Source organism: Etheostoma spectabile, chromosome 7 (genome assembly GCF_008692095.1).
Source record: "Etheostoma spectabile isolate EspeVRDwgs_2016 chromosome 7, UIUC_Espe_1.0, whole genome shotgun sequence".
NCBI lineage: Eukaryota > Metazoa > Chordata > Actinopteri > Perciformes > Percidae > Etheostoma > Etheostoma spectabile.
In genome coordinates, this window is record NC_045739.1 from 27,983,122 (window position 1) to 28,127,300 (window position 144,179).

Consider the following 144,179-nt stretch of genomic DNA (forward strand, 5'->3'; position numbering starts at 1 on the left):
CACATCTGCTGGACACGTGTGGTCTTGCAAGGCAAACTAGACTTTCTATTTGTTTTACAGACGTCCTTTTTATGGAAGATATAAAATGCCAAATTATTTCAATATCTTTGTCCACAACAACCAGCAGAGCCAACATAGAAACTCAACATCGATTCCACCACACCACAACTAATTATGACAAATTTGACAAGTATAACGCCGTTTCAGATAAAGTAATTATCCATGCTGTGTCTTGCTAGAATGGTAGGCATTATTGTCTTGCCAGTGGGTAGATGACTAGTGGTGTGACAGATGCGCTGGAACCCAGCCCTCATACCAAAGGTTGTTCCGGTGTTACTGTGATAGTGATGCCACTCTCTATTTCCCCTCCAAGTGACGGCAATGTGCCCGTCTGGCATCGAAGAACAACTAATTATCCAGCCTGGCGCCTGCTTCCTTCGGAGACTGCCGATTCCTCCACAGGCAATCCAAAAGACTAATAACAATGACAATGCTAGCAGACAATGGAGCACTCTTGGTTGTGATGGCAGCTTCTGGCGGCTGACAGAAGCCAAATAGAAAACACAGAGCTGTATTTTTTTTGGGAACGTGTGAAGTAGCGAGGATTCTTAGCAAGCTGAAATCACTAGATATGTGAGGTCCAGAAAAAGGCATTGGAAAAGAACAGCATAAGAAATGTCTGTATTACAAGATTCAAAATAACTTTGGTTAAATTAATAAAATCATTTGCTCACAAGGCTATTTCCACATACTCTGCCGAGTATCTTAACAGCTAGACAGAGGAACACGCTCGTGGGGTACATTCTAGCTTCTTGTTCCCAGTTTCTTGCGCTATCCCTACTTTCTTCTTTGTAATTGAACTAATTACTTCATTATACAAATCTGACCTAATGTGATTCAGGAGGCAGACAGCTCGGATTAGCTGTGGCACTAAGCAGCAATTACAGACAATTAGTTCATAAATCAACATTTAAACAAATCATAGTGCCAAACACAACTGCATGAGCAACGCTCTAAAAGGCCAAAAGGGCATTGTGGATATGAGTTTTTGGCTTATCAACTAAAAAATGGCCTACATATTCTGACACACGCTGCATGCTCTTTTTCTTTTCGTTTTTAATTATTACTGTAACTCATAAACCAATGCATACTTGATTTAAATGTTTGAACATTTGGCTTGTAAAGGAAAGCGGTAACATACAGTGATGGCATTTCGTTAACAGTTTGTCGTTCTCACCATGTGTCTTTAGGACAACATTGCGTTTCACCTTCATTACCAAGCCTCCCAGGTGGCACACAGCACAACTCTTCACAACAAAACTTCCTCTGTCCTTCACTTTTTTCCCCTCGCTGGCTGTTAGGATCCCGCAGATGCTGACTATGACAGGTTCACCTGCTGTAGGCTCACTTGCGTTTCTGTAAGCAGTGGAGAGGAAAGCCAGAGTACTGTATGCATGAATGACTCACAGAAACAACATGCCACATGGGGCCTGCATCATGGTTATGGCACTCCTTAGCATAGCCAAGGTCCCACAGGGAAGCTGCTCTTAGTGGATAAAGAAAACTATAAAACACCTTGAGCCTGTTGAGGCACACTGCATAACTTCAGACATAATACCACACAGTGCACAATTTTATATAGAGCCGAGCCTGATCATGTGATTGTCTGCCACCCAGCCCTTTTAAGATGCATTTCATACATGGCACTGAAAATGAGCACCGGAATAGGCCAACGTTCATTTCAAGCCATTCTCATGCAAAGGGATGAAGCAATCACAGACGTCATGGATGAATAGAGAAAGAATCTGACATGAAATTGACATTTACAGCCAAGGCGAAGCCAACGTGCAAGGGTACGGTTTCCAGGCCTTTTCATTCTCATGTAAAATAGTTTTTTTTTTCTTCTTTTTTCATTCCGGTGGTTCCTTTTTGCTTATTTAATAGTTGGTGGAGCAGCAGCTTATCAAACTGGATTGTCTAAGGAGGGCACATCTGTCTCTTGTCATTGGCTCAGCTCAGCATGGGGAGTCAAGTGTTTGTCTGGATGAAAATGTAGATGGACGGGATGTGATGCGTGCCAACGGGGACGCTCAGACAGAGAGGCTGTGTCCTTGATGTGCTGAGGCTGAGCGTTCTGCACCAGGGCCTCTGGGGTGTGCTTAGTGTCACTGAAGGCTTTAACTGCCCCCCTCCCTCCATTTGCATCTTCATTCATCTACAGGGCCACTGAGGTGCTGCAGTCCCCACTCCACCATCACTCTCCCTTTGCTCAATATATATGGATCACAGGAAACAAGATCACAACACCAGCTCTTTTACAGTCAGACTTTTTTTTTTTTTTTTTTTTTTTAATCGTCTCGGCTCCAGCTCTTACAACTTTGTCTTTCATGGTTTCCTTGGGGGAATCTGAGACTTCTTCAAAGTTTTTTTTTAACTGCTGATCAGAGGAGAGCTGCTCTGTGGGTTTACAGATAAAGCCACAGTGCCATCCAGTGGTCACGACAGGTCATTACAGCAGCCAATCAACAATTTGTTTTTTTTATAACTACCAAAGAACAGGTTTAAATGGTTGTAATAAATCTGCTAGCTGTGAAAGCAGAACATAATGTGAATGTATTGTATCAACGTGAGGCACTGTGAAAAGTAAAAGTCCTTCTGGATTCAGATTCTCCAGATTGTTGAATGCAAATATCTCATCAGCCAATCACGTGGCGGTCACGCCATGCATAAATCATGTCGAACTGGTTTCCTGAACATGACAATGAGTTTGCTGCACTGCAATTGGCCTCCACAGTCACCAGATCACAATCTAATAGAGCACCGTGGGTGTATGGTGGAACGGGAGAATCACATCATGGATGTACAGCTGACAAATCATGTAAATATCAGTCTGGATCAACGGAAGCACATATCCAGGATAAAGCCTAACATCCGGTGTGTGATGTCAGGCTTTATCCCTCACATTCTGCTCTATGTGTTGCCGTTCTCAAACTCTGTTCGCTTTGGGAAACAACTTCAAACTTCGAGCTAGGAAGTTACACGCTGAAAATGGCGTCTTTAGAAGAAAATTTGGATCGTGCATCAAGACAGGCCTGCTTGGTATTTTTGGGAAATGATGGCAAAGATTTACAACGAATATGTTTAGGGCATGTCCTCTCTAACTGGGAGGTTTTGGGACCGATTGGTGGGACTGCTGTGGAGAAAGTACACACAGCAATGCAACGGTAAGAGCTAATGAGGTTTAACCATGTGTCAGCTGATTTAAATAGCTCACGTCACTGTAATGTGTGAACAGTTAGATTAATTTAATATTGCAGGTGGCATTTTCTTTTGTAGGGTGCAAACGTTCCACCAAAACAAGTTCTTTCCAGAGACTATTTTGCAGAGCCACCGTTGTGCGTCCAGAGCTTAGCGCCACCCAAGGTGATTGTGATTGGTTTAAAGAAATGCAAACCCAGAGCGTTTTTGTGCAATGACTGTGGAGGAGCCGACCGGGGTTTGTGCATGGGGCTGGGTGGTGGTGGTGGTGCTTGTTGTGATTGAGTTCTGTTGTAGGTAGGTCTGGCAATGTGAGACCACGTCAATATGGACCCAATATGTTTTGAGAACCTTATTGAATCGATGCTTGCAAAGTGTACCTTATAAAGTGGCTGGCAAGTGTGTTTAGTGAGTAACATTTTGTGCTTTTACACAAATAACTACAATTTCTTTCCAAAGTGATGTATACTGGATATTATAGTTTTTATTGCTTTCCCTCTGAGAGCAGCTGTGGAGATTTGTCAAATGCAAGAGAGAGAGAGAGAGGAGTGGATGGCCATAATGGGATGCAGTTAGACAGCTGTTTTTTAGAGAGCAAGGCCCACTGAATCACCAAGCAGTGCTCTTGTCACAATAATGGGAAGGCCAAAGCTGTGTGTAATATCTTGGATACTTGCGTGCATGTAGATGTGCAACAAAAAAGACATTTCAATTGCAAATTTCCCTCTTCAAGTGAAAAACAAAAAGGGATGACTGAGTGTTACTGCATGGCATATTACACATTGTGGTGAAGCTTAAAGCATTTCCTATATGTCTACATAAACCCAAAAACTTTAAAACACTGCTCTTCATAATATTCATCCTGCACATACACTTATTCTTACAACTCTTATAATGCTAACACACTGTACATTTCTGCCTATATGGTTCAAACAGAATATCCATATTAATTCTATTTTTTCTTATATAATCTGCTAATACACTGCGTGTACCTGTATTATTCTATTATAATGTCACTGTTACTACAATGCACATATCTGTACATATTGTTCATATTACATAGCCATGGTTATTCTGCTCTTATAACTGCAATATATTTCTTGTCCTGCCGTTTCACCACCTGTTTATACTTTGTGTATCACATTGCACTTTTCTGCTTTTTTGCACTTCTGGTTAGACACAAACTGCATTTCGTTGTCCTTGTACTTGCACTCTGCACAACAACAATAAAGTTGAATTTAATATAATCTAATCTAAAATAGAAACAGTGATAACTGTTACGAGGGATGAGGGAGGACCCAAAAGCAGAGAAGGGAAGGCAGGCAGGCAGGAGAGAACTTTACAAGGCTTTATTTCCATAGAGAACAAAGTCCCAAAATCAAGTTCAGGGGTGGAGGCAATACAAAAACAGGGTAACAAGGAAGCACACGGATGAAGGGAGCAAGGCACCAAGATACAAGAACGATCTGACAAAAGACAAAGGGAACACAGAGGTTAAATACAAGAGAGGTAACGAGGAACAGGTGATACGTCAGGTGAATCACATTAGGGCGGGGCAAGACAACCAGACAGGCAAAAAGCAAAACCAGGCAAGACTAGACCAAACAGGAAACCATACTATCAAAACAAAACAGGAAACAGAACGTACAGACACTCACCGGGGAACACAAGACAGAGACTACCACACAAGACCCGGGAGGAAACTAAGACAAACACAAAGAGACAAGACAGGACCAAAAAAACAAAGAAGGAGAAAAAAAACCCAAAGCAACCACCCAACACTTTATAATAACTATCATTAGTAAGTGACAAATTTAGAGTTATTTAAACTTTAGTTAACAGTAACTTTACTCTTGATAAGCAATTAAATTATGCTTTAGAAGGTTTACTAATTATCATTCAAAGTCAAAGTCAAAGTCAAAGTCTGCTTTATTGTCAATTTCTTCACATGTCAGGACATACAAAGAGATTGGAATTACGTTTCCCTCTATCCCACGGTGAAGACAAGACATATTTTACCAATTAGGTCCACAGACAAACATAACATTCAAGTAAACAATATAAAAAGTAAAAATAAGAAGACATATACAATGAGGAAAATAAGAGCAGCAAAATTTCATGTCATTTTATCATTAGTTTAGTGTCATGTACAATCATTTGTTCATTCATTTAATGATTATTAAACACTCTGTACAGTGTCTGTAAACATTATGTGGATGTCATTGTAAAGTTGCAAGTTATAACAATTAGTTAAAGATAAAGAAATGGTTTATAAAGCATCAACATACATTGATTTGATCACATTAAATCTTTTTTTTAAGATATCATTTTGGGGCTTTTCTGCCTTTATTGGACAGGACAGCTAGGTGAAAAAGGGGAGGGGGGGGGAAGACATGCAGGAAATAGTCAATCGAACCCTGGACCTCCTCGTCGAGGGATAAACTTCTATGTATATGTTTGCCTGCTCTAACACTTGAGCCAATCCGGCTTATTATATCTTTTTAAGCAATCTATAAAATAGATGACTATTTGAGCACTGATAGTAGCTATCTAGATCATGTTTATAGATCCTTTACAATTGACAGTCTACAAACAATGTGCTAAAGGTTTCCACATGATTTGGTAATCATACTTAACATAATAAATCAAATGTTGTGTGTGCAACAATAAACTGTTCAACTTACGGCATTACTAATAACTTCACTCATTATCACTGCACTGTCTGAACAGTCACATGACCATTCACTTAAAGGCCATTTTGCTGGTTAACCACCATTTTCGATTAAGGGTACATAAATCACTCAAGATATGTATATCATATATTAAAAATGTCTCCAACTGGTGTTAAAGGCCAGTTTTTTGTATTAGCTGGGTTTTGTTTAAACGCAATTCTGTGATGATGTAATTTTGGGGAGACGTGGAGGAGACTAGCCTCAGCCTAGCACTAAAATTTTGGCGACTGGGATGAGGAAGAGGCGGCAAGAACTACTAATAACATATCGGATGGCCCGCAGCCGGATCATTTCAAACCTGGGAGAATGGGGAATTGCCAAGAACTGATGGCCGCCGAAGCCAAATAAATGTATGTTCCACGGACAATGAGGGGTGAAGTGTCCTGGGGAGTTGCTATCATTTAGCAACGCAGCAACGAGCGCTGGAGCTAGTCTACGAACCGCAGTGCATACAACAACAACATGTTTTTTTATGGTCAGTGAATGTCAATGTTTTCTTTACATCTAGTGACAGCGATCATGTCGTTAGTTCAGATAAGTACCAGTAAACTTATCTATCCATCTAAATCTAGAAATAAAAGGCATCATGCTAGCTAAGGGCTAACCTGCCAGTCCCACCTGTGAAATCCCCCCCCACCCCACCCCCCCAGATAATCATTAATTAAAAATTTCCCCCGACGTTGAAAACACATTTCCGATTAGATATCCCACGTTTTCATGGTAGTAACAACACATTTGCCTAGTGTTTATGTCCAGTGAAAATGCGTGGCTGTGTTTGCCAGGTGCTTGTGCGGGTGGTGTCGTCATATGGAAACTGCGGTGGAGAGTTCGGGTTAAGGGAAGTGAGTGCATTTTAGTCGCTGGTTGAGGAACTCACCCAGCAGATACAGCAGATGTGACGTGCCTCATATCTAGGGTATCTATATGTATATCCACAGTATGTACGTATTTATCTATCTACTGCTGGACACTCTTCCTTGTCTCTCTTTGATCTGTCATCTCCCAAAGAAATGCAATGCATTGTGGGGGAAAGGAGAATCATTGCAAACAGCTGTAAAATACTACCTACTTTTTGTATTGTATTCCGTTGTTTGATACCCAACAACATCAAATACAATGGATAACAGTTTAAATGTTTATTGCCAACAAGCAAATTGCACAATTGGTTGGGAAGTGAACGCTGCAACATGTCCTAGGGATGGTTATTATAAAGTGTTACCGAAACAGGTAATTAGAAACTCATCAATCTCCTGTTTGCTAATATCTGCTGACCCATTGTTTAATATCACAGCACCCTGTTCAACAGACTAGGCTTGAAGGCTTTGTGATAATCGACATTCAATTTAATTTGGCTCAAATTGAAAGTAATACACCACCGTTTGTTGAAATAGAGCTTATCACGGTCTCCCCTAGCTGTAGATAGCTGGGCCAACGCATTTCAGTCTCAGCGCATGCATTGTTTTAGTCCGGTGCAACGCCAGCAGCGCCGCCGCTAGTTAGCTTAGCGTGGTGAATAGAATCCTGTGTTGCCGGTTAGCATGTTGAAAAGTGAGCCAACAAAAAAACATCAACAACCTAATTACTTCTTGTGGCCTGCGTATTCACAACAAGTACAAATAGCAATGCAGATTAAGACTAGACATTTCCTAGGCAGATATTGACTTGGGTCTATATTTGGTGGAAGCACCACTACATGGGCACAGACATCACGCACTAAAACAATGCATGCACTGGGCAAAAAATCTATCTATCTACAGCCAGGGGAGACCGTGATAAGCTCTATTTCAACAAATAGTGGAGTATTCCTTTAAGACTACATAAATCACCAGCAAAGGGTTTTGGATAATGGCTGCCTGGTGTGTCTGTTTACTCTGATAAAGACAGAGATGTCTCCTCTGAGCTTCAGACAGGTGGGTTTCCTCTGCAGACGGAGCTTCCCATGGGACAACGCGAGAGCAAATCAGACTGGTCTGAACCACAGTTTTAGTGAAAAACACTACCCAACCCACCAAATTTCAGTGTGTGAGCTTTGTGTTTTGAAATGAATGAGGATCACATGGAGAACTGTATGAGGCGCTTTCATGAAGAGCTCAGTTTAAAGCTAACTTAATGTTTGTGTCAACGACTCTAATGTATTTAAGCAGTTGAAGCAATGGGCAATTTCACTAATGGCAGACATTTGTAGATACTCAGACACGGCTGGTCTTTGTCTCTAAAGACTGATTCATGTGTCTGCTGAGCCACGCTCCTCACAGTTTAATTCTTCAAGCCAGACATTTTATAGTATGTCAAGAAGTGAAGTGAAACGGATGGCTCTTGTAGATGTTCCAAGCAGTCCATTACTCTTACTGTGCATGAGTCTAATCATCTCTTTAAAGGTCCCATGGAATGAAAATTTCACTTTATGAGGTTTTTTAACATTAATATGAGTTCCCCCAGCCTGCCTATGGTCCCCCAGTGGCTAGAAAGGGAGATAGGTGTAAACGGAGCCCTGGGTATCCTGCTCTGCCTTTGAGAAAATGAAAGCTCAGATGGGCAGATCTGGAATCTTGTTCCTTATGAGGTCATAAGGGGCAAGGTTATCTCCCCTTTCTCTGCTTTGCCCGTCCAGAGAATTTGGCCCACCCATGACAGAGAGACATTATGGCTTTTAAACGAGCTTAGTGGCAGTTGGTCAAGGCCACACCCTTGTCACCCCCCCCCCCCCTCTCAAAAGCTACAGGCTCAGAAATGGCACATACTAAGGAAAGCTCATTGTGGGACTGGCTCTAGTGGCTGTAATTCTGCACCAAGGTTGAATTTTGAGAAAGAGACTTCAGATACAGTATTAGGGGACCACTAAGGTCTATATAAAAGGGACTTCAGATACAGTATTAGGGGACCACTAAGGTCTATATAAAAGAGACTTCAGATACAGTATTAGGGGACCACTAAGGTCTAGATAAAAGAGACTTCAGATACAGTATTAGGGGACCACTATGGTCTATATAAAAGGGACTTCAGATACAGTATTAGGGGACCACTAAGGTCTATATAAAAGAGACTTCAGATACAGTATTAGGGGACCACTAAGGTCTATATAAAAGAGACTTCAGATACAGTATTAGGGGACCACTAAGGTCTATATAAAAGAGACTTCAGATACAGTATTAGGAGACCACTAAGGTCTATATAAAAGAGACTTCAGATACAGTATTAGGGGACCACTAAGATCTATATAAAAGAGATTTCAGACACAGTATTAGGGGACCACTAAGGTCTATATAAAAGAGACTTCAGACACAGTATTAGTGGACCACCAAGGTCTATATTAAAGCATCCACTATGTCATGGGACCTTTAAACAACCCTGTCTGTTTCTTACACAAACATGTTGTCATAAAGGAGGTGCTCTGTATAAGACCATATATTCACAGCTATATGGACATCCTGTCAATGGCAACGAAGATATTGTCAATAGATTAAAGACTTGGGAGAAAACGCCAAGCAACAGCCTTGAAATGAACATTCAATACATAAATATACAATAAAATACGATTCACCATTGGACATCAAAGCTTCTCCCTCTTTTTTGTCCTTCTTGGAGTTTATCCTGCAAGATTCTCAAATTTAATGAAGTAATTGTGCACAAGGTTTTAAATTATGATTGAGTAATAACACTCACAACTCTGATGGCATGTTGCAAAGCATCATGTGGCTGGGACTTCCCTCAGCGTTGCGTTGTTTTGCATTGTCTTGTCTAATTTCTCCGCTGATTGTGAACAGTTCAGTAGGGAGCTAGTATCTGTAGTCATCGCACCGCCGTTTTTATCTCATGAGACAGGAGAGCAAACAGTACCGATGAGACGATAAAACACCTCAGTGATTACAGTCACATCTGCACATCTAGCTTTGTATCGGTGCCACGTTCAGAAGGAAGGTCAAATGTGTTCATCCTTCCGAAGCTTTATCTTCTTGCTTTGGTTTATTATGCTATGTTTATGAAATTTAAATTAATTCCTTGACTCCCTTTTACCCTTAAAAACAAACATGTTAAAAACATAATGAAAAAGAAATACATCTTTGAGCTTCTCTGCCACCTCAATTTCAATTTCTCTGTTGGTAGTTTTTATCGCGCCATAAAGGTCAAGGTCTTATGAAATAATTTAACACGTGTGATTACTTTAAATGCGATAATGTTACCGTGAAATGAAAGAAGTCATTACATTTACAAAATGCAAAAGAGAAATACAAAAATGGCAAGCGGGTTGAGCAGTACTTTCCATCAGACATGGGGCTGTGACTTAATTTAACTATAAATAATTAACCATCCTCCAGTCAGAGGCGCAGACTCGATAATTTTATGCCTTAATTAATCACATGAGAACGTTCCATTGTTGGTGCATTTAATTGCTGTTGAACTACTGGAATGAGACAATGCGCAACATTAATTAAGATCAGCTATCAGTGGTCAGATTTGCCCTCAGCAACTTTGTAAACAAACCCTGTCCAAAGACAATTTGCTGACGTTGCACAATCAAGATTTATGATTGCCCGGCTGCAAACTGGTTTGTTAATTAATCAAAATAGATCCCCAAACATAGGTCTACAAAATGCATATGCAAAGCACCAACTGCTATCGCTTGATCACTGTCAAACAGCCCTTTTTTTTTAATTTCCAGAAATGGTTTTTGTTGTCATCCTCTCTCTTACAGGCCCACCGCCCATTTAAGCAACAATCTTTTAATACAATTTGGCTTCGCTGGCTCTTTATTAAAGCGTTCCAAATTTAAATCTTGATTCTGAAAGGTCAGAGCTGAATATTTTCTCAGGGACAGCGCTTCATAAAAGCAGGCGAGCGCTAGATGACAAGGTCCCCTGCCTCAACGAGGCGATAGCCTCTAACACCGTGCAATTAGTCTCAATAGTATGAAACCACTGGGCGTGTAAACAAATTAAATACATAAATCTCTCCGTCTCAAATATCTAAAAGGGACCTAGTTAATTAAACCATCAATGAATGTGCAAGGGGTGTAAAATGATTTTTTATGTGAACTTGCAATTACAGGGATTGAGAAGCTAGCCCATTATAACAGTATATTTCATTTGAAACAGGATTTAGGTAGAAGCCTGATAAGGGCCAATTATATGGCACAATATCAAGAAGGTCAAATTAAAAGGCGTATAGTAAATTTAGACAAACGAAAAAAAGAAGAAAGGCAGTACACTACAACTTTAAAAGTAATGAGGGCAGGTAGAGATAAAAAGGCCGAGCAGTACCGAAGGGCAGCCCTCCACTGATAGGTGATAAGTGGGGGGGGGGGGGTATTCTAGATTGTTGGTGGTACTTGAGATTTCTCTTCATGCACAATTCTTAAAATAATTATGCTATACTAACGAATGTATTTTTAGCTAAGAAAATATTTCAAAAAGAAGTTAATTTTTTTTAAAAAAGTGTGAGAACCACTGTACAACAGTCTACTGCATTGCTAATTGTCTTGGTATGCTGTATTTGCAGCTAGTTGTCAGGGAAATGAAACAATACGTGTGCCTGAACATGTGTGCAATATTGCAATACTGCAATATTGGTGACAAAGAAAAACGTGAAAAAAAATAGTTTTTCAACTTCGTCTGTAGCTGTCCTACTATATTTTGAAGCTATGAGCAACTCTTCAACCATTTCTTGTGTGTGACAACAAGACACTCAAAAACCATGCACGTGTAGTATGCATAGTGACTGTTTTGTGTATTTAACTTTGTAATTTGTCCACATGACATGCTCAACACCTGCTTAGAATTAGTATGTTGTATACAATTGGGACATAGCTCATGTTTATGTATAACCGGGATGTAATATGTGAAGAAACAGTCAAGAGTATCTTAATGGCTCAAACTAATTATTCAGCCAGCTGCAAGTTCTCCCACACAAACAAGCCCCACCACACACACACACACACACACACACACACCACACACACACACACACACACACACACACAACCACACACACACACACACACACACCACACACCACACACAAACTGATGGCCATAGAAACCTTGTAATCACTTGTGGTGCCAATTTGCTGCAGAGGAGCAGATGTGTGCCACAATACCTAAGGATATCTAAGCTTAATAGCTTCATAAATCCATTCAAGCATCACAAGCATACCAACACCACTGTCATCCTGCTGCAAGGCCAGACACCCCATGCCTTTAAGTACCTGCTACACAAACACAGGTGGCCCACATGTTTTCTCTTTGTCACTCTACCAATGCAACTAGTAACAACTAAAAGTTATTTTGGTGGTCTGTACTTTTTTCTGCCTGATGGAAAATGATGGAGACTGTGGTCCTTAAATTGAGTTTGCGAGACAACAAAGTGATGGAAGTGCTGATGTTACAGTACGTGATTCTCTTTTCATTTGTGTTTAGCCTTTCTCAGTGTCTCGCCTCCACAGGGACTTGGCCAGACTGCTCAGCTGGCTGTGAGCACACAGCTGTGGCCGTGCACACTCAGTTAATTACAGGAGCACTTCAGTAGGACTGCACAGTCAGCATGTTCCCCTCCACAGTTACAGTGAGAGGTGGGCGGACTGAGCCTCAGAGCTCCCCTCATTATCTGCTCAGCCCTCACTTGTGCTGGTATGCACCACCCCCTGTCAGTGGAGTCAAGTACTGATTACTGTGCCCATCCACAAAGTTCAACATTTTATTTAGATAACGTATAGCCAGAAAAAGAAATATGAGATGAAACACAGAAAATATTTGGCAAAAAATACATTTCCATAAATTACAGTGACATTGAAAGTTGACGGTTAGTATCTTCGGCATGTTTCTCCCGCACGTCTTCACTGCAGCGATCAGTGCTCAAAACATTTCCTGTAAAAGTAAAACTACTCTTAGATATAGAGTAATGGTTTCATGGTGAAGTAGGCCAGTTTGTCATTTTGTATCATGCTTGTATGCTTTTGCATGGGCGAGCTGGTGCATACCTGCTCCAGATCCGTCTTCTCATTAATGTTAAAGGCAAGTTCCTGTCGTGCTCTCTCTGCCTGCAGCCAACAAAGTGAATGTACACATTTAAAGTCATTAAAACAACATTGCTTTGTTCCCTAAGCAATAATGTCAGTTGTAGAATACATATAGACAAGCTTTAGCTAAAATAACTCTAAAGTGATCTAGAAAGTTATCACACACTCAAGGGTTACATTACTGTTTACAACTTGTAGTGATCTGTGCACATCCGCCTTTAAAGCGTAACTCTCGCCAAAATGCAACCTAGGGTCTTTTCGTGAATGTACCGAGTCAAACCTTTGTTTAAAAGCATAATTATGATGGAAGCGCCACTTTTAAGATTTACCGTGTTTTTGTTTTGGGTCAAATGGCCTATCGAATGGGAGTGCTAGGGACACTTCTATAATAACATCAAAATCACTATTTTTGAAACACTAAGAAGGCTCGACACAGCATGAAACTTTGTATGACCGGGATTACACATGAACTTGAGCATTGAGACATTGTTTGTGTTCACGGGTTTACAATAAAAACGGTTTGAAAGACCACTTAGCTTGTTCTAAGCAATATCGCCATTTGTCAGACAAAAGAGCTGATACCCCTAAAGTGCATCTACAGGAGAGTAGTAAAGAGGAACGCTCCATAATGTTCAACTTGTTATTGTCATACCCAGTACACTGTCGTACAAAATTGTCAAAGTTTCAAAGTAAAAGAACACAGCACATAACAATTAGAAACGCCTTTGAAAAGTGGGTTATTTTTTGAATTAAAATAAATAAATGCTCAAATGCTTTTTAAATAGGGTGGTGCAGAGCATGTAGAGTGATAAATATAAATATATAGCGTCTAAAAAAAACCTGAAAAATATAAACATCTAGACACTAGATACATACAGTTGGGAAAGATTATAGTATAAATATCTGTATTTAAAGCACATGAGTAGTCAGATTGAAAGCTTAGTGCCATATAAATGCACGGATAATTTGTTGTTTTGTCATTAGTGGAAAACAATATTGACCTTGTAGGTGAAAAAGGAGACTCATATAAGAATGATATTTCCTCATTTGCATTTGGAGATCAATTCTTTTTGACTGGCAAGATACGACCAGTTAGCTCCGCTGGGCGACTTTCATTACTCAATGCCTGACCCTTAATCCTTTCGGATTTGGGTTTAGTTTTTGTCAACCTGATGTATTTTATGACTGTTCTGGTTCATTTTTTTCTGTTTTGTGAAGCACTTTGCAACGTGGATTTTGAAAAGTGCTCTATAAATAAGAGTATTATTATTAAAGTGTTAAAATCCTGCTGAAGACAAAGCAGTCCAGTCAGATGCTTCAAATGTTGCCTATGCTTATCAGGTGGTAAAGTGAAGCGGAAATCAGGCACACAGCTACAATATGCAGCATGACCTTGGTCTAACTTACAACTCTGTTTGCTGTGGCACTAAATGTGTCACAAAAACCTGTGTGATATTACTGTTTACCCTTGTTGAACCAGATAAGCTGACAAAAGCCGTGCTAAAAGAGGAATTTGGTACTTAGAAAATAAAATCTCTCCTTATGCCACTAACTTTAAAACCCTTGAACAGCGGGTGTTTGTATGTGATGCTATGACAAGGATTTGTATGATAAGGTTATTTTGTACAGCGGGGGGGGGGGGGGGGGGCTACCTTTGGGGAGACTCGTCTCTCTCCAGTGGTCTGCTGAGCAAACACAACGGCATCGTGGACAGAAAGGAAGAGATTACTGCGGGCAATATTGCCGCCATCAAAAGCTCCTCCAACCTCCAGTTCTTCATACACCGGGGCTGCAGGCCACAAGACAACACACATCACACAAGTACCTTCATGTGCTGTGTAAAGAGAAATGAAAGGGCTACACTGGCCAAAAAAAGTGTCATGCTTAAAGTAGAAAAGAGGGTCTTTTCATAAAACTGGGCTGTCTATGCACTAGAATGGAGCAAACATATTTTTTAAATTGGTGCTACATGGCTAAAGTAAAAAAAAAGAAAGAAAAGGGGCTGTGGTATCGCTCAAAAAGCAGAAGACCTACAACTACTAGAGTGCACTGTACCTCACCAGAACAATAAACACTCCCACAGGTGGGTGACGTTATGAGATCAAGTCACAGAAAACAAAACAGAGAAAGAGAATATGGCATCTCTCTCGAGCCGCTTCTATACTCTTTGTGTCTGTATGTAAAAGTACAATATTTAGTTTGAGCGAAAATCTGCAAAATGATGTCTTTGGGCTGGGAGATGAGCACGGAGATCTGGGCACTGGCAGGATGGAGGGAAGTATACCATAGTTCATTTCCACATTACTACCCACATTGTTATGACACAAAGCTGGTAGCAAAGTATCCCTTTAAAGGTTATCAATACCGACTAATTACAGTTACTGTGGATCACCATTATATCTTTATCTCTCAAGGAAATGGAAAGTCCATGTGTCCTATGACGAGTGTTTAGAAATTAAATCTCTGACTTACAATTGTAATCTCTTTCTACTTTATGGACTCAATGTTGAAGGAATGACTAGGTCTACGTATCCATGCCAACTGTTCATTTTAGCCAACAAGTGTGAAATGCACTTAAGATCTTACCTTGAACATTAGCCAAGTACAGCTTAATGCCCAGCATTGTGTAGCTTGAGTTCATCTGTGAGGGAAGTAAAGAACTCGGATTGAAATACTTCCATACTTAAACACTCTCATGAAAATGTTCAGTAAGGAACTTCAGGGTTATTCTCACAGTTTAGTTGGTTGGTCAGCAGCATTACGGAAAATAACTAGTGGCTTGATTTGTATGAAACTTGATGGATGAGTGTAGCATGGGCCAATATACTTTGGAGCAGATCCAAATCATAGAGTGGATACACAAACACTTGTTTTAACATTGCGAGATATGGTGTGGCCTTGGCGGAGTTCTGCACTCTCCGAGTGCCCTTCGAGTTACCAGGGGCAATGGACTGGGGGAAAAAGGGGACTGAGTACCCAGCGCCCTCATGTGAGGAGGACCCAAAAAGATACTAGAATGAATAGCTGTGGATGCGGGAAGGGGCCCATATAGAGAATACCTTTATACAGGGCCCAGAATTTTATGCTACGCCCCTGGTTGTTACTATTATCATTTAATTAAATAGAAAACTTGTCAGTGATCTAAAAGAGCCTTTCCATGTGAGGTTCTTTTGGATGAACCCTGAAAAAAAGCTTCTTAATAAACCTTTTAGGGGTGCCATACTATCCATTGAATGCATATATAATTATTAGTTTTGAGATTAAAGATACTGTAGTTTTGCAAACACACTTATACCTTAATCAATACTTTGATGCCCATTAGGTCTATGAAGCAGACCCCTGCCAAGTCGAGGATGAGGGTGTGGAAGGGCATAGGCTGGGACACCAGTGTGGGGCTGGGTGGCTCTTGCTCAGACGCCTGCTCGCCCGGCTCAATGTCACTACAGTGGAAGTTGACATAGCTGACGGGAGATTCAGGTTTGCTGGCACTGCCATCATTCATATCAAAGTCATTTTGCAGTTCAAGCTGAGATATGGTCTAGATTCAAAGGAAATGCATAAGAGTCAAGTGCACAGAAAAGATCACAGGTTGTATTTTTCTGTGTCATGTTTAACTTAATGGGAAATCATGACAGTAGAATCATAAAAAGCTTTGTGTTTCTGGCTGTGAGCTTCTAGGTCAAACACAAACGTGTCATCCCACCTGGGTCTTCATGGTCGCCAAAGAGCTGGGTTTCCGCCTTCTTGTCTCATTCTCCTTCTTCTCTTCTTTTCTTTTTTGTTTCTGTTCTTTTTCTAAGAACTTCCGTCTGGCCAGGATAACTTTACCAGGGTCCAGTCCGGTCTAGACACAAACATGCCTACATAAACTCCCATATGCCACATACTAACCTTAAATGACAGCAAAAGAGGCCATTTTTTCACTGTACCTTTTTGATGACTCTCTGGCGAAATATTTCAGCATTTGCAAAATAGAGTGGTGAGCAATAGTTCACTATTTTCACACCTGCTATTGACACGACCTGTGGAGTTGAGACAAATAAATGAGACGCAATTCCTCTTGCATTTTGTGTAAAACTAAAATAAACACAAGTACATCTTTTTCATACCTTACTGTACACCTTTGGGTTTTTGTAGATATCCGTATCCATGATTTGAACCATTGCCGAACCATTGCGACTACGAGGAACACATTAAGAAACATGTACACTTTGTTGCAACTTCTTTTCTTAATTTTGCTTCAAAAATATAGAGCGTTTACTCACAACTGTGTCTTGAATATCACTACGAGGATGGAAAAGCCCACTCCGATAGCGACTCCATAAGGCAAGCTGAGAAAGAATGTGGCCAAGAATGACACAACCCACACACACTGGAAGAGAAAGAACAATAGAATAAGATAAAATATACAGAGGAAAAACATACGTCACATTGTGCTGCAATCGTGCAGACAAGGCTTTGACTTACACAGTCCAATTTGCTCTTCTTCCATAAGTAATAAGGATCAGAGAGCTGTAGGAGCGTGTTCTTCAAGTTGACTGCAATCAAGGCCCCAAGCACTGACTGGGGAAACCAAGATTACATAGGTCACGGATCATGCCGAGGTTTTTCTATTACCGCTACTTCAACTTTTTGTCTACTTTTTCAAGTATTAGTCCAATGTCCACCTACTTTTGGAAGTGGTTTCAGGAAAGTTCCCAATGCCAGCATGGTAACCATGACAACCAGCATCACACATAGACTGGCAAACTATTAGAGGGCAGCAACAGAGGTGCAGTAGTTAGCAATTTAAAGGAGAAATCCAGTCAATTCCAATACGTAGCTCTGTTGTTTGAAAATGTGTAGCGCTGTCAGTAGAGAGAAAAATGAAACCAATTGGTGCTGCCTACACCGAGTTATCCTCCTGATAGAGTTAACACCCAACAGGCTCAAACAGGGCAGGTTTTTAAATGTGTTTTTAGCCTCTAAACTGGTTCAAAATGTCATTAAAAGTGCCTACACATGTGCGGTGATTCCTTCTGAGGGAACACAGTGAATCTGACTGCTAAGGATGTGAAAGAAATGTATGAAAGTTGTGTTAATTCAGCTGTGTTTAGTTCCTGTGTTGAGGAGGCAATTAGAGAGCTTAGGGACCGTCTACAAACTACAACACAGAAAAGAGATAAAAACATATTTTCTAAAATAAGCATATGCTTATTTTTTAACGTAAGTGCTATAGTCCAACTATCAAGAGACAAGTTATAATTGATGTAAGTTTGGAGACACTACCTTATTTAATCATTCAATAGATAGCCTACCTATTTTAGTTTTATCGCTTTTCCGCGTTGTAGTATGTGGACGGTCCCTAAGCTCTCTAACTGCCTCCTCAACACAGAAACTAAACACAACTGAATTAACACAACTTTCATACATTTCTTCCACACCTACAGCAGTCAGATTCACTGTGTTCCCTCAGAAGGAATCACTGTGCATTGGAAGGCACTTTTAATGACATTTTAAACATGTTTAGAAGCGAAAAACACCTTTAAAACTTGCCCTGTTCAAGCCTGTTGGGTGCTAACGCTAGCAGAAGGATAACTTGGTGTAGGCAGCACAGATTGGTTTAGTTTTTCTCTCTACTGACAGCACTCCACATTTACAAACAACAGAGCTACGTGTTGGAATCGACCAGAATTCTTCTTGAAGATTTTTCTTTTCTTGTTGTCCATACTACATATCATTTTATGAAATTGCACTTCAAAGGCAGGGTTGATAACTATTTTCAATAACCAATTTTTTATATTGTTAGAAATGGTCTTTACATTCCGACAGCAAAAAAAATAACTTATGGGCTCTGAAAAAGGATCAAAAAAGAGCCGTCATCTGCAGTGGGGGGCGGGGGGCGGGGGGCGGGGGGTTAGAAGGAGCCCCGAGGAGATGGTAATTTCAGCATTACCAACCCTGCCTTTGATGAATGACACACACCACTTGAGCTCAATTACAGTTACAGTACGTGGGAGCTGTAATGCAGCACTCACCTGGGATGTTCCACCAGCGTTGTCCACCGCCAGGGTTACCGACAGGGCACAGCAGATCACATGGATCTTAAAGAAGGACCCCAGGAAATTGCTGCAGCCAAGAGCCAACATTTCCTGCGCAAGAACATGATTGTTGTATTTACAAAATTGAATAAAATGCATATTTCAAACTAGGAAAAGACATGCTGTTACCTGGTTGGGATCCACGTCGTAGCCATGCTTAGCTGCTAGTGTCCTGCCCATTGCCAGGTTAATGACGTACCCCACGATGGCCAGGGAGAAAGCTGTGCTAAACATGTCTTCCCACTGATTCACTGTTGGCAGGATGGGTGCTGGGAATCTGGAAAAGAGAGACAAGAAGAAAATCTAAATTGCATGAGTAATTTGAATTAATGAAACTACTATTGATTAGGGCATTAGGGCTGCACAAAATGAGGGAAATATGCAATAACAATGATGTTATTACTTAACAAAGCAGATAGTAAAGTGTACTTGGTTATGCTCCTTTCATTGTTCTGCTGAAATACAAAAAAACTGCTTGTTGAATCTAAAACAAATGAAAGCATTCTAATATTGAACTAATTGAATTGTATTTTAAAAGGCACCACTAAAAAATGAATGGCAGTCATATTATACAGAGCAGCTTTCTACTGATATATGAACTAACACAAAACAAATCCGTTGTGTGGTTTTTGCGATCTGTCACAGCCTTTCGCAATGTGTTTGGTCCAGTTGATAACATGATGATGATAAAAAACAGATATGTTGTGCAGCCCTATAAAGTATGGTTATGTATGCTTTACCCTAAAGGAATTTCTCCCACTATGTCCATGTGATAGATCTCAGGAAGATGCAGCGGGCCCGAGATGGCTGTAGCCACCACCACCTGTGGAGAATAGGAATCCATACTCACTTTAGTCCAGATGTTCTATACAGTATATGTCACAAATCCACGAAACAAATCTGTGCAACAGCTTCATGAAATTAACCAAAAACTAAAATAGGCACTTCTGTGTCCTCAGAGAAATGACGACTGTAAACTACTTACAATTATGATCTCCATAGGAATGGGAAAGGGCAGCTTGTGGCGGTAGCGTGCACTCAGCTCCTTCACCACCATCAGAACTATGCTGCTGACCAGAGCGAATACCAACGACGCTATGTTGGTATCAGGAAGGCCACGTATAATATCTACGAGAGTCTGCAACAGAACATTTAAATATCAACTTTTAATGACCAATCATACAACCAAAGTATTTGGATGTTCTTTGACAACTATATGGGGAATCACTTACATAAATAACGGCCAGCGGACCACTATAAGGTGGCACTTGGATGCCAAAGATGTACTTGAGCACTGAGATGAGGATCTGCAGTCCTGCAGCAGTCATGAAGCCCCTGACGAAGGACTCCGACAGGTAGATGGCTACAAACCCAAACTGCATGAAGCCAAGGCCAATCTGCACACACATAAGTAGTTCTCACAGTGTCGCGTTTACACCCTTGTGAAAATTGAAAATCAACACTTTTATTCTATTATTGCTTTCTTTGTTTTTCTTACATTTTTATCCCTTTTTTCAATGTTTGTCACTTTTTTTTGACGTTTTCAACACCACGTAACACTAACTTACTAACTTTAATTTACAGTTATTTTTGGAATTTATGGTCAACACACCTCATTTATAGAAAATTATACCTAATGTTCTAGTTAGAAAAGCAGAAATTAGGAATAAAAGGAAAGTTTGTGGATGGATAATCACAGACTGGAATATGTCAACTTTTACTCAATACTATTTCAAAACCACTTCAGGGTTTTTTCAAATGCTATAAAATTAAATAAGACACCCCAAAATTAATGAAAGTAGAGATTTGTACTTTCCAAAGCGTATAGAATAGAATTCCTTTATTGTCATTATACACAAGTGCAGTACCTGTGCAATGAGATTGAAGCAACGCCTTTACAGTGTTGACACAAAATATAAAAATACAAAATATAAGGGAAAGAAATATAAAAATATAAAGTAAAGGTAGAAGGTGCAATGTGTTTCAATTATGTTATTTGGCAATTTAAAATTGGGCAGTTAAAAAGAACTTTGATATATGAAAACGGGTCAATTCGACCCAAGGACAACATTTCACATTAAAAGACTAAGCTTTAACTGACTTTGATTTTAGCCGAGTACCTGTATGATTGCAGTGAGACAGGCCAGGGTTCCAGATATTCCCAGACGAACCTCATTCATCCGGTCTGTGTCCACTATCGTAGAATTAAGTGTGGCATTGAAATGACTGAAGTCTGACTCAGGCGCCAGCCTAAGACACACGATTCCCACCATAATGCTGAGGACAGCAAACGTACCTAGACATAAAAAGTAGTGTGTCACATTTATTTTCTTTGCCATGCTACAAGCTGTGCAGTCAGGCTGACCGCAGCTGATCTGCACTGTACAGCTCTGGCAACTTATCACTGTCATCACATGACACTGCTGTAGATAAATCAATCTAATTTACCTGGAACCATCTGGTGAGCAGTGCCCATGAAGAAATACGGGATGAGGGGGAAGAAAGAGGAATAGAGACCATTGACAGGAGGAAGACTTGCCAGAAGAGCAAATGCCATGCCTGGAAAGAACAGGAACCTTTTTTTATAACTGTCACATAAATCAACAAGAAAAATCCAAACACGATGTAATATACAGGCGCCAACGTCGCTGCAGATAGCTTCAGTCAGAGGGTATTATACAGACGCATCAGAGAGAGTACTGACTGACCCTGGGGAACCTGAATGGTGCCGGCGCTGACCCCGCTGAGGACATCACACAGCAGGTTGTCTTTCACTTTGTACTTGGGCAGCCAGCTCAGTACAGGCAGATGTCTGAGTAACAAGCCCTTGAGTCTCAGCACAGAGCACCTGACAGAAACAAACAAGGGAAACTCGTTGAAGAGCTCGGATTGTCTGGTTGTTACTTTGAAGTAGTCCACAGAACGACTAGACTTTATAGCTGCAGGGCTCTCCGTTATTTGAGCACAACACAAAGCTTGTCAAAGGTAAGAGTTTGCGTGATGGGAAGACTCGACTGTGCAGCGAGATTGCAATTCTGTACCTGAAGAGTTTCTTCACTTTCTCTCCAATGGGGAATTGTCGACTCTTCTTGTCAAACTCTCTGTCAAAGTCTGGGAGGTTGTATGCCGGCCTGTCAATCACATAACGTGGGCGGTCCCTGTGCATGGCTATAGCATATTGAGACCCATTAAGACCATAAAAAGATCTCTCTAATACTATGTCATCATGGTGCAGTATAAGGAATTATATTTTTCAAGGTAGCATCAACACCATTTTGCTTCAACAGCACATGCTTAGAAGAAGTTTACACAGTTGACTTTTTACACGTAAAACATAATTAACAGTATATTCATACAATTGTAGACACAATGGGATCTTTAGGATTGTACTTTTGTTGTTTTACATTTAGTTGGCACATTTCAAGTGCAAGGCCTTCATCTAACCTTGAAGGGTGTAGGATCAGCCAACAAGTAGGTGGACTGCTAAAATATTTGCTCAAGACCAGGTAAATAATAGCACACGCACAAGATCAGTCTATGCGTCTTAAAATATGGACGCTGTAGAAAAAATTCTCCCAAATTACAAGTTCTATGAGAAAATCAACAATACCAAACATCTGCACATTAAAACATGGCCATGTTGCTATTTGGAGTAAACAAATGGTCAAAAATTGGCAACCAACTAACAAAAAGCATTTTTAACTTTAGGGGAAAAAGGTGCTTGTAACATTGTGAAAATTGTTAAGGCAGGAGGGTTAAAGCTCAAGAAGAAATAGCTCAATGTAAAAGACAGAGCTGCATATTAGCTCAAGTAAATTTAGTAAAAGTTTGTGTTCTGATTAATCTCTGCCATTGTCTTTAACAGAGATGTGTCCTCCTCGAATCAGGGTACCAATAAATTAATAAAAAATGATAGCAAATCATGAGCTGAGGCCTAGAATTTAACACACGTTTTCAATGTCTGTACGTTCACAATCTGATTCTGAAGTTGTTCAAGTAGAAGTATGAAAAGACAGCGCTGTACCTTATTGTTGAAGTGCAACGCCTGCAGGCAAGTGGCTTAGATGTGTGTATTGCCCACTTGTCTGATTCCTTATCAAGCTATGCTAAAGACCCTCTACACCTTATGGGTGGAGCTTAGAAACTGTAACGCTTCAGAGCATACAACCTTGCTGGAATAGTTGAATCACTTAGATTGTTGGTTTGTTAGAATGCTGCTGTATCTGTGTAGTATAGACAAGGAGACATGATGGAATTACCAATGAATGCAACTTTAATGGGTTCAGTTTCTATTTACATGTAGCATCCTCACATTCATAATCGCTCAACAACAAAAATTCACAGAAACATGTTTTGTGGTAGCAGGCAGACATGAACAACAGCTGGGACTTAACCACTTACACAGCCTAGTTAAACTTGACTTACACAAATCATTATAACACTAAAATAAATGACATATATTGTCTTTCAACATTTAAAAAAGGGATAGACAGAGATGACCATGTGTAAAACATGATTATTCCATTATATTAGGATTTGAGTGCAAAACATTGGCATCAATATAGAAGACTAAAGTGCAATCATTTTTCAATTTGATTAGTGTTTTCTCTTAAAAGGAATGTCATAATTTTCCAGTGGACTCTTGACTGAAAAATGCAAGTCTCCCCCTGGTGGAAATAAACATGAAAAGCACAAATTCCACACGAATGCCCTTTCAATTCTACTGAAAGAAAAACAGGGTGTGAAGGGAGAAAGTAAGTACAATAACTACCATCTCTAGAAAGCTTTAAATGAGAATTCAAATATTCATATTGCTGAATGGATTAAAAAAAAAGGGAGCTATAAGACGGAATTTGCAGACACTAGTGAGGAGAGTATTCTATGGTTTAAAACTGCAACTCTGAAAAATCTCATGTGGGTACAAACATTCAAGCACTCCAACAAACATCGTCAACCTAGCAATTAGAGTGGCTTCAGGTAGGTTTTAGTTTTGGTATTGAGGATTTCAGCTTTTGGGAGTATTTTCACTTTAACAACTTATTTGATTAAAAGCCTGTTATGGTGGGGATTTCCTTGTACGCGTTAGCTGTTTTAAGATTAAACAATCTCATGATAAAATCCGTCTGAAGAAACACAGCATGTCTCTCAATAAACAGCCTAGAGCAATCAATTTAAAATCAGTTCCAGTAGTCAGAGGTTTAGACTTCTGGCTACTTGCAGGAACATAGTATCTGGATCATTGAAAGTAGGAGAACAGGTAATAATACAAATACAGAGATTAAGCAAGTACAACAAGTGTAACTCCATGTAGTATGAGTCAGATGACTCCAGCCTCTGATTTACTCCTTCCTCTTTGTTACAAAAGCTCTTTGATCAGCTACTGCTGGCAGCTTAAAACGTCCATCGCAGACTATAAAATCAGTACTGACTAGAAATCGCTGAGGATGCTGATGTCTGCAAACTCCTGGCGATATCTGTACGAGTATAAGGCCAGGAGAAAGGACCATTTCAGAGTCAGGAAGCTCCAAACACAGGAGAGATACAGGCTCCTCGGGTCAGTAGGAGCTGGGGGACAGAAAAAGCAGAAAGTTGAAAACTTTGCTTCAGAAAATCTCTAATAAGCAGTAGGTGGGAGTCCTAAGGACTTCTTCTAATTCTCTATTATACTGATTACTCATTATGAACTAGGAACATTAGAGGGAGGATTACATTGCTTCTGTGTGATGGCGAGAGTTAGGAAGGCAATGAAAGCCGTCACTGCAAAAACTGAGAAGAGCCCACCAACAGCGATGAAGAACTTGAGGCCTTTGAGCCAGGTGCGCCAGAAATCCTGCAGGTACATGATGTGTGTGACAAGACACCAAAGCGCCAAAACTCCTGTTGAAACAAAAACAACAACACATTATATATGGTTAAGTAAGTAAGTTAGTATTAAAAAAAAACATTAAAACATTTATGTGGGGTTTCCCCACAAACATTACTATTGATTTGTTATTTTTATTTCCAAAACTGACATTCATTAAAACTAGTGTCGGCGGAGTTAAAGCTTAATAGTGATGCTGGGGAAGTGGATAAGATACAAATCCGGTCATCTGCACAAGTGTGACCTACATTAGAGTATTCAGCCAGCTAAAATAGAACGAAAATGAATTAAAGCCAACACTGACAGCAAAAAATGTGTTAGGAATCTGAGTGGTAACAAGGGTGAGACTAAATAATGAAAACAACATACATTAGTGGTAACAAGGGTGAGACTAAATAAAGAAAACAACATACAACAAACACCTTGTTATATGATTATGGTGATGTTTGACTGTGCAGGCCTTGTAGAAGGATTAGGCAGCCTGAGTTAAACGCTCCGATATTACATGAAGAAGACACTCACATTAACAGAGAACGATGTGTCTTAGGTGTGCTAGCTAGGTGTGTTAACGTACCTGACAGGCCTCCCATGGCCGCCGTCCATGGCTGTTTGTATGCTATATTCCAGACCAGGAAAGCCGAAAGTCCAACCAGGGTTCCAAAAGTAGCATAGCCTATGCTAATGTAAATTCTGCGGACTCCCATTGTAAAACACAATTACTGCCTTCCAAATGTTTGTAACAGGCGTTAAGTATGGCGTATGTTTATTAAGCTAGCTACATCAACAAGCTTAGCTAACGCCTCATTATGTAATACCATAGACACAAACGAAAGGAAAACGACAACATAAAATTCCCCTGGGCTAATAGACTAACGTTAGGGAGAACGACGTTGTTAGCAAGACTAGCTTTAGAAAAAGCTAAGTAATAGCCGGTTCGAGTACCTGATACAACCCACAAACTCCGATGACATAATTTCGATTTCAAGCCAACAGGCAGCAGCTAGCTAGCTACACAGCAACCAAGTGTTTATCTGGTGTAGCAGCTCCACCGCAAAGATGGCACGCTACGATCCAGAAACACCCCCACCGTGGCTCCCCAATGGATGCCAGTCTTTAGCCGATGCCGAAACATATCCGTGAGGACTGTCTTCGGTTACATATACTTCACTGCTACAAAACACTTGAAATACAAAATAGTTGATGTTGCTGTGTTTAAAAAAAACAATATGTTCCGAGTGTGTTTTCAACAATTTTCCGCAGAGTCATCTATCACTTACACATTAAATATCTTTGCACTGAGGAAACCCCCCCAACTCGCCAACACACCGCCTCTAGTGGAACAAAGACAAACGGCAAGTGGAAACTTCTGGTGCCAAATCGTTTAATTTGGTCTACAGTAGGTCTTTATTTGTGGTTACATGGAGGCCATTGACAACTCACTGTGAAGGCATTTGTTGTTTAAAAATATAATAATCTATAAGATGTTGCATACGTTCATAGTGAGGCAACGAAATAAAAGCATTGTTTAATACAAACTGTCAAAGACAAACAAATCAAAAACAAAAGAAAAAGTAGCAAAAACAGACTGATTTGTACAACTCATTTACGAGTAAAAGTCCTGTATTAAATGTCACTAAATATGGAACTTTATTTTAAAGTATCAAAGTAAAAAATACTCATAATGCTGAGAAAATGGTTAGTTTTACTAATGAATTATTGTTTCTGGTTAATTAATGTGTTGGCTACACATTCTAGGATGGGAGAATTTTTAAATTTCTTTAGTTGTGTGTAGCTTGTCTACTCAAAGTTTGTGTTTCCTGAAAACAGAGGGACATACGGTGTGTCACCCAAGCACTTGATGTCAGGCAATTATCCTGGAAATGTCTTTGTTGTGTTAATAAAATTGATTCATTAATGTGTTAATAAAACAACTCTGTGGTAGTTGCTGGAGGTGGAGCTGATTTGAACTTTTACTTACTGTTCAGAAGTCTAACATATTACATCCTAAACATTTGATGAACTTGTTGGAATATTCCTTGTTGTATCATTGTTGTAATTGTTTAATATTTAATTTGGTTAAATGAATATAAATGTCATAAATGAATATAATCAATTAAAACATACAGCTACATACATTTGTTTCATTAGTGTTTTATTTGGGTTATTTTTAGTTTCGGTTGGTGCTTTTGTTTTGAAAGGACCAGGCAGCCTTAGCCACCAGGTGTAGTCTACATGTACAGGTGAACAGGTATGTGGGAGGTAGACCCCGGGGAGGGCTGATGGTTTTTTACCAGAGCCAGAATCACTCCTTCTGTGCCTCAGTGGCTGTTGGACAGTGAGTTTTTAGATTGTTTTGTTCAATGTGAGGACAATTCGCCACTACAGAACTTATGGTTTTATAAGTTGATTATGTTTAATACGTAAAATCTGTGTCTGCAAAGTGCTAACTAAAGCTGTCAGAGGAGTGTAGTGGAGTAAAAAGTACAATATTTTCTCCAGAATTGTATTAAGTAGCATAACATGGAAATAAGTCATTTACAATCACATCAAATTAGTTAACCTGTGAGGGATCAAGCTGGCAGGCGTGAGGAGTCATTAAGTAGGTTTTGCACTATAATGCATCTATTAAAGGTAGTGCACTATAAAACACACTTCTCCCAACTATAGGGGAGCTTCCCACTTTGGCCTCCTTTAAGAGCCAGGTAAAGCTGTGGCTTAGAGCTAACCAAACGTGTAACCACCGCTAACTTGTGTTTCCATTTTAAATTTTTAGTAATTTACGAATTGTTTTTTTTTGTTTTTTTTCTTCTTTTCTTTTAGTTTTTTCTTGTTTTTATATACTAAATGTTACTATCCTATGTCTTTTTTTACTGTAACTCCAACCTGCCTATTGGACTGCAGATTGAAGTTAGCACTGTCCTGAATTTATAAAATAAAATAAATAAAGTAAAAAGTAGGTTTTCCCAAAAAAAACAGGTTTTTAGTTACAAAAAAAATAATTTACAGAAAACAGAAAGTTCTGGCCCATAAAAGAGGTCTACTAAACACAACTTAACCCAGGTACCTTTACCTTAACCTCAACCTTAACCTTAACCTTAATCTTAACCTAAGCTGGACCTAACAGACCAAATATGAGGGAAACTTACATAGTGGCTGATCAGGCCATTCTGACACAAAGGGGGTAGACCGACATCTTATATAGACAAACCACAATAACTACAACCCATGTTAAACCAACGCTAACTAATATGAACTATGGATAAATAAATCAAAAAATCATAACAAAGTATGACTAGAAAAGAAAAGAACACAACTCAAAAATTAAATACTCTTCGCCCCCCCGACGACATGGGTTAAACATGGCGCAGTCCAATTATCCATTCCCTATTTAAACAGCTTAGAGTCAACTGGAGGGCTGTTCGTCCGTCAGCCAACGACCCCCAGCACCAACTCCCCAGGAACTGGGAACTCAAAAAGAAAGGTATTAATTTCACAGAATGTGACTTAAACAAAGATAATGAACCTGAAATTAGCTAACTTGACAAAGTTAACTAAATGTGTGCACCCAAATGGAAAACTCAACTAAATAAACTGTTTGTAGAACTAAAGTGTGTGTCCATGTGTTGTATATTGTGTAATGTGCTCAAACAAGAGAGAGTTAACCCTAGTGAGTTATTGTTGTTTCCATGTGTGGCTGCTACTGCGGCCATCACAGCACACAAGTACAGCACTTAATTAAATGTACTGTTACATTCCACAACTATTAAATACAAGATGTAAAAAATGTGAATAAATCTACAAAGAGGAGATATTCACATAAAAACAGGACTGTGGTTAAATGGTAGCACGCAGGAAAACGTATCTGCAGGAAGCATTAAAGCACAACATTATCATTTATTCTGAGCAATGTGGTATAGTTTGACTGTAAATCTAGCAAGTACACATGTGAAGAGAATTTAAATCTGTGCTCAAAGCAGTCTTGTGGTTTTTAGTAGCTGTTACAGTAAAGGATGTTGTGCCCCCCCCCCCCCCCCTCAGCTGCACTATCTTCACAGCCAATCAGAAAGATGCAGGAAGCTAAGTTCAGCAACACTCCCCACAACTCACATAAACAGCAATGACTGAAAACTCATCCTCCGGCATATGAGAAAAAGCAAAGGCTGAAAAGAGAAAGCAAAAAACCCAAACGCATGGGAGCCAAAAAGCTGAAGAATCCCACACGAGTGTGCTAGTGGTGAGTTACTAATTATTACTAATTAAAATAATATAATATACTGCTGTTTTGTGTGGTGTATGAGGTAGATATCATTATTTTATTTCTTCTGACAGAAAATGGGCTTTATGCCATGCCAATTTAAGAGAAATAGCAAATTTTATGCAGAGTTTTTATATACATACAGATTATTTATATTACTGACTGCTTAAAATTTCAAAACAAAACCAAGTTATTTATTGTCTAATATGACTGCAGGTATCAACATGTGACTGAGCAGCAGGAGGTACACGTGTAAGAACGATGCTCACAAACTGATTTAAAAAAGAAAAGAAAAAAATGATCATCTATTTTATTGCTTTTGCTCGTGTGCTTCAGTCTTCGTTTGACCACGGGGTCAAACAAAAAGAAATAAATAAGTCTCTGCCTGTCACTGCTTACTGGACAGGGGAGAGGAAGGAAACATGTACGTGTGTGTGTGTGTGTGTGTGTGTGTGTGTGTGTGTGTGTGTGTGTGTGCGTGTGTGTGTACCACCAGACAGGCACAACAAAGACCTTTTGGCAAAGTACACATTCCATGGGCGTAGATGTGTTGCAGGAAATCCCACTCCCATCCCCGGAGGATCCAAATAGAAACACACACAAATACAGAATAAGAGAAACACAGACAACACAGCGAAAAACTCAAACTATTATTAGTTCACCAGTGTAATACAATATAAGTGCATTCACATCATCACTAAAACTTCATTTATGTAGTTTTGATGCTTGAGTTGGTTCTATATAAAAAAAGGGAATCAGTGTATAGATTCTTAGAATTTATGTGTACATTTGCCTGAGGCTTTAAGAAATTTCCTCTCCACGTGATGTGGATTGTAGAGCATAAGTGCTCTCAATAGAGGGCAGCATTTATTTTCAAAATGCCAGACTTGCATGTGAACCATAGACTGTATAAATATTGATTTAATATTAACTTAACGGTCTGTGATGTGAACTGAAGCTTCACTGCAAAATGACGCGGGACCTGAGTCACTGAAGAGTCCAAGGTGTCAGCAGCCTACATTTAGTCTCTCCTGTGAGATGGAACAGCTGAACAGTTTTCTCTGAGCCTCAAACAAGGTCCCTTTCATGTCAATCCCAGGGCCACAAAGCAACAACCAATTATTGAAATTTCTGGCTTTATTTTTTTGTAAATCAATCCTGAGATTATCCCCATCCAGTGTAGATTAACCTTCTAAAAAGCAGTTTGGTCCAGTTTGTATTTGGTTCAGAACTACCACAAATTCCCCAAAACCAGCATCTTTTTCTCAGTGATATGCCGCTGTGCACACAAGATAAATAAGTCACTTTGTCAGATACCATCAGACAGACACATTTTAGCAATGTGCTCTTCTTTATCAGCTATCATGTTTACATTCCCTCAGGAGGACATAACAAGGAAAACTGGATTCCTTCATTGTGAACAGTCTCAATTTTGGAACATATAGAGAGTCCCTGTGCGGCATTTGGAAGAGACAGAGACACATAAGTTTAGCCGGAGCACGGAAAACATATCAACCGCACTTGCATACTTTGCTTTGACTGCTTTACCATTAATATTGGATTTGGGACAGCTCTGACCGGAGCATCCTTAAGATCTCTACACTTTGTAAGGAGTTACTGTTTTTTTACAGGGTGTGCAATGTAGCTTCTGTTATGCAACTGAGATGAAGGTGGGGTTGTGATTCCAAGGGATTTGAGCTTGTAGGCTTTTGTCATTCACTCAACACACACGCTAATGGAGTAGGACTGGGAAAGGAGCACGAATCTCTAAAACAGAGGTAACATACAACAGGTGCTGGACTATTCACTATATAGCACAGAAGAGGCAGTTCCATTTCACTGCCCTCTTGGATCTTTCCAGTTAGAGGAACCACCAAACCGAAGCACAGGAAAGCAGGACACAATTAGTCTTCTTGTCTGTGTGCGTCTTGTGGAAAGGCATGGCAAACTGACTCTGGCATTGAGGTCAGCACAGGAAGGGCAGCCTTGCACTGGAACAATAGCAGGGACTTAAACAAGTCTTACGTAACATATCCAGGCTGCAGGACACAGTCATAACTGGAGGTGCATGGGAAATCAAGTTAAATAGAAGGTCCCCTTGTCCTTGTTTGACAGTCTGCACATTTACATCTATTTGTTTTTGCTTTGGCCATGAATCCACGAATAACATGACAAATGCATGAATATGTTTCTTGCTTGGTACTTGGTAAAGAAACTTATTGTTATCCTGTTTTATTTCACACAGATACTGTTCAACCTATCTCCTCGATGGAGAACTTGGTCAAATCCATCTGTTCCCCACCAAGGCGTTGTACACCAGACATAAGTGAAGTAAGTCATCTGCTTCTATGCTGGAACACAAATATACATAGACAAATAGACATAGAGAAAGATGAGGCTAAAAGCAACATAGCAAGATGCATTCACACCTGAACGTTAACACCTGTTGGTACAATATACTGCATCATGAGTTTTAAGAATCCATAAAACAGTAATGGGTAACAATTTAACACCTGTGCAAAGGACAAACACCTGTCATTAAACTGTCAACTGGAACTGTACCAAACTCCCGATAAGAGACACACCAAGTTCAGTTCTCCAACCTAAACTGTTTTCTGCCCTTGAAACTTGTTTATCTGTGAGTCCATGCCTATACAGACCCGGTTAAGCCAGACAGCTGGACAGCCTGATAAGTGTGTGTGTGTGCAGAGTTCTGCAGCTCAAGTGTTCTGCCCTGAACTACTACACTGAGCAAACTAGACTATACAGTGACTGCAAGGAACATTGACTCCTTTAATAACCTTGACCCAGTCTTGTAAATTTACGGAGGCAGGTGAACTGTGAAACGGGTAGCTTACCAGCAGGTTAAAGGGTAACTAATGTTTTTTCAACCTGGACCGTATTTTCATATGTTTTTGTGTTTAAGAGGCAGATGGGAACAACAATCTTTGACATTGGTCCAGTATTAAGCGAGATCGCTGCAGTCGGCAGCAGCGAAACAAGCTACAATGTGAGTTGATAGGGCAATTGTGCAGCTTGTATCTGGGTTTACAAAAGTGCTCGTTTTGCCACTGACAGGCTCAGATTAATATTCTAAGTTTCTGACAACATTATGGAAAGGATTTCCAAGACGGTCATCCTTTCTGTTAAAGAGGAAGATCCACGAAATTGTATTCGCTAAAGCCACCAGACTCCATGTAAATAAACAGTAATTTTAGCATCGTAAAATACACTTCATTCAAAGTCAACAAACAAAATAAAACTAGAAAGCGGTTTTGGGTCGTCTTTCCACTTTTCCCCAACCTTCACAACCCTAGTTTTGGTTGAAATTAACACATAGTATACCAATTTTGATGAGATACTCTTAGAAGTATTTTATTATATTTTTGTAAATGGAGTCTGGTAGGTTAGGCGCTCGTGATCTTAAAGTTGTTTCTGGCTAAACAGAAAAGTCTCAAAGAGGCTTTTAAAAGGACAATCTCTTTAGGGATCCTTTCCATAATGTTGCCAGACACTTAGAATGATAATTAGAGCCTTTCAGTGGCAAAAACGGCACTTTTAGTGGACTAAACTGACTGAACATTTGCACCATAGGGTTACACGGCAGCCCAATCTGTGGCTGCCGGTTACAGGGTTGACGCTTAATACCAGACCAATTTCAAAGACGGTAATTACCCTTTAAGCACAGCTACAAATGGGTCATTCCATACCAACCCACCTAGACCTCCCAGTTCATGTCATGGACTTTCTTGAAAAGAATCATGTGAAACTTTAACTTTATGGAACCTTGCAAAATCCTATTGTTCTACTTTAAATGCCTTTTTCAATTATGAAGTTTGACGGAGCCGAATTTCCTTTTTTTGTGTGATTTTCTGTATTCTAATACATAAAATAAATTGTATTCAATTTTGCTGATGATCTGGCTCTGATCTCAGAAACACATACACACGTCCAACTCAAGACCACAAGATTGCATGAACACAGCAAACAGGATGAATGTTGAGCAGACCAAGGTCATGAGACTCAACACCAAAACCCACCAACCTATCAAAATCAAGGAGCAATCCCCGGAAGATGTGGTCGAGTTTGTCTACCTGGGAAGGAACATCAGCACAGATGGAGAAGCTGATTAAGATGTCGAGCTCCGCATTAGCAAAGCCAGACATGCCTTTAGAACCCTCCAACTGGTACAGCTCTCTAGAAACACCACAATCTGAATTTTCAAGGCAAACTAGGGCTGGACAATAGGGAGAAAATGCGATCCTACCATATGCTTGACCAAATACCTCAATAAAGATATTGCGGCGATATTCTGGGGTTGACAAATGGTGCTTTAACAAAATATCTTCATACTTAGATTTTAGATGAATAATCATCAGTAACATAGAAATAATGTCTAAGGGGTGAAAAGGCAAATAATAGAACAATACAAAAACACTTATGTCATGTCACAATATTACAATATCCAAAAATCTAAGACATTATCTAGTCTCACAGTATCGATCTAATATCGATATATTGCCCAACCCGTAATACAAACGTAAAATCTACCCTTCTACATGGCTGTGAAACCTGTAAATTCATCAAAACAATCATCGATAAACTACAAGTGTTCATTAATGGTCTCAGATACATACTGAGGATTTGGTGGCCCAACAAGATGTCAAATGTGGACCTGTGGAGACACATGAACCAGGAGCAAATCCACACTGAAATTAAATCCAGAAAGTGGGCATGGATGGGTCATACACTTAGGAAGGATCCAAGGAACATAGCAAGATGAACTCTGGACTATTATCCCCGAGGCAAGAGGAAGCTAGGGAGACCTAAATCCAACTGGAGGCGGTACACACTTGATGAAACGGACCAAGACGGGGACCACCTGGCAAGAAGTATAGACCTTAGCACAGAGAAGAGTGAGGTGGAGATCCATGGTGGAGGATTAAATGAAATAAATTATGAATTAAATTAACTCTAAGCTTGTTTTCCACTGGACTGGGTTGAAATTTATAAACATCCAAGAAACCCTGATAATAAAGATAATTAACACATACACTGTAACAAATTTATTTTACAATTTACAAGTACTTACCGGCAACAATTGGCCAGCAAGTTACTGGTACTTCCATTTACAGTATTTTATGTATTCATTGTAAAACACAAAACAAAACAAACAAAAACAAAAACACAACATAAGATAAAAAAGTAAAATACAGTAGTTTACTTTACTATTTACAGTACTATAGTGGCTACATGTTGATTTTGTATTTACAGCAATAATTTCACAACTGTGATTTTAACTGTAATACTTACTGTGATTTTGTCATGTTGACAAAGTTGCAATGTAAACTTTACAGCATTCTACTGTGAAAATCATATACAGTGGGGCTTGAAAATTTGGGCACCCCAGGTAAACATTTGTTTTAATGTGTAAAGAAGCCAAAAAAAGTTGGAAAAATCTCCAAAAGGCATCAAATGACAGATTAGACATTCGTATAATATAGTGACAGCGGGAGTTAAAGCAAGGTATTAACTCTGCAGGGTGCCATTTTTTTTGTTTTCTTTTATTTTGAAAATGTAAATGATGGAAATAAAATTTAACTTTTTGTGACATATTATACAACACTATATCCTGTCATTTGATGCCTTTTGGACATTTTTCAATCTTCTTGAAGTCACAGTAATACAAATTTTTACCTGGGGTGCCCAAACTTTCGAGCCCCACTGCACAGTAGTGTACTGTGAAATCTAAAGTAAATAACTAGAGATTTCACAGAACTATTTACAATGTATGTGTTTTAAAAAGGTATCAAATTAATACTAAATAATTCAACTAGTGGACATATTTTTGCAAATTTAAAGATTCTTTATTCAGATATAAAAAAAATGGAATACGCCAGATAATACTTAAAAATATTTTGCTGTGTGACATATTGATGAGGTATTTTAAAGAGAACATGGAGATCTAGCCATAGATTTTTTCTTTGTCACATATTTGTGTCATTCTGTGTCTATGTAGGGATTTTGTTCACCACAAACTTCCAGTAGGCTATTAGTCACCTTTAAACACAGCATCTGTGCTGTCAGTGAAATATGTATATCTGGTGTCACATTAGGCTACATTTCTTGTTTACGTTTAAAAATAAAAGGACAAAAGGTACAGTGTGCACCTGCCCACGTACACACGGAGTGCAGGTGTCAAGTTAAATGAATCAAATGCAATTAATTAGGCGGTACAAAATGCCAGAGGAGGCCGTCTCTCTGATGACTCCCTGTTAGTTCCCTGCCCCCAAAAAAAAGCGCACACACGCAACACAGCAGTGCGCCTGTGCTGCCAGGGATGGCTGAAGCCTACACACTCCGTCCTCACTGAGAGGCAGACACGTCTGTCGAAGGTAGCCGGTCTGGGTTTTGGTTTCAGGGACGACGTACACAATCCTGCCTGGATTTTGTCGTAAAATATCCGGAGCGCATGACGCTGCGGTGTGTCGTCGGTGCGCAGTAGAAAGAAAACGCGGCGGACGGGGTGATACTTTTGCTGTGAACAATGTCTGGAGGTGCAGAGTCCGCGTGCACAGCTTCTGACTGGGAAAGTTGTTTGTCGCTTGTTTGGATCTGAGACAAGATGCATCTGTTTCGGAGTCACAATTACCAAGTGTTCCCGGACCGCTCCTCAGTGGAAATCCCCGACCATACGAGGCATCAGCTGGGTATGCTGCTTTAATCTTTGCTTCAGAGAACTAACTGCGGAGTAGGAGATGAGAGTGATGACAAGCACCATGTAAAGCCACTGTCTTGTATCGTAGTGCCTTTTTAAAAGTAAGGTAACTTAGGCTATCCATATTCATATGGAGACTTCACATATCTTACTTTATCACAAAAATAAGCACTCATGAGAGGACACTTGCTTTCTGTAAATGTCTTCAAACGTCTTGAATTAGTCACTGTTGGAGATGCTTATACAATCCTTGACATGTAGTGAATGTCTGCACATGGCTTAATAGCCCTAAAAGCCCTAGTATTTTGTTAAAGTGACAACCACCCAATTGGCATCTAATGCATTTTGCGCTGAACTCAGGATAAAAAAGTATTTGCAGTTGCAGGATAGGTGGAGAAAAAGAGCAGGTGAAATGTGCTTATGTGAAAATTGGGTTTAATTCACCTGACGTCCTCTCACTCTCACTATGAAACAGTTTAAGTCCCCAAAACAGCAGCTTGCAGATATTTCAAGAATGCTTCCATTGGACTGAAGCAGACTTCTCTATTGTTCAGCAGCTTGGGTGTAGGGACACCAAGAAGGTAACAAAGCAGTCTTTTTTTTTTTTTTTTTTTTTTTTTACTTAAACTCAGGTTATAAATAGTGTATTGTTCCCCTTCACTAGAATATCCCCGCTCAGTTTACAGAGGAGATTGTAGAAGAATGCACAAAGGGGAGGTTTTAGTCTCCAGGTCACAGGAAGACAGAACACTGAGGCTCTACATTTACTTGGCGTTTTTAGCATTAATAGGTCAAAGACAACTGTAAATCTCCAGACTGCATTCTCTGCTGTTACCAGCCAAATATCATGTCATATTTTACAAAAAACTACAATTATCCTGTACAATTGTAGTGTATAATACAGTTACAGTAAATAACTGACAATTATGTTTTGGATATGGCATGTCCATCTGATACCTGACAAGCTGAGCTTAATGTTACATGCTGCACATATTATTCAATATCACAGGAGTGGTCAAACTTGTTGCGGTGAGTTTGAGTTTACTCAGTTATTTACAGTATACATGATACAACACAAGAGCACTTCCACAGAGATGTCAAGTTAACAGCATACCAAATAAACAACGAATCCATGCATTGACTTGACATTATGAGTATCTTTTCTGTGTGTTTGTAGTACTAAACCAGCACTAAGGCAGTCGGATCGGCTTCAATAAAGAGATTAATTTTAGAATTGCATACTAGATTTAAGGCTTGATAAGCAGAGTCATTCCCCCTCAAATAGTATCCAATAAATCTATTGATTTAGGTATGATATCAAAAATTTGCCCAATTTAACTGGCATTGAGGCATTTGCTAATTCCTTCTCTGAGCTAATGCAGGTGCATACCTTGAACAGGGGCAACATTGAGTTCTGTTTTCTGTCATCATTAGGATGCCAGGGCATAGTCTCCCTGTCCTTATTGCTATTGCACACCAGTGCTGAGAGATGGAGACAAAGCAGAACAAAATACCTCACATTCATAAAAGGTCCCTTATTGCAGTGATTCCCATGGGGGTCGGGACCCACAGGGGGGTCGCGAGCCAGAGAGGGGGGGTCGCAAGTTGATTTCCAGAAATAAAACAAAATGTAAAAACGGTTAGAAATAGCATAAGTTAGCCATGATTTTAACACAAGATAAAACTAGTGGCTAAATTTAAAATAAAACCAAGCAAATAATAAAGGAACAGCTCTTTTGATTTTCACGCCTATAGTGCGTGCTTATATATATATATATATATATATATATATAATGTTTACATACGTTTATAGTGGGGGGGGGGGGGGTTGCTAGTCACTTGCACTATTACTTTGGGGGTCGTGGGATGAAAGTTTTGGGAACCCTGCCTTATTGTGGCTGCCTGTCTACCCCCCCATATTTTGTCCACTTATGTATCCTTTTGGTTGGGTCATACCTGATACAACTGCTTTCTGGTTTTATGGAGTCATATTCAGTTAGATATACTTTAGTTAGAACCAAAATCACAAGTGTGTATCATATTTTCACGCTCGTCGCCTACAGTAACAGACTTGCACCGGGAGCTAATGGGTTGTTTTTGTTGGCCAATGTGTCATTCAGGCTATGATCATCACGGCTGGCTGCACAACAGCTATACAAAGCAGCACCACAGAGTCTGTCTCTAGAGGGACTGGAGACACTTGACAGATGTATATCAGTCATGTGAGAAGTTTCCTGATCAACAGTCACTGTATGATTGACATACTTTGCATCACGTATTAGGCTTCATAGCCAACAGGGACCCATGCCATTTAGAAGGCCTTAATATTTATCCTTGCAACATGAGCAATCCAGAGCACTGAAAACAATTGCCTTTAGAATGTAAGTAACCTTATATAGTGGATCATAAAAACTAAGCCACAAAGAACACAATGAAGAAATAGCTAACAACTAGACTACTTTGCACAGATGCAAAAAACAGAAAATTACACAATTTACCATAATACATCATAGTTTATATTTTCCACAGAGTTTAACACAGTTTACAATTCGAATAGGCACTTTCTCAGTTCTCACCAAAATGATTAGCTGTACTGCTAAACCCCCTGTTTGTAACGTTAACGTAGTCCTAGCTGCGTAAGTAAGACAAACTGCAATGCAATGCAATGCAATGCAATGCAAATAAAAAAGTATTGTCTCTGACAAGCTAACGTTGACTATTTTTGTTTCGCAGAGAACCACTCTGCGTTGACCCTCGTGTTTTCTTCCTGTCAACCTGTAACTTTGGGTTTTTCGAGGCTGAAATTTCAACATTTTGTTATTTTTTTACACTTTTCTCTATACGGTTTTGTCAATTTTATTACAATTCTTTTGTCACTTTTAGATTTTTTCTTTTTAATTATGTTTTAGGAATTTTTTTTATTGTTTTTCAGATTTTTTTTTTTTTTGGTCACTTTTTCAAATGATTTTTATGTTGTTGTTTTTTCATTTTCCGATGTTTTTGATGTTTTTTTTGTCACTTTTTTTTTGGTTCAGCATTTAAAACAAAGATTTTTAGTTTTATTTTTTTTCTGCATTTTTGTAGTTTTTGCAACATTTGTCACTTTTTTCAACGTTCTTTTGTCATGGTTCTGATATAGAAAATGGGTCAGATTTGACAAGAGGAGGGTTAAACCAGATTTTTTTCTTTACCAGCGGTTTGGTTTATAACAATACCCCGCGGCTGGTGGGCACTGAGGTGTTTAATATCAACTTTTAGTTCTAAAGTCTGACTTTAGCTATCTTTAAAAGAACTGCTAACCACCAGCAGAAGATGACATATAGCTAGCTAGTTCGGCTAGCTACCACTTGGCAGACAGCCAATCAATTTGCAGAGGGGAAACAGGCAATAAGCCACACCTGGCAACTTAAAACAATATTTCAAAACTGTTCTAGCCAGCAACTGATCTTAACATGTAGGCTATAATAAAGACAAATAGCAACAGTAATCAAAGACTTAGAATTATATTCATTGAAATGACTCGGTACAACTAAAACCATACCTTATTCTGCCAGTTAGGGCTGATCTGACTTGTGTGCAGTGGTAGGGAGTCTCCATAAATAATATAGAGGTCAAATGCTTGTATATGTTGAAAACGCTGCAGTGCATTTAATCTTTAAATAGTTGGATTTTCAACAGCCTTTTCATAGATAAAGCATATAGTCCATAGTTAAAAGCAACCTTTTCACCTAGCAAAATGCATGGCAACAGGCTATTTACTTTACTTTGCTGATGTCTGTGAACTCCTTCCTCCCACTTCATCACACTCACTTGACACCCACCCACACCACGCTGGAGACAATGGTAACACAGGGCAGGTTGAGTTAATGTACTTGCGTTGACCTTCATCCCCATGAAAAGAAATAATTATTCTTTCTATCTGGATGGTGCAGCTTGGTTAAATCTGTTTATTTGGTGCCTTGGCAGCGAGATAATCATCCACGACCAGTCCAGATAGTTCCTGTGGAATCTTTCTGCTTTATTTCAGAGGCTTTAGACCTGCAGGAACGGCTCAGTAGTGATAACGTCTCTCTTCCTGTTTCTCCTAGACTCCGCTGCCAGAGGCCCTGAATTCAAAGGACACTATGAAGCAGGTGTGTACGCCAGAGATGGTGAGCTATATCTTGGTACATCACATCCCCACAGCAGAGAGCAATCCAAGGTTCTCACTGGTGTTTGAACCCTGCTGAACATTGGAAGACACACAATGTCAGGAGAAGTGGGATTTCAGCAAGTTTTAGCACTTAAGCAAGTAGAGGATGGCCCCAAACGATATTGAAAACGGACATTTCCAAAAAGACTGTTGGAAACTGAATTGTCTTTAAGCTTTGATCATCAGGGTTATTTATTATCTAGCATCTTAAATCATATGATAGTCTTGAAATTCCTTCTTGAACAATTTCATAGTCATGTTTTTTTTTTTTTTTTTTTTTACCATGGAAAAGAATCACATTGAGATTACAATCTCTTGTACAAGTGAGCCCTGGCCATAAAGGCAGCACATTGAGGATACACTTTAACAGACACACAGGAATGGACAAGAATAATAAATAATAAGTAAAAACAGAAAATCACAGTTTAAAAACAAGCGCAGACATGTTGTATATTTGATTTAGGTAGGACTCGAATTCAGTATGTGAAATAAGAAACAGTTTTAGCTGATTTTGCAACTCATTCCATGAAGTAGGAGCACTATAACTAAAAGCAGTTTTTCTGTTTTAGTTTGTGGAACATCATACAGTATGTATCTGTATTCAGATCTAAAGTACTAAAAGTGTGGTTAGCTATGAAGGACTGTGTCCAGTTATTGATTTGTACACAAAGGTCAACCAATGTTTGAGCCTTCTTGCGTTGATTGAGGGCAAACCAACCATGTCATATAATACACAATGATGGGTAGAGTACTTTGCATGCATTATAAACCTCAGTGCTGCTGAATGATACACAGAATCCAATGATTTCAACAGTGTCTGTGTGGCTACTAAATATGCAAATTATAAGACATGTCTTCCTCCAATATAAATGTTTCAAAGCCCATATCAGACTTCTTGTCGCTCTTTAAACTATCGACGGCTTACTCTCTCCTCATGGGTCTCCTGACCTCTGTTTTCATCCAGAGTTGCAGTGCTTGCATCCTCTCAAACTGCTGAACTTGTTCTTTTGTTGTTATAATATCCTGCATTACTACTCAAGCGAGTCTTAAAAACACATTCCTAGCAGGGCATGCAGTCACAAGGAGTCTAAAGGGCACTTAGGGCCCACAGTTAATTGACCCTCCCTACACTCCCGAGCCCTAGACCTCACCCAGCCCAGGCCCCTCGCCCTGCCTTATCTCAGTTTCTTCAACAGCATGCCAAGGAGAGAACTTTAAAAACAATCATAACAGGGTTGTAGGCCCACATGGAAAGTCAATCCTGGTTGGAGAGAGAGAGAGAGAGAGAGAGAGAGACAGAGAGAGAGTGAGTCTTTTAACCCCAAAATAATCAATGTCTGTGCGTTTTAGTTTTGTGCCGGAGATGGAGAGAGAAGATAGAGTAATCATGTCTGCAGGGGGCAGGGGTTGCTAACCAGCTTTTTTTGGTTGCTTAGGAAGTGTTGGCTCCAGATTCTAAAAGTCACTAATGAGCATCATACATTCTCGTAGCACTGGACGAGACGGATCTTTTTTTTCATAACCTGTGTTTTACTGTTGTGCCCCAAGTTTGATGTGAGATGCAAAAGATGTCGTTTTCCTCTTTAGACATGAGCACACTGAAGTAGAATTCACCATACCTAATCACAAGCTTAACAGCTCCTGATCTCTGCTCACATTTAGAAATACATTACTAATTTGTGGAACGGAAATTGGCCATGTCCCAATGTAATTTTTGTTAACATACTTTTCATTTTCTTTTGGCTGGTGGTTCTGCTCTGCAGGGACAGGACTTTGTAGATTGGATATAAAATGGGTTTGGGAGGGTTTCCCGTGTAGGTCAGATGTTTAAGTTCACATGAACTACAGATACAACTTGACAGATCGCAAAACTGATGCCTAATGACCTAATCAAAGGCCTGGAATGGGGAAAAAAACATCCGTCATGTATGTGGAGTGGCAATGTTGCTTTCTAAAGAGTGGTCTTGTGTCTTTCTCACACAGAGAAAAGGAAAAAAAAGTCAGGTATCTGTAGTCCGCAGAGCTGCACAACGCTTTTTGTCAACTCAGTGTTCATCTGTAGCTGTTTCTCACACAACACAGCCCACCAAGGTCACTGAGAGTAAGAAACAGAGAAATGTCTCGCCTACAGAGTGGATAACTGTGCTCATCACTATTCCACCCCACAAGGAAAATACATGAAACAAAACCCCAGACTGTAGTACACACTTCAAAAGATTATGACTAACACTACTTATCATTAACACACGTTAATGAAAATAATACACAAAATATATCTTTATGTGATTGTGTTGTGATTAATACAATTGCCACCCTTTTTCAACCAAATGACTGTGTTCACTCCTGTGTGTGCATATGCCCTGCTGGAGAGTGTTTGAGCAAACTGTACAGGCTGTAAAGCAGCTGTTCTGTAGCCCTGCAAAATAAAAGTAGGTGTAGTAATTTAGGATCATATAAAGAGCCTATACATTTTACAGTATAAGTGTACTTAAACTGTATTACTTTCTGTCCAAACCTGACAGATGGCCTGACAGATACATGTGCAGACACATCTGTGTTGGTCGCTGCACGCAGAGTGCGCATTGTACTTGGAAAAGGTGTTTTCCCTGTAAACAATTACCTGCGGGTTATAGTTTCTAGATAACATGCTTAGGTGGCCTTTGGTTAGGTTAGGTTACATTCAGACAATAAACAACAGTACAGTGAAGTTCAGTGCAGCACTGCTACAACTCACAGATTAAATGTTTCTGATGGACGGGTTTAGCAGCGAGGGCTAGGCTCCCTTCAGTGAAATATGGCTTTCGATAAAGTTTTTATAAGGAGTGGGTTAGGTAATGGAAAATGGCCTCATCAAGAAAATAAGTTTTGTAGCTGACATGCCTGAGAATGTGAGTCCCGGGGGGAAATGGGCCCCTGGGAATACTGGTGACCTCGAGACAACATAACTCCAGAGGGGCACAGCAGACGCCTCGGGGCACATTTAGTCTGCTGATGTCAGGTCTGGGAACATGCGTATTAGGTTGAAGTAACGATATATATCATGGTATAGCATGTTTTCTCGTGATTGAATAAATAAATAGTCTATTTAAAAAAAAAAAATACAGCCTATTTTTGTACACTCCTGTGTGAATTAAATACTTGACAAATGATAAGTATATTTTACTAAGCACTTTTGTGTAAAAGAAAACATGACGTGCAAGGATCAGAACATAAAGCGTCATCCAAATTACATAAATAATGCCTGTTACGCAGTTTGGCCACTGTTTTTTTGGCATTGTGACAGAAAGGAGATTTATTGTCATTTCACCCAGCCCTATGTTGTACTGTGTAGTGTTACCCACAGGAGTCTGTTCTAGTTGTTGTAATTAGCAGTCCTGCGTGAATGTGGATTTAACAAGCACTTGTCATAGCCCCCGAAGAGCATCATGGGAAAAGGTGAGTACACTATCAGAGGTCTTCAGGCGTTTCTATATCCTGAATGAATTGTAGAACACTAGAAAAAGCAAAGGGTGAAGGAAGTTTCTGACAATTGCTTCCTTAATTTGCTACTCCACTTAAAGAAAAAGCACTGATATAGGAAATGGACATTGATGGTAATTGTTTGTGCGTCTCAAGACCAACACCTTGGGCAAATAGCAGTGTTTTGAGTGGAATCCATGAACAGACAGGCAACCATCTGAGGCACTCGTGGAGTCACAAGACTTGGTGCAGGAGATGTGAGAGAGGGAGTCTAACAGGGAGGAGCAAAGTACAACTGTCTACTTTTCATTCGGACGGTAAATGTTGTTGGGTGGTTGTTTGATCCAATTTGGTTTTGAATTAAGTGTACTGTAAAGCGTGAAAAGGCCTGAACCAGAACAGCCGCGTTACAGCCAAACATACAAAGCACATTCTTGTTACATAAGCCTTGCTTCTGCATCGGTGGCTGACAGGTTTTGCACCCCTGTCTGCAGTCTTTTTTAGACCTGACTCGAGTGTGTATGTGTGTGTACAGTATGTGTGTCAGGTGGTGGGAGTAAGCTGGGGAAGAATCAAGAGAGTTTCAAAGGAAATAGAGTGAGGGTGGTCGGAAAGGGAAAGTTTGTTGTCGCTGCGTGGCGCCCAGAGAGTGTGTTGTACAGGCGAGGTGTGGGAGAGATTAACAGCAATTTTTGAACACATTCTCACCTCTCTGAAACCCCCCACACACACCACATTACACTCCAACACCCACAGGGATCTCCACTCACGCTGTTGACGTACGTGCTATCACACACACGATCTTCACGAGAGAGGCAAATGCAAAGAAACTAGTCTCCATCTCTCACACATGCACACTTGTTTTTTTTGCTAACTTCTTTCTGCTGCCAACACACAAGCCGGCTGTATCAGTGCACAAGACCGCCAGTGTTACACGTCCTCCTTCTTTAAGTACACATCCCCCTCTCACTCTTTTTCTCCCTGTTTGATCAGAATGCAACTCACATTAATGTCTACGTATAAAAGAAAGATGCAAGTAGTTGAACTGCTTTTCTTCTTTGCCTTTTTTTAAAAGTTTCTTTCAGATCGTGTTGTGAAAGCAGCGAGATCAGTGTATAGTGTCATGATCGAGAGGAACCCGGGTCTGATCCGAGATAGAAAGTATCACCTCAAAACATACAGGTACCTACACTGGTGGTGGGATCTCTTCCACGTTAAAACAAACCTCTATGAATGAAATGCATATTCATATGTTACATTTCTCTCACAGACAGTGTTGCTCCGGTAAAGAACTCGTTGATTGGCTGATGAAACAAAATGAATGCCTGCAATCAAGAAGCCAGGCAGTTGGAATGTGGCAGGTCTTGGTAGATGAAGGAATCATTGTTCATGGTAAGAAGGAAAGATGAATTTTTGAAACTGGTGTTTTAAGAAAAAAATATAAATCCGCCACTAGACAGTTTTACCTACCAACTTTGAGCAGCCACAATTACAGAGACATTAACATAATCATGTCTTGGGCCTTGACGTGGACTGTATATTCTGACAATAATGTCTCAGACTGCACTTGAGAATTTACCGAAACATGTTTGAGTAGCTGGAAATCTGTTTACTGAGCCTGCCAGGGCCTTGGTTTCACGATGTGTTCTCAGTCAGTCAAGTGCTCACTAACCACTCATGCTCTTTGGAGGAGGCCCCGTCTTCCTGGAAGAGACCACTCCAATCAGGATAGAAATGCTTCATCATCAAATTAAGTGGATCACTCAGCATAAATGAATCTGATTTCCATGTTCTTGTCATTCTTGATTTTTGTAACGTTACTACATGACAACTCATTCTCTTTAACCCTCATGTTGTCCTTGGGTCAAATGACCCGTTTTCCTATAGGCTATTGGTGCTCTTTTCTTTTTCTTTTTTTTAATTACCCAAAATAACATGATTGATTCCACACAACGCTCTTTGGCAAGTACAAATCTCTACTTTCATTAATTTTGGGGCGTCTTATTCAATTTTACAGCATTTGAAAACAAATTGAAGTGGTTTTGAAATAGTATTGTGTAAAAGTTGATCTATTCCAGTCTGTGATCAACATACATTCCTTTACTTGTAGTCTGAATAATTCCTAATTTCTGCTCTTCTAACTCAAACATTAGGTATAATTTCCTATAAACTAGGTTTATTGACCATAATTCCAAAATGACTGTAAAACTAAAGTTAATAAGTTAGTTGCGTAGTGTTGAGAACAGAAAAAAGTGACAAATTTAAAAAAGCATCAAAAATATTGAAAAAGAGACAAAAACATAAGAAAAAGTCAAGAACATTGATTAAAAGGTGTTGATTTTCACTTTTGACTGGAAGACAACCCAAGGGTTAAAAGGTCAAATGTATTTATGTATTTCCAATTTTGTTTTCCTTTTTTTTTTTTTTAAACTGTGTGTTTTGGTTAATTATCCGATTTTTATGTAACCATCTTTTCTCTTAGTTACATTTGGGTCTCATTTAGTGTTCTCCCGCCTCTGTGTTCTGCCTCAATCAAGTGAAACATGGGTTGAACTTCCATGACAAGGACACCCAGTTCTACCGCTTCCAGGACTCTGAGTTTGGCCTGAACCACGGAACAAATGAGAAGGAGTGGGAGGACGAGCTGCAGGAGGGGCTGTCGCTGCTGTCTCAGCTGGGTCCCGATGCTCTGCTCACTATGATTCTACGCAAATGGTCAGTATGTGGAGCCAAATACAGCTATTACCAGTGGTGGAAGTACATTTATTCAGTACTGTACTTAAGTAGAAATTTGAGGTACTTGTACTTTACCTGAGTCTTTTGTTTTCATGCCACTTTCTACTTCTACTCCACTACATTTAAGAGAGAAATATAGTACTTTTTACTCCGTTGCATTCATCTGACAGCTTTAGTTACTTTTACTTCACAGATTATTATCTATGCACACAAACACATGTAGTTTATAAAATACAATGTTTCCACATAAATTAAACTACCCAACAGTCCAGCTGAAATGATTAGCCAATTAAAGACAGAGCTGATTGACAGAACAGTTTGGATTGTTTCCAGTTTCTAAAATGTGAGGCTTGTTCTGCATTGAGTACTTTTACTTTTAAGACTTTAAGTACATTTTCCTGGTGATACTTTTACTCAGGGGACATTTTCAATGCAAGACTTTTACTTGTAACGGAGTATTTTTACAATGTGGTATTAGTACTTTTACTTCTTCCACCACTGACTATTACACATGAAAACCTGTTGTATATGTGGTACTCCCTATCTAGCCCATACCTTTTTCATAGTGATCATGTCTGACAGTCCATAAGGGTCAAACAACCTTTCAAAGAAACCAGTGAAGTTGGATTTGGTTTCAAAGTGCATTCAATGGTTGATTGAATGTGTTGTCTCACTGCGTTTAGCCCCAGTCAGAGGAGTGCTGAGGACCTGGAGGTCATCTATGAGGAGCTGCTCCATGTCAAGGCTGCAGCTCATCTCTCCACCTCTGTAAGTCTCTGCCTCTGCCTGCTCTGGACATCTATGTCCTTGTGATTACAGCCACTATATGTAGTTTTTAGTCCAGTTTATTATGCAATCACAGCCCAAGGTATTTTTATGATGGCACTGCCTCCACCTCAACTCCCTCTAGCAGGACTTGTCGCAGGCTTGGTCTGGACCTCCCAAAGTCAATGACCAGCTCCTTTTGTCTTAGAGGTGTTGAGCTGTAGGCAGTTAGTGGGACTTCAGAGAGCAAAGTCCCCCATCAGACTCCTCCCTGTCACCCTAGATAGACCCAACGATGGCTGCATCATCGGCCTACTTCTGTATGTGACACAGCTCTGAGCTGTAACAGAAGTCCGAGGTGTACAGGGTGAAGAAAAGAGGGGCTAGCACTGTGCCCTGGGGTGCTCCAGTGCTGTTGACCACAGTGTCAGACACAATGTCCTTCAGCCTGACACACTGTGGCCTGTCATTGAGGTAATCCTTGATCAAGTCCACGAGATAGGGGTCCATTCCCATCCTGTTCAGTTTGTCCTGAAGTATAGGGGGGCGGATGGTATTAAAGGCACTGGAGAAGTCCAAAAGAGGATCCTCACTGTGCCACTTCCCTTATCCAGATGGGAGTGGACTCAGTGTAGCATGTAGAGGATAGCAACCTCCACACCAACATCTGGCTGGTACAGAAGCTGCAGGCCGTCCTGGGCGTGCTGTACCAGGGTATAAACAGGGTATCCCTGTCATTGGGTCACAAGCCAAAGAATTACAAGAGTTTGTTGTAGCAAGCAACTTAATAATAAAGTAATTTATTATTGTTGTTTAATAAAAAGAAAATAGGCAAACACGGACTGGAAAGAAAAAAAACTAGGCGCTAAATGGAAGGGGGGGACACAATTTCTTGTAGGCTACTGACGTACATACACTTCTCGCATTGTAAAGGTAATTTATGAATGAAACATATTACATACCTGTCTAGGAGGAAGAGGGCCAATTCAGGGTCGGTTTTGAATCCTTTACAATCCCGTAATTGTCTCCATCTGTTGAAAGCCCAATTCACACCATTGTATGCTAAAGAAAGGAAATTTAAGTTGTCTCATATTGTTTCTACCATTTTTTTCATTTGGGATAATAATAATAATAATAATGCTCATTACCAAACCATGCAGTTTCCTCTGAGTCTTAAGCTACTTTGATCAAAGATCCTTTGGAGTTAAACAGTCAAACAATAAGGAGTTATCAATGCAGTTCAGGCTAACTTTTTACCCCACTGTGCTTGTAGGTGCGTAAGGAGCTGGCAGCAGTGCTGGTCTTTGAATCACATGCCAAGGCCGGAACAGTCTGTGAGTGTGACAGCTTTGCTGACGTTTGAGCTCAGTTGGCAGAAAGAACCTTGGACACAGAGACACGCACAGTTTTATTGTGTATCTGAACCACACTGCAGTACACTAAGGTTATGAAGTGCACAAATGCCCACCTATGCTAACATCCACTTATCCACAACACGCCATTTGGATATATTATCTCTACCAAACCATGTATCAAATCAGGAATATTCAAACTGATTCATTCACTTCAGTGGAGACAATCAGGGCATCATGTGCCATTTTTTTCTTTTCCAGTCATGAATATGAAAGTCATGCATACATAATGAAGCCCATTGTAGACGTGATCTTCATGCATGAGATCAATGAGACATGTGTAAAGGACGAACGTTGTTGCTGACTGTCTATTTTTGTGATGTAGTGTTCAGTCAGGGGGACAAAGGCACTTCTTGGTACATCATCTGGAAAGGCTCTGTAAACGTGATCACACATGGGAAGGTAAATCCACTTACTGCTTGCTCATATAATAATAATCAATTTCAGAACTGGCACTCATGAAATGCCTCGTTGCTTTGGAATTACAATGCAATGCTGAAAGTGCCGTGTGCACACAGGGCCTGGTAACCACACTACATGAGGGTGAGGACTTCGGCCAGCTAGCTTTGCTGAACGATGCCCCCCGTGCTGCCACCATCATCTTGAGAGAAGACAACTGCCATTTCCTTCGTGTGGATAAACAGGACTTCATCCGCATCCTCAAGGTGTGTCTGAGCAACTAATCACATGTCTAGACCAGTGGTTCTCAACCCATTTCTAGGGTGTCTCCAGATGGTTGGGGAGAAACTAAATGAAACTATTCTAGACTAGGGAATGTTTTTTACATTGCCATGTGAGTTTGGGACATTTTGTGTGGTGTATTCAAAGCTTCATTTGTAAATCAGGAGGTCCTGGAACACATAAAAGGGTCTGAAGATGGGTCAGGGGGAGAGGAAAAAGTCACAAACGCATTAAAAATCCACAGAGCCCGGAGCACATTGGATGAGACTAGGTGCTAGCTGCTAAACTAAAACTTAACTGGCATCAAAGCAAAGCATTATTTGTCTACATGTATTAGTCTCGATTTGCCAGACCTTCCTCCACAGCGCCGCCGAAGAGGGTCTGGCTAGTCCTCACAGCCTTTCTGTATGGGAGAGAAATGTGCTTGGCATTTCTTTAAACCAATCCCAATCGTCATGGGCGGTGCAACTTGTTTTGGTGGAACATGTGTACATTCACAGGTTGTTTTAATCGTGCCACAGAAAACTCCGATTGGACATACAGTCTAGCTAGCTGTCTGGATTTACCATGGAGTGATCTGAGGAGCAGTCAACCATAGTCCTCATAAATCCAGTTTAAAATGCCAACACAAAGAAAGCGGAAATCCATCCGAAACGAAGGACATATTCACAAAAATAACTCAAAATCATCAGGGAGAGTCATTTAGAAACAGCTAGAAGCAACTCTCGTTCTTGTTGTGGTGGGGGGGGGGTCGCGAACACCAACCTCATTATTTTGGGGGGTCGGGATTAAAAAGGTTGAGAACCACTGGTCTAGACTATAGACCAGTAAATGTGTGTAAAGTGGCTTTTTCTCTGTGCCCACCACATATTCAAATCCCCAAATATGCATTTGACTCGTCATCCATGTGTGTATTCTTGTCCTTTAGGATGTTGAAGCTAACACAGTGCGGCTGGAAGAGCATGGGAAAACGGTGCTGGTGTTGGAGAAGAGCACCGACTGGGCCGCACAGGGTGGAGCAGGAAACAGCAAGTAAGAAACTGATGCACTCACCTCTGAGACAACACAACACTTCACAAGCAGGTTTACAGCCATTAAGATGCTTTACCTGGGTGTGTGCAGCTACTGCTCTCTATTACGCCAATAACACAAGCACTGCCATTGGTCATCATAACTCAGTGACGGACATGTATGCAGGCTATGGTTTTATTAATCTGCTGTTATCTGCCAACCAGAAAATAAATGGACTTCAACCCTGCCTTGGTGAATGACTCGTTATCAGTCTCAAAGTGTTTTAGCAAACAGAAAGGAATTAACAACACTTATTTGCACACTTACACACACACTTACTGCAACCATCTTCTCTTGTTCTCCCCACTCTACCAAACAACCATGGTTTATAATCCGTGGAGCCCAAACAATATTACATTTTTCGGACTTGATGCTATTGGGCAATAAGCCCTCAAATTTAGAAATAAAACTGTCATGACGTGGATACAGTGTGTGCAGAAAGGCAATGCATTTTATAGGTCGACAATAAACACACTGAACACTGTAATTCACCCAACGCTGCTGTTATCTCAGGATATGCCAACTCGCTAAGTGTTGTAAATACGCGAGAGGTGTCAGCAGGACAAAGAATGCAATGATTACGTCAAATTGTTTTTTCTAGTTCTTCTTTTTGAGCGGTTATCAGTCAATGTGCACGCAAACTGATGATACAGTATATGCAATAAACTCAGACGTGTTAGCAACAAGCTCAAAGCACCAAAATAGTGCCTAAATAGAGTCTCAATGAGCCTACAACTCGGCTGTAGGCTGAGTCTTGTTCATCTTTAGTCCCTAGACAGAGGTTATGCAACCATGTAAATTAAGAGTAACTGAAATAGTATAATTAAGTGAGAGTTCCATATGTGGTGGTTGTATCATTCTACATAAGAATGAACAGCTGGATGGAGACGGATAACTTTGTTAAGCAGCACTTTAGTGTTCTTCACACTTCATCAGCTCCACAACAACAAACTTGTTAACTTAACTTAACTACTTAATCACATGTAGCTGAAGAAACAAATCAGACGCTAGCAGAACTTAGACGCAGGTAAATGTGAGGAAATCCACAGAAAAAGATTCTTAACTGCTGATGTAAATATGCAAGTACTGACTGTTAAATGTAAATAGTTAAGTGTAGAAACGTGGTAAATACATGTTGGTAAATCAACTCCGATACATAAATTAACTTGTAAGGCACTAATTAAAAACACACAAAGGAATGTGTGCAGAGCAATGCATCAGAAAAAAATATCCTGTTCTTTCTCCTGTCGTGCTCTGTGCAGGTACACGGTTATGTCAGGAACACCGGAGAAAATCCTGGAACACCTATTGGAAACAGTAAAGCTGGACTCTAATGGAAATGACGCAATAGGTGGGAGCCTGCAGAGAATTTTAGTTGGTTTTAATGGAGTGATTCAAGATGATCAGACTTGGTCAGCTAGTAAGTTAACTATGGGTGTTGTTGGGATGTTTGTCTCCCTGCAGCTCCCTGTGTGAGCGACTTTCTGCTCACCCACCCAGTCTTTATGCCCTCCAGCCAGCTGTGTGCCGCACTACATCACCAATATCCTCTGATGTGTCAATCATTATTAATGACACAGTTGTTGTATTTCATCAAGATTTCAACTTTACTGTTTTCTGTGTATTATATTTGTCTTAGTGTGCATTAGTTTCTAAATCTACTTTTTATTCTCTAAATCCACTTAATTATTATTTAATCACTGTACAGCACTAGTTAATCACTGATTAGCATTTTGTTATGTTTGAAAGTTGGTATATAAATAGAGCTTGATTGATTGATTGATTGATTGATTGATTGATTGATGTCTGCAGTTTAAACAGAGCATTTAGTTGCCATATCTATATTTTCATGTTATGCTCCTTAACCGTCATGCACCTATGAGGCAGAGCTGTCTGAGGGCACCGATCAGGAGAAGGCTGCCTACATTCTCAACACCAAGCAGAAGGTAGTGAAGCTGATTGGCCAATGGGTGGCACTGTATGGCCTTCTGCTGAAAGAAGACCCTATTGCTTTGGACTCTCTGGAGGTGAGATTGCAGGCTCCATTTAATCATTCTGTGTATTGGAATATTTCCATTGTGAAGACGGAAAATAAATCATTTTATGCCTGCTTTTTCACTTTCCATGTTTGGGCTCCAACAGAGGTTGAAGAAGGAGGTGGCAGGTGATTTCCGTCTGGCCAGCGTGCTGAAAGAACAATTTAGGGAAAGGAGGAGAACCAAAGTGTAAATTGTCTATATTATATTATAACATCTAGCTATTTCTCAAATCATAAATACGGCAGCATGCCATTTTACAGCTTTCTTTTTTTTTTAAATATTTTAATATTTTTACAGATTGGAAAACGGATATCAGTCACTAAGCAGGGTAAGTGTCTTGTTTATTTGCACATGACAGCTGGGTGCAGAATATTAACGTCTGAGATCCATTTGAAAGAGAAAGCAGTTAGAATGTAATTTGCCAGTTTATTGTCACTGACATGTTGAGTCACTCTGATGATCTTGACAGAACCAGCAATTCGATTGGTTCTCAAACTGCGAGGAGCCAGTGGGGAGGTTACAACCAATCAGAGCACAAGACAAAGGTGAGTAAGACTCTATATCTCTTTTGGATCTATATCACTACAATAGGTTGCATACGCAGACGAGTTCCATCACATTAGCTCATCTGTGGGTGTTGTTCCTGAGAAACACACATCATTACTCAACGTCATTGATTATCAAATCAGCAGATCTTGACATGTTTTGGTTTCTGTGTCCTTTTGGTGCAGTGCTGTATGAGATCTACAGACCAGACAACAAGCCTCTCACTCTGATGCTACCAGTCAACACATCTGTACAGGAAGTGCTGTCAGCGATAGTCAAACCTGGCACTGATCACATCCTGGTCAAAATGAACTCTATGGGAGGTGGGACTCTATTTATAGAGACAAAGAGTATATATAATGTGTTTTTTTTACTTCATGTACTAAGATATTGTTTATTTTACTCGCTGGTTTCTGTAAAATTGATCAAATAAAGCATTTAGAGTTGCATATTAAAGCGGTTTTCAAGCTTCAGTTCCAGTCTAGAGTCATGGTTATAGATTTTGTACCATTCTCTGTCAGTTCATCGTGCTCAAACTTAGTTTTTGATGCATTGAACGCACACAGAAAGAGCTCAGCTAAAGCTGGATGCGACTGCAGTCTACACGGCCCTGGGGCTCAACGAGAGACTGTTCATCTGCACAAGCAGCCAAGTGGAACAACTGGTGAGGAATAGGAGCCCTCAATTCCATTTCTTGTTTTGGAAAATACAAAGAGGAAATGTCACCACTATTGTGATCAGTGGTGGAAGACATAGTCCGATTCTTTACTTAAGTAAAAGTTCTTGCAATGCAAATGTTACTTAAGTTAAAGTATGTGAGTATCATCGTGGAAATGTACTTAAAAGTATTAAAAGTAAAAGTACTCAATGCCGAAAAACCCTCACATTTTAGAAACTGGAAACGATCTTGTCAATCAACTAAGTGTTTAATGGTCTAAGGTAATTGAATATGTTTTGTGTGCAAACATCTGTTTGATTTGTAAAGTAACTAGTAACTTAAGCTGTCAGATTAATGTAGTGGAGTAAATATACAATATGTAGTAAGTAGAAGTACAAAGTGGCATGGAAAGAAGACTCAAGTAAAGTACAAGTACCTCAAATTTGTACTTAAGAACAGTGCTTGAGTAAATGTACTTAGTTCCATCTTGCGACTGAACATTGTGTTCATTGCTTCCATTTGAGTTAAGGTGTTTCCATGGTGCCCTAAAAGCCTCTATTATTTTCTACCTGCTCATTTTCTTTCCCTTTCCCTTTCTTTCTTCTAGATGCCCCTGACGGAGCAGCAGGGTCCAGAGCGAGGAACAACGGACATCCTGGAACAGATGTGCTCTAAAGACATTGCCAATGAACTCACCAACTATGACTGGGAACTGTTCACTGCCATGCATGAGGTAACTCAGAAGCAGATATGACACATTTCACATCTGACCGAAGCATACTGTATGAACCAATTGATACATGACAAAGAGGAAATTGCTTATTTACACTTCAAATGCCTCATCAAGGCTGAGCTCCAGTAGTCTATCATGAAAGTAGGGCCAACGCTGAAACCGACATTCAGATATGTCCTTGTTTTAACAAAGGACTGGCTGTTTCTTTGATGAATGTATCAGAGCCACGCTCCTGGGCACTTTGCCATCAGATCAACTGGTATAGCGGTACAACACTTCCTGCATGCTTCGCATGTTTCTGAAGCAAATCATAATTATAATTGTAATTATCATCAATTAATTAAATCATAATTCTCTGTGTTCACAGTGTGTATGTGTGCAGTTTATGTGACTCACTGTTCCTGTTTGTGAAGGTGGAGCTTGTCTACTACATATTTGGCCGTCAAAAATTCCCAGGTGCCATCACAGCTAACCTGGAGCGCTTTGTGCGTCGCTTCAATGAGGTGCAGTACTGGGTGGTGACTGAACTGTGCCTCTGCGAAGACCTGGTGAAACGGGCCATTCTGCTCAAGAAGTTCATAAAGATCGCTGCAGTGTAAGTTAGAAACCTATGTTTTGATGGCAGTGTAGGTCAGTCGGTCCAACACTTTGGTCCAGACTGAAATATATTGCAACATATATTGGATTGCCATGAAGGTTTGTACAAACAGCCCTAGTCCTCAGAGGATGAAGCCTCGGGGATCCCCTGACTTTGTCTCTAGTGCCACCATGAGGTCAATGTTTTAATTTGTCTAATACTTTTGTTTATGACCAAACCTGCAAAGTGAATAACTTTCCCATCAGCCTCAGCTGTAGTGATAACCAGCAAATGTAAGCATGCTAAAACCCTAAACAGTATACTAGCTCAAAGGCAGGGTTGCTATTTCCAATATACACGTTATATTGTTTAAAATTGTCTTTACGACCCGACAGCAATAAACAATGTATGGGCTCTGAAAAAGGAGCGAAAAAGAATCTGTAGCTGCTGGGATAATCCTGTAAAAACCAATCAAATAAATGTCAGACTGATTGACATGGGATTTGTATTCTTTTTTAGTTTTTAAAAATGTCTCATGACATTCTTAATCAACTTTTGTTTTTGTAAAGAAGGAAAAGAAAATCGCAATACTATCAAATCGCAATACAAATGGAGTCGGCACCCGTGTATTGTGAAAGAATTGAATCGGGACAAAAGCATAGGGTCTCAGCCCTAAGAGCCATGATGTGTCCTTTCTCTGTCACAGATTAAAGGATCAGAAGAACCTGAATTCCTTCTTCGCTGTGATGTTCGGTTTGAGCAACAGTGCAGTGCACAGGCTTTACAAGACGTGGGAGGTGAGAAAGCCCAGAATGCAACAGGAACGATGATAATATATTTGTGCCACCATTTACTAAATGGCATATGTTACTGTCTATCCCAGAGAATACCCAGCAAGACAAAGAGAATTTACTGTGCTTATGAGAGGTTGATGGTAAGTTACACTGTATGCTCTCTTTTTCTGGACATTTTATAAATTGTTAATTCTAAATATACTGTTTGGAACATTCATTTGGTGCACTAACATGATACAATGGTGCTCTGTTTATTCTCTGTCCCTGTTAGGACCCCTCACGCAACCACAGGGCCTACAGACTGGCTGTGGCCAAACTCAGTCCTCCCTACATCCCCTTCATGCCTCTGCTGCTCAAAGGTGACAGATGCTTATCAGAATCAGATACTTTATTAATCCCCTCAGGGTACTTGCTAAGTTACAGTTGCTCACAGTCAATTTGAAGTCAAAATAAGGTTAACCCTTGTGTTGTCTTCCCATCAACCATGAAAAAAAGTTACAGCTTTTTCTGACATTTTTGTCACTTTTTCAATGTTAAGGGTCCTTTTTTTTTTAATGTGTTTTTCCAAAGTTGTTTTATATTTCTAAGGTTGACATTTTCAGCTTATTTTGAAGGCTCATTTTTTGGGATTAAAAAAAACTGAAAATGGGTCAAATTTGACCCGAGGACAACATGAGGGTTAAGAAAAAAAAACTAGTCAAAAGTGTATAAAGTAAAGTGCAAAAAAATAAAAAAGTTCAGTAAAAGTAAAGTAAGGTTAAAAAGATGATGTTGTTGTACGATGGATTATACAAATGCCCTTGAGCATAAATAAAGTACAGTGGGACATACAGCATTAGATGTGAATGTTGGGGAAATTAATTCACTAATAACTTCTGTTCCTGCCTTTTCCCAGACATGACATTCATCAATGAGGGAAATCCAAACTATGTCGACAAATTGGTGAATTTTGAGAAAGTGGTAAGACAGACAAATGTTTTTGGAACGTTGCTCTGCCTAATTTTTCTGCTCCTAAATCTTTGGCATGTCATTAAACTTAATTTTTTTTCTTTTTGCTCCCCTTGTCACAGCGCATGATTGCCAAGACAGTGAATATTGTACGAGGATGTAGGAGCCAGCCTTACGGTAAGAGATCCACTCGAGCTTGTCGTACAACTAGCAGATTCACGCTGACACAGCGCTGGGGAGATAGGTCTGGCAATGGGAGACTATAGCACTGGCAAGGGTATAGGTCAAAGGTCAAACAGGTGCACATGCATGCTGAAGTAAATGGGAGATGCAGCGTTTTGGCTACGAATGACACATGGGGATGTAAGTAGAGATGGGCCGATACCACTTTTTGCTTCCTGACAACAATTCTGATACCTGAACTTGCATATCGGCCGATACCGAGAACCAATCCAATACCAGTCTGTCATATATTTTATTATGTTTTAACAACGGTGTACTACTCTCCCTGTATGGATGTGATATGATTTCTAGCGCTGTTGTCAGTCTGGCTCAGGTTAAACTCATTGTGAAGCATGAACAAACACAAACAATGAACGCCACAGAACTTTCTTTTTTTAGTTTTTACAGTTTTTAGTTTAGTTATGACAGAAAAAGAACATAAATAAACTACTTTAATGTAGATTTTCTTTGGGCTTTATTACATGGTATCGGATCGGTGCATAAACTGTAGTACTTCCCGATACCAGCGTTTTAGGCAGTATCGGAACATCTCTAGATGTAACAATACACGATTCGATAGCATTCAGCATTTTAAGTTTACAATAGGATTTTCTCAGGGTGTTTTTAACAGAATAAGCTGCAGACAAATGACTGAAAAATATTCCTTAATTTATATAAACAGTGCAAAACAGACGTGTCCCCATATGAAAATGTATTTGATCTTAAATACCAAAAATCTCACATCAAAACCACTAAATAAATAGAAAAATACATCTCTTCAAACAAACTCAGACTTAGCAAATTGTAATTAAAAGTAGATTACGCCCTAGGCCGTTAAATAATAATCAGGATAGTATCGCGAAACATTTTTTATCTCAACCGGTTGTAATCTTTACACATTTATATAGATGTTTAACCGAGTAACCGTGCATCGTTATATCCCTAATGACACATGTAGGATATATCAGGTTGGTAAACTGTATGTCTCTTCTGCAGTGCCATCGTCTCCACAGAGGGGCTTGGCAGATCGGATGTTTCTGGAAGCGCCTGCTACTCGCATATCCACATGTAAGCTACATCTACTATATCATTAACTGTTGGGTCTAGTTCTCCTTCCATCAGAGTTTTACCTTGGTGTGGCTCCACAGTCGAATTTCACAAAATAATGAAGATTCACCAATACAAACACAGCCCTGCAATAAAATCATCAGATCTATTAGTTAGCATTTTTTTGCACATGCGTATGTGAACACTCCAAAGGGACTCATACCCCCCTGGAGCGAATTTGCCTTTTTCGGATGTCCGTCACCGTCCTCTTCCTTTGTGTTGGCGTTCTAACCTCCGGTGGATTTCTGAGGACTATGGCTAGCTGCTCCTCAGATCTCTGCAGGGTAAATCCAGACAGCTAGCTAGACTATCTGTCAAATCAGAGTTTTCTGTTGACGTCTAAAACCACTTTTGAACGTACACACATTCCACCAAAACAAGTTCCTTCCCGAGGCTATTTTGCAGAGGCGCCGTGGCTCCGCTCAGCGCTTAGATCCGCCCAAGAGGATTGTGGTTGGTTTAAAGAAATGCCAATAAACCAGAGCAGGTTTTTCTCCCATCCCGGATTGCTGTGCAGACTCGCCAGACCCTCCTCCTCCGCAGCTCCGTAGAGGAAGGTCTGGCACTGCGGGACTACACTTCATTGTTAACACAACAGGCTTTAAGTTCTTTTGGCCCTTTGCCCTGTATGTATTTCAGCCCCGAGGCCCCATCAGACCTGAAGTGGACCAGAAAGAGAACCGAGTTCTCTCTCAAGTAAACTAACAATGTGAATGCAAAACAAACAAAAAAAGTCCCTTTTCTGTTAGTCCACTTTTTGGTCAACCTTAAAAGGACTGAATTTGGTTTGTTTAAAGAGGACTATATGTGAAAAACATAAGCTGAGTCAACAATGGTTTCTCTTTCTCCCCCAGGCTCAGAATACGCCCTCCCTCTGCGGAGTCCCAGCAACATCCGACACTACATTCAGAACCTGAAGGTGATTGACAACCAGCGCAAGCTAACACAGCTCTCAAGAACAATAGAATGCTAGGGCATCAATCTAAAAATGTGCAAAGACTGTAAAAAAATAAAAAACTGTAGTGCAAATCTGAACCAGAGAACAGATTGTAGCTGGATGAACAAAACTTCCACACTCGCCTACACAAGATGGATCCACTCCATGGATGTCTGGAGCCGTGGATTGACTCTAATTCAAGGAGATTGGGCATTCCTGGATAAGCTCTCTACACAGCATCAAGAGTGACAATGTGTGGTGTGCACAATAATAACCTCTAACGATAAACCGGAGAATCCAATTCTGTGTCCGAGAGACATGTGGGACACTTTGATCCAAGAAGCTTCAGGACAGTGTGTATGCCACAGTGGAAACTGATCCTCTCACAAAAGCAACGTTACAACATGTATGTACATAAGCAAAGTATGCCTGTCTTTGGTGTCAAAATCATTTCTGTGACATTTTACATACGGTCTGTGGAAGAAGGACCATAAGAACATGTACTATAGATGTTTGCCATAGCTAAATCACTTTAGGTCAGTTTTTTTGAGCACTTTTTTCACATTAAAACTAATATATTGTTTAAGATAACTTTTTGGCAGCAAAGCCAAACATCCATATAATTTCATACAGTGTTGTCTTCTAAATAAATTATTTTTCTGAACTGTGTGTGTCAATGATAAAAGGCACCAGGATATTTAAAAAGGGAAATATTTTATTCAAAGTACAAACCATGACAGGTACAAATTGACCTCCAAAGACCCCCCCCCCCCCTCAATGTTCTCCCCAATATGGGGTGAGAAAATTTCACAACAAATCAGTTATCCTTTGAATTCAAAAATACTCTCCATGTCATTACACATGAAGTACAACTTCTTTTTGGAAGTCCTGGAGAGTGAGAATGGGCTAAGACAAAAAAAATAAAATAAAGAAAAGGAAGAAAACCCAGTGCCTTCTCCTGATGTGATCATTGAGGAAGTAGTAAAAAAATTCCCCTGTCATTATAAATAATGGGTCGACATGTTCGGTCAAGAACAGACAATGTTAAATGTTAGAAATCAACTACCTCATTTTGTGGACCAGGTGAAAAATTGTAATTCACCAGCCAATACGAGAGGCCATAATTATGAAAAGAGTGTGATACAGCAAACGAATGTAAACCATATGGTTAGTATAATGTGGGGTTTTGCACAGGTGAAACGCACAAAAATGATCAAACTAAATGTCAACATACCCTAAGTTCAATTCAGATATGTGCTAGTGGTTCTGATCCTGGGTCAGTCTTTGGTGTCAAAATCTGTAAAAGTGGTCCAACGCCAGTGATGAATGAGCAACTTGTAAGTGGAAAAAAAAAAACATTTCACACTTGAAGTACGTTTAGTGAGAAAGCAAGTGATAGTGAAAATGTGAAAAAAACAAGAACCTCACAAAAGGATTTGATACAAAAAAATCGTGGTTTGTCACAACTCTCACAAATAAAAGAAAAATACAAATCACTGTCATATTAAAAAGAGTGAATATAAATATTGCACTTCCAAACATTTAGTTCCCAGTGCCTAGCTGTTATCCCTTTGTTAGAGATACACAACATCCTGTAGGATCTGGACTTAGCCTTACAGTCTTTTTTTTTTTGAGGTTGTAAGGGTTTTAAAGTAAAGTCGTCCTGAACACTGTAGTGTATTTCTGCGATCATGACTAACAGTAAAGCAGAATGGCTTAACCTCAGCGATCTCAAGCTACAGAGGTGATAAGGGATACACAGGACTAAGCAGTGGGAAAGCTAATAACCAATTCATACACAAAACAAACATTCATAAATATACCATTCACACAAATGCATGTATGCATTATGTCACACACACGCAAGCGCACACAACCCTAACTCTAACCCACAGACATGAAGTATTTACATTTAAGGCACATACAATATTTATGTACACAACAAGTAAAAGAAACCAACACAAAGCATTTGAAAGTTCAGTCCCTGTAGCCTTTTTGGTAGTGGGATGACTTCAGCCACTTCTCTTTCTAAACGTGGGCAGCTTTTACTCAAAGACAATCAAAAATACAGTATCTCACAGTAACACGCACTGTAAGCTGAAAATGGATCCTTCACACTCAAAGAGTGATGATCCCCATCCGGCTCTCACACTTAACACTCTCTGTCAAAGCTACAACGTCGCCGATTGTCACGTCTTTGGTTCAAGACACCGTCACGCCATGGCGAGGTGGTTTCCCCTAAGGGTCATTTAGTCGCACGTGGTCTCGTTTTGAAACGAGCAGGAGTAAAGACGGCTAAATATTCTGTAGGAGAACGTCACTACACCACACTTTTTCAAGCCTGATGTGAGGTTTCACAGGTCGGTGGTGGATCCAGTCCCATCCTATCCCAGTCGACTACACAACAATGATGATGCGAGCATTGGTAACGCTGACCATGAACAAACAGGATTTAGACAAAGTGATCAGTAGGAGTCAAAATCAGAACTCAAAGGAAGGTCAGTCAGTCAGCCTTAGGTGGAATTATATCAGTAGATTTCCTTTGAGTGCAAAAACAACACAACCCAGCGCTGTGCACCAACCTGAGGCAGAGAGAGAGATCATTTTCGTGAACAGTTAAGTTCCGTCCCTGCATTTTCTACACCCGCTTATCCTGTTCAGGGCAGCGCGGTGCTGGAGCATATCCCAGCATGCATTAGGCAAGAATCAGGGGAACACCTCGGGCTTGTCATGGGTTTTTAAATTACGTACAAATGTGTGTGATAAAATGTCGTGATAAAAGCAGAGCTATTTAACAGATTCGGTCTCAACATATAGGCCAGCATTACCGACATTGCTTTAGTCAGGTTAATGTTTGCACCTGAAATCTGTTTTCCGATCTTCTGTCAATAATGCGTTCAGCAGCTTAATTCACAGCTCCTGGCTTCCATAAGCTACATGTGGCCCTATCCCGTCAGTGGCAGTGAGCACATCAGATCATTAGCACCAAAATAAGGCAGTTAAAAGGGGGTATAACGGAACTCTCCATCACAAGAATCCACAAAAGGAAACCCAACAGGCATCTCACTGCATACGCAGGCTGACGATTGCCTGTAATTCTTTTGCAGTCACTGTATTTGTTGTTCAGTCTAACATTAGCCTTAAGGCAATGAGGAAAAAGTCCTATTTAGTAACGATCCCAACCTGCCAACCAACAAGACACAAGTTAAAAAAGAAAAGAAAAAAAACATTCAATTGGAGATCTTTGGATTTTTGTCTTCCTCTAGTGCAGCACAGTGGAGTTCCAGTGGTGTCTCTCTCTCTTTAACTCTTCGACTGCTTTCCGATCCACTCTACATGTTCCATCGTGTTTCTCCGTTGCAATCATATGGCCAGGCACTGTGGTTCTGGTAGCTTCGGTTGTCCTTTAGGCCTCCGAGGCAGCCTGTGGTTTGAGTTGAGCTTTCTCCATGGCGGTGCCGTAAGGTAGAGAGCGCTTGAAGAAGCCGAACTGTAAGAAACATTTTTGGGGGGGAAGCAGACATCAGAAATGAGCACAGACCTTACAATCATTTTTGAACCCATGTTATGTTTCACAGCAGCACGGACCTTGTATAGGACATAGATGAGTAGAGCTAGAAGCAGCAAACCAGCCAGAATGGCCAAGATGATGATCCACAGAGGAACAGTGTTCTCAATATCTGGTTTATTCCACACCACTGGGGTCACCACCTGAGGACAAAAGCACCGTTTGTCAATTTATAAAACACAGGCCATTGAGATGATACCTCCGAATGAAGTAGGCCGTATGAAATGAATGAAAAAAAAGTTCTTTAAATACCTTTTTGTGTCCACTGGGAGCATGTTTGGGTAAGATGGCATAAGGCATCTTCTCCACACTGTATCTGGCCAGGCACTCCAGCACATATTGTTTGTAAGCTCTCTGAAAGAAGAAGCATAGCAACTTGAAAAATCAGTTTCACAATGAACGCAGTCCACCAGTTATGCACTAGGTGGCAGCAGAGACTGCATGCTTTTCCCAACAGAAATCTCTTCCACTTTCCTGTCACAGGAGAAGCTGTGATACCACATAAAGAAGTTTAATACATCCACGCATGTGCCTTGTGTTACAGAATGCAGGGTGGTAAAAAAAGGTCTTGCAGACTGGACTGAAAAGAAAATGTAAACTCGTAAAAACTACAGTCTAGATTCTCAGTCACTGATATCCCCTTTGTTAAGACAAATAAGGGAGACTGTACTAGGTGTTAAGAACTGATCCAGATTCAACAGAAACAAATATGTGAGACTGACTACTGCAGCAGTGTACCTCTTCCAGCTGCACATGTTTTCTTTTTCTGATGATTTAATGGAAAATGGCTTCTTACTTCCTGTCAAAGCCTGACATGACAAAATACAATACTTGGCACCGGTGGGAAAAGACTAATCTATAGTGCACAGCCTTTTCCTCCTCTGTGCCTTTGCCATCTGGTGGGAACACGTGTTCATGTACAGAACGTGTCTACAGAGTTTTTAAGGCAAGGGTCATCTCTGACTGACAAACCTCGGTGAAGGTCTCGGCCCAGATGCGGGAGCGCACTTTGAGGATAGCCGTTGTCCCCTTCTCCAGCAAACCCACGGTGCACTGGAGCGTCCAGCACTCTGTATTAGAGCAAGACTGCGGAAACAGAGAGAAAGGTGATGTTAATTGAATGCTAAATCCGTTGTGTTTAAGTCAGACTTGTGTGATAGAATAATTAAAATAATAAAATAATAAAAACATTTAAAACATACCTCTTCACTGAGGCTTATGGAATTTAATCTCTCCTGGCCTCTCAACTTCACTCTTAACCCCCCCCCCCCCCCCCCCCCTCCCCCGATTGTTAAGCGTCCTTGGGTTTGTGAAAGGCGCTATATAAGTCAAAGTTATTATTATTATTATTAAAATATATACAGTATATATTTTTCCCACAAAATTAAACCAGCTATGTTTAGGTGAAAGTCATGGAGGCAAAAGTGAAAACTGGTACAGATGTGGGTAAGGACAACTAACAGCCATGTTAATGCTGCGTGTCCAATAAATATAACAAAGAGCCCAATGTTATGATCACTATTCCACGCCTGTTTCAAATTAGATTGAAGGAATGTCATGAGACTGTAAAAATGCAGCATGCATCACTCGTCACATTATTGCCCAACCACAAAAACCCATTTTACTCAAGACTGTAGAATACACAGTCTTAATTTCCCTGATCCCCATAATGCAGCTTGGCAGTTTACCATTTCAGAACATACACACACTGTTTTAGAGGGGGTGCTGTAGCTAGACCACCCCCAGATTAAGAGGTTTCGGCAGGTTTCCTGCAGGGGCGCATTAGTTTACTTATTACACCAAGTGGGGCAAACACAGGAGGAGAAGAGAGTACCCGCCCAGTTCCTTTAGACTTGGTCTTAGACAGATTTAATGAGGGTATTCAGACAGACAGGGAGCGTATCAGTCCACTTCCTCCTGGTAGACCTCCTCAATGTCCCAGGGGCACTGGGGCCACAAAGGTTTGTGGAAATGACATGAACATGGACCAGTGCCAAAGATGCCTCAGACCCAAGTCCCACATGTCCTCCCTGGTGGGATTATGTGGTCAAGATCTGGAGCTTGGGGGGGGCGGGGGTCGTGGAGGCTGTTCCCACAGCTTCATGAAATAACTGGCCTCACTGCACAGCTGCTGTACACAGTTGGTACTGTTTTCAGTAATAATACAGTTATAATTGTTAGTATTCAGTTGTTAATGAATGGGCCATCAGAGTGCCTTCCACCTTCCTGGTGGATTAAAAAGCCAAAAAGGACAAGTGTCCTGCTGCAGGATGAACACATGTATCAAAGAGAAATGTATCACAATCTGGCAACCCTGGTGCTAGAAAGTGGTACCAAACATAACAGATACGCTTGCCGATAAATATGTACTGCAACATAACTAAAGTGCTGCAACACGATGAGAGTACCCCAACTGTAATTATGAAATATGTTTGGTTTGTTGGTACAATTACAATCAGGCTTTTGTTCTTCATGCTTCAAAGACTAAGCAGGTCATTTCAAATTCTCACACTATGACCTATTCTGACTGCTTCATCCAAGCTTTGCTAAACACTAACACTGACACTTTGATCAGGAGACACTTTGAACAGAGATGTCTGTCCTCCCGACCATGGAAAATAAAGTGCAGACACAGGGGGAAAGGGGTGAACGGGGTCCAATCTTTGGACATGCTTGATGAAGGAGCGTAGTAAGGAGCGACAGCCGCACAGACAAAGACCCCTTTGGTGGAGGCAGGTATCAACAGATGGACGGAGGCAGAGAGAGGAGCTACCTGCGGCTGGGTGGATCAATAGGGCCAGTGTCTGGGGGGCTCACAACATCCAGAGCCCAAAATTAGAGAGCTGCCTGTGAAGTAACCAGTGCATCCCTGACATAAAACCTCCCACGTCCCATCAGCCTCTCCACCCCTCCACCACTACTAAAGGCTCTTTAATGTTAATCACCACAACGGGACAAGCCTGCGCCCTCTGACCCCTCCCTTTTAACGACATCATAACCTAATTACCCAATCCCAGGAGCCTCATGAAGGAGCAGGGCCAAAGTCACCAAAACAGATCCAAGATCTGCACACTTCTAAAGTTGGCATATATCACGTGTGTGTATTGTGTTATTTTATTATATATAAAAACAATATTACATATATATATATATATATATAAATATTATATTATACATATATATATTATCATATATATAAATACCCATTATATATACATATATATAATACACTATTATATAAAAATATATTTTATAATTTAATACATATATATACATATATATATATATAACATATATTACATATATAATTAATACTATATATATATATTCATATATATACATTAATCTATATACAATATATACATTAATATATATATGATGATGATTGGGGGGGGCTATTTTAATTCCCCAAAAAGCCACCTGTTAATTAGACTTCAGCTTTGGCCGAATGATGACCATCTATACATAAAACATGTTGTGTGAATGAATAATGAATTGTTTATTTCCGCTTACACGGCCCATGTCCATATTTACATAAAAGGGTAAAGTATAACATTTACAACACAAAAGCCAGATGCGTACGGGGTAAATACAAGTAGGAATCATTTATTTAGTTACATATTTTATAGATTTGGGACTCTTTCCCTTCTAAGCATCTTACCAGTTAGTCAAATGAGCGAGCTGATTCCTGTGGCCTTCCCTCCTCTCAACATGGTGCTCTTGTCCCTTCAGGGCCAGGGTAGGGGGCTCTGTGGATGTATGCGGAGCTACCAAAGGGGGAGAAAGCACACACACACACAACACCCCCACACACCACACACACACCACACACACACACACACACCCCACCCCCCACACACAACACACCCCCAACAACACACACACACACACACACACACACACACACACACAACCCAACACACAAAACACACACACACACCACACACACACACACACACACACACACACACCACACACACACCACACACACACACACACCCCACACACACACACACACACACACACCACACACACACACACACACACACACACACACACCACACACACACACCACACACACACACACCTCCCATTAGTAACAACCAGACACTTTACCCTACAGCCGAAGACCCACCACCCTTCTATCAATATAAAAACCTAATGTTAGCATGACCCAGGGGCTTTCTGTCATTAATCAGAACAGTGAGATCTACTGCACATGGATTCCTGTGGAAGTACACCGTACTTAGCAATTCACCAGGGAAAAAAACACATTAGATCACAGCTTAGACAAATGACCACTCACAACCCTGCGCAAGCTTTGAATGTTTACACAAACAACTGCGCTGAAACGCTTTCCCTATCCTGAAGCTATAACTTGGTATAAGGGGGATGTCGAAGATGAGGGAGTTTCTGGGTGAGGTTGTTCATCAAGCTGTTCTGAGCATAGGGAAGAGCTGAGACTTCAAAGTGGTGGTGGGGTAAGTGTCCTGGGTGGGGCTGAGAGGCTGGAGGGAGGAGGTGGGTGTGGGCCAACCAGGCCCAACTGTTAATCATACATCTGAGTGGGAATCGGTGGGAGATGGTTCGGATTCGGCCTCATTTGACCCTGAGAGGTGTACATCTGTCTGTCTGCGAGACACTTACTTTGAGGCGTAGGTGGTTCATGTTTTTGTCGGAGGTGCAGTTGATGGGGCCTTCTGTGGAGAACTCCAGAGGGTAAAGAAGGGTTTGACCTTGGACTCTGAGGGGGCAGCGCAGCTCCAGCAGGGTGTGGCTGATCTGGCTGGGCCCATTGTTCACCAGCTGGAAAATAGGAAATGAAGTAGGAAACTTTAGTATGTGAAGTATTCCACAACTTCAAAAGCAGCTTGAAAAAATTTTTTCATTGTAGCTGGGAGGCTGCGACAGATGTTTCTCCTTGCAGAAACTTTCATATTTGACATATTTTGTTTAATCTACAAATAGGTCACCTAAAGTAGAGTGCTGTTAAATCTCATGCAAGTAAAAAGTGGATCAGCACAGCCTGGGAATACCCAGGCTGTGCTGATCATCCCACTGTCATCCCACTGCGTAATCTGGAGTACATCCTCTATGGTTTTCCTTCATTGCTGCCCTGGGAAGTCAACTGGCTTTAGGAACACTAGGATCTGCATTCCAACCCAACCTGCTCAGCCCCGATGAGTCTGCACAGCTAAGAATATGGCTGATTACCTCATAGATGTGCTCCACTACAGGCCCGACGTCCTGCTCCACCCCATAGTTTTTGGTCACCTTCCAGTTGGCCGGCGGGAAGAAAACCTTATCTGGTCGAGACACACTTGAAAAAAAAAGAGAAGTGGTGATGTGAGAAAATGCGTAGGGAAGGCAACAGAGACTTAAATGAAATTCCAAAGTTCAAATGAGGGAATCCTAACACTCCACTCACCCCTGTAGAATGACATCAGCCTGAACAACCACCTCCAGTTTGTAGGGCACAACCTCACTGTGGGAATTATTCTCATTTTTACTGTGGAAACAGAGAGAAGAAGGAAAAGATTCTGATTAGCTGACATCATTCGAGACCAGATACCACACATATAAACACTATATAAACTGTTAAAAAAATTATGCATGTTGACAAAAGTTGTACCTGCGAATCTGCAGCTCAAACTGAACAGTTTTGTGCGTGTCCTTCAGCCGTGGCACTGTGAAGCGCAGACCTGCCCACAGCTGCAAAGACATTATGTAAAAATAATAAATAAAAAAGAAACAAGAAAATGTAGTGTAATGTCACAGAATATTATATTTTCCATTATTACGTAACCAGCAACAGAGAAGGAAGGATTTTCTAGACTCTATTCACAGGATGACACTCGGGCAACCGTTCCTCCCCCGTCCCTACTGCACTCATCTCATCCATCTGATAGATATTTGATATGTGATTTTCTTGGGTGTGTCAGTCCGTGAACTCCACGTCTACCCAGGAGACAGATGCAGCACACGTGGGCAGGTCCAAACTGCGGCTGAGAGTTCTTGCTTTGCCCTTTTGTTGTCTGTAATTTCAGATCCATTCGTTTTCCACATAAACCGGTCCATTAAGTCTATCTGCATCTCCCTTTTTATTAGCTACCTCTCATTCACATCAGATCAATGCCGCAACCTAACCTTCCCTCAAATGCTACGTCAACTTCAAAATTTTCTAAATGTGCCCCTTTTATATAAGCCAGAGCAGGAGCAAGTCCTTTTAGGGCAGATATCATCCACCTCACACTTTGGCGTTGCAGCCTTTGGTTCCCCTTTCCTTGTTTTTCCAGGACAACATCCATGCAGCACATTTCCCCACCTCCACTCCCTTCACAGATTCCATACATCTATTTGTCAAACTTTTTAAAATTATTATATGGCGTTCTGGGGTGCTCCTAAGAAGCTATTCGCTGGGGAGAGACGTGTAGGATGGGCTTATGCTGTTCTTCATTTGTACATGTGTTTATTTGGTTTACAGCTTATTACCTATTGTTATAGGGTCTTGAACATTGAGGTTATCGTGTTATCTAGTCTTGGTTTTTGCATGGGTGCATGGTGACGACGAGTGGTGACGGAGGGACATGGTGTGTTTGTGCAGGTTTAGCATACCCTTGCATCTCCTGTTTGTGTCCCAATCTTAGAGGTGGCCTGTGTGTGTCTGTGTCTCTCTTCCAGTTAACATGTAGTCGACAGTCTTCCGCTACAGACCTATTAAAGCATGCCAACTTGCGACATCATTAAAAAGGGGAACTCTACTCAGCAGGGAGCTTGAGGGCACAGATGGAGTCTGTACTTCCTGTCACAACATTTCCTGACACATCCTGACTTTTCCTGTGCTGTTGACACCCAACTAGGAGATGGCATGCAACCTTTTTTTTTTTCTCCAAAGAGCAAGAAATCACGATTTTGTGTCAACTGTTGTGCCAAATCCTACAATCCTTTGACCAGTACTCCCAAAAAGACAACGGTGTCCTTACACTGGTGCCAGACTTCATCGGGTTGCCCAAATCACAGCTGAGGTATCGGGTCTGGTTCTCCGTCTCATAGCTGCAGGTGAGCTGGGTCAGGCTCTGAGAAACAAGCAGACGGATCGGTCAAACCACAGCAAAGCACAATCATCAGGGGCACAAGACCAACAGCCGTAATACATTTCTAGTCACCTCATTGTTGCGGGCAATGCCGCTGTAGTCAGCTTCCGGGGGCAGCACCACATACAGCTCGGCCTCGTACGCCCCTCCCTCGCCCTCGTTCCTGGCGTTGAAAGTTAAGGTCAGCGAGTTGTCATCACCTAGGTAGACTTCCTTCCTGTTCCTGAGGACCCAGCCAAAGACAAAGTTGATCACTAATAGGGTCAATGTTCAGGTTAAACTGTGTCAGGAGGACTCCTTAACCAACAGATAACTATGGATGCTTGATGTTTCTTTTTTGGTTTAGAGCCGATCGATTAGATTCATCTCCCAATATCCCACCATTAAATAAAAATATGTTCCAGAGTGGTAATAAAGTCAACATGCTTAATAACACAGTGTCAGACTGTTAAACACCTCCCCCTTTCCTTGCTTTCTCTCCCTCTTGCTAGTAACAATGAGAAATTCCATTTGGAGGGCCACACAGATGCTTTTAATTACAACCCGCTCTCATAAAGCAGAGCAGGAGAGCAAGGGAGAGAGACCAGTTCTGAAGCTGATCCTCTGCCAGCCTGCGAGTCAACCGTTCTCTGATTCTAACTGGCATTGCACTTTTTAGACCAAACAAAGGCTGAAAATTAGAAAACACCACAAAACCTTAAAGCTCCCCCCCAAGAGACCCTCGCTCTAACAGATTATGTGCTTTGGCAGCGGAATAGAAGAAACAACATTGCATGGATGATGGATACTTTTTTGAAATCTGAAATTCCCCTAAATCACAGCCGTCCCATCACCCCCCCCCCCCTACTACTATTAGGCATTCTTAATTTACAACAGCGCAGACAAAAACATCGAGCTATTACTTTAAATTGCACCAATCACACTCGATGTCTGGAGTTGCACTTGGATGGAGCGCAGTGCTAACACCCGCTCACAGCAGGTTGTTCCATATGTGATGGATCAGCCATACATTGGGGAAAAAAATGGTGGCAGATGGTAGATAAATATAGGAATGTAAAATCAAAATGACAGAGCAGAGAAGGGAGTATCAGGGAGGCTGTTATTTTTGAGACAAATGCTAACAGATTTCTTTAATCAAAGCGTGGAAGGCAGGGTGCATCTGACGGCTGCAGAAGCAGGCGAGGCCCGGGACTCACTACCACACAGCTCTCTCACTTTCCCTTTCATCTCGCTTGTCTTTTCCCCTTAGCCGTAGCACCTGTAGAGCAGAGCGGCTTCCTGTTTTCAGAGGGCGGAGTACTTCTACTCTACTGCAACACGGTGGCTATTAACAGTCCCTTCTCTGGTATGCTAAACTAAACAAAGCAGCGGAGAAAAACAAAAAACAGCTGTATTTAGCACTCAAATCCAAGGTCCTATTGGGAGGTGAAGATTTCAGTGACCGTGGTTTACAGTTCACCATGCATTATCCGTCTCATATATTTTCCTGCAATCCATACGCTGTGGGATTTCTTTTGAAAAATATAATGAAAATGAACGGACTCACCCGTGAACTGCCAGCTTCAGGTCAGGAACACAGATGTTATCCTCTCCGCAGTCCAACAGAATCTGAGCCTATAAGATGCACATTGGGGGTGATACAAGGTTTAATAGGGGCCAAAGAGCATGATGGCCATACAGTAAGTCATGACTAAAACACACTGCTTTTACATGTGAAGAGAATTAGGCACACAAGATAAATCAAATATCTGTTTATGGGAGACAACAGGATGAGTGCAGCATGATGCGACATGTGGTATGACTAATACATTCCACTCAGCCTCACACACACAGACACAGACACACACCTGCAGTCCCCAAGATCTCATCACCACATCATCAGTCATTTATAAAAGTGTTGCGGCTCGGAGAGACAATGTCTGACTGAGTGATGTCATGACAGGCACAGACACACTCCCCTGCACCAGCTGTCCCGGCCGGCGCGCACACATGCTTTCTGTTTGCGGCGTAAGAGAAGAAAATGGTGAATGGAGGAAAAGTCCAGCCCAGAGACCGTGCCAGACGAGATACTCCTGTGGAGCTGAGCCCAAAAGCTGCCAGCTCGCTCCCAGCTCTCACCAGCGTCCCACATCACAGCGCTATGTGGCAAACCACACGCTACGCCACCCAGCGAACCACAGCAGCATAGGATCATACGGAGAGGGTGGGAGCAGAGAAACTACAGAAACTTACTGAGACAGAGGGTATCTCTGTTGACCTGTAAAGCACAAGTTGGGGTTCAGCAGTGGGTGAAGATGTACTCAGATCTTTTACTCAAGTAAACGTACAAATACCACACTGTAAAAATACTCAATTACAAGTGAAAGTCCTGCATTGAAAATGTTACTTAAGTATCATCAGGAAAATTTACTTACTTAAATATTAAAAGTACTCACGGCAGAAAAATACTAGATATAGACTAGATATATTAGAAACTGGAAACAAAACTGTTCTGTGTTTAATCAGCTAATCATTTCTGCTGGACTTAGAGGCCGTTATATTGTTGGGTAGTTTAATTTATAATAAAACATCTTATTTCATAAACTACATGTATTTTATGTGCATCTTAATCAGTGAAGTAACTCGTAACTAAAACTGTCAGAATAACGTAGTGGAGTAAAACGTAGGAAGTGGCATGAAAAGGAATGACTCAAGTAAAAGTACATGTGCGTCAAATGTAAACTTAAGTACAGTACTTGTAGTAACTGTATTAAGTTCCTTACAGTGGGGGGGGGGAGACACACTGCTGGATAAGTGGGTGACCGCTGAACGTGTGGCAGGGCAGCGGCAGAGAAAGCCCTGCGGATTGCTAAATTGCATCCCGCTGCGCCTGTGACAGTGTGATGATGCTCATGACGATGAGGATAATAAATAGAAATGGAGGAGGAGATTAGAGGGAGCCAAGCGCCCCCTTTGTCATTACACCATCCAGGGGCTCTAATTATGGACACCGTGGTAACCACCACGATAACTTGGCCACATGTGCACCCTGGGTCTGTAAATGTGTGTGTGTAAGGCAGGAAAAAGACGTCCACAGGCCCGTCACTGTAGTTAAACAACAACAACACTGACCTCAGCATGTGACATAATGAGGGCAAGCATCGTGCAGTGAAATCCAAACACTACATTTGCAAAAGAAGGGAAATACATTTATCAAATTCCTACTCAATTGATCAGAGGGTATTATTCTAAGAACAACGAGGGCATTGATGTTCTGAAAAGGTGACAACAACTGGGATCCTTGCTGGTTTCGCACAAATGTATGTCTGTGTACAAGATCTGAGAATGATCGCAATTAACAGATCCATCGAGATGCCTTGACGCCTCATAGAAACATGTGGAATATGTTAAGATGACAGAGAGAGTGAGACGGTGCCGAGCACATCAACCATCTCTCATTCTCACCCCAGCTTGAAGAGAGTAAGAACTTGGCAGAGTTAATGAAATGTTAGCACATATTCTCAAAGCATATGTGGAAATCGATAGGGCATCATGTGTCTGATCAAGGCCAAGGCTGCGGTGTAATCGTCAACCTTCACTGTTTATTCACTGCTACATTAACACTGTCTAAAGGAAGATTAATGAAATATGTTGGCAGTCTTACACAACTCCCACTACCCTTTTACACACATATACACGGGTTAGCTTTGCCGTCTTTTTTCGGTTTAAGGATGATATTTAGCCCAGGCTTGTCTCAAGGTCTTGGTTCAGCAATAGACCACATCTGTTGGAGGCCCCGCAGCTTTGATATCTAGCAAGGACATCAATGACAGGGTTCAGCAGCGATCCAAAAAGATACAAACAAACCCCGGTAGAGAGAAAAATAGAAAAAGAGGGGGAGATAAAACCATGCTGATTGCCATTCCCCAAACTCTGCAATCCAGTTTGTTGCTGAACTCACACATGGTGCACGCTGTGCCACGGCTGTAAGGATGCCCACATGTTGAGCCAACTCTACTCATTGCCAGAGGAGAACTGGCATAATGCCACAAGATTTCAACCAGATGGGCAAATAACCTGGCTGCACCCCCACCCTAAAATACCTCCCAACCGTATGTATCTGCAGCTCTGGAAGGCGTCACCTATGTACCGTTACGCAGCCAAGCAAGCTGAGAGCAATTCCTGCTGGGACAGGGAAACTCCACTGTACATATGCCTCATATTTTCATTTTGAAAAACAGCTTTCCAGACACTCTGGAGCTCTTCCCAGCCAAGTAGTTTAGAATTTACATTAAAATGAACAGACTCATTCTTTCATCAGGGTCAGGGGGAAAGTCAGTGAGATGCTGGCCAGAGCTAAGATATGGGGAGTGATAACTCAATGTGGCAGATATTCTTATCATCAGTGCAGAGCGACTGAGTCTAACTAAGAATCATATGTACATTATTAGGAAACGCTGCTCCACCATATGTTGATGCTAGAAGGCCCGTAGATCAAACAAGGGTTAGCTAACTGTGCTGGATAGATTGGAACCAGTGTAGTGCTTTTTAAATTTACCTTCTGTTCAATTGTGTTGGTGGTCTGATAGTTGAGGATGGGCCGCAGGCCGTGGGAGTCGGCAGCAGCTTTTGGATCCAAGCTGAAGTTCAAGGCCACATAAATGGAGGAGAGTTTATCTCTGAAGTCTTTCTCATCCTGCAGTCAAATAAACACATACCAGGGTTTTTTGTCAGATGCAGTTTGCACAAAAAGTGAGAATCTGTAATCGTAAAAAAAAACAGTTCCAGCTTCATAGTTTTTTAGAAAACCTGCATTTGTTCAAACTTATTGCCGGTGATTATGAACTAAGTTACAGTCAGAGAGGTTTTTATAAGAGAGGAAAAAGAGCATACTCTTAGGTAGATCTGGGTGTTGTTGCATATACGCTTCCCATGGCGCACCCTCACACTCCCCTGAAGCAAGGGCTGCTGGGAATCCAAGAACAGAGCCCTCCGCACTGCCCCTTTCTGCTTCTGCTTGTTACTATCAAGCTGCACTTCCACCTGGAAATCTGGAACACGTAACACACACACACACACAAATGGGCATTCATGGTTTGATGAATGTTCCTGAGTCCCGTAATGACAGGTTTTTAAAAAAGAGCTCCATAAGTACTCTGAAGCACACACAATGTAGTCAATGTAAGTCAATGGTATGGGGAACACTTGTATATAAAGGAAGGAGGTATATAAAGGAAGGAGTAATTAGAGATAATAAAGAGGGGGATATTGATGGGGGGAATTGACTAAGCACTGAGAAGGTTTGATCATTAAAAGGTAGATCACAGAAGATATTTTCGCACCCTGCGCTCTATTTTTGTCATAAAAAAATCCCAAAAGCCACATCACCTGCCAAAACACTTGAACCTACACACTGTTATGGATTTAAAACATTAACATTGGTGACTATTTTGACAGTTTCCGTGCTTGTAACAAAGTGCAGATGTGAAATATTGGCTCACCTAGGATGTCTGGTAGGTGCTTCCCATCAGCAGATATGCAGAAACTCAGGTTGACACTGTTTTGGACAGAAAGGACAAGAAGCATGTTCATTAATGGCCAAGATTCAGTGTAAATATACACCTCACTTGCCCTCTCTGGTTCTCTCCCTTTCTCTCAAGGCCCGAGCTCCTTACATAGTTCACATTACAAGGGACGAGACGTTATGGGAATGTTATCCTTAATATTCAAAAAATGCCAAATGTTTGGAGGCATCTGACCACTTTTGCCAGCCAAGCTGATAAATTGGTGGGTCTCCATTTCCACACACACACACACACACACACACACACACACACACACACACACACACACACACACACACACACACATGGAATAGCAGAGTTAAGAAGGGTGAAATTGGGCGACTCAGGTTTCAGTGCTGACCAGTCAATGGCAGTCTATATAAGCCTGTAGCTCTCTCCCATGACATCAGCCGCACAACACGCTGCTGCTGTCCAAAAGTCTGCAACCCCAAAACCCCCCCAATCCTTTTACTAGTTAACCCACACAAGAGGCAAAGAGAAAACACTGGAAGAAGTGAGAAAGGAAAAAGGGAGTCTGTTGAAAATAAACACAGGACAGAGAAGAGAGGTGAAACGGGAGACATAAAGACACATTGTACAGTGACTTCTTTTGAGGAGAAGTCAAATCTTCATGTATGAGCTCCTGTGTCTGCACGACTGTGTGTGCACGCTCACGGGAGTCTACGTGTCCTGATGTTTCCCAGCTGTGTTCAACCACCAAACAATATCTCATTCAAAGCAACAGCGAAAAAACTCCCACCCTCTGTCCCATTATCCCTTGTGCTCTCCTTTCACCCCCACCAAAACCTCATCGCCAGGCAACGTAGTGTAATCAAGACACATGTGTATACAAGAGTTTCCTTTATGGATCAGGATCTGGAAAAGTGTGTGTGGGGGGGGGGGGGGGGAGCAGACACATGAGCGCGGCGTCAACCATGTCGAGCAGCGAGCAACCGTCTGTTTCCTCTCCCCTTTTCTGGAGCTGTGCACATTTAGTGGTGGAGGCCAAAAAGGCCAACAATGCTGCCATTCAGCATGTTATTTCTCTGCTCAACATCACACACAGTGTGATATGAAGACATTTTCATTCAGATAAGAGAAATTCTTGGTTCATATTAATACCGTGACTGCTGATGGAAAGGATATTTCTTATCTCAACTTCCTGCCAGGATAGGAGTGTTTATGCATGTTGGGGGAAATGGAGAAGCCCATCGTTTTACAGTTGGGTCGAACAAATGCCAACAGAGCAGCACTCAAGCAGGCACAGGAAACAGATTGTTGGTGCTGGACAAGATGCTGAACACTCACCAAGAAACAGAAATGCTGGTGTTTCCATTGGTGATTATGCAGTTCTTCTCTTCAGGGTTGATCATGGTGGGGTAAACTGTCAGAGAGGCACTGGTGTTGACGATTGGGCGGGATCTGTGGATACAAAAATAATGTCAATTTTAATCATCAAAGACTACATTTCCACTCTTCTTGTCTAAAAAGGAATAGCTAGACATTTAGGGAAATATGTGTATTCTCAGAGTTAAATGAGAAGATCAATATTATTCTCATATCCGCCAGTAAGGTGACAGTCAGCTAAGCTTAGCATTAAGACTAGAAACAGAGGAAAAACAGTAAGCTAGCCATGTCCAAAGGTAGAAAAAACATCTGCCTACAAACTGTAAAACCTGCGGATGGTGGATTTGTTTACTATTGGACAGAGCCACGCTAGCTGTTAACCTCTGTTTGCACTCTTTATGCTAAGCTAAGCTAACTGTCTATTTAGTTTTGGCATGAGTATTGATTTTCTTGTCGAGAAAGTGAACAAGGATATTTCCCACGTCAAATCAAAACAAACAGGACGCATGATGTCATACAGTATATGATTCAAAACAACATACCGATAAAGAACTGCCTTATTGACACCAAAAGCACCAACAATGAGATCTGAGGAAATAAATGAACAAAATTAGAAAAAATACAAAACATTTAAAAAGATAATGATGGCCACTGCATAATGCGGCCTTACTGACCTGGGTATCCATTCATGTCCAGGTCCTTAGCACCTCTGAGAGCAAACCCAAAGCTGGCAGGAATAGCCCCAGCAGCCCACTGGCCACTGATCACCTGAGATGGCTTTTCCCTGAGTCCTTCTGAGTATCCATTATAGATGTAGACCAGTCCCTGCCGATCCTCCCCTCCAAATGGACAGCTGATAGCCACATCTGCCAAAGGTCAAACATGAGGAGCAATATCAGTCTATACATACAGATAAAGCAGCTTATATTATAAAAAGGCACAATATTATACTACTATTTCTAATACTAAGATGATCTACAGCGAGAGGTTCTGTGAGGCTGTACTAAGACATAGCTGTGCTTTGAGCTAAATGCTATGTTTGCTAATTACTAGTAAACACAAAGTACAGTTGAGGCTAATCACATCATTAGTTGTGCTACTTGATCATAAACTGAAGTTTAAGCAAATTAAGGTTGAGCATGAGGAAAAGTCTGTGGATGACCAAAATTATTAGGCTTCATCTTTTTGGGACCACAAAATGTAAAAAATGTCATGGCATTACAGCTTATAGCCTGGCCCAAAGTGTTGGACTGACTAACCATGCAATCAACATTTCCATCCCATGCCTAGTGTTGTCTGTGTTAGACTGTTAGCCCACCAGACCTCCAATCGTATAATTAATCCCACGATTTTTTAGCTGTCCAATCCCATAGTAGAATTTCAATTTCCACTACATTTACCTCAGTTTTTTCATTTGCAAACAACTACAATTTAAACGCATCTGTACATCATTTAACCTAATCTTTAAATTATCCAATTTACACTATTACTATTATCTATTTTCATGTTTGAAATCTCCCATCAACCCCTCTAAAATCCCCATTCTTACCATTGAAACCATCCAGGTTCAGATCCCCCAATGGTGCAATGGTGCTGCCAAATCTCCCAAACACCTGGGTGCCTGTCAGGTGAGGTAGGCGGAGCTGCAGGTCCAGGGGGCCCCGCTGTAGGTAAACATAGACCCGGCCCATCTCTTCCAGGCGACCATCAGAGCCCCGGACCATGAACATAGGAGCTCCCACCAGCAGGTCAGCCATCCTGCAGACAAGAAAGGAAAATCACACAAAGTCATTTAAGCTCAGACACATTGGCGCCAGTAATGGGTTGTTGGTGGCCTCCAATCTAGACTTTGTCAGCTAATTATCTAGCAAGAAAGAGACAGAGGGAGACAGGGAAGTTGAGAAAAAAAGCGACAGGGACAATGCGACTAACTCACCCATCACTGTTGATGTCAGTCGTTGCCACTGCATATCCAAAGTATGATCCCATCTGTAAAGAAAAGTGTTTTCACAACTTAACCAATAATCATCATCAAAAGGCATTGACATCATCAAGATTTGATTTGTTCTTAGATAATACAAGACAGTCTCGCTACCACAAACTTGAGACGTGCTTTCTGCATTACTAGAAAAAAACAGGAGGCCTGAAGGAAACATGAAGGCTTGATGGGTTTTACAGGTTAGGCCCAATCTGGTGCCGTTTCTGTTCCAGGTCAGTTTCATTTTCTGTCATGATCCTTGAGTCTAAAAAGCACAGACATCGTAGGAACACTCTGAATTGCCAGTGTGTAAGCAAATTCACTTGTGATTCTATTTACTCAGCTGAATCAATCATCACTGTTTAAACGAGCTCAGAGCTTTTCTATTCCCAGAACCATTTGCACGAATTGCCACTGCACTTTCCCCTCAATAACTGAGCTTTACAGCAAACCACGGCAGAGACCAAAACCTGGTTAAAAAAATTTGCAACATTTCTGCTTACACTGACTGAACAAATTAAGAGCTCTCGTGAGGAGCCGAGCAATGAAAACACAGAGGAAGTGGAGCATGAAGGAGCTTTTTTTTTGCAGAGGCCGGAGATAAGAGCTCTCTGACTCACCTGCTCGCCAGTGTAGTTAATTATGGTCTTCAGATCCGTACCGTTCAGAACAGACACCTGCAACACAGCAGTCACATATGGTCTTTTTATACACAGTACGTATAATCTAAGCACAGTCTCTGGTATGGAATTCTCTGCAAAAACAATTCCCTTTGCGACAACATCACTAAGGCTGTTTTCTTTTTACTTTCCTGTATCAGCCCCAAATCTAAAGCCCAGGCCTCTCATAATAATAGCACCAAAGTGAAAAGGCAAAATGAGAGCGATGATTGAGATGTCTTACCGAACCATAAAGCATGAGTCCTTTTGGAACACCAGCCACAAAATCTGAAGAGCACAGAGAGATGAAGCAAAAAATACAGGTCAAGCACAGCAGGAGGGCAAGAGAATTCCAGTATTGACGACATTTCCAGCTCAATAATCATGTAAAATATTGGAGCTGACTCAAGTTTATGGTCTCTCCAGCTGTAGTATTTGCATTGCTATGTGACTGATGTGTGTTTTACTTCCTGCATGCCTCCCCTAACATCGGCCATGTGCGTACATACCCTATTTTATTGACTTACCTTCCGTCTGATCACCACTGAATTCCCCAACAGCGATGGAGTAGCCTGTGGACAAGAGCACAGACATCAGCCTCAGCTTGCAGGTTGAACAAAAGGAGATATGTGTGAATGTTCTCACGTCATAATTCAACGTTGATTGTTCATTAAAAGCCTGACTGGAAAAAACGTAGACAAACGAGCGCAAGCAATTGCAAAAAAAAAGTGTAGTTAACAATAAAGCACCAAGAATATATTAGCTTCTCTTACCTTGGTAGCTGTCATCATGTTCAGCTTTGACCTGTCTGGTCTGGATCTGGCCCTCCACAGACTGCATGAAATAGCCTGGGTAGTATGCTTTGATAATGTCCTCCTTAGCTGCAGCGATCACCTGACCTAAAATAAGACCACAGAGACATGAAGTTAACTTGGAAGGACATTTTGAGGTCTGGTTTTTCTGATTTTCACATGGTTAATTGGTATGTCCTACATACCTTGCCAGAAGTAGCTGCCTGGCCCTCCCAACACCACTTTGCCATCCTGAAAGATAAAACCTGGGAATTACTACAATGAAAAAGGTAAAAGATGATCCCAGCAACCAATGGTGGTTGACTAATAGGAACTTTGTTATTACCGTAGTGAAGTCAGCACTGAATCCCCCCTGACAGTAGCCTTGTCCCACTGCATCACCGATCTCTGAAACACACAGGACAGGAATGGTGCTTCATGAAGAGACATTACTGCACCAACAAAGACATTTGGCAGCGGTCATATAAAGATAAGGTACAGTATGTTGAGGAGAAAATTAATTTTAGCATGGATCAAGTTCTGAAGAGAGGTAGTCTGGATCAACAGAAGTACATTTCCAGAATAATTGCGTGACATCCTGCACATGTCCCTCACTTTCCGCTTTATGTGTGCATTAACTTAATTTAATATGGTAAGTGGTGTTTTCTTTAGCTGGGTGCCTTCCCGAGACTAGTTTGCAAAGCCACCGTCACTGCGTCCGGAGCCACCCAAGACGATTGTGAATGGTTTAAAGAACTGCAAACAACCGGGAGCGTTTTTTTTCTCCTTTCCTACAATCTATGTGTGTGGTTACTCCACAGCGCTGTGGAGATAGGTTTGGCAATGCGAGACAAGCAAGACTAGAAAGGGCAGTTACTGTGGGAGGGAGCATACTCCAAAAATTAGTGAAATTGTGGCGAGGGGGGGTAGGGGTTTCCGTAGGTCAAAGGGGGACATCCTTTTTCAGTCGCCAGGGGGAGAGGGGCACAAGCCGGGGGGTGAGGGGAGGTAGAGAGGGGGGGGGGGGAGGGGTGATGAATAGGGGGGAGCTTTTGGGGGGATTTTTTCCAGTGAAAAACTCACAGGGTAAACTGGGGGAGACCCGGCCCGAGGTCAGCGTACATCTGGACGGGGAAGGGTAATCAACCCGGGTACAACCTGTATTTCAGACCAAAGCTAAATTTTCGAATACCAGGGAGGTGTTTTTTAGGTATGTCGAGATGGAGGGATGAAAAAAATTAAGGACAAGTCGTAAATATTTTTAACAAAAACATAAAATTTCCCACGAATTTAGAGTGAAAAAAGAAATTACTAAAGGGTAGAAATTTTCTACGCCATGGGGCCAAAAGCAGGTTCCCCAAAAGCCCAGCATAACAGAAAGGGCCCCGGGGGTTGGTGCGGAGCTGAAACTCTGCCCTTCTTCAGCCCAACCCCAAAATCATCTCGAGAGGGTATTACCAGAATTGTGTCCCCGTGGAACGACGGGCGCCAAAACCATTGGGGGGATTTGAAGTCAATTTTGAGGTTTTTGTTGTTGGAAAGACAGGGATCCCCTGGGGGAAAAAAAAACTAAGAAAATGCTTGATTAAATATGAAAAACAGGCTTTTCTTTTTTTCCCTTGACTTAATTCTTAAATTTACCTTCCCCCCCAGGGGGAATCTGAAAAAATTGGGAGAAGCAGACTTTTAAATTCCCGTTATCTATTTTTCATGCAAAAGACAAACGGGTGGAATTTGAAAAGTATATATTGTACTCGGCCGGGGGGTTTTGGAGAAGCGGTTTTTCTAGCATGGCGGCTTTTACTGAACTGGCTTAGCTTCCTCCTGACCCCTTGCTCGTATGACCCAAAGGCCCCTAACGCGATCACCCCTCCAACGCTTAGAAGCGCGGGGTTTACACAAAGTGGTATGGGGGGTAGTTTAAAAAAACTTTAGGAAACAGTGTTACACTGTGCGCAATGGGAAGACATGCAACTAAAATTTATTGGGAAGGAAACCCTCACATCATAAGCTCACACACTCGGGCCGGCAATGATATGGCTTTCATCGTAAGGAAGTGCAAATGGGAGGTCAAGAGCAACTGAACCGCTCCTACTTAACCCTTTGCAGTCATCATACGTATTTTCTTTGTAGACTTTGTCTAACCACAGGCATTAGGGGTGGGAAAAGAAATTGATTAACAAACTGATTTAAAAAATATATTTTATTTTATTAATTTATAGTTTATACGGTGACTACATCATATTCGTTTTCAGCAAAACAGAGCAAAATCTGAAAATGCAGGCCGACTGACACAAAACTGTCTCATGATATATTGTCTCTAAGTGTATTTTTCAACTTTTGTTTTTGTTAGAGAAGGAGAAGAAAATCGCAATGCTCAATACTATCGACCGCAATACTTTCACAAACACTCGCAATACTACAATCACAATGAATGAAAATTGCAATACAAATTCAGGAAGAAAGCATGTCTACAGGCGTATTTCATAAGAGCAGAACAGGGTGTGAGGATATACTGCAAGAGATCAGGACCTAGGTGGATGTGAAGAAAGCAGGCTGTGTGTCAGGCCTCTCTCTCCATGCCGGTCTTTCTTCCCAGCCAACTAGGCAGCCTGGAGCTGCTCCACGTCTTTGTGGAAAGAGCGAAGGGGCCGGGGTCCAATAAAAACACACACACTCTGGCCCGGCCTGGCTTCCTTGTAGCAACCTCCCAGTCATCTCTGTTTGGATACACACTTTTCTCCCCCTTTCTCTGTTTTCATTTTCAATGTTATCTCCGTCTTTCTAGTAATTTTTCTATCTTGCCCTGGTCTCCATGTCTATGCTGCCCTTTCTCTCCTTCGCGTTCAGGGAGTGCTGCTCCCCCTCACCAGAGACAGTAAGCAGAGAGATTATGGTTATTTAATAACCCTAACTATTTTTCTGCTTAAACTCCAACACCGTTATTCATCGTGGGCCTACAGCGGCGAGCCTTTCCACCAGCGTTTTAAGTGTTTTTAGTCTATGAGCTCCTTATAAGCTTGTTACTTTAACTAATCTGCCGTAGCCGCATGATACCTTTTCTTATAGCATACACCTTCTTAATGTTTTCATAACTCAGGGCTCTGTGTTTGGATAAGACCAATGCAAAGCCACCAGGGAAAGGTGGGAGCTGCACAGTGACTGCGTCGGTTTGTGTCATGTTACCAAGGCAACCAGAAGTAGCAGTGGAACGTCCTCATGTAATTACATACTGTATAACTGTGATCGGGTATCTGGCCACGTAAAAGAGAGGAAGCACATCAATAGAACCGCCTTAGGAAGCTAAAGTTCTCACAAGGCAGCATTAGTTATGGCATCAGGTCTGTGTCACTATAACTGGTGATGAAAAGTTCTGTTTGTTTTCTGAGAGGCGACTGAAGGCAGCCAGCTGGAGCCACATGAAATGCTTTCAATGAAAATAGAGGAGATTCAGAGAAGAGATAGAGGGAAACCTAGAGACGGGCCCCGACAACATGTCATCTGACCAAAGTCCCCCTGGGAGGTCAGTAAGAGCGGTGTGCTGATGTGACATGGTGCCCGGCAAAGTCTCTCCAGGGACCAGCAGACGGGTGTGGGGGTCTGGAGTGCGTCAATATAGACTCAATCTTGCCTTTGAACTGTGTGTGAGACGACAGCCATTAGAGGGGTTAGAGAGACTCTCAGTGTGAGTGTGTGTGTATTTTTGTGCGTGTCAGCAGGGTCGAAGACAAATGGCCAAATTCACTCATCACATCAGCTGCCCCTGTGGGAGTAGGACAGCAGGAGAACAGAGGGGGACAGAGCGGAGAGACAGGGCTCTGGTTTCTCCCTCTTTCCTCCTTCCCCTCTGGCTTTGTTGCCCTCCCTCCCTTCCTCCCATCCTGTATGTGCCCTCCTCACACCCTCCCTACTGCCCTTGGTCCCCTTTCCTCCACTCAGATCCATAGACAGGCTCTTATCTCAATGGAAGAGGAAGTGGATAGGAGCGGCCTCTGGCCACTTGACCCAATTAGTTAGGTTAATTAAGAAGGTCTAAGGCCTTTGGGTCAGAGCTCAAACACACCAAGAGACAGGGAGACCACATACTCTGGTGGAAGACAGCACTCCTTTACTGCAGCATTTATAGAGGAGAAAGTTTTAAAAAGAATGATTTATTGCTTTAGCCATTACTATCAGAATTGGCAAAGAAACCCGTCACAGCTACGGCAAAGGAATTGCAGCAGTAAATGTCATCTATGTAACAGCTGTTCGGCATTGCCACATTTGCATGCAGATGTCCATGTATCAAGTGTTCCTCCACTGTCGGGGGATCCTGCCGGGATCCAGATGTCGGAACCGGCTCTGGCACTCTGATCAGTTCTTTCAAAGGCCCTTAGAAAATATGAAGGACACTCTCTGACAGCCCAGGGGACTAACCTTCATTCTGAAGCCACGCTGCTTTGCACATGACATCACTCGCTGTGGCCTCCAGCCAGCGCCCGTGGATGTGCAACACATTTTTTTGTGTTGCAAGAAAAGCAGTGCAAAAATAGTGGAGCAAAGGGTACAAAGCAGCGGTGTCCAATAAAAGAATGTTGTTAAAGCAGGCTTGTGAAACACTCAGTGGAATATTTCTCCCTATTGTGCATTATGGATGGTAAATTTAAGTTTACCCACAATGCTAAACTTTGATTTCTCAGGAAAGAAGCCAAAAGCACCGCGGTAACCGTAGCTCCATGTGTGTGATTCATGCCGTTTGTTTGCGTATTTGAATGAGCGACTGTGTGTTTTCAAGCTACTTTTCACTTTGATTGTTCCTTTCCTCACCTGGCCATGGCTCCATTATGCAAAACCGGCTGATGGCTACTCTGACAACATATGGAAACATGAATCCATTCTATGTAAGGCCTTTTCCCGATATATCGGTATCAGCATTTATAACAGCCAATTTAAAAAATATAATTAAATATTCATTCATCAGACAAATAAATGATTCTGATTCTGAAAATGAAAACAGACTGTCAACCATGTTATGAGCGTTGGCTTTGCATAGTTTGCCCACCAGAAGGCGATCTACAAAGTCCCTGATGGCAACACTGATTTTTTCTTTTTTTGCTAATGTGTTTTTGTTCAAAGGACTTCAAGTTTCATATCTTAACTTTGCATTTTTTAAACATTTTATTTATCAGACCTTTAATATATTTTGATGTTCCTCTGTTCTGTTGTGACAATAAAACAAATTATAATATTATATATATTATAATATTTTAGTGAGAACTCATAAATAACTACAAATAACTAATGTTAGGGAAATCTGTTTATTAACGCGGTTCCGGATTGGCCGATATGTCAGAATATTGGATTTTTAAATAACTACATTTTCGTATTGGCCTTTAAAAATCATTTATCGGTGGACTCTAATCCATTCATTAGACAACATCCTGGACTTCCTTGTGTTCTCCCAAAACCATTTTACCACCACTTTAATTCTGACTCGACCTTTTTGTCGGGTCCGGCGGTGTTTGCTTCACCTGTCATACTAACAAGACATTTCTTTGTGGGACCTATTTGTTTATTGGTTGCTTATCTCTCCGTAGCTCCAGGGGCAAGGCAACGCAAACATGGCCTGGAGGAAGGAAAAGAGGAAGGAAAGAGTATCTTCTTCAACACCCCATTTATCCTCTTCATCCCCAAGGACAGTGACACAAACAGGAAGAAAGAAAAGGATCATCCTGCATCCAGGAACCAACGTAGCCGACAACAGATCAGTGGAGTGGAACGCTGAAGCCTGATCCTGACCTGTTACTGACAACAGGAGGCAGAGGAAATGCTCTGCTGGCTTCAAAAGTGTGCAGAGAAGCAGCAAAGCGTGGCTATTTTTAAGAAGGTTTAAAACACCATCTCCATTTTCTCAAACTCTCCAAATAACTGGACAGATGCAAAATGTTTAATTAGGCATAGATTTCTGCATGAATAAAAGTCTTTTTAAAAAGTTAGCATTTGTCTTCTAATCAAATATCAGGAGAATAAAAAATAGCTGGGCAGCTGAGTTAACAGCACAGCTCTGTCATAATGCTTACCTTCAGTATCAAACTCGATGGCGTGACAATCTGATTGGCTGAGGCTCCATGGACAGTAGAAGACGGATCCTCCCTCTGTGACGTCCACCTGCCTTGTGTTGGCCTTTGGAGCTCCTATCACCACACTCGCACTGCAAACAAGAGACAGAAAGAGAGACAACTTGCTGTAAATGTCATGTTGCAGGTATACAGGTGTAGATTTTCTTTCCCATACCATTGCCAAGCTTTGTAGCTCTTAGCCTAGCCTTAATTAAAAAACGCATTCCAGACCTCCCACTCGACAGCTTTAAACATAATGCACATTTTACCGCTTAGCGAGCTGTGTTCTGACTCACAAGCCAAACATTTTAACAGGTTGCAGCACTGTTTTACATAATCCCATGCAAGCAAGGGGGGCTGCTGCTATGACATGTGCACGTGTAAGGATCACAGTCCACTTGTGCAGTCAGAGACACAAGGAGAAACACTCACACAGTCACACATGCATCCCTGTGGGGGCAGATTAAATAGGAAAACAAGAAAGCAGACAGGCTAAGTGGAGTCACACTCTTGTTTCTTCAGCTGTGGCACTAAACTTCAATGTCCTTGGAGCTACACTGTACAACTACAGGAAGGGAGGCCGGACCCTTCAACTGACATGGAAAGAAGCAGTGAGGGTACAGGTGAGCCTTCAGAGATGAAAGAGAAGTATGTTAATGAGGAAAACAAAAATTTGGAGATTGTTAAAATGATGAAAAGATAATGTGGCATAAGTGGATGGCTTAGCCATTACCTCATTCTGGACCCACTTGACCCGACAAGCATCACAGGCACAGTTGCTGGCATTGATGTGGGTAGAAAGGCAAAGGACCATTGAGACCAGACGGTGTCTAGGGGGCTCCAAAACAGGAAGAGCACACCCTTTCCTGCCCCAGGTCTTCCAATAGTGCGAGAGTGTTTACATTTTGGTTAAACTTAGCATCCTACCCCCAAGGGTAACTACTCAGCAGGGTCCAGAGGAAGACAGGGAAGCCAGCATGAGTCAAAAAGCGGAAAAAACGTGCAATTTCTTTTTTCAAGGCCTTGTAATCCACAATAATGAATCCCACTGGTCCTATTAGCTCAGATGACAAAAAGCAGAAAGTTATGGGTTGGTTTATGGAGAAAGAAAAATCTGACAGAAGTGGGCTAGAGTGCGCTGGTGGTCAGTACAAAGCTTTCGAATAATGTCATCATCTGTGGCTTTGAAAACACCCAACTGCGTGAGAACAAAGGAAAGGTCACAGAGCAGAAGGTATGAGTTTAATATCACAATGATACTGTGGTCTTAATACCTCAGAAGAAACAAAGTGCTGTGCCAATTCCAAATGTGGATTAGAAACTCCTGTTTTGTGTTAGAAGAGAGAAAACGAAACCAACTAGCCGGATTTGGAGAGCAAGAAACATTTTCTGACAGCATATGCAGACGCAGGAAGATCCCAGTAAAGCGTCAGGTCTCCACCTGTACATTAATCTAAGTCACAGAGTGGCTTCCTGGTCAGGGATTCTCAGGATGAGACTGCTGGGGATCACCCTGCTGCCTTCTCAGAACTCTCCCACGCAGACATGAGAGCTGTCAGCTAATATTTAACACTAGGAGACCACACTCTGTTAAGCTGTTCTGAACAAGAACAGTTTTCCCTAAAAAACACTAGATATCGGTTGGAAAAAAAAAACATTTCAAAAGATTGGCTGTATGAATTATTACCTGCTCAACAGCACGGCTGTGAAAGTTTCAGAGCAGACAGATGAAAAGAGTAAACTTACAGTTCTACAACAAAACCCTTTTAGAAATAACATAAATGCAAGCACATGTATGCAATAACATTGGACACCACTGGAGCAACATGCACACAGTAACGACACACTGCACACACTGAAAGCTGCAGCATCTTTTGTTGAATCAGATGTGAACAGAGTCCAGCCATAGTTGGCCGTGGCAGCTTGTCAAAGAGGAAAAAACTACAGGAAATAACATAACAAGTAGATCATGCTTTAATCAGCAAGTTGGCGGTTGAAGCGAGTTTTCACTACCTTGCACAGATACAGATGTGCAGACACACAAATAGAATGATAGCAATCTGAAAGTACTGTAAATGAGGAGGAATTAGCATTTCATGGGTCTTTATCTGACGAGGATCAGTCTAAACCGGCATCTCTCCACCCTACACCTTATCTGCTAGCTGTGTGCTCAGAAGGTAGAGCTTAAGTGTCATTAGCATTTAATGAAGCTGTAACTGCAGTCGGCTGAGTGCTGCATTACAAATTCCTTTGTGAAAGTAAGAGGAGTGTATGAGCGGCTCTTGGGATGGGTATGCAAATAGATGTAATTGGTCAGGGAAAGGGGCGGGGGGGGCGGCGGGGGAGCAATGCTCAGCTGTTCAGCTTAAGGACAGACTCGTTGTGTTGAGTCCGAGCCTCTGTGTGTGGCTAAAAGTGAGTCGAGACAAAAGGCTGTTCACAGAGGTGATTAAAAGCAGCACCATCGCAGGTTTGATGGGGATCACAGCAGGCAATGCTCAGAAAGCATCTGAAAAGCCGTAGTCGACGGTCCACTGCCAGGGGAGCTCCGGCGCCGCCAGAAATTACACCGAATTTCATTTCGGCTGGATGTCCGTTACCTTCTGCTTTCTTTGTGTTGCCATTTCTTTTAATTTTTAAAGATTTTTTGGACATTTTAGGCCTTTATTTCCACAGGACAGATGAAGACATGAAAGGGGAAATGGTGGGGGGGGGGGATGACATGCAAAAGCCAACCTCTATATGTGTGCACTTACTCTACCAACTGAGCTACCCCGGCCCCTGTGTTGGCGTTCTAACCTCCGGTGGATTTCTGAGGACTATGGTTAACTGCTCCTCAGATCTCTGCGGGGTGAATCCAGACAGCTAGCTAGACTCCACCCAAACAAGTTCCTTCCCGTGGCAACTTTGCTGAGGCGGCGTTGCCCAAGACGATTGGGATTGGTTCAAAGACATGTCAATAAACCAGAGCACGTTTTTCTCCCATCCCGGAATGCTGTGAGGACTAGCCAGACCCTCCTCCGCAGCGCTGTGGAGGAAGGTCTGGCAACGAGAGACTAAAAAAGCCATGACCAAGCTTAAGTGATGTTCACTGAAATGTTTTAGCTACTGGAAATTACACCGCTCTTCACTTGTCCATTTGGATGAATAGCAGACCCCGTTTTACACACACAAGAGTGCGACTTGAGCAATGTCCCAGTGTGGAAGTACGAAGATGAAAAGCATTAGCGGCTTCACCATGTCTAGCATAGTCAACCCCAACAGCTGCCATACAGCAGCCACTAATGACCTCCACCTCCCAGCTGACAATTAAGCATTAATTAAACTACAGTAAGTGATTTGGGCTGCAAGTAAGGAATGCGTAAACAGCTTCACTGTAACCGAGGACTGGGTCTGTCTCATTTGAAGCTTAAGCAATCAGAGGACATTCTACAAAAAAAAAAAGTCTTCCACCACACCGCAATTGCCAGACTATAACCACTATTTTATGTGGGGTTGAGAAATTAGGGGTGATGCAGAATGCTGGAACTTGCTGATGTGACACTATCGTGCGTAGCCACGGCTAATGCACTTTATGATGAGGTTACGGAAGGAGGTTGTCAGAGGGCAAATTCCTCTGTTACCCCCCGCTCCCTTTTAGTCCAAACATTCTCCCCACCATTCCACATATGATTGTCTTCCACCCAGCTGCAAAGCTGATGTCACTTGAACACTATTATAATCGCCTTAAGCGCGAAAGAGGGGGAAAATCACAATCACATTTGTTAGGCTTGCCAGTGCCGGCTGCAGTCACCACCTGCAGTCATAAACGCAGCTCAACGAACGCTGTGGCACAGGCACAAAGGGAGCGAGTGGGGGGGGAACTGGCCTTCAAACCTCAGCAACACCTGAGTAAAACACGTACAGTGACCCATGGAGTTCACACGGCGCTATCAACACACTTAGACATTGGAGTGGTTCCATATCAGAAAGCAACTAAGAGGCAGTGACCTGATCCGAGCCAGAGGCAGCTCTTAGCCCTCACTGCACTCCATCAGGCTGGAAAAAATACAAAAAACAAACATCTCTGAAGAATCCCTTCACCAGTAAGTAAGTAAGTAAGTGATTCCCCACCAGGGGTACCCGTGGGGGTACTTCTGCAGTTGCCAGGGGGTGTGTGTAAAGATTGGAGAGTAGCTCAACTAATTCAAAAAACAACAGAAATTGTGATTTGATTGGAAAATATATATATCTACATAACAACATGAAGTCAACTGTAACACCTAAACACTACTTGTCGCAATTAAGAGTGTGTGAAATCTAGCAAGCGAGCACAGAATGAATAAATGTAGAAATAAATAACTACTTAAAAGTAATGACTAAACAGATTGAATGATTTTTAAAAGTAGCTAAAGTAATGGAGAAACAGTTAAAATAGCTAAAAGTTGAAATAGGTATTTTAAAGTAATGGCTCAATGTAACGTTAATAGATCGAAACATTCAGCTTCTCACTAAGTTGAAGTAGCCTAGAAGGCTTGTAACAGTGCAAATGCTGACCAAACCAACGTTTATATTGAATGAAATAATGAACAATTGCCACTTTTAATTTCAATTGATGAAGGGGTACGTAAGTTTGTCTGACAGGGCTATGGGGGTACCTTAGACCAAAAAGGCTGGGAACCACTGTGTGAAATCGTACCTGGATCAATGGGAGTAGACCGTAAGTTGACATGTCGAATTATTTAACGCATAATTGTATGATGTCACCATGCAGCGATATTGACTTTTCAAAGCATGTGTTGGCACTTAAGAGTGAGATCAGCTGAAAGAAGCACAAGTAGTATGCGATGACTTATTCTAGACCACATGGAGCCATACGAATGGTCTTGCGTCCTCTCAGAACCAAGGCCAGACAGAAGCTGTTTGAGTCCTTACGGCAGCCATATGCACACACACACACACACACACACACACGGTGCTGCAGTCCAGGAGCCTGAAGATGATGAGAGTAGCAGTGCCTGCTGGGATGGCGTGTGCTGACTACAGAGAGTCTACTGTGCTGAAGCCACATTTTTGGTCAGATGTTACTGTTAAAACCAGATAAAGGAACTGTATGTTGCTTTAAAGGCCTGGAGCAAGACATGTCTGTTATGACAACCTACGTACATTTCCACATCCCAGGACAAACTTGAAAAAGAAACCATTGAGTTGTGAACCCGACCAAACGTTGATCAGATAAACAGGCCAGTCTGTCAAGGATCTGAACCCACTATCACCTCAAAAGCATTTCCTTGGTATCCTCAAAAGGATAGCAGTGGTGGGCAACAGGTGGCCTGCAAATGACAAACGCTGCTGGAGAAGGTAGCTAAACAATGTTGTTTATTGTCAAACAGGAAAAAGGTCAATTTGAAAATGATAGTTTAGACTTGATGCTTTTTCATGCTCCTCTGCAGCAGGGTCACTGTCCTGTTATAACTGATTCAGCATGTCGACACCGAGCTGATTTTTCGGTTGTTTTTACTTCCGACCTTTCAGCAGGCAGCAATCACTCCGTGGCTGTATTGTATTGTTATGGGTGATTTTACAGTTAATGTGTGAAAAACAGCAGCCGCTTTGGCAAGTGAGAAATTTGAAACATCCTGCTACTTTTATAAAACATCAAAATGACTTGTGGTCGAGCCTATCCATTTTCTAATACCAAACTGTTTTCCCACCCCCACACCCAAATACAACCCCCCCCCTCCCCTTTCGTGGTCCAACTGCCCTAAAAGAATCCTCCTGCAGGGAGTTTAACTGCTGGTGGTTCACACCTCTCCACAATGCTAACGTCAGGGGGTCCAGTCCTCTCACCTCAGGATAGAGAGGCTGTTGTATTAAACATGGTGATGTGGGGAGGGGGGGAGTGAAGCAGCTGTTGAAACACTTTGGTCTGCGCACCCCCACAACTCCAGCCATACCCATGCATGCATGCATGCATACATACAAACGCAACCACACATCCAGAGACAGTAATGGCTAGAGGTTACGTCTCATTTCCATCTTGAATATGACTTTTGATGCTAATTTGAATTTTAGCCAGTCAAATTTTATAGTGCACACGCGGTCAATGACGTCATTCGCTAATTGCTATATAAAGGACAGCCTTTATCAAGTTACCATAGATGTGAGTCATTTGGTGACCTGGGGTTAAAACAAACCAGGCCTGCTGGCAGTCAGAGATTAAATCTAGCAAAGTGTGAGTCAGGACGACCCTGACCAACGGCTTACTCCATTCCAAAGTAGACATGACGTCCTCTGGGCATTCCCAAACCAATGCAGCAGACGTGACAGGAGGGTCTGCAGGCCCTTTAAACACATCGTCACCCTCCACACTGACATCTTTTTCCAGTGAAACACACACACGCTCATTATTTAAAGCCCCCTCTTTTACCAACAGGCCAGTAAAAGCTAGACAGGCACTTTATGTTTGAGACAGACTGCAGTGTAGCCATGCTAAGTATATCCCGACTGACCTTTACAGACTCTAATGTTCCCAACCTACTGGGCTGATTATCCTAGGTGCACACAACGTTTGACAACAGACAATTAAAGCGGCTTTTCAGAAGGCCGAGAAATTAAGAAAGAAATGAGTCATAGTGAAAACTCTTCAAATGGAAAACAGTAAACAATTTCTGCCGTCAGACAAAGGGCCCCATTGTCTACACGCAACGACAAGAACCTGGATGAAGAAAAGCTTGGCAGCACAAATATACAAGCTTTGCTCCTGCAGCCCAAGCACTTACTGGTTTGATTTAGAAACAAGTCCATAAAGGAGGACACCAGTGAAAACAATAACAGAAATGAGACTGATATATATGGAGAGGGACCGCTGTGTAGACACAAAGAAAACATTGTAGCTTAGTGGCCAAAAGAGAGCTCAGTCCAGTGTCAATATTAGTTCAACTCTAACCCTGTTTGAAAGGGTAAACTTCAGTAAAGTGACCTACATAGGCAGGCTGACCCTGACATGTACTCGTCATGGCCAGACCATCCCTAATGCACATCACCCACACGTCACTGAAACCCATGCAGGGACTGGATCACACTATCTCCATCAGACGCTCATCCATCCTTTATTTGATAGGACAGTTTAGGCATAAAATGGGAGAGAGAGGGGAAAAACATGCAGTACAGGGCTGCAGGTCGGAATTGAATCCTTGGCCGCTGCGACGAGGTGTGAGCCTGTGAGGTGATGTACATGGGGCGCACACTCTACCAGGGGAGCTAACCAGGCGCCCTCTTTTAAATAGCACTATAATCTTACTCCTTGCTGGTATATTAAATAAAAAAGTGATTAAAATGAATGAATGGGTTGCAACTGACAATTATATTCATTATCAATTAATCTGTCAATTATCTTCTCAAACAATGGATTTGTTATTTGGTCTATAAAACATCAGAAAATGGTGGGAAATGTCAATCAGTGATTCCCAAAGCCCAATAGGACATCAAATGTCTTGTTTTGTCCACAACAAGCTACAACAAGCTTTATTCTTATTCATCACATAGAAACAGTACAATGTGAAATTCAAATTCTGCATTTAACCAATACAGCATCCGGGGAGCAACTTGGGGTTCAGTGCCTTGCTCAATCTTGGGGTTGGTGACCGACCCACTCTACCTCTGAGCCGCAAGCAACGCAACTCAAAGATATTGAGTTTACTGTCACAGAGGAGTGAAGAAACGACTAAATATTCACATTTGAGATGCTAGAATCAGAGAATTTTTGGACTAAAATTGACTATCAAAATAGTTGGCCATTAATTTAATAGTTGATAACTAATCGATTAATTGTTGCAACTCTAAATGCATGTTTTCTCAAAAATCCCAACATTAAACAGCCACCTGTAGCTGTCTCATCCTTACATACACTCCCGGCCAGGTCTTTTATTATTTACAGCCTCCCCCTGAACCTTGACTGCTTCTATCATCAGAATGATCCACTCCCTTATCCCTGCCTGGCACAGGAGAAAGTCAAAGTAGAGTCAGTAGCTGTTGTTTGATTAGGAAGGGTTTGGGAAAGAGTGAGCGCTCATAAGGAAGAGGAAGGGAGCCCATATTCCATCAACATGAAATACCACACACACACACACAGGGTACCATATATCCTCTTGCCTTTCCCGTGTGTATCTCACAAGAGCCGGCACACACACAGTTCACAGACACTATCCTCAGGCGTTCTTTCATGGTGGGCCGGCTGCCAGTGTCCAAATTTTATTTTATTACGCCAGGCCGAAGGGCACGACAGACCCACATTTATAAACACGTTGTCAATGATGGGCGTCACACTGGGAGAAAGTAAGCCTTTATGTACGCAGGCCTGTCAGGGAGAAGTATCTGCCTCCCTTGTTCCCGCATCTACAGTACATATGCTATCAGATGTATATGGTTATATGGTTAATGTACTGCTATAGTCCAATGAACACAAGCATTCAAATTCAGAGCCAGACTAACAGCAGCTCACCCTGACAAGAAGAAACTCCCTGTGCAACCCTCAGCTGACCTCACCCCTGGATTCCAGCTACTCCCCCACTCCCCATGTCTCCATGATGATGGCGATGATGATGTGATGGCAAAAACAAGAGATAACACAAACACATTTCATGACTCCACCGATATCGTCTGATATGCGTCAACTTCTAAGAAACTGTGAATGAAAAGTAGCAGAAACGTGGTTTTTGCAGATAAAGCGGTGAGTCATGATCTTAAATCTGCTCTCTCGTACCGTTTTGTTTGACATTTAACTTCTGAATACATATCATCCAAGGGGAAATTACAGGGCACTGGGTTGTAGGAGGCTACACTTAAACATTATTCCTGTTCTGTTCTGCACTTAAAACCCATTGTCTGATCTCTTCCTCCATAGGCATGGCGTCTCGACTGTAGAAAAGTTCAGATTAAGTCATCAGTAAGGTGACGTCTACTCTGTCTCACACTTAATGGGTCGAGGCGAGATGATGAGGAGAGCGGCTAGACAGTGGGGGGAAGGTATAGGGGATGGATGAATTAAAAAGCTCTGCAGAATGACATCAGCATAGGAGGATGTAAGGAGGGGGATGCTGGAGAGAGAAGAGGGGTGCATGCATTCAAGCTTCACGTCCTAAATCATACCTCTCTTCTGTAGCCTCTGCTTCACAGGCAGAGAGATGAAGACCAATTGCAGCAGGCTTTTAAAGAGACAGGGAAGGCCAGGGGAAGGGGGGGGGGGGGATCTCCCAGTGTCTGAGTGTCTGCAGTCCAGGGAAGTGGAGGAGAAACAGGGGAAACTAGAGCTGCTGCTGGCGGCCCACTCGGCACAAAGCCCTTTCTCAAATCCCAGTATGCTGGCTGGTCGAACAGTGGGCCGAGACACCGCTGGTGATCAGCAGACTCAGACTCAGCCAGGAAGTCTGAAACCTTGACAGCGGCTGCATAACCTTTTGTTAATGGTTATTACGATTACAGCGTTCGATCCAAGGCCCAGCGAAATGTACTGAATGTGTAGTTACAGAAATGCAACATCTGTCAGCAGCTGAATTAACACATGCCTTGTTTTTTTTTTGCTGCATCCTGTTGATATAAACACTTCATGCTCCTTGAACAGTCCGAATGTCCCACACTATTATTTTCTCCTCATACAGGGTATTAGACCTGACCACAGGCATGTATGCATGAGTTTAAGTCCCTCAAAGTAATTGATGCCAAAAGTCTCTTAAGGAAGAATGTGAGCCAATCACAGCATGCTGCTGGGTGTCAGGGGATCCCATCCCACTGAGCCAGGGAGCATCACAATCTGCTGATTGTAATGCTTCCAGGCTGGTAGCATTTTAGACCAATAAGATGGGATTGCTAAAGGTTGAAGTTAACAGGCTTTTTCTGGCGTTTAAATGCCAGAGCAGGTTAAAAGGTCAGAACTAAATGTAATTTTGTTTGGCAATAAGATTAGATACTGAGGGTGCTTCTTTTGGTCTTTAATTGGGTTCAATTTTTATTTTAGCTTTATACGGGCTTTAATTTTGGAGTCATTTGGCACACAAATGCAATTTCCTGACCATATTCATTATACTATGAGTTGTGTGCACACTGAGGGCGTGTGCGCTGTGCGTAAAGCACGTATCCAGAGATCACAGCATACCCACAAACCCCTGAAGTAATGTCAGTGCCACAACAACATCCCACAAATGGATTCCCTTAGGCCTATTTCCTTTTGGAAACTTATATTATAACGTGAACAGGGGAGGGGAGTTGTAAAATGTTTGGCAAAAAACATATAGTCTCATGGAACGTTTGCACACTGCGCGCAAAATATTTGCGTACAAATGGGTATATCTTGAAGCGCCCGACACAATTATAAACACGTTTTTCACACTGTCCCGGAGCTTGTTGCTTTAAAAAAAAAAGAAGCATAAAACCTCTTTTTCCTTTTAATTGTAGAAAAATTGAAGATTGCATTACTTCTGTGTTAAAGAAACTCACCTGGCAGAATCAGCCAAATAAAAGTCAACAGCATATCCAAAGTAGCTCCCGTTAGGTCCGCTGTAAACAGCTGTGTTCTCCACGTCCAAGTTGAACGCCTCGCAGACAGGCTGAGAAAAAGTTAGTAATACCCGCTGATACAAAGGAGTGAGCGTGCGAGAAGGGCTACCATTCCCGGCGTCTTTACGCGAAATCGTTCCAAGCCCATATTTGAAAATAAATTAATCCACTCAAGCGTGTTTTCAATTGCGAAATTGACCCAGTTTTTGTGCGCTTTCGTGTCCGCAAAATCACGCTTGAAAACGGTGGTGGAATATGGCTAAAACTGCATCCCTGTAACTCTAAGCAGCCAGTATCTCATTAATGCTCCGTCAGCTCCTCTCAGCGTCCTCACCCCTCTGTCTACTTCTCTCTCTCTCTCTCTCTCTCTCTCTGCCTGCTTCTCTCCAGGCCCCACGCCTTCTCTGCTCACCTACTCATTAAACACGGAGCAGGGAGCTCCCACAGCCGTGACAAAGTTTGGAAGAGGAGGAGCCTGTGATTCCCTTAAAACAGAAGAGGGGCACGTCTCGTCCACCAACCTATCTCGGAGTACGTGTTTACCAATGTGGTGGATTGGGGATCACTTTTGCACTTTTAAGTTCAGAGACCTCCTTATCAGGGGCATTAAACAAAAGAACAATGGGTCAAAAATCCTTCTTATTTGGTTTTATCTCCCAGTTATCTTGAGCTTTGTGACTGAAGTTGTTTTTAGAGAAGGGGGCCTGATAGTGTAGGTGATGGGAGGTCCATGAAACTCCACAGGGCCAATCATATGTGATCTGCTTTTCAGATGCATCAGCTGGAAATCACATGATCAGCTTGTGGACCTTTAGGCTTGAGGTTTTCACTGATAAATCACAAATTCAAACAGTTTTTTGCCTCATGGGGATTAATTAGACTTAGACTTACACTTCTCTTTATTGATCCTTTTGGGATGATTCCCATAAGGAAATTGAAATAAATTTCCAGCAGCAGTTTTCAGCGGCTTACAAAAAAGGTATAAAACTACAGTGCAGAGAGAAAAACACTATAATAATAACAATAACAACATTAATAACTTAAAACCTTTGGCTATAAAAAAGACCTTTAGCATAAATGATCAGTTAAGAGCAGTTAGAGTGTCCAGGTATGTATGCGAGTAGATTATTAATGACTTAACTTGACCTTAGCCTTAATCCAGACTTTATCAATAATTATGAAGTAGTTCTGTTCATAGTTTTGATATTTTGCAGCAGCTTCTTTGTTGATGCCATAAACAAGCTAAAATTGGAAATATAAACCACTGCTTAAATAAACCTCCCACATACTCTACACAATTCTCATAATAAGGCAAAGACCTATTTGCATAACTCCACACTAATTACACCTTTGTCACACACCCTTGCATCTCAATGTGTGATCCACATGTATTTCTATCTAATTACAGCGTTTATCTGATTTGGGCATATGAAGTCCTCCGATGCTTTTTGGGGGGGGTGTGGGAAGATTTCTTATTGCTGCCTCTGAGTCACACGAGACCGAGGAAAGTGGTTAGGCTGCGAAAAGCAACTACTCGCTGAAATGAGACCTTTAATAAACTTATCCTAGCCGGCTAGAATTAGCAACTGTTGGTTTAGCTGATTCACCGGAAGCCTCAGTGATTGAACACAGGGGCCAAATTTGGCTGTGTGGCAGCAGCAACACAAACTCTGAGCTGCTGGTATTTATAACTAGTCTGAAGCTCCCCGACACAGGGAGTGAAGTCTGACCGTAGACTGATGGGAGTTATCCAGAGAGTCTGGTGGGGGGTCCAGTTCACAGCTGTTGGGGGCACTTGATGGTTCAACGCCTTAATCCTGGAGGGGTCCAATTCTCTTACTCTGTTTTTAGGTTCGAGGGATGATTTGGAGATGAAGCAGAAATCAAGGCGTGGGAGACAGAAAGAGATTATACTGTAGCAAAATTATCTGGAGTTCCTCTGGAGTCGTAGTTTTTTTTTTTTAGAAACCCCATCATGCAAACTCTGAAACTAGAAGATGTTTGTGCAATCGGCCAAGTTGTGCCACTTTGACATGTGTTTCTGGGTCTTCTGAAAGTCCAAAACCATTGGAGGTCGTCATACTCATTCACACACAGTTCCATGACCTCGTGTATCAGGGTTAGTTAGAGGGGGACGAGCAAATATTTATAAAGATAATACTGTTATCAGCTCTCGCTCGGTCATCATATTCTTCAGTGTCTGCCTGCTTAAACAGCTTTCAAGTTATCTATCCACCAACATTTATCTATGTGACATCGTAAAAGGATTAGGGTTTGCCAAGTAATGAGAAATATTCCTTTCAAGTGATTTTCCCCTCTTTCTCTTCACACACACGTGGTGTGTGTGTGTGTGTGTGTGTGTGTGTGTGTGTGTGTGTGTGTGTGTGTGTCATCCAGTAGCAACTTTTGAACCCACAAGCCAGTGTATACAAATGTTTTCCGTTAAGCATATTTTGTGTGTGAAGCCAAAGCCTGTTCTGCTTTTTGGTGACTCGTAATTGGGTCTGGCTAACTGGACAGTATTTTCCATTTCCCTCCAACTGCGATTTCCGTTAAAAAAAAAGGGGGTGGGATTTTGTTTCAATGCCTCTGCTTTGACATCATCATTTGGCCACTATGGCAACCGATCTGAAGTGCAGCAAAACACTTAAAGAACATTTCACAGGACTCTACACGGCTAGCCAACTATTTTAAATATAGACATGGCACATTGGCACTTCTGCAAGGCGAGGCGTATACATGTGTGACCACATGCACACAGACACTTCCATTAACTCTCTTCTGTCCTGGTTACTGAGCATATGTTTTCCGATATACATAGTAAGACAAATTATTAATGGGACTATCAGAAGGTCACTTAGTGCTGTTCTCTTCACGCAAATATATTAAGATATGTAAGGGTGTTCCAATTGTTTCTCATTTGCCCTCAATGATCTCAAGTTCTTTGCTGATAACATTTAATTTGGTCGAGATATTATATGATATGTGTGTGGTAGTCTGCTAGGAAAATGTGTTTGGTTGTCAAATGTGCATACTTTAACGTGGCAAAATGTTTTTAAAACTTTTGGTCAGGTCCATCTGTAGATGCTATGTTCCAGGTTGTATGCAGATTGGTCGCACGGCTTAGGACTAGTTTGAAAAAGTTGGTTTCTTGCATTGCGTGATATTGCAAAAAAAACTTTTCAGAAGAAATGGGCATGGCCTACATCATCAGATTCCTAATTCAAGGAACACGTGGATGTAAGGATTTCTACTGTGTAATGTGGGAGTTAAAGCTAAAAACACATCATAGCGCCACTTAGGGATCCACATGTTTAATTTTTGGTAAGTGTGGTCCATGACCCATTGTACGTCGACCCTGTAAATTTAAAGTTGCTCACATTAGCCTTAGTGGTGAATCCAAACGTGGGTGCCATAGGCCACGCCCACTTTGACCAATCATTACCCAACTGTAACCAAATTGGTACCCTCCAAATTTTGTAACAATTGGGCGCGCCATTCATGAGATACAAACGTTTTGTACTTGTAGCGGCCCCTAGTGGCCAATTGTCATTAAATGTGTGGGGGACCGCCACATGGTCATGGCAAACAAGAATCAAAAGTTTTGCATTTATAACATTTATTTTGGTCAAGATATGGCAAAGTCGGTGTTTTCATAGTAAGCTACACAAATTAGTTTGTCCGTAATTTGCGTATTTTTTATCTGATAGAAATTCTTTTAATACATTTTTGTCAGGTTGGTCTTCAGATGCTACTTACCAAGTTTTATGCAGATGGGTTGCACGGACTAGGAGGAGTTTGGCAAAGTAGGATTTTGATAGATTGTGAATTCTTTTTCTATGCATAAAAGTATTGGCGGCAATGGGCGTGGCCTATATCAGAAGATTCATTTGGAACACAAGGATATATTGTTTTTAGGCAGAGAAGAAAAATAGTAAGTTATGGCTGCACAGGGGTTATGTGTCAAAGTATTTCTAAACTAGTTAGCTTTAAATATGTTGGTTGGTGGAATTTGTCACTTCTCGACAGAGCTGGGCAAGCTTTTTCACCCTGGTTTAAGGTTTTATGCTAAGCTAAGCTAATCCCCTCCTGGCTCCAATTAAATAATCAGCAGACAGACATGAGAGTGGTATGGATCTTCTAATCTTACTCCATGCCAAGAAAGCAAATATTTCCCTAAATATTTAACTGCTCCTTAACCTCTTAAGAAAAAGTTGTACATTTTTGGAAAAACGCTTAAAATAAATTGAAAAAACACACACACAAAAGTGTAATTAGCGCGTGGATTTTGGACAGAGCAAAGCTAGCTGTCGCCCCGTTTACAGTCTTTGTGCTAAACTAATCAAACAGGCTTTTCACAGTAGCTCCATATCATAGATCACCTATTTTTACGCAATCACAGCAGTCACATACGTTCAACTGAAGAAAATACAATTTTAGCTTAAAAATTAGCTTTGATTGACAGTGATGAAAGCACAACCCGAGTGAAATACAGGCCATTTTAGTGCTTGCGTAGACAGCTGCGTTGATTAAAAGATTATTTGTGCCGTTAGACGGGCATGAGACAAACAACTGAAAAGAAAAGTGGCTGAAATGCCTCCTGTGTATAGACTAACCTTAAAATGCTTGTCAAATGTCAAACTGAAGATTGTCTCTTCAGCAAACAATCACTACATCTATCTGCCACTTTCTAAAGATCTTCATTCCCAGAGGCACCCGCCACCCCCACCCTCATCTCATTCCTCTTTGTAGCACAAACAGTAACACTGATGGGCTCCACGGGCCGGGGGCAGGGTGGGGAGACACCCTGATGGCTGCCATTAGGCAACTGTTTTAGTGTTTTAAGTCTTGTTTTTAGGCTCAGAACAAACACCATGAACCTCTTGGGAAGAGACAGCAAATAAAGGCCACAACAGGCAACTTGATACTTCGTACACACACAATTCAACAGTCACAACAATCAGGAGGATTTAACTTGTGTTTGTTCCTTTAGGCAGTTTGCCAGTTCCTTTCGGAAGCATTGGATATGTGATACATTTAGCTGTGGGTAAAAAGAAGTCCCGTTGAGCAAGAAAAATGAAGTCAGTGGTGGAAAGTGTGGTTTCTGAACAGAGGGTTATACTGTTGCCGGTCAGCTCTCACTCATGTACAGTAATTCTCAGGCTCTGAAACACCAACCCAACGGCCGACCGTTGGCAGAAAAACCTCCCCGAGTTGATCCAAAAAGTGCCTCGGAACACACCGAAGCGACGCCGACTTGAGCGCATGTTCTGCGTGTGCCTTAGACGTAATGAGTCTCCATGACAGCAGGCAGCGTGATCTGTATTATCGCCCAAAAAAGTAAAACCGTACCAGGCTGTCATGGTGGCTCCTTCAGAATATGATCTTGTATTTTACGAAAAAATTCACCGAAATGTGTTTCTGAAAACTTTTTAAGTAAGAAGTAGGCCGTGCAGTTGCCGAATCTGTCTTCATTTCAGATCGGCAAAGGTCAGTTTAAAAGATTTTTGTCCGTTTTTGAGAGGCATTTGCCACGCTTATCCCGCTCGTCATAACCAGGTTTAACACTCCCCCAATCAGATTGATCATTGAGTCCGACTGCCCGCCTTTCGATTCAACATGTCATATTGGCCCTAATGAAGGCCGAGGCTCCTCCGGCTGACAACGGCACGGAACACACCGAAGAGACTCGAGTCAAGGAACTGTCTGATGGCTGATAATCGGGTTGCTGTGTCAGAGCCATTAGAGTGAACTCTGTCTTAAAATGTCTTTCAAACACACAGAGGCAACTTTCCTTCCTCCTCTCTCCGTTTCCCTGCGACTATAGAAACAAAGTGATACACATCTTTACAGACAGGAAATTCCTCCAATGTAAAGCCTGCCTGGGCTTCCTGTTTCAGCGAGTTCCTACTCTTTGCGTCTCTGTTGCACTCACTCACACACACACACACACACACGCACACACACACACACACACACACACACACAATCACAATCTGCTTTGCTTTCCCCTCAGCTCTGTAACATTCCCCATGTACGAGGGTAGTGAGGTGTTGCTGATTGCTCCAGCCAGTCTGAGGCATTGCATACAGGATGACAGATTTGTCATTAAGGGGTGGAAGTCCTGAGCTGGCCTGTGTTGCTGCGTGGACTGCCAATTGTTTTCAACACAAGCTCTTAGCAACGTAGTAGCTGAGTGAATCATACGATTGTTTTAGACAAAAAAAAATCATCCCAAAGGCTCCTTACAAGGCAAAGTTAATCCTCTCTTGTAAACATTAACTGTCAATCCAGACAAATTGAGAGAACGTGTGTGGGGACCAAGATGATCTAAACAGCGTCCATTGTTTAGTTGCCTAGTTAAAAACAGCCACAAAATGCCTTAAAATGAGCAGTTGTGTTTTTATGTACATGTGCTAATCAGTCCAAGGGAGTGGAGCAGTAAAGCAGCAGTCTGCAAAGCTGCTGGGGGGGGGGGGCAACCCGGCTCCCAGCTCCAGCAGCCTTGTTCTACACTCCATAACACACAAGTGTCTCCTGACCCGCTTGCATTTACAGCCAGCGCTCCGCTTCACGTAGTGTTCTCCAGTTTCTTAGTCTCCATCCCAGCTCACTGGACTTGTTTGCTTGAAAACAAAACTCTTTAAGAGGCGTCATAAAAGGCTTGACATCCTATAATGGGGGGTCACTGAGGCAGAGTGGCCGGGCTGACAAAAACCAACACACGATGCAAGCAGTCAGCTACAAAAAATGCTACAAGGTGGGCTTGTAAGAAAACTGTCTTAAATGCCCGAATCAACAGTGAAATATAAAACTGGTAACACTGAGCTGGACCACAGCAGGCAATATTTGCAGTTATCATAATGAAATAACAAATAAACTGCAGAGGGTATGTTTCCAAAACCAGGTCAAAACCATTTGAAACCTCGTGGACAAGGATGATTTCATAGAAAGATGACATTGAACAAGACGTATGTGCACAGCCAGTCGTCCATTTTTGCATTCAGGTCCCGTGTTCGGGGTGTCATGTTTTATTTGGATGGTCTATTTGTCTCTCAGAGTAATGGTGTGACCCCTGACCCCCTCCTGTGTTTTGCTGTTGGGGCGGGCGTGCTGCGAGGCCGCCGCCTGGGCCTCGGAGTGAAGGAATGCGGCTGTAAAATGTGTGTATCGGGGTACAGACAGAGAGGGCAGTGAATCAACGTGATCACTGGAGAGCCTTGGGGTGTTTCACACGCAAATAAACACACACACACACACACACACACACACACACACACACACGTATAACCATTCACACATTCCCTCCAATTTGCCGCTGTTGCTTTCCCACACCCACTCCCTTGACCAAACATGTTTGACACAATGCACATGGAAACAGTCGCACCCGGCTTCTCATGACAAAAACAAACCGCGCTTAAAAAGGAAAACAGATAAGTATGGATGCTGTTTCTTCCTTATGATCACAGACCTAAGCATTTTATTCTTATATTTTACAGTTATTGTTCCAAAAACAGCCAACAACTGATGTATTGAGCACATACAAATTTGTATTAGATGTATGATTAAAGGGCCCCCCACACACACACACTAAAAAGGCATTTGGCTCCACTTGTGTTGTGGCTTGAGAAATCTCATAATGGATGGTTGATGGCATCAGTAGACACAATACCATCGCAGTGAATTTCAACACTTCATCAGCTGAATGGAGACATGCACTTCCTCCACTGACGGAGACATTTCTAGATGAGATTGATGGACCAACAATGGCGGCTGAGGGCAAACAAAAGCTTCCCATAATGTCTCCTCTGCATGTTTGCAGTAAGACGGGTGGACAAAAAAGCAACATTCACTGTCATGTATCGATGACAGTGAATCGATGGGTGTAACATGTATAGTTTCCTGAATGTTTCTGGTTCTTATGTTCAGGTTCCTTCCTGTGGTGGAGGTTCTCATTTATCATTGTGGTTTATTTTGCATCACAGTCAAGCAGCGCAGCATTTTTCGACACAGCATGCCCAATGCTAATACCATATCTGCTGTCTTCTTTTTGATTTATATAGTAACACAACTGTAGAGAGTGCAGCTGCCCTGGGAGGCTGTATTTAGGCGCAGCGGTGAATTGATATCATGCTAATATGCTCACAATGACACAGCTAACATGTAGATTTTTAGCAGGCATAATGTTCACCATTGTAGCGTGTTAGCATGCTAACATTTCCCATTTGCTACTAAACAAAGTTTAGCTGAGGCTTTGAATGTCATTTGTTTTACAGGTATTCTGTCATGATAGTATGGAAAGTGAAGGGCTCACCAAAGTTGTTTGGTTCACCCTGACGGGAGCATTAACGTCTGTACTAAATTTCATGGAAAACCATCCAATAGTCAGGATATTTAACTCAAAACCACAACTGGCAACCTGCACTAGAGGAAAAGTCAGTAGGATTTAAGTCAGTAGGATTTATCATCTGGGAACAATGCATGTCTGTTCAAAATGTATCTGGTAGATGTTGAGATATTTTACAGAATAGAACAACTTGAAAACTTGTTGCTGTCACAAGAGGAAAGTAAAGTGCTAAAGTAATTAGGATTCATCCTCTGGGGGCCATAAATAAGTAAAAAATGTCAAGGCAATACATCCAATCAAAACCAAACTACCAAACTACATTTCATTGCTCTGTACTTGTTACATGTGCAGTGACAATAAAGTTGAATTTTTTTAGATATTTCCGGATCGACATTGTGGACTAACAACAAGTCCAATATCCCTATCCCCAGAGTCATGGCTAAAAATAAACAAATACATTTACCATGCTGTGTTCTGGTGACTCGCACTTCAAATCATTCTGATACTTCCTGATGTATTGTGTGATGTCCGGGCCACACTGTGCTTAGCCGAAGCTGATGAACAACAACACAGTCGGTCTTGAACTATGTGGAGGTCTAGCAGTAAAAGAATGTGCCATACTTCAGCTGTGTCACCTTCTGTAAACATGAAAAAACAATGTCTGGGATGGTGAGTCACAATGCCGCTAAAATGTTACACCTAACCCCCCCACCCCCCGACTCCCGTTAATCTGTGCGGCTCCTCCTTATAAGTCAATGTTGATGTTAATGCTATCCAGACCACCGAGGTGTCATGCACACTTGCACAGCCTTATATAGAAGCCATCAGAGTATATGATCAGTGCATCAGCCGGTGTGAAGCAACATGCAGAGGCTATTCTGTCATCTCGCTAACGAACAAGTCAACGCAAGGTCACATCCCATAGTGGTCTGGTCAAATAGCGCATACCCTTCCCTTATATGAGGAAGGGTCCCAGCTAGGCTAGGCAGAGCAGGAGGGGTCCTGGGAAACGATTGGCACAGTAACATCAGAATCAGAATAGACTTTTCTCTAAAGTAAGTATGATACAAAACAATACACTTTATTGTCACCTTAAGGAAATTAGTCTTAGATTCAAAAGCTGCACACATATGCCTTGACAATATGAGATGAAGTGGGTTTGCTCACCACTTGTGCCATACAGGTCAAGTAGAGGGTTTTCTTTCTTTATAGGAATGTTTATTTTGGTTGATTTTGGTTATTATATAAAAATGTGTGAATAACCCTGACCCTGTTTTGTAGTCTGTGGGAGAGGAGTGAACTGGTAACTAAGTTCCATGTGTTAAGAGATTTCTAGGTATTAACGTTATGGAGTGGATCAACCTGCATCAGAATGGGATGGGCTGAAGCAGTTGGATGTGAATTGACCACCCTATCTAAACAGTGGGATGTGTGCTCCCAGGGAAAAAAATAAAATAAAAAAAATAAAATAAAAAAAATAAAAATAAAAAAGGAGGTGAGGCTGGGCTTCTAGGAACACGTGCCTTTTGTTAGCGCTGCTACTAGTTTAATGTGTTATTTTCCTAAAGTTTTTTTTTTGATTGTTTAATTATCAGTGTACTACAGACCACTGTAAATAAAATAATCCCCTCTGGAAACAATACAATGTTTGAGTCTGCCTACCTACCACCTTCCCAGCCACTCTGGCCAGGCAACACCACACAAGAACAAAAAAATTAAAACCCATATTAACAAACATTACAGAACCAACTATACCAGTAACAACAATATCTTGCACACACTGTGAAGTATTGCACACATCCCGTGGTAAAAACATTTTGCACGTAACACACATTTCCCCCACCCCACCGTAAAACACCATGAAACTCTAACACAATCTCTACAGCCTCAAGCAGCATTGTTTAAAGTTTGACAGAGGCAGGAACCAATTAAGTTACTTACCAGAACTACATACACAGCCACGCTATTAATATTTCATTTCAAATTCAAAATAGTATTTTCCCAACACTTGCTTCTCCCGACACACAATACGACACCAGAACGCCTCATTAGGTTTGGTTCACAGGCATTCATTCCAGTCCCCCCCCCCTATACAAAAACAACCATGGTCAAAAATCCTTTTTTCATACATGCACCAAAGTTTGGAATGACATTCCCCATCACATCCGACCATTACCATCCATTACAAATTCCAAAAAGGCAGACAAACTGTTTCTTCTCAACAGTTACACTTGCACTCATTGATTGTTCATGTATTGTCCAAGTCTTGTCTTGTCTGTATTGTGGTTTTCAGTAGTCTGTATTTGTCTAGAGTTTCTGTCTTCATGTGCCGTAACTTTGTTCCATGTATTATTTATTGTATGTGTTTCTGCAGAAAAGGAACCTGCTGGAAACCACTTTTTAAACTGAGTCAGGCCCGGTTGAACTGTAACTTAATGTTACCTTTAATCTTTCCTGTACAATAAATGAAGAATGAAATACAACACTTACAAGGAAGTTGCCTTGGTGAATGGTACCTTACATAAACATATTAAAAAGGAAACAAGCAATAAAGAAAAGTAGTGCAAAAGACCAGAACATGCATTTAGAATATAAATATAAAATTTTAAAATATGTAAAGGACATGATAACCTATACATATGTACATCATCACTGTTTTTAGTGTACAAAAAGAATGCTGAATGGTTTTCTGCAGGATGTGTAAAAATGTTGACCAGGGATGGTACAAACGTTCAGGATATAATATGTGCAACGGTCGTAGTCCAAGATGTTCAGGATATCAGTTTATAGGTGGGGGGGTCGAGATTAATAAAGATGTTAGAGAAGTCTTGGCGCATAGCATGTCTTCTGCCTGGATAGGGTTACATCCCAAACAAACAGAAAACATGGGCACAATCAACACTGGGGAAGTAGGCCTACCTTCTCTAATGAAAGGGTACAAGGTCAGTAGTATTATTATTAGTTTTTCTCCACTTGAAATCTGACCCATCACAGGTTTATGTGTTAAAATATCCAAGAAGGATCCACCTGTTCTCTAAATTTATTTGTTAAATAATTTGACAATATATGGCAGATGCTATAAGCATCAGATGAATACATGATGTGAATATTCAGTTTAAAATCATCTTTTTTTCTATTTAAACAATAGCCAGTAGGGGGGAAAAAATCCAGTCAGGTATTTTTATTGGTGCTGCATCTAGGTCTGGGACGTCTCCATGGAAAATCTTTTTAGTAGGCCTTTCTGCTCTTGGGACTGTCGTTAATACTGAATCTACTACAGCGTGTTCGACTACTCTCCTGGCTGTAAGGAATGCTCTGGACTAAAAATAGCTTCTCTTGCCTTGTATTTTTCTCAGTAAAAGGTAGGTTTATCCAAAACCTCATCCCAAACACAGATCTGGGTATTATTCACCACTGTGTAACCCTAATCTGAATATTACATTGATTCAGTGCTTGTAGCATGTTTTATACGGGAACATGCAGTGGGGGAAGAAGTTGGCTACACAGATCCCTTACTTTGGTAAAAGTACTTATAACACACTGTAAAAAAGTAAAAAGTCCCAAATTGAAAATGTTACTTAATGTATGTAAGCATCATGAAATTGTAGTGTGCAGAAGTAGATGAACCCTCACATTTTACAAAATGGAAACAATCAAAACAGTTCTGTCAATCAACTTAAGTGTTTAACGGGCTAATCATTTCAGCTTTACTTGTGTAGGCTGTTATTTTGTTGGGTAGTTTAATCAATAATAAAACATATTTTTTTAAACTACATGTAGTTTTGTGTGCAAACGTCTTAAATGTCAGGTAACTTGTAACTAAAGCTGTCAGATGTTGTGGAGTAAAAAGTACAATTTCTCCTGAAATGTAGTGGAATAGAAGCGGCATGACAAGAAGTACAAGTACCTCAAATTTGTACTCAAGTACTCAGTACTTGATTAAGTATGCTCCGTTACATTCCACCACTGGGGACATGCTGCATATTTAGGAGTGGCATGCTGCCACAGTTTACAAAGTATTAAGCACAAACAATGGTGTCTTCCTGCATTTGTGTTGAGGAATGTTGTGTTTTGGTGCTGCTGATGAATCCCCTACTCCTCAAAAAAAGAAAAGAGACTCATTTTGCAGCTTATTTAACGTCATATGTTGTTCAGGCAGAATGTGTTGACATCCCCATATCTGATTGTTCCATCTTATTTATGGCATGAATGGGCATCATGGGCATAATGAATGCCCAATTATTTCTATCATTGGAAAAACATGACAATCACATCCCCTTTACTTTAATCTGGCATTGACAAAATTCCGCTGTAATGATATTATTATGTGCATTACATGCCAGCTATAGCATTGACAAAGTGCATTTTCCTGACCACACTGGAAATGTAATATAACACAGCTTAGGGCTTAGGGAAGGACCACCTACACACCGGAGCAGCATTGGTGTCTTCCATGTGGGAAACAGGGCAAAATATCCATCCAGAGATTTAACTCACACTGATTATTTTTTAATAGTGGAACACCCAGGTGGAAAACAACAGCAAAACATTATCTTGCCAGTAGCTACCTTCCCATGAAGCTCCCTACTAACCACCAAGCTAATGTTCATCTTGATACCCACACTAAGCTGGGTCTTTACAACTGCAGCATCTACAACGTCCATACTATTCCTATTACTCTTACTGTTCCAAAAAAACATGTGCATTACATTTCCCACCTCTAATGTATGTTGCCCACATCTGGGAAAGACGGACTACTTCAACGTGCAATAAGCAGCAGAAACAAGCCATAAACACTGACATATATCGCCTTTTATGTTGATATGGCAAACGTAACCGCAGACGGTTGCTTATTTACACTTTCAGCATCAGTGAACAACTGGAGTCCTGTTTCTGTCCAACTGGAGAATGGATGTCCAATAATCCCTAGCTCTGGCTTTGGTCCCTACAAACCCCTGAGGGAAATATCTGTCTCTTTAGCTGCTAAATACTCCACTATGTTCACCAGTTAACTGTGTCTGTGTGTTGATTGGTGGGTAATGCACTAAGGTTTTGAGCTATGAGAGCGGTGAGAGTGAATAAAAACAGTACACTTACAGCTGTAACAATGAGCTAAAATCTAACTATAAAGCTCCTTAAAGACACAGATTCGGTTGATAAATGTATAATAAAATGTGATTTACTTTAGAACAATCTCACCTATGTTTCTTTGACAGTGCCCAGTCCCACACTGATAAGAGGACATAATGACTAAAACCTGGCTTCACCTGATTAAGCAGATCAATATCCCAGGCAGAGCAACAGCAAACAAAAAAAAAAAACATTCTCACACACACAATAGACCGTTTTACGCAGCAGGCATTTTGGCTTGTCATGGTCTTCTGACCTATAAAGCTCTAAATGGTCAAGCACCATCTCATCTTGAAGAGCTCTCAGTGCCTTCTTGTCCAACTCTTGTTATGAATTGATACTATGAATTGAATTGAATTGAATTGAATTGAATTGAACTGAACTGAATTGGTGTACAAGTTGATTAAAAACGACTACATTCCATCCAGGTGAGTTAGTTTGTTGCATGCTGGCTCACTGCCGGACTACGTTTACATATGGCCGGCTATTTTCATAAACCGACATTTCAACCTCTCCTGTTTCAAAAATAACGTCATGCACACTTGTCAGTTTTCAGAAAAGTGTTTGTTTTGTACATTTGTCGCCAATGTGGTCGAGAGCATGCCAAACCTGTAGGTGGCAGTGTAACGAAAAGCTCAAGCCCACATTAGCCAATCAGAATCCCGAAAAAGGCAACAACAGCAACCAATCACTTCCTCTCTCTTCTCTTCCTCACTTCCTCGGCTGCCTAAACCTCCGTTGTGAAAAGAGAGAAAGGTTTTCACATTTATATTTGTTATCTGTTTTTAATTTTAAACAAGTACATAGTCACATAATCTTTCAAGGCAGTCTTAATCAAACTTGAAACTAAGATCCTCCTCCCTTTTTTGTATAATTACTTTTATAGAAATGTGTTTGAATCCCTGTATTTCAGGTTCATTCAGACTTTAATAACAGGAGAGGACAGGTAATGAGATGTTCTTGACAATTCGTAATGACCAGCTCAGTCATATCCATCCCCTTCATGTTGTTATTATTCAAATCATCACTACATTGCAAGCTGGTTACAACGAAAGTAAAAATAAAATATGAGCATTTTTTTCCACTTTCTAAGACTCATCCAGGAAGTGACAGCACAGCTCTGAAAGCTGATTCATCTCCACCACCTGGAGACTAAATGTCTCACTTGGAGGAGGAATTGACCATTCATGGTAATACCTATTTCACACTCACACTACTGAGCATAAACACCAACACCTTCTGTTTGTGTTTGAATGCTGATTCATTCTCCCTAATGAATTCCCTTGAGAGAGACTGTGCGGCCGATGCCTTGTGACTCAGTCCCTCTTCCAACTGGGATTCTAAATAAGGCTGGGTAATTCTCAGTAGCATTTATCAGTTCTCACTGTCCCTGCTTATGACCTGACATGCAGTTCAAGCAGGCAGGAAAGACTGAAGTGGAGCCTCTGTTCTTATTTGCCCGATGTCTCACACATGATCAGCGTGCAGCTTCTCCAGGCAAAGAATGGGAAGACAGTAGAACACGTTAGGGTTTATATAAAAATGAAGGAGAGGAATCAAAAGGGAAGAAGAGGGGAGAAAACGAGACGAGAGGAAAGAAGAGGTTTGAGGTTTCAAAGTCCCTTTTATTAGACCATTTTCAGATCAAATTTTTAGAAAACAGACATAACACGGACAGAATACAAAAGAAAGAAAAACAACCTAAACAAAAAAATGAAAAACAAACAACATCAATACAAACTCTGTGCTTTTCCAATCAAAAACTGATCAACTCTCCATCCTCTTCCACAGAGCACAACACTCCCCTGCAGCCCACAAACAACTGAAACCCAGCATATTGTCTTTCTATCATCTGATAATAAGAATGCTCCACCCTCCATCTGGCTTTGACCAGTCCTTCCAACATTGGCACTGGCTCTCCACTACCTGCACCCTTGTTTCTCCGTGAAAGCCGGATGGCCAATTTTGTCACAGCAAACAAAAAGTTCAATAAAACGTGAACGGCCTTGTTCCATTTGTGTATTGTCAACCAAAACCCTGAACCCACCTTTTAAGAAGCTCTAACAGATCTGTCAGCCGAGGACATTGGACAAAAAAATGTGCTTGCGTCTCCACCACAAATAATACATCCCTCCCCTAGCTCGGGTTCGATGTAGGCTGCTCTGTATCTGTTTGTAGCTATAGCCCCATGCATAATCCTCCATTGAAGGTCGTACAGGGAATGTCGAACGCCTTTCAGGGAAATGTCTGGACCAAAAAACTCATTCCACCTTGACTCCTTCAGCCCAGCCAGAGCCTACAGGTTCAGGACATTTATGCATGTATAATAAAGCTCTTTTTTCTCTGCATCTTGGAACTTTTCCAGGTGAAGGGTTGAGAATGACAGTAGTTGGCCTGCTTCCTCCCACCACTCCCCCACAGATGGGGAAACTGTACTCCCAACCCTCACTCCACTGATCACAGAGAGACCGATTCCGTACCAGTGTCCGCTGAGGCTGCTCAAGGGCAGCACAAACCTCATACACGAGCCTGTTGATCATCCTGATGGAGGTCACCAGAGACGGCAGTCATCTTCATCAGGTGACCCAGTCTAGTACACCCAGCCTCTCTGAGGCTGGCCCTCAGACTGGCTGACTGCATATTTGAGTCCTTTGGAAGTCATTGAAAAACAACGGGTCTTCAAAAAGCCACATCCTTGGGGTTTCTTCTAAATCCTGCAAACGTTTCAGTACCTGCCACGCCTCCAGCACAGAACTGTAAAACGATGTGAGCCCAGTGAGGTCCATATCCTTAGTCCTTAAGAGAAAAGAGCTGGTTGTTGTATCCCAACCGCCCAGCCAGCTCTCCTCAGCAGCAATCGGGCCATATCAAGCCAGCTGGGTCCACAGTTTACAATAGTTTTTGAACAGTCTGGATTTGAAAGAAGGCAAGTTTTGACTGGACATCCACCAGCCCCTGGACTCCTTCCACAACAGGCAGGTAGAGAACTGCTCCCTGAACCCTATGCCTCCCCGACCAGAAGATATCAACCAAGGCTCTCTGAACGTCCTCCATCAGGCCTCTTGGTGGTACAATAGCATTGAGCTTATGCCAAAGAGTAAAGGCAACCAAAACTCTTCCCCTGCGGTGAGCTGAGGTAGCAACCACCGCCACTTAGACAACCAAGCTCACACCTTCTCCTTCACTCCCTCCTAGTTCCTCTTTACAAACCCCTCAGAACCCCAAAACACTCCAAAAACTTTTAACCCTCTTTCCCCCACTCAAGTCCCCCTGGCAGACTGGGCACCGCTTTATCTCTCCGCTGACCTACTAACAATGCCTCACTTTTAGCCCAGTTCACCCGTGCAGATGTGGCCCTCTCATACAGGGACAGAGTATACTACAAACTCTGAACATCCTCCTGACAGTGGACTAAAACATTTACGTCACCTGTATAGGCTAAAACAGTGGAAGGAAGCACAGTACTTGAAGACCCCGGCAGGAAAAGGCCGCTGAGTCGAGCCTTCATCCTGCACAGTAAAGGCTTGATTGCTAGGAAGAAGAGTCAAGAGGAGACAAGAGGAAAGGACAGAAGGAGAGAGGAAAGAAGAGGAGACAAGTGAAAGTAAGATGAGAGGAAAGAAGAGGAGACAAGAGACAATAGAGGAGAGGAAAGGAGAGGAGAGGCAGCTATGAGGGGGTAAACGGTCTGGTGGTCTTGAGAAAACATCTGATTCACAAAATGATGATGATGAATCATCTGATCTGTCCCAATGTCCCAAATTACACAAGTCCTCAGGTTCTTCCCCTTCTATTCCCATTTGAGAGATACTTTGTCTAATAAAATAAAACACTATTACACCATACTCAGCTTTCACATTTTCCCTGTGCATGTTTCTCCTCTAACACTCTGCTGGCTACTTTTCAATATGCTGTCAGTGAGTTCAAAGTTGAAGCTGGGTGGTGTGTGTGCATGTGGTTGTAGTTATATTGCTTCATCCGTTAAGCCAAATCAATAAGATGTCAAGAAAAGTATTTTCTCACATATACAGCGGGATTGGTTTTAAAGAATTATCTCAGTTAAGTGCTATGCTGGCTTCCCCGTTATCAGCCAGCAGTACGCATCTTTTGAGTGGATGTAGAAATCTCAGATTCACGTAGAAAGTTAACGCTCCCATCTCAGGCAGCCTCCGAGAGCAAATTACACTTAACCCTTTGTTGTCTACGCAATTCAATTTTTCTTTCTTTCTTTCTTTCTATACTTGACTTACCCTCCCCACCTCCTCTCCTCCGTCACTCCTCTAGTGGTTCTCTCTGGAGCTGTGCAGTGAAAGCCTCACTGCTCATGCGCCATGTGTCTGCTTTCTATTAGAGATTGGGCACAGGCCTCTGCGTGCGTTCTGCCTTAGTACGGGAGCTGTTAAGGCAGAAATTTCCCTTTTACAACACAGCTACAATCCCTTGGTCTGTCTCTCTCTTGACTCACACACATGCACATGCAATATGCACATAAATATGTATATACATATGTAGGTATCCACAGCTGCCCGCCTGCTGTCCCACCCCTGCAACAAGTGAACATGGACAACCCGGAACATTTGAGTCTCCCAGTAAACCTGTGTGTGTTAATCCATTAGTTTCCATGGTTAACAAGGAGGGGTGTACTCCCCGAGGAGTTGCTGTCATGGGCGTGTCCGTTCTTTTTTGGACGGACTCACCTCAGCTCATCCAGATCTGGCCGGACCCCATCCTCTGTAGGGTTGGGTTACTCTTGGAAGAAATGCCTTGTAGTCTTGTATTACCCCATGTGATGTGAACAACAATGACCTTTGCCTGGGTGGAAGAGGAAGAAAAAATGGTACGGGCTTGATGGGAGGGTCAGAGTAAATGTTGGAGGAGCCTGTGAGAAGTAAGTGAGAAAAATGATCACTGGTGTGGATGCAGAAACAAAAAGTGATTTCAAGGACCATTTATATTCCGTATATTATAGGCAGACCATTTTCAAACATACCATAGCTTCTTATGATATGATTGATATGTTTTTCTCTTTGACATCTTCAGTTCAAGCCATTACAGTATACATGAAACTTGTAAACTTTGTTGGGATAATTGGATTCAATCACACTTAGTTTCCTTAATTTGTTGTTGTGATATTGTTGCATGGTACTGCAAATGTTAGAAAGTACTGCTCTGAAAAGTCTTATATTGGCTGAGACCAAAATTTGAGAATCAGCGGCTAAAAAAAACTCAAACATGTTGGATCGGGAGATTAAGCACAAGAGAAATTAGACAAAAACCTGTGAATAAGATTTTTAGGTGGGTGAATCTGGAATTACCTTGAATTCACCAACATATAGTTGAATTGTAGTCAATCCATAACTGTTGCTGTGGAACAGTAATGTAAAGTAGTAGGTTGTATGTAGTTAAAGGATAGGTTCACATATTTTCAAGTCTGTCTTAAAACGCACATGCCCATAAGTCCATTGCCATTGTTTTGGCTTGCTTTAATCGATCCTCCTGTCCATACAGGTCAACAAAAGATCACTTCCTAATATTATTCCAATGGAAGAGATGGGGAAAAACTCCACAGTCTTAATTCTGTGCAAAAAATTATTCAAGTCACCCCTTGGTGAGCCCCAGTGGTGAGATAAAAAACAAAAAGACTGCACTACTCCCTTTATTTGCCTTAACCAGACCTCTGAAGGCTCGGGACTGTGGATTTTGTCACTGACAGTTTCAAAGTAAAGTACATGTGGACACCTGATTATTGTTTTGAGACAGACTTGAAAAGTTAGGATCCTTCGAAGGTCTAAAACATGCAAAAACACAACATATAGTGCTTATAAATGGGCACTCCATCTTAGTATTGCACTGGGAGTTTTAAAGGAAAAGGTTTAGATAAACGTAATCTGAGTCAATGCAGCAAAGGCTAAATATCTTTACATTGAGTCTGTAAACTGAGTCAAGCTCCAAAAATCTGGAACTTACATCCAACTCGTCAGACCCTCCCTGCCTGGTGAACACCCACGTCTTTTTAAACTCCTCGTCCACAGTTTGTAATGCAGGCTTTCTGTTGAATATTTGATGGCTCCTAGCCCAAGTTGAGACAACCCTAATGACATCATCAGGATTATTTCTCTCTTACTTTATAAAGCTTTTGCAGAGCCACACGTGGACATTGTACAGCTGTTTTCTCCGGCTGAGTAAAATAACAGGTACACTGATCTTCATGTGCCCCTCTCACCAACAATCAACTTTTCTGATACAAGACATTCATAAAAAGTAAGATCAGGACTCTTCTTGATGGCCTCCTGAATCATATCAGTAACCTGACATGCTAACACAAAGTTAGAGAAAATATTTTCTTTTGGGTTTTTTTTCAGATTCAACTTGCCTACACTGTGTGTTCCCGTGCCTGTTGCTATAATTGCTTCCATGTCTCTTAGTTGTGGTGCAAGCTATGCTCATGATGTCACTGAGAGGTGGAGAGAGGACAGCAGAGACCAGCTGGGTGGGGTCATTTACTGGCTGTGGAGGGCCCATTCTCTCAGCTGAGAGTCTTGCACGTTGATGACACAGCTATGGAGACCTGTGTGTGTGTGTGCTGGATGAGTAAGGCTTTCCTTTGCTCATAACGTGCTATTTCCACAGCAGTCATGTCGGGCGTCCTTACGTCTCGAACCGCAACCTCCTACAGCCAATTAAAGTCACCACGCTCTCAGGATAAAAAGGAATGAGGTAAATTTAGTCCATGTAAACCTCTAACAGCTTTTTGAGTTGTGAAAGGACCTTACATGTGAAATGGAGATACATTGATTCATTATCAATATATAAGTATTATTTTTCCAGTGAAAAAAAGATCTGTGATGTGCAGGAGCTTCTGAAGATTTCTTTTTCCACTTATCAACACGTGTCAGTCTGACAAACCATGAGCCAGACAGTCAAAGCCAGATCTTTTTAGGCAAACAGAATGAACTCAGTGCCCAGACTATATCCAGGTGTTTGGACGCTCCACACCCTGGCTGCAGGTGAGGAGGCCATGTGGTTCCGTTGACTTCAATCTGCCAGGTGTTCCCATCTATCTGAAAATACCTTTTGATAAGAGCAGCTGGAGGTGATGCATCTTTCTTGAGAAGCAAAAAATAAAATGCATTGACAAATGAAATGATTAACTAATACCAACTTCTTTCTCACCCACATCGGTGGTGTAGTCTAGTTTATTGTAGTGGGACAATAGTCATTCTGCATGTTCTGCAGAATTTGTTCAGTATGTGGTCACATTAGCCCATATCAGCGAAAACAAATAGCTGATGGGAAAGTTCTGTCACAAAACTATGTTGTCACAGTATCATTGACCATTTTTAAGTGGGTATATGGAAATTCTGAAGCCTCCTACCCCATATACCTGCGCATCACATAGACTACACCACTGCCCCAAATGACAGAGAAGTGAGAGAAACAAGCTGGATCAGTATATTTGTGAGAACAATAGCTAATTGTTTCCAACTCCCGGGATCTGGATCTTTATTCACCACATTACCACTGATCTGAGGGTGGCCTGCACTTTACTTTGCTGATGTTCACCACATCAAATCATCTGTTAATAACACAATTGAGTGCATTGTTAAATGGGGTTTCTTGATAAAGACGGCCTGCAGATGAGGACGTGTAAGACAAAGATGCAGAGCTTCATCTGTGTCTTCAGTCTGTGACTCCACTCCTATTCACTCCCAGAGTCTGAGGCGAGAGTGATGCAACACAAACAAGTTGTGGTTTAACAGTTTAACATTACATGTACAGTAACGGTTTCATGACCAGGCACAGTGACTTCCTGGAGTCTTATTATCAGTGTGAGGTTGCTGACTCTTTCTGTGGTTTAACCTTTCGAACATACTAGACAGAGTGAATAACAGATTGACTATAAAGTGTGCGTGTTTGTGGAAAAATGATTTCAAAGCTGCAGACAGAGACAGGAAAAAATGCTCTCGGAAGAGACATTGGTAGAGCCACTGAACATCCGTAACCCGGCTGGAAGAAAAGAGCAAGCATCTTATCTCAGAGATACGCATAGACCATTTAAAGGAGTAGTTTGACTTTTTTGGGAAATACACAGGTTCGCTCCCTTGCCAAAATCTTATGAAGCTCAGCACCGACGGCTGGTTACCTTAGCCTACAACAGAGACTGGAAACAGGGGGAAGCAGCCAGCTTGTCTCTGTCCAATGGTTTCCAATCTTGAAGCTAAGCTAACCATCTCCATGTCTACTGATCAACACTTAACGACAGACATGAGAGGGGTATTGATCTTCTCATCAAATCAAAGCAAGAAGGCAAAAATGCGTATTTCGTTTTTCCTCATTTACCCCCTCCTGCCCTGTGGGCCTGGACACTTGCTATAAAAAGTGTTGAAACACCATGATGGTGATGTGAAAACAGCAAAGCCAAGCTAAAACTCAGGGTGTTTCTTCCTCTTTCATTATCACAAAGAAGAAGTCACTTTGAGATTACATTTTTTTCACATCTCGTTGAGCCCCTGCGTGGAAACTTACAGTATCTTTGGGTGGCTCATCGTGGTTAATATAGAAGCATTTTGGTGTCAGCTGGTAACTGCAACCACACGCTGAGCATCAAAACATGTGAGACACACTTTTTATCCATTAAAAGGTGCACTGTGTGTTCTTGCATGGTTCCGTCGCAATTTCATTTTTGACTCAAATGTAGGAGTCTCTCCTTGACCCGCTAGCTGCCTGCCCCCTGAAAACACAGTGAGGAAGCCTGGTCTGGGAGACAACACAGGGGACATAAATGTCAACTAAACACTAGAGGCACAGCCTGTGCACCAAAATACAACAACTCACTTCAACCAATCACAGAAGATGGGTTTAGGAAGGGGTGGGGGTTATTGACAGTTAGGGTCTGCTCCACAGTCCCTGAAACATAAGACACCAGTTGCAGCTAGTTAGTGATTTGCAAATGAACAGGAAAGAAGAAGACAGATTTTTGAATGGTCAACACGATCTGATAAGTGTGTTTAGCTTTTCCGTAAGCTTTAACGTTAGCGTTCCTGTTAACTTTCCCGTAAGTTTTATGTTTAACTTTTCCTGTTAGCTCATAGCAAATAGCCGTTAGCTAGCTAGAGAACAGATATCATGAACATCGGCAGATTAACATTAATATTATGTAATACATTATTACATTGTTCAAAACTCAACAGTCCTTTGGATGTGCATCAAACTAACAGATTCCAACATATTTCGAAATGTTCAACATGTTTATTTGCAAAAATGTACTTAGAATTCAACAGTTCTTTTCCAACTGTGTCCACTATCTTGGCCAGCTTGCTGAGTTCACAAAGTATCCAGGTTAATTAAATTTCCCACTTCATTTTGAGCCTGCATCGGACCTCACTATGTTTTGAGGGTTGATTTTTAAGATAGAAATAGCACTCTCATTGCACCTTAAAGTATTGGGACACCCTAACCATACACAAGATTGCGCAAACACGAGGGTTAGGGCTGAAATGTAGGGAAGGGAGGGGTATTGGGACAGGCCTTTACTCAGTTAGTCATGACAGTTACGGAAACATAAGGGCAGGGGCGAGCTTGTTCTGTTTTATTTTGAATTTACTTGGAACGTCAACAGATGTGACCATGCGTGAACTCATAGTGCACCTATAAGACACATGATTTGAACGAACACTTTTTATTCAAACACCACCTAGATTGAATGTGTTAATTAGATGCTGTGGAGGCATTTTGTTACTTTTGGAAAGAGTTGGGCTAACATTTTCCCCCTGTTCCCAGTCTTTGCCCCCCCTGTTCCTTAGTCTTCTAAGATGACCAGCTGCTCGCAGCTTCATATAGCTTTATAACTGTGAAGTGTGTTTCCCCAAATGTTATTCCTTTTTTTTTAAAGATACATTGATAATGCACATGGACACTGTTCAATGACTCAACCATCCAGATGAAAGACATTTCTCATGACTTCCCCCGACTCCATCTCAAAGTTTCCCCATGCTAAATTTCTAAGACTGTGAAACATTTTCCTTATTACTCCTGGTATCTCCACCCAGATTCTGTAGACTTCCTCTCTCAGAGGCTCAATTTTCCCGCAGCCTTCTCCACATGCAGGAGCACTCATGCTGTGTTAAGGCACCGGGCACCCTTAATAGCACAGCATGGGCTTTAACTTCCTGTATTCTCTAATAGGGACACACCCTTCACCAACAATTGTTTAAAGCCAAGCGTTGACGCCAAGAGTTCCTAAACCTTCCACATCCATATATCACCTGTCGCAATCCTGCAATCATCATTCTCCTTTCCCCCTCTGCCTTTACCCTATGGGATCCGATTCATTATTTCCCCTTTTTCCATAAGATTTGTTCTATACACGATTTGCGAGTCATACATTCAGGACAGAGAGAAAACTGGAGGATTTCTTGGTCTGATTCTGAACATGCAATACTACGTCACCACATAAATACAATACCGTGCCTCAAAAGAGTCCACCATGATGACAAAGAAAGGATACATTAGGGAAATAAATGAGGAGCAGCTGTTGCTTCAAACCAAACAACGGTGCTTCTCTGACTCACCAGCTTTTACCCCGTAATCAGGGATAAAACAACAATTCAGGGGGGGAGAAAACAGACCTTCAGGTGATTCGACAAAAGAGTGCGTTGATTCACCTGCCAGCTGCTGGTGAGGGGGTCTGGCTGCTCAGGAGGGGAGGCTGTGATTAGTTAGAGGCTGGGAGATGGCCTCCCCTCACCGGGTGAGTGGCCACACTGTGCAGGAGCTTAATGAAGGGGCCTGAATGCAAAGAAAGACCTGCAGGGGTCAGAGTCTGATGTTGGTGAGAAACTACAGAACCCTCTAATCTATTAATGTGTGTGTGTGTGTGTGTGTGTGTGTGTGGTGTGTGTTGTGTGTGTGGTGTGTGTGTGTGGTGTGTGTGTGTGTTGTGCTTGTTTTAACTCTATTCGTGGGTTCCAGTATACCTGTAGGGCCATGAACGCTTTGTGGGGCCAAAATGCTGGACCCCACAACTTTAAAGGGCTGTTTGAGGGTTAAGACTTGGTTTTAGGATTAGGGTTAGAATTAGGTTATGGTGAGGGTGGGGATAAGGGTTAAGGTTGGGCATTTAGTTGTGATGGTAAAGGTTAGGGTTAGGGGCTAGGGATGCATTATGTCAATGATGGGTTGCTACAAATATAGTGCCACAAACTTGTGTGTGTGTGTGTGTGTGTGTGTGTGTGTGTGTGTGTGTGTGTGTGTGTGTTGTGTGTGTGTGTGTGGTGTGTAGGGATATCTCGCCATGCAGATAGCTTTTATATAATTTGTCCACGTATTGTGTATCAGACTCCAATACAATAGATGTAAAATGTAAATGGGCTGTATTTGTATAGCGCTTTTCTAGTCTTAACAACTACTCAAAGCACTTTTACACAGTACAGGAACCATTCACCATTCATACACTGTGGCCGAGGCTCCCGTAGAAGGTGCCACCTGCTCATCAGATAAACAACCTTCCAATGGGCAGGCAACCGCTCCACCACTGAGCCACCGCCACCCAACTGTAGAGGTGGATCTTTTTGTTTTTAATACTTACAGCATTGGGAAACTTATACCAGTATACAGTATACCAGATAGTTGGGATAATCGCCAAAGTACATTGCAAAAAGAATGGTTTGAAATTTTGGTAAATCCACTTAGACAAGAAAATCAATACCACTTTCATGTGTATTCTACATCCAAAGCTACAGTTACAGCTCATTTCGTTGAGCGTTTTGAGCACTTCTTTGGTTTCCAAATGATATGTTGGCAAAACAATCTCACCTCAAGGACCAGCTTTTGATCACATCACATGTTCTTCATCAGCAGATGGAGTTTGCTCAGTCAAACTTTCTGCATGGGTAAACATGGTCTTTCATAATTTAGAGTAAACCTGCCCTTTAAAAGCGCACTTTGTCTAAATCATTTCCTTTAAAGAGGAAAATCGCTTTAATAGTGGAATAGTTGGAAAAGAAAGATTTCAGCCAAGGATATGGATTATGGGGAATACCCATCACTTGCCTGGATGTCAGCCATGGCCTCCGCTCAGAAAAGAGTAAGCATAATATCCACTCACATATCCAAAACATCCCTGGAAAGTCTGCACCTACCTCGTAGGGATGTAGTCCTCCAACACCAACTGTACACAGGCAAAGATCTAATCTTAATGTGTCAACAGGCCAGGAAGAGAAGACTAATGGCACCTAATTCAAGCCTTTGGGCTCATTCCAAAACAATGACTTTTCAGTGTTTCAACCTCAGGGGAGAAGTGGCAGCCTGTGGGAAACAGCACCAGAGGGTGAAATGAGGCAGATCGGGACATATTCTAATCATTAACCATGTAGTTTGTCTCCAGTTCATGTTACTTGACCAAGAATACATGGCAGTTTGAACCTCTCTCTCTCTCTTTCTCTCTCTCTCTCTCTCTCTCTCTCTCTCTCTCTCTCTCTCTCTCTCTCTCTCTCTCTCTCTCTCTCTCTCTCTCCCGCGGAGCTTAGTCTCTGGGAGGGTGTTTAGGGTTTCTATTGAAATATTTGACCAGCTCCCAGGATGCTTTCTGACACTGGAGTCAAGTAAATTTGTACCAAGATCACAGCAGAGTCCTTTGATGTTTTTCAAGACTGCCTCATCAGTCTCCTTTAACTCCTAAAGCCCCAGACAAATGAAGGACCCCCTCCGCCAGATTTCTTATTGATTCCCTCGAGAGGTCGGTGGGAAAGCCATCGCGTTACGGAAGTGCTGAACCATAACATTTTCTCTGGGAGCAGCTGGGAGTGTCTGGTCATTAAAAGAAAAAGAAGGAGATCAAATTGACATTCAGTGTTGCAGTGTTATGGCCTTCTAACTCTCTCCTCTTTACCAGTTTACACAGCTCAGGTGACTCTGCGTGACAGTACTGATGTTTCCTGAATTCTGTAGACACAATGAGGACAGAGACACATGTTTACTTCTGTTCTGTGCTCTGTATTTTGGCATCTGGCATGCTTTCTCAGTGATTTATCTGAAACATAAACTTAAAGAAATGACCCTTGAACGGATTTGTTATCTGTTGCCCATTTGCTAACACTTAAAACTTGACATCAGCCGACATGCAGAGCACATCTTAAGAAATCCAAACTATGAATGACCTCACATTTCTATGTATAGTCCCCAAGTCAAACGGAAGAGCAGCTAGGCCTCTGAAACCTTCGTTCTCTCCAAAGGGGATCCTCTTTCTGCTAAAACCCTTGTGAGAGGCTATAAATAATCTTCTGAAGTCATCCCTGATGCGTAATTAATTTTCAGCAGTAGTTCCCTGGTGATGAAGCGCTGCAGTGTTATGACAAGCCACTCGATCAAGCCCATCACCTGTTGGACTCATGCTACGCCTGTTTTCCCAGCAGAAACCCGAGAACAGGCCCTGCTTCCCAGCATGCATTTGCACCAATGAAACTGCAGGTAAAAAATAGAATTTGTCTAGGTCGGAATTCCCTTATACATTTAGAATTGGAAACATATTCTTTAAGTATTTTTAATGGCAGTTAGTGTTTTTAATATGTGGCTGTGTACACTGTGCAAAAGCTAGGTTGTATTAAAATTATGGTCCTGTGAAGGGTTATCAGTGATATTTTATCTCATCACTTTAATCACTGAGAAGCAGTTAGCCAAAATACAAGATTCTTTATCAGCTTCAACCTAAACGGCACCTGTAACCCTAAGCGGCACATTTCCTGAGTGAACTCCACCCTTACAGATTACTCCATAAATGGAAAGCAGCCTCCACCCTCCTACATCCCTTCCCTAAACACACACTTCTGCTTCTGCATACATGTTTCCATGACACCAAGGGCGATGAGAGAGAGAGAAAAACGTAGTAGCCCAGCACACACTCACACACACAGAGTATGGAAACTCTTACTCAACAAAGACAACATTGTTTTTACAGGTAGACCAGCGAAGCCCTTTGTGACAGGAAATGAGGGCATTTTGATAAAACACTCAAAATACAAGGCCGCTACTGAAAACTGAACTACTATAAACGTCAGCGCAGCCCGGCCCCTGCTGGGAATGACTATCGCTGCCAGTTTTGCGCAAGCAAGAGAGAAACACAAAAAGTACTGTAGGAATATGGTATTAATTAAGGTTGAGGAGTGACTTGCTTGCCCGCCGTGATAGGGGTTAGACCGTTAGACATTTGCCACAAGCAGGGAATTTTACATGATTCACTTAATTGTCCATTAGGGAATGGGGCGCATGGACAGGAAGCGATTCTACATCCTTTCCCAGATTTGCAAAAACATATATCCCTCTTATTCCCACCACATCTACAACCCAAAGTCTGACCCCCACAAACATGCTGTTGATCATGTGAGCCCGCGGGCGACAGCAGCATCAGGATCAAGAGCAGAACAGAGCTGTAACAGCATGGTTGGAAAGTGCATTGAGACAAAACACATCTGTAGAAAGACAATGTGAAACTGTTTGATATCCTTAATTTTTTCTTTTACAGCTCTGTGAGCCTGCGGAGTGTTTTGAGCTAAATGCTAATATTAGCATGGTAACATGTCCCCAACGACAATGATGTATCCTTTGTGGTGTCTGAACAGCAATGCTGGATGATGTGTTTGATAAGGAATCCGGCTTGACACTGTCTTTGGTTTATTATATCAAAGATTTTTCAACATTAATTTACAAGCTCTGCAGAAGCTTGGAGAGTGACCCAGCCCAAATGCACACTCTGTCTCTCAGTACTTCAAACATACTTAATATAGGATTTGTTAAGTAACATGTTAGAATTTTGAAAGTTGTGAGTTGGCAGGTTAAAGTCTATAGAAGGGGCACCAAAACTAACATAAAGTCCCTTGAACCTATACAGCCACCAATCACTGCTCTCCACATAGAATACCTCCTTCAAAATATCACTATATAAGATATAAATCAATGACCTTTTGGTCATGTGACAGTGCTTAATTTGAACCCATATGACAGAACCTGATTCAATTTTTTAAGTCAGACACAACACTAACGTCCTGATATTTAGCAGGCAATGTTTATAATGTTTAACATCTTACCTTAGTGTTAGCATGCCAACATTTGCCAATTAAAACTGTACTGTTTACTACCTGCTCAGCACCACACAGCACAAGGACAGAGTTAACAACGAGCTGGTGAACATAGTGGAGCATTTAGCCAATAAAGAGACAGAGATTTCACTCAGGAGTTGGTGGAGACCAAAAACAGAGCTAAAATAGAGAGAATATTGGACTTAAATTCATCCGGTGGACACAAACAAGACCCCGAAGAGTGATAATGTTGCTTCAGAACTTGATGTGTAAACAAGCAACAATGTACTATTGAGTTCCCCATTTCAACTTAAAAGGTACATGTCAGTGTTGTTTTACAACATGTTTCCTTTGCCCCAGAGTGGCCAAAAAATCAGTTATGAAAGTTCTGCTGAGGCTGATGGGAATAAATTCATGAACCAAGTTTGTTAGTAACCTTTGACCTAGATGAGACATCAGGGTATCTTCAAAGTTATTACAATTCATGACGGAAACACAAATGTCTGTGTCACATTCGATGGCAATCCATACAGTGGATGTGGATGTATTTTTTTAGAAAAGGGAACAGTTTGACATGTACCCAATGTCATGGCAACCCAACTAAAAGTTATTGAGAAATTTTAGTTTGGACCAAAACAGCGGACAGCAACCATCCCTCGAGCCTCCCTGCTGGTGTGGTCAAAATGTGGTTTGGGTGGTGAGAGCATGAACTGCATTGATATATGACATTGCAACAACATTATTTTAATGACACAATATTACCACATGAGAGGGGATGTCATTATTCATCCATCAGTCCCTGAAACTTGCCACTTTTGTCCAAGCTAAGATAGTCAACAACCAACATTTCTCAACACTTTCAAATAATTAACAACAGCCAATTTGCAAAGACTGACCCCCATAAATTAAAGGTATCGTCAAAGCTTCAAGAGATGCAGATTTCTCTTTCTCCAGATACTTCTGACATGACGTCACCTCTTTTCTCTTCTCGGTAGAGATAGGAAGCACTCACACGAGGTTACCCTCTGGTTGTTGTTAAGAGGCTATGTAAGCATATAGATATTTAAACTTCCACCTTGAGCATAGCTGGGCACACAGCCAGTTGCTCAGCTATTGGGATGGTTTTAATTACACAACTGAAAGGAAGTAAGAACATGTTAACAATAAAAACAACAGAAACTCCACGCTAGTAGCCTCCACAGTGTACGGATGTTCAGAGTCCATGTTGGGGAACTTGGATGTAGCCATGACGGACACGTCCCTGGGGACCACCAGGCAGAGCAAGACACACCATATTTCACACAGTTGTGGACACAGCTGTTTTTTCTGGTTCTGCTGGGAGTCGTTTGGCTGCGCTGCCATGCATCAGTTTCCTTTTTGTGCTTGTTCAGGCAGTGCCATCTTATACCCAGAGCTGGATGACATAATAAAAATCTTCTGATTTTGGCTTCAATGTGTTCTTTCACATTTCAAACCTGGACTGCATTCGATGCTACCGAGTCAAAAATCCCAAATGAATCGCATGCAAAATGCTGTAAAATCTAATATCATATCCAAGCCATTTATATCAATGAGGGAGGAGTGAATAATAGAAACAACAACAACAACCTCCATAATGATCATATAGTTAAATCAACATCCCTCTTAAACAGTGTGAACAAAAACTGAACAACATATCCTTCATGGAGGATTGTAAATGGGCAACTGAGTGAATGTACATGTATAGAAAAATAATGAAGCAATTGTAAGGATTGGTGTCTTATATATTGTTTTGCCACAGCACATAAAGAAGGAGCTGCACTCTTCTGGGACTGTGGGATCTTTGCCTCAGCACACATTATTACACATACAAGTCTATTTTTTTAGAATAAAGATGCCTCTTTCCCAACACGGCCAACTGTAACCACAGATAACATTATTAACCTCAAAACCCAGTGATCTTTGCTACTACGTCCTGTTGACAACCCATCCCCCTCGCTGTGTGACAACAGCCAGCTTTTACTATGGAAATCATGAGAAGTGGGAAAGGGTATTGCCCTTCCGAATGCAGATCCCTGACTAAAATATAAATTAGCTTGCATACAAGAAGACCAAGGCTATGACAGAATCTAAAAGAATATTTTTAAGGACATACTTTGCCATTTCACTGATGGGCCCAAAGAGAAAGTGTGAGCAGCTTTCAGTTTTGTGTTGACCTTAACGGCCCTCATTGTTTCCTTCTTCCTGCTTTCAGGAGGGCATTTGGATCCTGTCTCTGAGCACACAGAGTGAACTTTGTGTGTCGGAGGGTCTGGATTTCTCTCCTCAGTTCAGCCAGCATGTGAAGAGCACGGAAGACCAGTGAAAATACCATGAGCCAGTTTTATGAATAGTGCCATTTAAAAGGGATTGGTTTCGGTGAAGGCCTAATGATGCCATAGCATTAACGTCACAGCGAGAGAGGCAAAGAGAGAGCATTCTTTCCACGCGCTGGAGCAGCACTTTGAGACTGGTAGACTGGAGTGAGGTGGTGTGGCAACTTTCCATTTCGCATACGTCACCCCTAACGCCCAGTTGCTCTCCGCGGCTGTGTCCAGTCACAACAGTTCAATTAAAGCCCAGATAAAGCCGGTGATTTTGCACATCTGTCAACACGCTCTGAGATGACTCTCTCCTGATTATGATGTTTTTTTTAAATGTCCTCTCAAAATATTTCCGCAGGCTGGTGTTGGGCTCCATCATCAGCCCTAGAGCCATCGGGCCCAGCTGAGTTCTTCCGGCCATTGGAGAGGTGAAACAATAGAAAGCCAGGGGCCGGAAAGGTTAATCAGACAATGCATGGTTCTCAGAGCTGCGGATTGCTGCCAGAACTGTTTCAACGCTAATTTGTTTTGGGGGTTTCTGTGTGTGTGTGTGTGGGCCTACTCTCAGACTGTTGGCTCACTGATTCACGTCACACAGTGACTGGCACAAAAAAGAATGGGACTTTTAATCTGTTAACTTCAGGTAAAGAAACACACTCAACCCTTGTGTTGTCTTCCTGTTAACCATGAATTTGTCCTTTCAGGTCATTTATTTTTGTGCTTTTTCAGATGTTTTTGTCGCTTTTTGTGATGCATTTGTCCCTTTTCCATGCTTTTGGCGCTTTCTTTAAAAACCTGAGCTGGTTTAATAATAGGTTTTACACTTATTCTTGGAATTCATGGTCAGCAATCCTCATTTCATCCATGAGTTTTTAGTTAAAAAGGCATAAATTATGAATTATTTTGACTAACAGTTAAGATCAGAGGATGTTGAGTGGATCACAGATGGGTATATGTCAAAGTTTAGTCTGGATACTGTTGAAACCATTAAAAAATAAAGAATTCAAATGCTATAAGATTAAATAAAACACCCCAAAAATTCAATGAACGTAATCATTCATTTTACCTGAAGAATGTTGTATGGAATGATCCTTGTTATTTGGTTAAAGGGGTACGGCAGCAATTTAGTTTTGCACTTCCCCAAAGTTGGGAAAGTTTGTGAGGAACACAACAAAAGCAGAATAGTCAACGTCGAAGCAGCAGAGGCTGAGCTATCCAGATGTTTACCTCCAAAAACACTACACTTCCCAGAATGCAACTGAACAGCACCTTCCCTCCACAATCATTTTCTTATTTTCCGCAACCTGAGAAGTACCCCTCAGGGGTAACTTCATGTTTTAAATGGGTGGTGTGCCCTTTATTATAACAATACGATAAGATAATACCAATCTTAAAGGAATTCTCGCAATCAAGGACGTGACTGTTATTCATACCGGGGTTATCAGTATTTGGTTTGCGAAGCTAGTTGAGGGGAAGTAACTGTCAGAGCAGGGAGAGTGCATCCTGCATCCCAGAGCAGAGACGTCGGAGCTGTGTGGGTCACACTTGCAAAAGGCCGCTCATGAGAAGCCAGTTCTGGATCAGGTGGATGGGAAAGAGAGGGGAGACTTTGTGTCACTTACGCCAGCTAGCAACTTCCTCCTATTGAAGAGAAAAGGGAACCAATGTTTTGGCTTCCATAATCTAAATACAAGTCTAAAAAAATGTTGTACAAAGTGAAAATACCGAGAGAGCTCCTATAACATGAGAGATAACATAGCTGATTCAGAAAAAAGATGGTAGTGGATGCCTGATCATTCTTAAGAATCAAAGCCAGGTCAGAGATGTTACTATCTCCAGTGGTACCATAATCCTGTGGCGTGGATGACATGCAGAGCCTCAGATTTCAGAGTAACAGCTGCAGTGAGTGAACCCAGTATGTGACACCCACATCTGCATGTGGAGAGGATGTGTTTAGAGGAATGCACTGAGTTCATGCTGCCATCTACTGGTCGGAGACTGCACTGCACACAGCATACAGTCAGTCATGACCCCTCCCAGGATCTAGATGAGGACAAAGGCTGATGTGTTTTTTTTTTTAAAGGAAAATTCTGCGGAATTCCGCATCCCCAGTTTCCATGTGACCCTAGTAATGACAAAACAAACAGATAAACACTAAGTAAAAGAACTATTGAACCATTTTTCTATCAGAAACCACATATAATTGCATTTGAATTCCTATATCTTCAAACGGTGTTCAAGTACACAAAAATCACAAATGGAACATCATCATCATCATGGAAGTCACGTTTTTGTGAATAAATGATAACTATAAATCCCATAATTAGTCCAATCAAGATGTTAGCAAGATGTCATCAATGGCAGCTCAACCCTTGTATGGTATCCGAGTCAAATTGACCCATTTCAAATTTTTACAAGAAGTAAAATGGTACAAGTCACATTTTTTTCTACCTGAAAATCAATGGCCTTATCTTATTTCTGTAATAAACATGTATTCCTGACTCAATTCAGAAAAATTTTCTGGACGTGACCACTATTGTTTTTTGCCATAGTAGATTTTTAACATGAATATAATAACCTTGTGACAAAAAAAACGAATCAGACTTCCATTTTTAATTGTGTTCTAGTAGAGACTGATTGCATTCCCTGAACATATGTTATCACAATTGTTTGAAATTGAATTAAAGACAATATTTGTTAAGAGATTATGAAGTGAAATTTTATTTCAGAATTGTTTTTAAAACCCCAAATAAGTCACGGGTCAGTTTGACAAGGAGGTCCCAAAAAGTGAAGACAATACAAGGGTTAACCACCCTGTGTTCATGTCAAATAAAGACGTATTGCCTGCTAAAACCAACACAACACAAACACAACTTTATCCTTTTAAAATCAGCGTTTTATTGTTTTTATTTTTGTATAAAAAAAACCTTTTTTGTCCCCTTTAGGCAACAGTTAGCATGAGAGTTGTTCTCACAGCTTTTAGGTGAAGTCTAAACATATCATCTTTTCTAACAATCACACACCCCTTTCACGCAGAGAAACACACAATCACATAGTGTACTGGAGTTAATTTAATGCAGTGGTCCCAGACCTAGGTCTATTAGTAGAAAGCCAAGGACAAAAGCTCAACAATAGGCAGCTTTTAATCATCATCATCACTTTGAAGATGGTACTACGTTGAGGCAAGTCACGCGAACACACAAAGGGCCACAAAAAAATTAAGCCCCCTTCACTAAGGACCGTTTTTTTTGGGGGTTTTTTTCAATTTGAGGTTTAAAAAAGCGTCGTCTAATTAGGGTTGAAACCACTGCTTTGGTGCAACTCTTTAGAAATTTAAATTAAAAAAAAAAAAAAAAAAGGCAAAAAAACACATAAACTTCATACCGCAGCACCCCGTGTTCGGCGAGCGCGCCAAAAGAAAACCTGAAATTTGGGGGCAAACAAAACAGGGGACGATTTTTGAAAAGAAGTGGGCACGTTACGCAGATCGTTTAACAACATCGTTTAAAAGTATTTAAAACGGCCCAAGGTTATCGATTGCATTTACATCTCATGACCAAATAAAATCGCGGAATCTGGCGCGCAGTAGCATTGCTTTCTGCAGAGGCTCTGAAAACCTTTTACTTCAAAAACACCCTAGAGGACCCTCTGTGTGAAAAACCCATTTTCATATGGTGGAGAGAAAGAAAAGAGAAAAAAATGAATTGTAAATAGTAACCACACCTTTTAGGAATAAAATTTGTTCCTCACATAAACCCCCCCCCTCCCCTTTTATAATACGACTAATGTACACACACGCCGGTGCATACAAAAATCGCTCTCTCCACAGGGACGGTAAGTAGACCACACACACACCACCACACAACCCCCCAAAACCCCCACACCCCACACCCACACACACCACAACCCACACCCAAAAAAATAAAAGTCAAGTTGTCAATCTTTTAAGTTAGTAAATAATCTTTTGTTAAATACTTTCTTTGCTTTTTTCAATGCTATTTTTCAATGCAATTTGACTTGCTTCCCATAATTTATAATTTATTAAAAAGAGGAAGGGCCGGAGAAATCTTCCCAAATAACATCAGCCGACGCTGGTTTTACGGTAAGCTATAAAAGATTCCCTTTTTACCAAAAAAAAAAACGAAACAAAAGAAAACAAAGACTCAGGACTTCAAACCAACAGTATCTAATCCACAAAAGTAACATTACCCACGGAAATAATAAGTAATATCATAGGCATGGGAACTACAGGTAAACTAGAGTTTTTGTTGACAAATCAACGGCATTTGCACAAGCGGCGCGAGGTGAGCAAGAGCGATAAGTACAGTGTTGGTCTGCTGCCCTGTGTTGGTTTTCCTTCGTTAACACTCGCCCTCGGCATAACAATGTGCGTACGGTTAAAAAAATAAAAAATAAAAATAAAGCAGCAACCTCGGCTCTGTCTTGCACATTGCAAATGCATATACAGTACACAAAAACAAGTATTTCCAGGATAATTAGGTCTATTTTCAGCGGAGGATGCTATCGGAGGCCTTTATTTGGCTTGACTACAGCACAGGCGTGCTGAAAGGGAAAGTGAGCCAGTAGGTATCCAAACTCATAAGCTCCAGGCTCATGCAAGACAATTTGGGTTTAGCACTGATAGATTTTTTTATCATCACCAAACAAAAGGCTTATGTCAGCATTCACACATTGTGTTTTACGTTCGCTACGATGGAAACGAACAAATCACTACTTGCTGTGTACTTTCCCATCGACCAATGACTCCTACACACAAGTGTATTTTTTAAATGGTTTTCCATTAAGGCCGTATTCCTCACCCCTAAACTGTATTACGCGCAATGTTTCCTTGTAACAGAATCCATATTACTTCTAGGGAGTAGTCTGTATGTGCTTTCAGCATCCCCCCCCCCTCCCTCGATTGTAAAACCACCTTATTTCCACAAAAATTTACGGGACTAAAGAGATTGCAACCTGAATAATTTTATAATACAGTGATAATGTAATGTGTAATTTCTTTTTTATCTTAGAGAGCATTGTGCAAATATCTCAGAGAAGCCAAGTAAAACTTTGGGGGGGGGAGTGGGAAGATCCCCCGCCGACCCCCCTCCCGTTGGCACTGCAGGGGACTCGAGGGCCTCTCCCCCACTACTGCCATGTATCCCTCCGAGCACAGGATCACATTAGTTAAAGATTTGCCCAAAATAGGCCTGCAGAGGATCTATTCAGGCTAATCATCTTTTGACTCCTCTCCTCCTCCCCCTCCTTCCTCTTCTTCTTCTTCTTCTTCTTCTTCTTCTTCTTTCCTTTGGCCTCCTCCTGAACCCTGTTCTCCCAGAGAGTGCTACTCCTGTTCCGCCTCCTGCGCTCTGTGCAGGCTCTCGAAGGCTCCCGACTGTATGGGGCCGAGCTGGTAGTAGAGCAGAGAAGTGGAGTCTTTGAGGAGGGCCGAGGGGCTCTCATCCTGGTTTTCGGTGATGCAGAGCACCGTGGCCCCCGTGGGGAACGGACCCTGCAGGAGGACCTGCTCCACCCCCGGGACCTCCGCCTGCCCGGGCAGGAGGCAGAGAGGCTGCTCCGCGCCCAGCTCCTGCTGCACCGCCTCCCCCTCCGCCTCCTCCCGCTCCCGCCTCTCCTGCTCCTCGGCGCTCTGCAGGTGCAGCACGGCGGTCTCGTTCTCTCGCTCCAGGATGTCCCGCTCCGCCAGGAGATCCTGAACCTCCACCGCCGTCTGCGCCTCGCTCTCCTCCAGCTCAGAGTCCAGGCAGGCGACGGAGGATAGGTCCGGAGAAGTGGGGCAAGTGGAGGAGGGGGAGGACATGTGGTCGGATTCAGCGTACTGGTCTCCGGCCCCTTGTATCAGCACCCTCCTCTTCTCCAGGTCCAGCTTCATGATGGTGTGCAGGTAGTGAGTTCGGACGCGTAGAGGGTTGAACTCGATGCGGCCCGCCATGTTGCCGCAGCCATCCCGAGAGCAGCCACATGGGAACGACATTCGATCCACCTGGGAATGAAAGGAGGGGTCATTCAGGTCCAGTTTTATACGATTTCAACCAGAGAGGCTACACACTTTACTGACTCTTTTACATACGTGTTATCAGAGTAAGAATCAGCTTTATTTGCCAGGTATGAGGACACATACGAGGAATTTTTCTTTGGAACATCGTTGCTCACAATCGGCTTGAACATACAAAACAACCCAACAATATATACACACAAATACATATGTACTATAAACAGAAACAATATAGAGGCAATAGTGCAATGAGTGCATGAGGAGTGCAAAGTCTGCAGGAGTGAATTATGATAGTTATTATTTTATTTTTTGGAGCATAGTGTATAAGTAGTATTATGTTATTATATTTTAATATGATAATATATAAGTGTTTACTGTTATATACGGTTGTGGTTCCTTTTAATCAGGTGAAAATATCTTCAAAAAATCTTTCATACAGTAAAACATTCAAGGACCTTGATGATTCTTCTAACAGGTGTGCCACTGTCATCAACAATACTGGGGCTGACGGATTTTTTTTCTCATATTTTTTTATTTTCTAAATCTATAACACATTTGTGAAACATCCAAAAAATGTCCATCACAATTTCCTAGACTAAGACATCATCACTTCTTGTTCACCTCGCCCCCAAATATCACATTACATAAATGAGTTGTACAAATGCATGCTGGTGTTATTGACTATGATTTGATTTGCTGTATCAACAGGGGTTGATTTAGTTAAATTCAGCTCATTTCTCCGCATTGATCAATAAAACAGAATTTGCATTTTAAGATCAATGAAGGGCTCTGGCTGGATCCCTGTATCATACCGTGCTTTGAATATAGCATTCATAATTCCTAACAGGAGAAAGAACAAATGAACTAACTGATTTATTTTACCAACTTAAATTAAACTGCTGTACGCGTGCACAGAGGACCCTTTGAGGTTGTTCTCTTCCCGTAGAGAGTAAAGTAGAGACTGTCTTGGTGCCCATACTGAAAAACAAAGTACACACACTGTTTTTTTTTAGCAAATGGAAGACAGAGAGAGTGACTGGCAAGAAGAATAAAACAGCAGAGGTGCTGCAGGAACAAAATATATCTACGCTGTCATATTTTCAAACTAGAAGGATGGTCTCACTGGAATAATTGACATGTTTATTTCATGGACACACAATTCTGTCTTAGATCAAAGCAGACATTTTTAACGGGTCATAGTAGGAAAGCCCAGGTGGTATTAATACCATTAGCACTTCAAGCGTCCCAGTAAGCCATGACAGGGTGACAGTGAGTCAGGATGCACAAATACAGGGACCCTGAAAGTCAAACGGCCATCATGAATTTCCTCATTTATACTTGTGCTTTGTCTTCTGTGATGTCAAAAGATTTTCCCTGAAAAAAGCCAAATGGGAATATAAATTGCCCATGGTTTTAAATGATTCAAGTATTGTAAACAGGGCACATATTTCATTGAGCAGTGAAGACTGATTCAGTCAATAGTGCACAGTGGCTCCCTTCTCTCTGCACATGCACACAGACACACACCGAGCCTTACCTGGCACTTAATCCCGGCCTGGCTGCAGCCGCAGTGGCGCGGGTCGCAGTACAGGCGGCAGTCGCAGCCGCATTCCTCCCGCGAGAGGCGGATGGTTCTGAGCTCGGCTTTCTCCCGCGCGTCGATGCGGGCGATGCCGGACGCTCGCAGGAGGGCTCGCCGGCGCTTTGTGGGCAGCGGCTGAAGAAAGAAGCAGTCGTCCACCTCCACCTCGTCCACGTCCAGGTCCTCATCCGACACGTCCTCCAGAGTCAGCAGGTCTGCCTGAGCGCACTCCACCGTGCCGTTCCTTGTCAGCTGTGGACGACAGTTAGTGGAGACCTGTGAGCTGGAGACAATAAGAGACTAATTCCCTATTTAAAGCTCTAGAGCTTGGTAGTTAAGGATGGTACTTCCAAAACAGCTTTATCTGCATCTTAATCATTTCATACTGAATCTTTCAAATGGACAATGTTAAAAATGAAAGAAAGATCCTTTATTTCAGTAGTAGTAAGTCCTGCAATCAAAAAACTACTTAATATATAATAAAAGGAATATTAACACCAAAAAGTACTTGTTCCGCAAAATATTGGCCCACCTAACTGATTCATAATTCATAATTTACTGTTGGAGCTGGATCGAGGTGGAGTTGTGTTAACTATATATTATACACACACACACACATACAGTACATACATATACACATACATATATATATTGTGATATCATGAGAGGCTACACGGCTCTCGGCGGGACAGTTCAGCAGTGCAAGGACACAAAGTTAGAGGGTAACAAAGGTTTTTAATGATGTTCTTGGGAATTAACACAAAACGATAAGTCAAGTTCAAAAAAAGGTAACTCAGTAGGAGGTTGCTCTTGCAACAGTCCAAACTTAAACAATGTCTCTTCAAACCAAAAATCATAGACCTGATTCCCTCAGGTAAATCTCTTCTGAAAAACAAGTCTTCAGCCTACTTTTAGACAGCGTCGCAGCCCGTGGCCTATCTGTCGGTAAGAACTCCAGTCTTCAGGTAAGTATTCCAGTCTTTTAGTCCTTCCCATGGAAAGTGCCGCTTCGATCATCTGTTGTTCCTCTGAGAGCACAACTTGAGCTTGTCTCCCAAACAACACACCTCACCAACTGTGTCTCTGGCTTAAGCTGCCCTTCAGCTCATCAGGCCCTGATTGGTCTCAGGTGTGTTGGGATGCCGTGTGCTTGAGGGGTGGAGTTCCCAACTCCACCAGCAGATGGTGCCAAAACTGCCCGTGACTGCAGCCATCTCAGGGTACGTAGCGCCCTCCAGAACGCAGCCTCTCGTGACATCACACAATCCCCCCCCTCGAGACCGCGTCCTCGTCGGGTGAAGGAGGCGAAGAAGGCGTCGCGCCGGGAAAGGGCATCCGCGTTGCCGTGGCTCTTGCCCGCCCTGTGCACAACAGAGAAGTTAAAACGCCTGCAGGCTCAAGAACCATCTGGTAACCCTACTGTTAGTCTCCCTGTTCCTGGCCATCCACTGTAGAGGGGCATGGTCGGACACCACCGAAACCGTCGTCCCAGGAGGTAGAACCGCAGGGATTCCAGGGCCCAGGTTACCGCGAGGCACTCCTTCTCCACAGTGGAATAGTTCTTCTCCCTTGGCAGTAGCTTCCTGCTGAGGTAGAGAACGGGATGTTCCTCACCGTTATGCGCCTGGGCAAGAACAGCCCCCAGACCCACCTCCGAAGCATCCCCCCTGGACATGAGTCCTTCTCGAAGTCCGCGCCACACAGATTGGACCGGAACACAGAACTTGTTTCAGGTTGATGAAGGCCGCTTCCGCCTCGGATTCCACCTCACCATCCGAGAGTGGCGGTTCGTCGTCAACTCTGTTAGAGGGCAGCAATGTAGCAAAGTCCGTTATAAACCGTCTTAATAGCCGGCTAAGCCCAAAAACGACCTCACCTGCTTCTTGGTGATGGGCCGGGCCAGTCCTGTATGGCCCTCAACTTGGCTTCCTGAGCTTGACCAAACCCCCGCCGATGGGTGTACCCCAGGTAGTTTGTCTCACTGAAGGCCAGCCTGCACTTCTCTGGGTTTGCCGTGAGCCCTGCTTCCCTGAGTGAATCCACCACTGCCTGTACTCGGGGTAAGTGACTGGCCCAGTCGGGACTTTGTATGACCACATCGTCCAAATATGCTGCTGCGTACCTTTTGTGGGAGCGAGGACTCGATTCCATCAGCCGCTGGAACAGTAGCCGGCGCTCCGTGGAGACCAAACGGGAGCCGGGTGTACTGGTAAAGCCCCCTGCGTGGCAAAGGCCGTCTTCTCCTTTGACGCCGGGGTCAGGGGCACCTGCCAGTATCCTTTGGTGAGGTCAAGGGTGGTTAGGAAGCGTGCATGTCCCAATGAATCTATTAAGTCATCACCCTAGGCATGGATATGCATCAAACTCAGACACCTCATTTACTTTCCGAAAGTCATTGCAAAACCGTGCCGAGCCGTCCGGCTTGGGAACCAGTACGATGGGGCTTTGCCCAGGCACTATTGGACTCTTCGATCACCCCTAGTTTTCAGCATCTTCCTTACCTCCTCTTGTATAAACCGCTTTGGCAGCCTCCGGCACGCGGTAAGGGCGACTGGTTCACCGTTTTGCCAGGCATGGTGCGGATTTCGTGTTGAACCACCTCCGTGTGCCCAGGTAGGAGGAGAAGACATCTTGGTTGCGTTCCACCAACTCCAGGGCCATCTGCCGTTGATGCGGGGGACAGGCTTGGACCCACCTGAACCTCTTCTCTCCCTGGTTCCTTGGTCTCTGTGGGGGGTAGACAACTGAACAACGCCTCCCTGGCGTGCCACTTTTTTAAAAGGTTGACACTGATATATCTGCTCCGGCTTTCTTTTATTCTGGTTGCCTCACCTTGTAGTTTACGTCTCCCACCCGTTATGACCTCGTAGGCCCCTGCCAGTGGCCAGGAATTTGCACTCCACGGTGGGCACCAGGACCAGCACTACGTCCCCACGGGCTTAACTCTCTGGGTTGAGCAATCTGTTTGTAGGAGGCTTGCTGTTGCCGTTGAGCAGCCTCCATGTGTTCACGCATCATGGATGATAGCCTTCATTCTCTCTCTCATAGCCCCCAACATGCTCGATCAGGGTCCGCTGGCGGCACGGTTGCTCCTCCCAGCCTCCTTGGCAATGTCCAGCAGTCTCGGGCCTGTAAGATAGCAAGAGCTCAAAGGGTGAAAACCAGTAGAAGACTGAGGCACCTCTCTCACCGCAAACAGGAGGTACGGTAGTAGCTGATCCCAGTTGCGCCCGTCTTCCCCGATCGCCTTCCGCAGCATGGATTTTAGGGTTTTGTTAAAACGTTCGACGAGCCGTCTGTCTGTGGGTGGTAGACCGACGTTCTCAGCTGCTTGATTTTCAGCAGAGTACAGAGTTCCTTTCATAACCTTGGACATGAATGACTCCCTTGGTCTGTCAATATCTCCTTCGGGAGCCCCAGACTCGTTGACAGAAGGAATAGCTCCTTGGCAATCTGTTTGGACGTAGCCTTCCTCAGCGGATGGCCTCAGATATCGGGTTGCATAGTCCAGGATGACCAATGTACTGATGTCCCCTGGCACTCTTCGTAAGGGTCCAACGATGTCCAGTCCTATCCTCTCGAACGGGTCTCGATAATGGGTAAGGGAATGAGCGGGTTTCTATATGTGGGCTTTGGTGCCACCCTCTGGCACTCAGGGCAACTCCGACAGTAGTTCTCTATCTCTTTGTGCACCCCTGGCCAAAAGAACGTCGCAAGATCCTTTCCTTCGTCTTCTCCACCCCTGGTGGGCCCCTAGCGGTGGGTGTGGGCTAGGTTGAGCACGGTGGTCCGGTGGGGCTGGGGTACGAGGAGCTGTTCCTGCACCTCGCCGTCTTTCTGTACCACCTGATACAACCAACCCCCGTTTACTGCAAAATGGGGTAGGTAGGGCTTGTCCTATCCCCTAGTACCACCTTCTATCACCTGCCATTCTTCAAGGCATTTGCAAGAGTGGGATCTTGTAACTGGGCGGATACCATACTGGCCTGTGAGAGTGGGGAAGCTCTTGGGTGCCTTGGGCGTCTTCCTCACTGGAGCTTGGAGCGCTTCCTGGGACCATGTTCTCTTCCTCCGTGTCTGGACCAGAACTCCGAATCAGCCTGGCACCTGCCATCCCTGCAAGAACACAGGCTGGTGGTGAGGGGTTCTGAGGTTGTGTTTGCGTTCTCCCGAGTACGTCTGCCTCTCCGCTTCCGGGTACTCGGGCGATCTCCTCTGTTCTCCCTCCACAGCGGGAGAAAGGCGGGGCAGTCTCGTCCAATTAGGACCGGAACGGGTAGGGAATCAACCACTCCCGCTGTCGTGTGGATGGTTCCCCTGGTGGTGGTCATTGTGAGTTCAGTGGTGGGTAGTCTCTGGTGTCTCCATGGACACAGGTAACCGGAGGACTTTCCCTGAAGTCCGACCCGATGGGGTCCACCAATCCTGTGCACCAGGGTGGTCCGGCTACCGGAAATCTAGCAGAGCTTCTACATCATGGTGATTCACCGTCACCGGGCAGGTGGGGGTCGGTCCTGGGCGTCATCCATGACTCCCACGACGAAGCAAAAAGGTGGGTGGGTGGTGCGCCGGAGGACCCAGCCGTGGGCATAGGTTCATCCACCGTTCCCCACACTGCCAGAGAGGTGTCCCATCTCCCCACACCGGTAACACTGGCGCGTTTTGCTCTCCCGGAGTCCTCTTCCTGGGGCCGGCGGGAGTCGGGCTCCCTGCCGCCTGGACAGCTCCTAAGTGGCTGGGTTTGGGTCCCTTGGGTTCGTTGGACGCGCCTCCTCCCATCTGTGGCGTGGACGCACTCTGTTGCCCCTTCCGGGAAGCCTGAAGCATCTCTGGTCGGGGCTTGGTACCTTTCCACGGCTTCCACAGTCCGGTCCGCTGTAGTCAAGGCCTGTTGGCTGATGAATCGTTTCGCCTCATAAGGCGGGCCCGTAAGTATTGTCCACCACAACGGCCTCCACTACTGCAGCGCCGTACTCTTCTCCGGTACCAGCCATCTCCGCGTGATCCGACAAGTTCGTGCATCTGGCACGCGGAGGTGGTCGGGTTTGAAAGATCCAGCTGTGGAACCGCTGGGCCATGCCGAACTTGGTGAGTCCACTTCTGCTGAGGATCTCCGCCTTTAGTGCATCGTAGTCAGTCGCCCGTCGGAGGCCAGGTCCCCGACAGCATTCAGCGACTCCCCCGACAGAAGGGGGCTAGCAGTCCAACCCACTGTACCGTGGGCCACGCTTCCCTAGTTGGCTGTGGCTTCAAAGGCGTAACAGATACGCCTCAACGTCATCTGAGGCCCCATCTTAGATATAAAGTCACTCGCTCTATTGGCGGATCCTTACGAACGGCCAACTGTCCTATGCAATTGTAGTTCCTCCTGCCTTCAGGAGATTGGCTCTCCTTTGCTCCTCCAGAGAGCCATGTTCGCTTGCGTCTGGGCTTGCTGCCGGCCACCAGGGCTTCCAACATGGCCTCCATCTTGTTTCTCTGGAGGGGTTTATGGCCGATTCCAGAAAACCGAATATCAACGGTCGGTGTCCTTCTCTGAAATGCACTGTTAGCGTCTGAACGCGCCCGCATTCTCCACCATATGTGATATCATGAGAGGCTACACGGCTCTCGGCGGGACAGTTCAGCAGTGCAAGGACACAAGTTAGAGGGTAACAAAGGTTTTTAATGATGTTCTTGGGAATTAACACAAAACGATAAGTCAAGTTCAAAAAAGGTAACTCAGTATGAGGTTGCTCTTGCAACAGTCCAACTTAAACAATGTCTCTTCAAAACCAAAATCATAGACCTGATTCCCTCAGGTAAATCTCTCTTGAAAACAAGTCTTCAGCCTTACTTTTAGACAGCGTCGCAGCCCGTGGCCTATCTGTCGGTAAGAACTCCAGTCTTTCAGGTAAGTATTCCAGTCTTTTAGTCCTTCCATGAAAGTGCCGCTTCGATCATCTGTTGTTCCTCTGAGAGCACAACTTGAGCTTGTCTCCCAAACAACACACCTCACCAACTGTGTCTCTGGGCTTTAAGCTGCCCTTCAGCTCATCAGCCCCTGATTGGTCTCAGGTGTGTTGGGATCCGTGTGCTTGAGGGGTGAGTTCCCAACTCCACCAGCAGATGGTGCCAAAACTGCCCGTGACTGCAGCCATCTCAGGGTACGTAGCGGCCCTCCAGACGCAGCCTCTCGTGACATCACAATATATATACATACACACACATACATACAGTATACGCATATATACATAGATATATACATAAATATACATAGATACGTTTATATACATACACATACATACATACATACATACACACGCCTACATATATATATATATATATATACATACATATATATATATATACACACACATTTATATATACACATATACAGTACATATTTATATACAGTATACACATACACACATATATATATATATATATATATATATATATATATATATATATATATATATAAATATACACATACACAAACTTGGAGTAATGTTTGCACCCTTTCACAAGATAAGAAACCTAGTTAAGTATGATAAAGGAGTATTATCACCAAAAAGTACTTGTTCTGCAAAATATTGGGCCCATAAACGTGTATCTGGATCGAGGTTCAGTTGTGTTAACTATATACAGTATATATATTCTTGGGGTAATGTTTGCGCCCTTTCACAAGATAAATCTTAGTAACCAGCAACTTGAAATTTAAATGTAGATACATGTAGAAGTATAAAGTAGCATAAAATGAAAGGTACACGTAATTAAAAATTGTATATGTACCCTTATGTTATATGATATTCTGCATTTCAAGTGAAACAAGACACTGGGCTCATTCAAAAAAACATAGTCTTAATCAATCAAGGGTGCGTAACATTTTATCAGACAAAAACAATACTGTATACTTGACCCAAAACAAGGCATTTTGATTTACCTCAAGTCCTCTCTGAACCCCCCTGATCAGTCACACAGTCTGAGACCAAACGGGAAACCTACCTTCATCTTGCGGGCATTGAGCTTCTCTTGGCGCAGGTGCTGGCGTAAAGTGTGCCGGTGGCTCGTTTCCTGTTCTCGGGCGAACTCGCCCAGCGTGTAGTGTCTGATGGAGGAGTGGTGGCGGGCCATGCCCAGAGAGCTGCCGCCTTGGCTGGGCACGCTGGTGAACCCCTGCCGCCGGGGGAAGTAATACACCGTCACCACATCAAAACGTACCCGTTTCCCCCCCGGTGACGGCTTGTGCTGTCTGAGGATGGAGGTGGCTGAAGTGGGAGGGAAAAAAAAGGGGGAGACATTTGGAATGCAATGTTATACTTGAGTCATTAAATACTTTAACTAAGCTAATTAAGTGTTTTGAGTGGGTTTTAGAGTGTATTGCCTTTAGCGTGTGTCTCCGGTTGTTCCTTACGGGTAAATGCAGTGCTGGAGGGGGGGTTGAGGCTGTCACAGCTGTCAGCGCTGTCACTGCTGGTAATGTCATCGTCGGAATCCTTAGGTGTAGAGAATGGAGAGCTGTTGTCCACCTCTTCATATCTTCGTTTGAGGCTGAGGGACGAGTCTGCCTCCATGGAAACTCGGTGTGTGAGAGCACAGGGGAGCACACGTCCGGCCACAGACGACACACTCCGGTGGATGTGAACCCAGAGATGTGGAAAAAGTGGCTTCTCGGTGGATACTTTAAAAAACCCTTTCATAAATGAAAGGCAAAGTGGATCATGTTTGTGACACTGTGTTGTATCTGTTTGCTAATTAAACCCCTAAAAGGTCGCGTCAGCTCTCGGCACAAACACAGAAAGTAAAAAAAAAAAGGTGACATCAGCTGTTTCTGTTTGGTCGCCTTTCATCTGTATTCCAGCTCCATCATTTCCATCATTTCCTCCCTCCTCCCTCCCCCCCCCCCTCCCTCACATGAAATCCTACTTTAAAATCATCAAGTCTAGCAACGTCACCATGGCAACTAGACAAGCTGGTTTAAAGCACACAGCCTTGAAGCAAATGACTGGCCATGGCTTCTTCTTTTTTTTTAATCTTAGTTCTGCTATTAACAGTGCAAAAGGAATTGATCAATCACAGCAGTGGGTTGCGGTCAAACAGAGTGAATGTAAAGCAGCATGTTATATTATATTATATTATATTATGTTATGCCCTAAAGGTCTGTGGTCAAACTGTATCCCACAAAGCTTTGAATTTTCAATCCAAAAAAAAGGAATATCACAGAGATATTCCATATAGACGTGTGGTCATGCTTATCTCTATTATATATTCCCTATGAATAAGGTACTTCTAATGGTAATTAATAGTTTACTATGCAAATCTACATCCGTAGTATGTATGAGGCTCATTTTGACTGTGTCTGGGTTAACAGGCTACTGACAGCAACATGCTGCATCTTTATTCCTTAAGGGGACAGTTCCAAATGAGCCGTTTTCCAAGATCTCGAAGGGAAAACCCAGCCTCACACGGGAGTAACATGTAACATTTGTACAATAGTGTACAGTGTAGTTTGTCCTCAATCTAAATCAGAGATTCAATGTAGGGATGATGTCATGTAGAGACAAATCCTGGAGCTGCTCTGAGGACAGTGAGTAATAAAACAACTGCTGCAGCCATGGTGATTTTACTAGGATATGAGGACACTCCTAAAATGGGTGGTGATGTCTCTGAGTATGGAACGAATCAATTCATGCCTTGATGCTTAGGATAGATGTCATGTCGTCTGTGTTCATTGAAACAGAACACAAATCATATTTTAATGTGGATACCCCGTCTATGTTCCTATTGGACCTAATTTGACACACCAGAGGAGGCTGCAAAGTCTTCCATGTCCAGTAGAGATGCCAGTGTGGTTATAGCATCAATGTGAACCATTTTCCACCTGGGGACTCCCAATATAAATAGGCCAAATGGAGCAGAGGCAGAATTGTGATAGTCTGCTCATTTCCCTTATGAAAATCAGACTCGCCCTCCTGTTCCTTTAAGGACTCAGTTGGACAGACTTACTGTATGCTTCCAGACAATTGGGACTACATGGTGTGTTGGTTACACTGTGCACATGCAGCAACTGACTGCGTTGGAGAAGGTTGGATGGCATCTGTCTAGCAGGCTCAACCGTCCTCTATCTCCAGCTCTACCCATTTTTTTTTTTATATACAGACACACGCGTAAAAGACCCAAACACGCACATACAATGGCAAACCCCCCGGTTAATGGAAACCCTCTTACCTGGGGCAGAAACCAAGGACCCTTGTTCCACCCAACTTGTAGGTCGTTTCCCTTTCCAATGTGAGCTGCACATCAA

At 42.1% G+C, this 144,179-nt stretch overlaps 5 protein-coding genes across 5 annotated transcripts in view; 1 reads left to right on the forward strand and 4 right to left on the reverse strand.

Annotated features, from left to right (window-relative positions):
- Positions 1-12,698: 12,698 nt before the first annotated feature.
- On the reverse strand, positions 12,699-37,444 carry LOC116692194 (solute carrier family 26 member 9). The gene is made up of 21 exons (XM_032520281.1): positions 37,432-37,444; positions 22,123-23,404; positions 21,790-21,929; positions 21,530-21,640; positions 21,202-21,377; positions 20,314-20,478; positions 20,067-20,219; positions 19,822-19,904; positions 19,211-19,358; positions 19,019-19,132; positions 17,673-17,750; positions 17,469-17,564; positions 17,267-17,373; positions 17,111-17,180; positions 16,931-17,023; positions 16,705-16,845; positions 16,297-16,539; positions 15,588-15,642; positions 14,654-14,790; positions 12,963-13,022; positions 12,699-12,849 (listed from the first exon to the last, which is right to left on the reverse strand). The coding sequence occupies exons 2-21, from the start codon at positions 22,245-22,247 to the stop codon at positions 12,838-12,840; spliced, it is 2,307 nt and encodes a 768-aa protein (XP_032376172.1). The 5' UTR covers positions 22,248-23,404; positions 37,432-37,444; the 3' UTR covers positions 12,699-12,837.
- On the reverse strand, positions 23,335-26,216 carry slc48a1a (solute carrier family 48 member 1a). The gene is made up of 3 exons (XM_032520282.1): positions 25,519-26,216; positions 24,791-24,958; positions 23,335-24,646 (listed from the first exon to the last, which is right to left on the reverse strand). The coding sequence occupies exons 1-3, from the start codon at positions 25,646-25,648 to the stop codon at positions 24,510-24,512; spliced, it is 435 nt and encodes a 144-aa protein (XP_032376173.1). The 5' UTR covers positions 25,649-26,216; the 3' UTR covers positions 23,335-24,509.
- rapgef3 (Rap guanine nucleotide exchange factor (GEF) 3) lies at positions 35,507-59,167 on the forward strand. The gene is given in 28 exon segments (XM_032520280.1): positions 35,507-35,881; positions 35,883-35,909; positions 40,006-40,050; positions 44,644-44,750; positions 44,839-44,960; positions 46,106-46,283; positions 46,988-47,072; positions 48,343-48,403; positions 48,807-48,883; positions 49,000-49,146; positions 50,091-50,194; positions 51,496-51,584; positions 51,698-51,776; positions 52,110-52,260; positions 52,376-52,458; positions 52,570-52,600; positions 52,742-52,817; positions 53,004-53,141; positions 53,385-53,482; positions 54,084-54,209; positions 54,623-54,804; positions 55,493-55,583; positions 55,670-55,720; positions 55,852-55,939; positions 56,476-56,540; positions 56,651-56,705; positions 57,747-57,818; positions 58,712-59,167. Coding segments are annotated over 28 exon segments (2,604 nt in total). The 5' UTR covers positions 35,507-35,824; the 3' UTR covers positions 58,831-59,167.
- A 324-nt stretch (positions 59,168-59,491) lies between these two features.
- On the reverse strand, positions 59,492-96,809 carry itga5 (integrin, alpha 5 (fibronectin receptor, alpha polypeptide)). Its single transcript, XM_032521835.1, is given in 32 exon segments — positions 59,492-62,284; positions 62,383-62,505; positions 62,615-62,716; positions 63,335-63,448; positions 64,255-64,309; positions 66,024-66,129; positions 67,006-67,168; positions 67,577-67,682; positions 67,791-67,871; positions 67,995-68,074; positions 69,346-69,438; positions 69,529-69,679; positions 71,003-71,070; positions 73,994-74,131; positions 74,329-74,486; positions 74,937-74,992; positions 76,308-76,421; positions 76,889-76,934; positions 77,021-77,212; positions 77,896-78,104; positions 78,283-78,335; positions 78,945-79,001; positions 79,228-79,271; positions 79,511-79,555; positions 79,757-79,882; positions 79,981-80,026; positions 80,121-80,185; positions 80,652-80,676; positions 81,233-81,327; positions 85,834-85,964; positions 96,346-96,475; positions 96,478-96,809. Coding segments are annotated over 32 exon segments (3,132 nt in total). The 5' UTR covers positions 96,554-96,809; the 3' UTR covers positions 59,492-62,200.
- A 35,139-nt stretch (positions 96,810-131,948) lies between these two features.
- csrnp2 (cysteine-serine-rich nuclear protein 2) overlaps positions 131,949-144,179 on the reverse strand; it is a 12,902-nt gene continuing 671 nt past the window's right edge. Inside the window, exons 1-5 of the mRNA XM_032521395.1 lie at positions 144,104-144,179; positions 142,260-142,568; positions 141,881-142,143; positions 134,849-135,145; positions 131,949-133,299 (exon numbers count right to left, since the gene is read on the reverse strand). The exon at positions 144,104-144,179 is cut by the window's right edge and continues 671 nt beyond it. Coding sequence (XP_032377286.1) covers positions 132,640-133,299; positions 134,849-135,145; positions 141,881-142,143; positions 142,260-142,568; positions 144,104-144,176 — 1,602 coding nt within the window. The 5' untranslated portion in view covers positions 144,177-144,179 and the 3' untranslated portion in view covers positions 131,949-132,639. The remainder of the gene's footprint in view (positions 133,300-134,848; positions 135,146-141,880; positions 142,144-142,259; positions 142,569-144,103) is intronic.

Excerpts from the sequence above, each read along its gene's own strand:
- LOC116692194 (XM_032520281.1), bottom strand. The coding sequence starts at position 22,247 with ATGCACAGGGACCGCCCACGTTATGTGATTGACAGGCCGGCATACAAC. Across the intron at positions 21,378-21,529 it reads TGCTCACCAGATGGTTCCAG|GTACGTTTGCTGTCCTCAGC; the intron begins GTAAATTAGATT and ends TTTTATGTCTAG. Across the intron at positions 16,540-16,704 it reads TGGCGACCATGAAGACCCAG|ACCATATCTCAGCTTGAACT; the intron begins GTGGGATGACAC and ends CTTTGAATCTAG.
- slc48a1a (XM_032520282.1), bottom strand. The coding sequence starts at position 25,648 with ATGGGAGTCCGCAGAATTTACATTAGCATAGGCTATGCTACTTTTGGA. Across the intron at positions 24,959-25,518 it reads GGCCATGGGAGGCCTGTCAG|GAGTTTTGGCGCTTTGGTGT; the intron begins GTACGTTAACAC and ends TTGTTTCAACAG. Across the intron at positions 24,647-24,790 it reads CGCCATCACACAGAAGCAAT|CTCCTACTGACCCGAGGAGC; the intron begins GTAATCCTCCCT and ends TCTGTCCCCCAG.